General features: G+C 40.0%; 2 protein-coding genes across 8 annotated transcripts; one reads left to right on the top strand and one right to left on the bottom strand.

Moving 5' to 3' along the window:
• Positions 1-26213: 26213 nt before the first annotated feature.
• On the top strand, positions 26214-95156 carry KCTD20 (potassium channel tetramerization domain containing 20). Of its 3 annotated transcripts, XM_020999440.2 has the most exons (9): positions 26214-26343; positions 56079-56259; positions 56477-56682; positions 68298-68571; positions 78019-78121; positions 78476-78596; positions 81603-81800; positions 87852-87962; positions 90099-95156. In XM_020999440.2, exons 2-9 carry the CDS (start codon positions 56219-56221, stop codon positions 90389-90391), a joined length of 1347 nt encoding a protein of 448 aa, XP_020855099.1. In that variant the 5' UTR covers positions 26214-26343; positions 56079-56218; the 3' UTR covers positions 90392-95156. The 3 variants fall into 3 exon arrangements, with proteins under 3 accessions (XP_020855099.1, XP_020855100.1, XP_020855101.1); XM_020999441.2 differs by lacking the exon at positions 56079-56259; XM_020999442.2 differs by lacking the exons at positions 26214-26343; positions 56079-56259; positions 56477-56682; positions 68298-68571 and adding an exon at positions 76640-77001.
• A 9621-nt stretch (positions 95157-104777) lies between these two features.
• STK38 (serine/threonine kinase 38) lies at positions 104778-142582 on the bottom strand. 5 transcript variants are annotated; one of them, XM_078155399.1, is made up of 16 exons: positions 142492-142580; positions 140275-140326; positions 137066-137152; positions 134780-134915; positions 130303-130354; positions 128312-128434; positions 126593-126676; positions 121956-122079; positions 119139-119293; positions 116623-116725; positions 114498-114559; positions 111184-111301; positions 109908-110031; positions 109365-109460; positions 107799-107893; positions 104778-106869 (listed from the first exon to the last, which is right to left on the bottom strand). In XM_078155399.1, exons 4-16 carry the CDS (start codon positions 134908-134910, stop codon positions 106739-106741), a joined length of 1398 nt encoding a protein of 465 aa, XP_078011525.1. In that variant the 5' UTR covers positions 134911-134915; positions 137066-137152; positions 140275-140326; positions 142492-142580; the 3' UTR covers positions 104778-106738. The 5 variants fall into 5 exon arrangements, with proteins under 5 accessions (XP_078011525.1, XP_020855053.1, XP_020855054.1 ...); XM_020999394.2 differs by lacking the exon at positions 140275-140326 and having other exon boundaries at positions 142492-142582; XM_020999395.2 differs by lacking the exon at positions 140275-140326 and having other exon boundaries at positions 134780-134912; positions 142492-142582.
• Between the last annotated feature and the right edge of the window lie 1493 nt (positions 142583-144075).

Here is a 144075-nt window from a genome sequence, read left to right as displayed (position 1 = left end):
ATTCCTCCCAAAAACAAGGTACTATATGGAGGAATCATGCCCCTGCGGTGATAGAGGGAAATGTTTGTTTGTTTTTGTTATATCTATGAATTAAATACTTCTTAGTAAAAGCTACCCAATGTTAAATGCTTAAGTAGAACTGGATCCTAAAGGCACTGGGCCCCTAAAATGGGTGGAACACAACTGGTCGGGGGCTTAAGCTAATGGTAGAAGAGAAAAGAGGTACCCACAAACCTCTCCAGGTACCTAAGAAAGGGGAAGATGCAACCCTCCTGGCCCTCAGGGCCAAAGCATGCATATTACACAAGGGATTCTCTACCTGTGACTTTCAATTTTGGATACCTTCCTTGATCATGGAAAGCTGACACACAAAAAAATATGTGCAGTTGTTTTTTCCCCCAGGCTTGCATGTCAGTTCCAAGGAGGTAATTCAAAACAAAACAAAACAAAACAAAACAAAAAAAAGCTTTCCATCTGTTGACTCTATGAGTTTTTAAATACTGATACTTGCTGAATTACTGAATTCTTGTTGATATTGAGTAATACAGGAAACATGGAATTTGCCTGAGTAGAATGCTGGTGTCTAATAGAAAAATGTTCTTTTTCTTCTTTTTGTATTTAAACATATTTAAAACTGCTTGCCTTATTGTGAGGCCAAAATGCACTGCAAATTCACAGGGTAAGGTTTGCCTGTGTGCCTAGAAACCCTAGGTATTTGACCTTATTTTGTTATTTTTCTAACTAAGCCTAGACATAATGGAGTGCTTTTGCAAATTCATAGTGGAGGAAATGAAAAATCAGGTTTGGGAAACAGCTAACAGTTCAGTTTGGCTGGAACTTGAAATATGACTGGAAAAGTAGGGGCGAAGCTAGATTGTAGAGTTGCTTAAATGCCAAGCTAATTAGTTTTTATTTCATTCCCTAGCGCTAGGCATTGACTAAGGGAATTGACTAAGATTTTTTTTTTGACAAAGTGGTGTCATGGTCAGAGTGTAGTAGATTATTTTGGCAGTTACATGAAGGAAGGACTGGGTGAGAAGAGACTATTGACAGAGAACTCAGAAAATTATTATTTTTATTCTTCTGTCCTCTAACTGAGCAGTATTGTCCAGCTGCTGAGGAGCAGGCTGCCAATTTTGCCTCGTTCCTGTTATAATAGAATACATTTTGGGGGACATAGAAGGTTTAAAACAGATTATAGTTATAGCAGAATGTGACTGGCTCAGAAGAATGAGACTTTCAGTTAGAATGAAGCTTTTCAAGAAATTATGGGATTGATGATTTGGGTAGGAGCTGGATTAGGCAACAGGTTGCTTTTAACTCTAAAGTTTCTGTAATTCTAGTATGCTCCCTCAGATTTGAAAAGTGTAACTTGGTGCAGCAGAAGTCTTGATTATCCTTTAGTGTTTTGTCTATAGAGTTTGTGTAGAGAATTTTATATCAACAATGTACATAACTGATAATATGTATGTAGCATGCCTTTGTCACACCCGCAGGTGAGGCCATAGAAACCTAGGAAGAAGGAAATGTTGATTTGAGGCAGGGCAGACAATACCTAGAATCCCCACCCCCTACCCCAAGTTTCAGTGGTTTTGATTTTGAACTTGGACTTCATAAAAGGGAGAGATTGGGCAGGTGGAAGATGAACCCAGTAGAGTAGTCATCATTCAGAGCTGATAGAATGTGGGAATATGGAGCAAAGTAATGACCATGAGCAGAGAATAAGAGTGGAATGGGAAGAAGCCCAGGAGATCTCAGAGGGAGGTGAGACAAATACACCTGGTCCCTAACACTTTCACTTCCCCATCTCCATCATTGGTTAGATCCGCTATCCTCCATTTAATAGTCCAAACTAATTCCAGTAGCTTCCCTTCCACATCCTGGCCTGGGCAGTGATGGGGGAGAGGGGAATAAACCTATTTTTCTCCTTAGCACTTGCATCTGAAATTTCACATGAACTGTTTCCTAGGTGTTCACTTTTTAAATGCTATGCAAATGGTTATCGTATAAAACTTGATAACTGTTTGTGGTAGCTGTTGTGCAGAGAGATAGAGACTGGATCCAGTTGTTAATCCATTTGTTTTCCTCTCAGCACAATTGGAGTGGGGGAGAATGGAGGTGGAACAACTAAAGAGTGTCTAATACTTCCATAACCTTGCAAGAGTACACAAGTCTTAGTTTAAACTCTAGACCTAGTTCCTTCCCCCCCCCTTTTATTTATGATTCTGATCATGAGAATGGGGATGAGCCATCAAAAAGGTACCCACTGAGGAGCAAAGCAAACAGACATTACTTCTGCAGATCAAGTTTGCTGATAGCCCTGTGTCCCCTGCAATATTCTCACAGCGCTGTTTGAAAGAATATCCTAACCCAAGGAAGAGGGAGAGAATTTCTGTGCTCTTCAGAGCTGAAGTACTTCAAGTGTTAGCACTTTGGTGTCAGCTTCCCAAGGATGTCAGTGCCTGGAGCTAGCATAGTTTGGAGCCAGAGATTGCCTTATGCACTCCTTGTAGTGGCTAGACATATTCTGGATTATAGGAGTCATTTTTAAGAGTTAGTTATGTATGAATAATAGTTACATATTTTAATCAGGTATTAATGGTGAAACTAAATGAATATTAACAAGTTCATTTGCTTAGGCCAATATCTTATACCTTATTCTATAATAAATTCAAAATGGAAATGTGACCTGAATATTAAAGATTAATACTACAAAAATGAGAAGAGAAGCAGATCATTTTCACAGCTCTGGGTAAAAAGAATGTATTCTTAACCAAACAAGTCATAGAAGACAATGACAGAAGTTAAGATATATTATTTTGATTACATGACATGGAAAAGCTTCTACACAAACATAATGAATGCATCTAAGTCAAGAAGAGAAGTTATCAGGTGGGGAATATATTTGTAGCAAATTTCTAAGATAAGAATTTGTTGTCCAGGTTATATAGACAACTAAAAGCAAATTAACAAAGCTGACAAATAATGGGAATAGTCAACATTGGAAGAATTATGGGGAAAATAAGCAGACCAGTGTGTTGTTGAATGTATTATGTATGAATACAACTATTTTGGAAATCAATTTGGAATTATGCAAATTCAGGAACTAAAATATCCATATCCATTGGCTTAGTGATTCCACCACTAAGCATATATCCAAGGAGGTCATTAATAAGAATAAAATCGCCATGTTTACCAAAATATAGCAGCATTTTTTTGTAGTAGCAAAGAACTGAAAACAAAATAGATACCCATTGACTGGAGAATAGATGAACAGTTTGGGTACATGAACAAAAAGAACATATGACTGTGCTGTAAGAAATAATGAATATGATGAATAGAGAGAATCATGCAAAGATTTACATGAACTGATGCTGAGTGAAGGAAACAGAGTCAAGAGAACAAAGTACGCAATAACTGAAACAAAATAAATGGAAAAAACAACCACAAAACAGCTGAAGGTGAATATTGCATAAATTCAAAAAGAGAAGATATAGGAAGATTCTTCCTCCACTCTTTTATACCTGTATGTTCATATATGCACACATATACATGTAAACATATATATGTATATAGTGTGTGTGTGTGTGTGTGTGTGTGTGTGTGTGTGTGTAGCAAGGACTGTGTCATGTGGCTCATAGGGAGACAGAATAAACATCTCTAGCTTTTTCTTTCCCTATCCTTCTCCAAGGGAAACTTTAATTTCTGCCAGGAGGGGAAGCAGAAAGTTGGGAAGCAGAAGATTAGCCACTTTGCTCTCCTCAGATAGAGGGAGTACCAGGCTAGGATTATATCTATCTGTTCCCTTATATATTATTAGTCTTCAGGGTTGGGGAACCTGCAGCCTTGAGGCCACATGTGACCTCCTAGATCCTTGCGTGCAGCCTTTTGACTGAGTCTAAATTTTACAAAACAAAACCTTTCATTAAAGCTATGGTCTCCAAATTTTCTTAATCATGCATCTTTGTCAGTAAAAAAAAAATTGAGTATGTACCTCAATACATATTTGAAGATTGTAGATAAATATTCTATTTTACTAACACAATTAGTGAGTACATTTTAGTATTATTTTGAAACATATACAAAATGGAAAAATGTTAAGATGAGGAAAAGATGAAATAAAATATTTTTAAAAAATTTATTAATTGTACAAACATTTTGTTCTCACTAAAATAATTATTAATGATATTTTTAGTAAGTACAGTGTGATTGAATATGCCTCATTATTTTCAAAAATCTTGGTTTAACATCTTGTGATATAGTGATTTGAAAGTCTGGTTCTAAGTTCAGCTTATTTTGATATTTGGTTTTAATGACTGTCATAAATGAAAAAAAATACATCACAAAATATTGTAGATCTATATAGAATAAGAAGTTGGTTGGCCATGCTTACTGAATCATGTTATTAATTTTTCCATCCCATCCACAATTATGGAAAGGTTTTTGTTGGAAACTAGATAGGAAATTTCCATTTTTATGATGTTAATCAGTTGCTCTTGCAAGTTAATCAAAAAGTGTTGCGTTTTTAAAAATATTAACAAATGGATTAAAAACTCATAGATTTATGTTCTTCATGTATAAGATTTTTTTAATGTTACAAAATTGCTTTCAGGTTTTTAAAGTGTATAGTTATGAGTTTTTATAGGTAGTGTCATTTTCGACAAAAGCTTAGTCTTTAAATGAATGAATGAAGAAAATGGATGAAAAAGCATTTTAGGTCCTTACTATGTGCAAAGCACTGGGTATATTAAAAGGAAAAACCAGATGGCCTCTGCTTTTCAGTAACTCTGTTTTTTTAAAATAAATTTTTATTGATATTTTATGTTTCTTCCATTGTCATAGTATAGGAGCTCACATTCTAATAAGGGGAAACAATATATATAGCAGAGTCCAACTGCAAAGCAGATGGATAGGTCCAATGATCCAGTGGCAAAGCAGATAGCAACACATCTTTAGTTTTGATTTCCACTGATAATTATACTACTTCTATGCTGAACCATTTGATACTGCCAAAGACTTTGGTAATGAGAACATTCTTTCCTAGGTTTAGAGTAGTTGTGGTTGCTGAGGTGGCTGGAACTGCAAGACCTGCAGAGACAGTTGCCTGATCAGCCTCCAAAGGGATTGCTGTCTTGGACTATGGCTGCAGGTGCTGGACTGGAATTAGGGACAGTGGCCTGGGGTGGGGAATTCTGGGGCTTTGGGGTTCAGGGACCTAGGCTACCTTTACTGTGGCAAGGGTTGTCTGAAGTTGAATTGGTGGCAGTGGTTTGGCCCACCTGGGGGTCCCCATCCCCACAGAGGGTTGGTTTCTTGGGATTGATAAATGTTTTGCTAATTGTGATGGCTTCATACTATCATTGACCAATATCTCAAGGCAGCGCACCTCCAGACCATTAGCTCTGCTTCCAGACCAGTACCTGTAGCCATTGTCCAACAGTGCAATCCTCTTTGGAGATAGACCAGCCAACTACCTCTGAGGATATTACAGTCTCTAACTTCTCAATGGCCATAGCTACTGAATGCATAGAAAAGAAAGTTCTTGCCACCAGAGTTCTTGGCACTGTCAAATGGTTCATCATCAGAGGCAGGTATGGTTTTATCAGTGGAAATGAAGACTAAAGAAGATGCATTACCATCTGCAATGGAACTGGACTCTCCCGTCTGTGTCATCTCCCTCTGTTAGAATGTGACCTCTAGGAGAGCAGAGATTATATTGCTTTTGTATTTGCATCTCCAGTGATTACCACATAGTAAGCATTTAATAAATAATTTTTTTATTCATTCATTTATTCTTCCAGAAGGATACCTTACACATAATATGTAAAATCATGACCATCTACCATAGACTTAGCAAGGGTACTAGTGTTCATTTGTATATTACATATTAAAAAAGCTTAGTTTCTTTTTATATTAAAAATAAAGAAATACAAGATATAATATTTTCTTTTTGCAACCTAATGGATTGTCTTGCCTACTCCTCAGAGCATGCACTACTGACTTTCAAGACCATTACTCTAGGGGCAAGGTAATTCTTCCATTTAAACACAGTTTAATTCTTCAGAAAACTGATGGTACTTCCACATAGATTTTTTTTTTAGTTTTTAGGCAATTGGGGTTAAGTGACTTGCTCAGGGTCACACAGCTAGTAAGTGTCAAGTGTTTGGTCTGAGGCTGGGTTTGAATTCAGGTCCTCCTGACTTCAGGACCGGTGCCTTATCCACTGCACCACCTAGCTGCCCCCCCCCCGTAGGTTTTGTGTGTGGCCATAAGGGCTCACATTTATTTAGTTTTTACAGTTTACAAAGTTTTTAGAAAACCCTGTGAAATAGGTATTGTGAATGTTATTAATCTCATTTAACATATTAGGATATTTTAAATTTTTATTATTTTTAACATTCATTTTTTAAAAATTTTCAGTTCCAAATTTTCTCCCTTCCTCTAGCCCCTCCCTCACTCATTGAGAAGGCAAGTAATATGCTATCAATTATACATGTGAAGCCATGTAAAATATATTTCTATATTAGCAATATTACCAAAAAAAGAGCAAGAAAAATCGAGTGAAAAACAGTATGCTTCAATTTGCACTCAGTTTATCAGTTCCTTCTCCATATATGTGGGTAACATTTTTTCATAATGCATCCTTTGGAATTGTCTTTGATCATTATATTGATCAGAGTACCCAAGTTTTTTACAGTTATTCATCATTACAGCATTGCTGTTATTTTGCACAATCATCTGCCAGTTCTTCTCACCTCACTTTGTATCAGTTCCTGTAAGTCTTCCCAGGTTTTTCTGAAACCATTCATCATTTCTTATAGCACAACAGTATTCCACCATAATCATCGACCACAACTTATTCAGGCATTCCCCAACTGATAGGCATCCCCTCATTTTCCAATTCTTTGCCACCACAAAAAAGAGCTGCTATAAATATTTTTGTACATATAGGTCTTTTTCCTTTTCTTTTGATCACTTTGGGATGCAGACCTATCAATGGTATTGCTGGCTCAGAGTATACCAAATTTTATAGACCTTTGGGCATAATCCCAAATTGTTTTCCAGAAAAATTGGACCAGTTCACAACTCCAACAATAGTGTATTAATGTCTCTGTTTTAACACATCCCCTCCCTCATTAGTTCTTTTCCTTTTCTGTATTGTTAGCCAATCTGATAGATGCGAGGTGGCACCTTAAAGTTGTTTTATTTTGCATTTCTCTAAAGAAGAGTAATTTAGAGCATTTTTTTCATAGGATTATTGGTAGCTTCAATTTCTTCTTCTGAAAACTACCTGTTCATATCCTTTGACCATTTCTCAATTGGAGAATGTCTCTTATTTTTATAAATTTGGCTCAGTTCTCTCTCTATATATGAAGAATGCTGCCTTTATTAGAGAAATTTGCTGTAAAATTTCCCCCAATTGCTTCCTTTTCTTCTAATTTTAGCTGCATTGGTTTTGTTTCTGCAAAAGTTTTTAAATGTAATATAGTAAAAATTATCCATTTTACTCCCTGTTATCCTTTCTATCTCTTGTTTAGTCATAAACTCTTCCCTTATCCATAGATCTGGGGGAGCTAGGTGGCGCAGTGGATAGAGCATCAGCCCTGAAGTCAGGAGGACCTGAGTTCAAATCCAGCCTCAGACCAAACACTTGACACTTACTAGCTGTGTGACCTTGGGCAAGTCAGTTAACCCCAATTGCCTAAATAACAACAAAAAAAATCCACAGATCTGACAGATAAATTTTTCCATGTTCTCCTAATTTGCTTATGATATTACCTTTTATGTCTAAATCTCATACACATTTCTTACCTTATACCTTGACCTTGATACACCATGTGAGATGACGGTCTATTCTTCGTTTCTGCCAAACTGCTTTCCTATTTTCCCAGCAATTTTTTCAAATAGTGAGCTCTTGCCCCCAAATGCTTGGCTTTTTCGGTTTATCAAATACTACATTACTATAGTCATTTACTACTGTGTATTGTGTACCTAATCTATTCCACCAATTGACCATTCTGTCTCTTAGCTAGTGCCAGATTGTTTTGATGATTACCATTTTGTAATATGGTTTAAAATCTGATACTGGTAGGCCACCTTTCCTCACATTTTTTTCATTGATTCCCTTGCCATTCTTGACTTTTTGTTACTCCAGATGAATTTTGTTATGATTTTTTCTAGCTCTCTAAAATAATTCTTAGGTAATTTGATTGATATGGCACTGAATAAGTAAATTAATTTTAGTAGAATTGTCATTTTTGTCATATTGGTATATATCACAATATTGAGGCTCAGAAAGATTGTGACTTGCTCATAATCACATAGCTCAAAAACATAAGAAGAGGAATTAAAATCTAGGTCCTCTGTGACCAAGAACAATTGTTCTTTCTACTACAGTGCACAGTCTTATGACTTATATATACAAAACGTTTATAGTATATTAACTGACCACATTGAATTCTTTTTTTTCTCTCTAAGATTATAAAGCATATTTGGGAGAGAGCCTGTATTAACTTGAGATCGGATGTCTTTTCAGTTCAGTCAATCAATCAATCAGTCAACATGTATTAAAGACCTTTCCTGTTCCAGATACTGAGCTGGGGATACAGAAGCAAAACCTCTGCCCTCAAGGAGTTTACAATCCAATGAAGGAGATACCATGCAAACAAATATATACAAAGCAAGCTGTATATGGGATAAAAAGGAAATAATTAACAGATGGAAGGCACTAGAATTAAGAGAGGTTGGAGAAGGCTTCCAGTAAAAATGGGATTTTAGTTGGAACTTACTTAAAAGAAGGTAGAGAAGTCAGTATGTGGAGTTGGAAAGGGAGAGCATTCTTAGCATGGAGGAAAGCCAGAGAAAATGCTCAGAGATGAGAGAATGTCTTGCTCATAGAACAGCCTTTGTCACAGAATCAAAGATTACAGAGGAAACCAATTATATTGAAATGTAGTTATCAAAATAATTTTTTTTAGTTCATGAACTCCAGCTTAAGAAATTCCACATTAGAAAATGGTCATTCACTTGACAAAAAGATTCTTTACTTTCCCAGAAAGATTCCTTAAATTGCAGTCCAAATATTCCAACATTAAATATTTAAGAAATCATCAATTTGAGAGTAGCTATATGAGAACAGGCTCAGATATGCCCTAAAGCTGGCTTTTCAATGACTATTTGGTGACTTTCTTACCCAAGTTGTAGGAAGAATTGCAAAGTAGGGGGTTTGTTCTTAGAGTCCTCCCACCTTCCTTTCTGCACCCCTTTCCTACCTGTCTCTTCTTTCAGTGTCTTCCCCAGATGCTCAAATATTTTCATACTGCCCTTTGACTGTCCAAAGCCCTGGTGAGTATGCTAATCCCTTCCCAACAGACGGACCCACCTTTGTACAAAAGACTGACATACAGACATGAAGCAGAATTTATTTCCTGATAGGAGTCTATTGTTCCCAGAAGCAATGTGTCAGCTTGATCTCTGCCAAACAAAGAGGAAAACAGACTTGTCCAATTCATTTCCACAAAAATACACTTTGTGTAAGGCATTGTGCTAGGTGCAGTGATGAAAAAGTGACATTTCCTGTACTAAGGGAGCTTCTAAGTCACTAGGGAGAAGATAGTAGTATGATATGTATAGAAAAGTGAACAAGGTAGAGTGTGATGGGAGCAAAACAGAAATGCAAAGCACTTTAACTGAGAAGGCTTTAGTCATCAATGCTCTGGCCTTGTCCACCTCCTTGCCCTAGCTTTCTCACCTTGGCCCTGTGGCTCATTCTTCTGATTGGTAGATGACCTTAACCACTATGGCATGAGGAACCCTAGCCTTGCTCACTCTACTTCTGGCTCTACTCCTCAATCTCTGGACTTCTCTAGGACCTCCCCGCTGGCCTTCCCCCTGCATGAAAATCCTTCCTGCCCAGACACCCCTTTCTGTTTTCCTCAATGTATTGCTTTGCCCGTTAGATTGTAAACTCCTTGAGGGTAAGAACTGTCTTTTTAGTTTGTGTCAATCTGGAAAAATCAGAAAAAGTTACTAATAGGAGGCCCTTGAGCTGAGCATTAAAGAAGAGAAGGATTTTGGCAATGACAGAGGAAGAGGGAGTGTGTTCCAGGCATGGAGAAATAGGCTGTGGAAAAGCATGAAGACAGTAAACTGCCTGCAGAGTTAAGAGAACAGCTACTAGTAATCCAGGTTGGCTGGAACATACGGTGCATGAAGGGAGTAATGCAAAATGAGATGAAAAACATAGGGCTAACGTCAGATTGTGGATGACCTTAAATGCCAGGCTAACGAGTGTTTATTTTCTTTGCTATGTAGTAAGACACCACTGAAGGCCAGCAAATACAATGCTTAGACCTGTGTCTTAGGTAGCTGCATGAAAAATTGATCAGAGAAGGGAAAGACTGGAGGCAATGAGGCTGTTTTAGAGGCTATTAGAGTTAGCTGGGCAAATAGGTGGCTCAGTGGATAAAGCGCCCAGCCAGGACTCAGGAAGACTTATTTGCCTGAGTTTGAATCAGGCCTCAGCCACTTAATAGCTGTGTGACCCTGGGCAAGTCACTTAACCCTGTTTGCCTCAGTTTCCTTATCTGTAAAATGAGTTGGAGAAGAAAATGGCAAACAGCTCCAGTATCTTTGCCAAGAAAACCCCAGATGGGAACAGAACTGAAACAACTGAACAACAGAAGAGTTGTCTGAGACAGTGGTGACAAGGGCCTGAACTAGAGTAGAGGCAGCATGAGAAGAGAATGTGACAAATGCAAGAATTGTTACAGAGGTAGAATTCATAGGACTTGGCAACTTATTTGATATAGAAAGTGAGGGAAAGGAGAGCCAAAGAGTTAGCAACCAGAACAAGTGACTTGGGAAGAGAAAAAAATTTAAAGGGAAGATGATAAGTTCATCCATTTAACGACTTTTCCTAAGAAGATCACAATGACAAGCACATGCATCTCTCAATTATCCATGATGGTGGATGAGAGTAATTGCATGAATAATCTAAAAGAGTATATACATACATATATACATATATATATATTTGCTAATTTTAAATATATATATATATATATATATATATATATATATATGTATATATTTACTTTGGCACCATTCAATTTTTCCTCATTTGTCAACTGAGGTAGTTGGATTTGATATACTACCTCTGTCGTTTAATATCTGCATGACCTTGGGTCAGCCACTTCCCTAGGCCTCAGTTTCTTCAACTGTAAAAATGGGGAAGTTGCATTAGACAGTCTCCAAGGTCCTTTCCTGCTCTAAACCTATGATCCTAAAATGAAATTTTAGCAAAAAAATCTGATGATTTCTAAAGGCTGCTTCTAGCTCTAGCAGATGGGAAAAATGACTTTTATTCAATCTAATGAATATGAATGTGTTTGGATCTGCAAATGAAGAATCTCTCCCATTATGACTAATAACCCCTGCATTAATTTAAAACTGAATATTTTCTTTTTTTTAAATTTTGTTTTTTAAAAAATTTTATTAATTTATTTTGATTTACCAACAATCACTTCCATATGCTTTTGAGTTGAAAATTTTCTCCCCCTTCCTTCCCCCACCCTCCCCAAGATAGTGCACAACCTGATATAGGCTTTACATTTACATTCCCATTAAACATATTTTCACATTAGTGAAGTTGTAAGTAAAAATTAAAACCAATAGGAGGGACCATCAGAAAGATGAAACAAAACTCAACAGAACGTAAAAATAAGTGATAGCGATTCAACTTCCACAGTTCTTTCTTTGGATATGGACAGCATTTTCCATCCAGAGGCCTCTGGAGATGTCTTAGACCCTTGTAATGCTGAGAAGGCTTCAAAAACGGAATATTTTCAAAATCCTATTTGTTATTTGTTAGCCTATGGAGTGTTTCCCAGGACTGCCCACATTTACCGTTTCATTTTAGCTCTTACCTTCCTGATACTATCCATTTAAGTTGATGTTCAAATTAATTTATGTTTCTTAAGTAGAAAATAGACAGTTGGTAGGAGATCAGCAGACCCCTATAAAGGGAAATTGACTTAGAATGAAAAATTGATATCTAATAATTCACAAAACTGGTAGTCTCCATAGAAAGGAATCTTAGAGTTTTAAGCTAGATGCTAGAATGAGAGGCTGGAAAGGGCCCAGCTTCTCAATCTCCCTCCCTTACACAAAAAGATTTTAAAAAGAAAGAAAGAAAGATGGTAAGGGAGAAAAGAAAGAGAGCAATTGAAGGCTCTGGAAAGAAAAGTAGAGTCAGATAAAGAAAAGGAAATGGGCAAACAAGGGAAGGAAGAAAAAGCTTCCAGTCCGATGAATAATTATAATGGATGAAAAGTTCCTGAAGAAAAGTCACCGGAAGGAAAAACTCACAAATTAACAAACCACAGACATACTATACAGCTCATCAGATTGAACAATAAATACTTTGAAAGAAATTAAGGTAACCTAGTGTCAGCAAAGACAAGGGGACAAGAACAAAAACTAGAGAGGAGATTAAAGGAGAAAATTCACTGCTCAAGATGCTTATAGTCCATTTGGAGACATAAGACTTTTTGCACATAACCAGGAGAGAGGATCATATATTTAGAACTTGAAAAGGACATTAAAGGCCATGTGGTCCAACCCTTCATTTTTACAGATAAGAAAAGTAAAACGGCAAGTGGTTTTGACTTACTATCCCAGGTTGTATAGTGGGATTTGATAGAGTCCAAACCCAAGTTCTCTGATTCCAAGTTGAGGGCTAATTCCATTGCACTGAATTATTTCTCAAAATGGTAAATTATGTGATATGGCCTTCCTCTCCTAACCACATACATTTTTGTATAGGTGAAATTAAAATGGACATCAAGGACAGCCTTGAAGAGCTTTGAAAAGAAATTATAAACATGAGTAAACTGGGGCAGAGGGGAGAGGAATTATAGCTGTCCTAAATTTTTGAAGGGTTATTAAAGAGAGACATTCTACGTAGTTTCAGAAAACAATGGATAAATATATAAAAATTGCAAAGAAGCATATTTCAGTTCAATATAGGGAAGAACTTCGTCACGATTAGGTTTTGAAAATAGAATGAACCACTTCCCATAGTCATTGCCTACAAACTTGCCTCCCTATGCTGGGTATGCACCCCAGGGATGACTCTGCATGTGAAATAAATAGAACATTTCAAGGTAAGAGGACAACGTGTGCGATCAATAGCTAAGTTGTGTTGTACAGCTTATAAATTATATAAGAGTTCAGAAAAGCTTTCTGGAATGCCTTTTATTTCTCTCATATAGAGGTCATGTGGTTTGCTGAAAATCAATAACTCTTAGAGACACTGAAAAAGAAATGAAAAAGGGAATGAGTTAGCAGTTACACAGGACTCCTTCCAAGGCTAGAGATGGAATTTTAAATTGATTGCAACCTCTTTAGAATAAGAGTCTTTATGAGTAGATGCTACTTCAATAAAGAGGGAAAATAGCATGCTAGAAAACTAAATATCTCAGTAAGAGAAAATTGCATGGGTGTTAGTCATAGATAAAAGGAGAAGCTATTAAGAATCTTTTGACAGTATAGATGTTTCTGATACTGGTTTCAGCTGCCTATTATATATTAAAGAGTCTAGTAAGGACAACCATCCCTTTATACAACACCTTCTCTGGTGATATTATCAGAGATAATGTTAGACTGGATAGATCATGAGTATGGACATTTTTATATCGTAAATATTAGTGCTATATAAAACGTGTTTTTTTTAAATGACGTGAAACAAGTTTAAAGTTGTAGTTACAGAAATATACTTTTATATACAGAAATATTGGTTACAGCTTACATTTCAGAATATACATACAGAATATACAGAAATATTTTTTTTCAACCTGTAGCGCTTATCTGAGATATATGTATCGATGAACCAACTGAGCGAGTTGTCCAATCAACTGCTTGTCATCGGATAGATAGTATTTTTCTAGTGATGCTACATGGCCAATAAAGTATATAACAACATTGTCTCCAAAGAATCAAAATTACAGGACCTAAAGGACAATATGGTGGGCAGTAACATATTACCAACCACAAGTCACCCATGGTAGTGTCATCAAAGATATTATCTAGGAAATGTGTCTAGGCCAGAGAACGAGAAGGGAAAAGGAATGGAAAGTCAGAATGCTTACAGTGGAATCTACAGATTGTTAAAAGACGTGTAGGGAGTTCTTGATCTTTTTTGTCATGACCTCCTTTGGCAGTCTGTTTGAAGCCTACAGACCACTCCTTACAATAAAGTTTTTAGAAGCGTAAGTAAAGCACATAGAACTATAAAGGAAACCAATTATGTTGAAATACAGTTATCAAAATACTCTTTAAAAAGCAAATTCACGGACCCCCTGAAATTTAGGGCATCCATGGACCCCAAGTTAAGAACCTCTGACCTAGAGGTAGGCTTCAAGTAGTTTGAGTAGATCTTTTATGATGGATTTATAATAAGAGGTTCAATTAGATGGTTTCTTTGGTCTTTCAAGTCTATGATCCCATGATCTGATGACCTCAAGGTGTCTGTCTAGTTGGTTCATTTGTTATTCAAAACTATTTAATTGGAATTCTCTTAGACAGAAATGGCTTTGATTATGGAGGTTATAGCAACAGACAACTTGGACAAAATCTACAGGTTGAGCTAGATTTGATGGTTTGTATGTCTTCTAGAGATCTTTGTTTTAAGATGACTCTTTATACACATTGACCTCTTTTGAACCACATGCCTTTTCTTAGAACTGTTGCCTTGCCATAGAAGAGACAAGACATGATTCTATGTGAATTTTTAAACTATTTTTTCTTCTTCTTCAATGTAATAGCAATGCTCACAAATCATTTAGTGGAATTCCTGTCTTAATAGGTGCTTTGCTGATCTCTCAACTGGCATCATCCTGGTAGTCATCCAGACTCACAAAGGTTTCATAGGATTTGCTATCAAAGAAAAATGCTCAGATCCTCAGGGTTTCCAGACAGTCTTCGTAATGATAGTACTGCGTATCTCTGTGCCTCCATTGGGTTTCATGATTCTAGAACACATGAAAGGTGGGTTCTATACACTCAACTGGAAACTTAATGTTGTCTATAGGCCATGATGGATATAGAGTCATTGGTGCCCTTTGCAATTCAGAACCTATCTCTTAGTAAACATGGTTTAGATTGACATCCTGTATACATTTATTAGCTGGCTAATGACCAACAATGGTATCTATTACCTTTGTACTATGAATCAAACTAGATGAGAACCACCTACAAGTGAGGTGTCAAACCCACGTGCTGCATGCGGCCCAAAATACTTCTGAGTACAACCTGAACCAGAGTAACATGTAACTGGGAAATAGCTGACAACATACATTAAAAAATAAAACAGAGACTATATTGTATTTTAAAATGAAGTCAAACAAAGGGATCCTTGTGTACGGTTCATGGTGTCCATCTCTATCTACTACTGACCTACCACTTGAAGGACAGAGCCAGAATACAGTGAAAGAGAGTTCACACAGAGAGTGTGTTGTAGGTTCAATTCCCTCTGGGGCTGGTGAAATTTCTGCTTTTCAGCGACCAGGAGCCCAGATGAGGACAAAGTGATAATATTTAGCCCTGTGCAGCACCATCTTGCAGAGGCCCGAGTGGAGCCAGATATCTTGAGATCCAAGAATGTGGGCAGCTTCCCCCTAGTTTCTGATTCTCACAACTTGAGCAGTTAGTCTTCCAACTTCTAGGCCCCTTAAGCACAGCTAGATGGCAGGTATCTCTGCCTAGCCTACCCGGAGGTTCTGTGCTTCTTCCTTAGTCCCTGGAATCTGCTAACTACAATCCTAAGCTACGTCCTTGGCTCTTATCTTCAAAGGGAAAAAGAGAACTGAGCAGCAGACGGAGGGTCCTGGAGAGTGAGACCGGCAAAATTTAATCAGAAGAGAAAAAGCAAAAGGAAACACGTGACCACTTCAGGGAGCAGAGCTGAGCAGGGGAGATAGGGAAGGAAAAGCATCCCGCAGGCAAGACTGAGATAATTCTGGCAGCGACTTCAGTAGTAGAAGCAAGGAAAATGTCATTCAGGAGCAGGGTAAGCACCTTCTAAATTAGTTGCCCTAGGGTGAAGCCTTGCCTATGATACTGGAGTTACTGTAAAGGTCTATGTAAATATAAGTCATCCTTTCAGCTGTTCTGGAGAACAAGGGCTCCTGCTGTTCTAGGGAACATCACAGAAAAGAGATACAATGTCATTTACTAGAAAAGAGAATTTCATAATCAATCAATCACCAAGCATCTTCTATTGGCCAGGCACTATGCAGAAGTGACAACTAGAGTCCTTGCAATTTTTTGCAGAACCTTAGAGATCGGAGGCCCAGCATGATGACTTGATTTACTTAATATTACATAGCTAGTTAGGTCACTGACTGTCACTTTAAATGATCCTAGCCCCAAACTAACTAAGATGTTTGTGAGGTCCCTATCACAGGCTGCCTTGTCTTTTGGTTTTTTATGGCCTGTCATATCTCCTCCTAAATTTGAAGCAGGATTGGGGGCCTTGCACATAATAGAGCCCCTAATAAGTATTTGCTTGGTGAACAAAAATAGATGGATGACTAAATATTGTCTGAGTAAGTAGTTATTTCTGACCATATTTGGAGAAAAAAAGGGGCCAAAGTAATTTTATGCTACTTGTACCAGGAAAAAAATGGACCTTGACAGAAAAGTGACTAGTCTTATTGCCCAATATGACAGACCATAGAATGGAACTGATGACTCTTTACTGACATCTTTTGTACATATCACCAGAAAACATTCTCAATAAGAAAGAGAATCTTTCTCCCCCAGGTTCAGACTTGATCAGTGTCCTTTGGTCTAACTTTGTGTTTCCTTTTTTTTTTTTCATTATTTTAACATGCTTAAAAACTATGTACATCACTGAGGCCTTGGCATAGTGACATAGTAACAGAAAATTCGACCTATTGAATGATAAGAAGTAATGATGGACTTATTAGAAAGACTATTCACATAAGAAGCTGGAGGATATGGAGTTTTATCAGTGAAGGTACTTGCTTTAACTCTGATCTCTAGCCATCTACAAATTTCTAGATGGTCTCTGAGAACTATCGTGCCCAAATCATTCATCACTCTGTGACGAACCTGGTAATGAGTCTCTCTGAACTTAGCTAGGCTGGTCCTAGAACAACAGATATGGAGTCCATCACTGGGCTGCCACCCTGAAGCCTCATTGCAGTATGGAAGTAATCATGCATTCTCAAAGGTTTAGCCAGCAGAGTAAAAGTTCTGGCTGATCCTGCACACCGGGAAAGGCTTTAAGTACAGGCTTTGCAATGCTTAAAATCCTAGAATCCTCAGGATTTATAGGAATTCTAGAATTCATTCAGTCTACTTTCCTGTCTCAAAACAGGACCAAGTTTAAATTATCACATTCAGAAAGGTATCTCTCTTAGGTTTAAAGATCTCCAGCACAATAGTTCATTCATACTTCACAATTTTATTGACTATGCTGTCACTTTCCATCACTCTTACGATGATATTACATAGTACCTTTAACAGTAATAGGGAAGTTGGAAAGACAGGAGGGCTTGTGATGAAAGACAGTAAGTTATGTTTTGGACATGTGTTTGAGCTGCTTTTGGAATATTCGGTTTGAAATGTCTAATATGTAGTTGGTAATGCGGTACTATAGCAGAGGACAGAGACAAGACCGGAAATACAGATCTTGGATTTGGGATGCATCTGCACAGAGATGATAACTTACCTATGAGAACTGATAAGGTCACCGAGAAAGAGACTCTACAGAGAAAAAAGGGGCCAAGATAGAACTAGAAGGTATAACAACAGTTAGTGAGTATGACATGAATGATAAATCATCAAAGGAAACTGAGAAAAGGCTGATGGACAGGTAGGGGAGAGAGAACCAGGAGAGAACAGTGTCCCAAAAGTCCAGGGAGGAGAGAGTATCAAGGAGGACACTGTAGTCAGCAATGCCAAAAGCAAAAGAGAGGTCAAGGGGAATGAAGGCCATTAGATTTGGTGGTTAGAAGATCACTAGTAACTGGAGAGAATAGTTTTAGTTGAGTGGTAAGATCAGAAGCCAGTTTGCTTCCCTACTCAGAAAGTCATCTCCTGTAACAAAGGGAAAAAAAGTGGGAAAAACTGAATGCATCAACCAAGAATTACAGTAGAGTATTCCATACTCATACTCCCCTTACTTCTATAAAGGCAAGAGGAAGGCACATTTTCTCTTATCTTTTTGGAGGCCATACTTATCATCTAGGGCAGGGAAATGGCACAGTGGATAGAGCGCTAGGTCTGGGGTCAGGAAGATCTGAGTTCAAATCTAGCCTTAAACACTTACTAGCTGTGTGACCCTAGGCAAGTCACTTAACTTTGCCTCAGTTTATTCATCTGTAAAATGAGTTGGAGAAGGAAATGACAAACAGCTCCAGTATTTTTGCCAAGAAAACTCCAAATGAAGTCACAAAGAGTTGGCTTTCCTTCCAAGCCAAATTCTAATGTTTCCAGTGAAGACTCTGGTTGGGAACAACTCAGGTCTTCCTAACCCCAGATTTAGTACTCTATCCACTGTGCCACTTCTCTGCCCCAGGTGATAAGTATGGCTCCCAAAAGATAAGAAAGAAATGTGCCTTCTTCTTGCCTTTGTAGAAGTAGGGGGAGTATGAGTGTGGAATACTATATATATACTGTAAGGCTTGGTTGATACATTCAGTTTTTTTGCTTTTTTTTTCTTTCCTTGTTACAGGAAATGACTTTCTGAGTAGGGGAGCAAACCGGCTTCTGACCTTACCACTTAACACTCTTGTTAGGGTGGTGATCCATGTGGGGAGAGAGAGAAAGAGAAAGAGAGAGACAGACAGAGGCAGAGACACAGAGATAGAGAGAGAGAGACAGAGACACAGAGACAGAGAGACAGAGGGGAGGAGAGAGAGACAGAATGAGAGAGAGAGAGAAAAAATGAGAGAGAGAGAGAATGAGAAAGAAAGAAAGAGAGAGAGAAGAGAAGAGGAGAGAAGAGAAGAGAAGAGAAGAGAAGAGAAGAGAAGAGAAGAGAAGAGAAGAGAAGAGAAGAGAAGAGAAGAGAAGAGAAGAGAAGAGAAGAGAAGAGAAGAGAAGAGAAGAGTGTTGGATGATGGTGGGGACTCAATGCCTGGGAGGAGATGGTGAAGAGGCTTTTCATTACTGAGTGAAGTGAGTATTTGTATTATTAAATTAACACCGCAAATCTAAAAGTCATCATCATCATTAATCTACAATACCAGTTTTGCAGTCCACTGATGACTTCATTCACTGAGTCTTTCACTGTACTCCTGCTGAGCTCAAGCAATGTTCATATAGGCATGTCCTGGTAAAAGCTTAACAACAGGGAAACTGCATACATACACTTTTAAATTTAATCTGTGTTATTAACATTTTCTTAAGCCCAGACAATCAACAAAACAATAAATCAATCCCTAATTTGTAGTGACTGCCTGATTTCTGAGGTGTAAATGCCGACGTTGAAAATTTAACAATGGGCTCTTGAAAGCTGATTAAATCTGGCTCTAGCTCAACCCTGAACTAGACATATGGAAAATATATATGAAATAAAAGTAATCTGAAAAGAGAAGGAATCAGCATCTGTGGAGACCAGGAAAAATCTCCTACAAAAAGTAGAATTTGAGCTAAGCTTTGAAAAAAGCCAGGGAAAGTAAGAGGTAGAGGTCCTCAGTGGGGCAGAACCTTCCAGGTAAGGGGGACAGCCTGAGCCAAGGCAGTGAGCCAAGAAATGGAGCATCATGTTTGAGGAACGGTAAATAGTTCACTGTAGCCAGATCACAGAATGTGTGGAGGGGAGTAACATATAAGAAGACTGGAAAAGTAGGAAGAATATTAGTTATAAAGAGCCTTAAATGCCAAACAGAGCAATTTATGTTTGATTCCAGAAGTAATCAGGAACATCTGGAATTTGGGGCAGGGAAGAGAAAGGGGATGGTCAGTCCTTAGCTTTATAAAATCACTTTGATAGCAAAGCAGAGCCCTTGTCCTTTCTCAGTACTATGCCTGATTTTGGGCTAAAAATATTCCAGGTGTGTGTATGGAGGAAGAAAAGGGTTGAAATTCTAATTGGGGGTTGGAGGATAAGCCCCAAAGTAGTACTATATGTAAGATGTGTAGACCCACGTGTAAGATATGTATGTCTATAGAGTTTGTCTAAATATATAGATTCAGTTCACAGATGGCATGAATCGATATCTCTGGAATTTGACTCACCTCTCTCTAAGGGAGATTGTGACATTCATTTTGAGGGGAGCAGGCAAAGAGCTTTGTCCAAATGCTTGCTCCTTCACTCACTCATTTCCTGTTATGTCTAGAATTGTATCTATCTGCCTCTTCAAATATTCCTAGTCTACGGGTATAACGTTTAGGAGTTCAGAATGAAAGCAGTTTTCCATCTTTTGACTCTGGGCATTTTCTTTAGTTGTCATCCATACCTGGAATACTCTCCCTTCTCAGTTCTTCAACACCGACTATCAATCCTCCTGGTTTTCTTTAAGTCTCAACTAAAATCCCACTTTTCTTCTCTCATCTTTCTTAAGTCCTGTGCTTTCCTTCTGTTAATTATTTCCTATTTATCCGGTACATCGCTTGCTTTGCTTGTATTTGTTTGCATATTGTCTCCTCCATTGGATTGTAAGGTCCTTGAGGGCAGGGATTGCCTTTTGCTTGGCATATAGAAGGTGTTTAATAAACATTCATTGAATGAATGAAAGAGGTTGCTTAGTCTTTGGAAATACCAGGAGTTTTTCCTTTCCAGAGGCCTGAACTCCAGAGTAATTCTTGAGGACTATACAAAGCTTCTGGGAAATAAAGGTTCATTTGAAGAGCTAAGAAGTGTATTGACTATTTATGGACTTAGAATCAAGTCCTACATGTTTTCTACCAGGGGAAATAAAATCTAGTCTTTATACAATATTTTTTTGGCTTGAGTGCTAACATGAGAGCTAAGGACTCTTTTCCTTCCAAGCCAAATTCTAATGTTTCCAAGGAAAACTCTGGTTGGAAATATCAGTGAAAGAGTGCATGATTATTGAGAAGATCACCCTTTTCATGATTGACCCAAGTCCATGTGTTTCCATAGCTTTGGTATTGGGCCATAGAGTAGCATACAAAAAGACAACATGCTACCACATTATTTTTGTGAAATAGTTATGATTTTTTGATCCTGACTGTCATAGGTAAGGCAAAGAAAGGGAAATTTCAGGTCAATATCATTCATGAAAGAATGGCAGTATGGCCTAATGGATAGAGCACCAGTAGGACTTTTTTGAAATAAGGAAGACATAGTCACAGTGTGACCCATATTAAGTTACATGACCTCTCAGTGCCCCCAGGCAGCGTTCAAAGACTAAGTTCCAGAGGAGTTGTCAATTTTTATCCCAGGGAGAAAATTTCCACACTAGGAACTTCTTACATTGATGTTGTGGGTCTAGACTTTTAAAAATATCATAAATGAACATTAAATATAAATATGTATATATACACACGCACACATATATGCATATATATACACACACATATATACATATATACATACATATACATACATACATACATATGTGTGTGTGTGTATATATATATATATATATATATACAGAGAGAGAGAGAGAGAGAGAGAGAGAGAGAGAGAGAGAGAGAGAGAGAGAGAGAGAGAGAGGAGTGTGTTCTTGATGCAAAGCACAACTTCTGTTATATTCTACCATGTTACAAAGGGTCTGTGTATGACCCTGGTACCACACTCTGTTTGCTTTCTTGAGAACAAGACTAGCAAAAATGTAGAGAAGTTTGCTGCCAATAGATTGGCCTCTCAGTGATTCTTTGGCAAAGGCAAATCAACAAGGCAAGGAAAAGTTAAAGATGACCTTCAGTTCTGTGTAGCCTCCATCTGCTGGTGAGAGGAGTGGTAGAAAAGGAAGTAGAGGATGCTATGAATCACTCCGTTTGTAGAGGATTTATAAACATTTACTGTTGGTACTCTAAATGTAAGAGCCTTGTCTAATGATCAATGAGCTGACTGAGTCTGAAAAAACAAAAAACAAACAAATGAAAAGAAACAAAGCAGAAAAGGTAGAAAAAGAGTCAATGAAATTTTATATTTAATGAACAAACATATTCAATGTAACACTAGGAGAATAATTTTGTTGCTTAAGTATGTAATTTCTAAGAGTCTTGCCAAACTCTGTTTGTGGGGCAAGATAGAGAAAGGCCAGGTGAAACCTATCCTAGTTTATTAAAAGTGGCACTTAGAGGGGATTTATTTCTCCATGATAAGAAGCTTCACCTCATAGCACAGCTGTGCCTTTAGAAAATTTTAAGCACCTTTATGTGCTTAAGGGCATTAAGAGAGGGAAAACAGGTCTGCTACTGAGAGAGATAAGCGTGTCAGGAGGAATTAAGAGAAAGTGGGGGGGAGATGGACTGTTTCGGAGCAGAGGATTAGGGAAGTGGGGTGTTTAGGTTTCAGCACCCAGAAGAAGCGTTGTAGGGATTCAAACATATCAATGTTGACATCCTTGACCTAAATTAACCTGGCAGGTATAAACAAAATGTAGTTAAGTGAAAAAACGCTTGTAGATTCTCCTTGGAGAGACAAAGAAGTTTGTTGTTGTGGTCATTGTTGCTGTTATTGTATGTCCCAAAGCAACTGGAAACATCATTTCCTGGGTTACTTGTAATTTTTACATTGTAGCCAAAAGATCACTATGAAGACAATTACAGCTTACTTACCAACATCTGTCATAGAGGATGAGAAAACAAAGAAGTTCTTAAAAAGTACTCAATAAGATCTCTAGAACTAAATCAACATATATTTTAATAGCAGTGACTTCAATGCAAAGATGGACATATAGGACAGCAAAATATGGAGGATAAAAAACTTCACCAAAAGCTTAATATAAGATCGAATTGAGTTAGGTCGTTCCAACAGTATGAAACTGGAAGGAGGACAACAAACAAATAAAAATGGAAAAATTCTGTGAGTATTTATATTAACAATTGTTTTCTCTATCGGTGAAAGTAGAGCCACCCACCACACTTGGCTTCTACCATCAAGAACAGGTGATTGAGAGGTCAAAAACTGCTAGCCCATGTGTCTAATTTCTCATCTTTATTAACTCTCTTTTCAAAATTACACAAACATATATATATATATATATATATATATATGTAAGCATATGTATATATGACATCTTCAATTAAAATGTAAGATGGTAATAGGCTATTGAAAAGAATATTCTAATACAGATCACATCTTTACAATTACATAATTAAAAGGCAGAGAGAATATAAGATCCTACCATTTTTACTGTTTGTTAACCATATAAAAAAGCATTGATTAAAGATTTTCTTTCATATGTTACATACGTAATGATCATAAAAGATTTCTTGAAACATAAAACAACTTTGATAACAAAAGGGAGGTGTATCAGAGCTGGGGATTTTTGTCCCTAGGACAAGATGCAGGCCATCTGGTAGCTTCTAATACACATCAATGCAATCAACAAGTATTTATTAAGTGCTTACTATGTGCAAAGCATTGTACTAGATTCTGAGACTACCAAGACAAACCAAAAAAGTCCCTACCGTTAAGAAGCATAGGTTCTATTCTGGGGATAAAACATGCAAAACTAAAAGCAAAAAGACTAACGAATAAATCGTTGAAACTGAGCTTTTAAAAAAAACCAAATACACCTAATATAAACAGCTAATATGATTTTTAAAATACAAACTGTATAAAATGAAAAAGGAGAACTAACAATTGACGAAGAAATAAAGGAAATTATCAGAAACTATTTTGTCCAATTATATGTTTTGGATAAGAATTTCAATTGTTTCAATTTTTTGAAGTTATCATTATTTTCACTAGAATGGAAACTGGTCCAGTGAACTGCTGAGTAAAAAAAATTTATCCTCTATAAGTACAGATTGGAACCTTTTCTAAAACTTAAAGTCTTCAAACATTGCCTGGGGCACTGAAAGATTAGGTGACTTTCAAAGGGACATAAAGCCAGTATGCATTAGAAATGGGACTTGAACTCAGGTCTTCCAGACTCCAATGCTTACTCTCTATTTACTGTGGACTCTCTTCTCATTATCATATCTAAGAATTAAACAAATTAAGAGGCCAGAACTCTGTTGTTATAGGGATGTGAGCTATTTTGACCTATGCATACAGAATGAGGGATAAGAAAAGGCAGTTTGTAAATTGACAATGTAAGTAGTGAGAGATAAACATGTTATCAATTTACACAGGAACTCTCAACTGGATAGAATCCACATTGACAAGCTTTATCTTTGCAAACTTTCCACTGGTCAAAAGAGTTCACACTCCTGCTAACAAGTTCACACACACACACACACACACACACACACACACACACTATATATATATATAGAAAGAGAGAGAGAGAGAGAGAGAGAGAGAGAGAGAGAGAGAGAGAGAGAGAGAGAGAGAGAGAGAGAAGTGTGTTTTATTTTTAAATTTGATACCAAAAACACTATGATTTTTCTTTAATTCATACAAATTAAATTTTTTAAAATAGTGTTTTGGGGGGGGTTCCTATATTGAGATGAGTAGAATGACCTAGAGCTCTAATGAAGGTAAATTGATTTTCCCAAGGTCTCATGGTCAGTATGCATCAGAGGTGGGATATCCACCCTCTGTCTACAGAGGCAGCTAGGTGACCACAGCAGATAGAGCTGGACCTTGAGTCAAGAAGACCTAAGTTTAAAGGCAGCTTCAGATGCTTACTAGCTCTGTGATCTGAGGCAAATCACTTAGACTTTCTCAGCCTCAATTTCCTCATCTATAAAATGGAAATACAATAACATCTACCTCCCAAAGTTAATTAGAGGATCAAATGAGAAAATATTTGTAAAGCATTTTGCAAATCCTATAGGGGTGTACAAATACTAGCTACCATCATCATCATCATCATCATTATTATTCACTGTGACTTGTAATAACTATTATTTTTGTAAATTATACTGAAAGATATATTCAACCTTAAATGATTATTCCACTGTTACAGGAAGAAATGTAGATAGTGTCCATATTGGCTATTAAATTGATCTGAAAGTCCTTTACTTGGGTTTTAGGTGATTTTTAAATGGGTGTTTTAAAAAATTGATCAGATCAATTGCATCGCATTTTGAATTGACTCAGTGAAAAAGCTGAAAACTCCAGTTCTGCTGTTGTATGATCTTACATTGTGTATGATCTTAAATTTTGAATGGAATAGAAGGGCTCCTTTCTTTTTCATGATCTCTGTTGATGATAGAGCTGTTGGGATTTTAATTTATACACTTGTTTGTAGTTTAAGACATTTTAATTATATTTCATTTAAAAGATATAGCTTGAAAATGAAGGACATTCCACAACAGCAATATGACTCAACTTTCAAATTTTACTTCCATTTATGAGATCAGGAGAAAGTTAAACTGAACATTATTATGCAATTAACAGAAATCAATCCATCAACTAATTCATCTGTCAAAAAGCATTTAGATTTAAATTTAATATAAATTTAGATTTCTATTAATTGAAAAATAAAATTCAATTAAAAAAAGACATTTATTAATCCATTACTAAGTGCCAGGAACTTAGCCCAAAAAAAGGGTAAAAACAGTTCCAGTCCTCAGAAGGCTCACATTCTGATAGAAGAGATAAATAACATACAAGGTATATGCACAGTAGACTGGAGGTTATCTGAAAGGGAAGTCACTAGCAGCTGGGGGAGCGAGAAAGGCCTACAGAAGATGAGAATTGAGCTGCGTCTTGAAGGAAGCCAGAGAAACCAAGAGGTAGAGGGGAGAAAGGAGAGCATTCCAGGCATGGGGTCAGCCGGGTGCAAAGGCACCAAGAGGGAAAATAGGAGTGCTCTGTAATACCCCAGTGTAGTATGTGGAGGGAAGTAGAGGGCAATTGAGAAGGGAAAGATTTCTCATAAAACAACGCCTTTAAAAGTGTCGGGTACAGAGCTCTTGGAATTAGTTGACCCATGAGATGGGAGGGATAGACCATAGAAACGTGTGTATCTTCCCTCTGGGAGATTTCAAGTTGTAAACAAAAGCCCTTCCCAGCATTCTTAGCTTGCGAGGACTTTTAATTTGACATATGTATGTGACTCAGCCTGTCTGGCTTTAAGCTAGGGGCGGGGAGTGTGGCCACTGCAGCACAAACAGTGGGGACTCGGGCGCTGCGCCGGGGCGCAACCTTTGCCTCCTTTAAAGGGCGGATTTCCCGTGCCCAGAATGAGTGAGCTGCCAGGAACACAGCAGTGAAAAGTAAGTCATCGTCTGGGTTGCACTGGAGGGCTCTGGATGGTGGGGGAGCGGAGAGGAGCTGGGGGGCCGGGAAGGAGTCTAAGTTTCCTATTGTGCGCTCGCTCGAATACTGGAGTCTTTCTGTGCGATTCCGCTTAAAAAAAAAAAATGGGACGGGGCAGAAGCGGAAACCCGAGCTGCCATGCAGGGCTGGGGCTACACAGAGGCGTATAGTCTCCATTTCTTTATCAGAAAAGATGCTGGTAAATACATCGAACTGTGTTCTGTATAGCCACAAGAACGCGAGACCCCGACCCGTGCGCGTAGGTACGCACAGAGATCCTCCAAATACGAAATCTAAGAAGACTTTAGCTTATATACGGTGAAACTTGATCGTAAGCTTCTAGCTTGCCTTTAGAGAAATGATGAGAGCACGGTCAGTGGGGTGGTCAGTGTGCATTTGTAGAATGCTTTTTGTCGTTTCCTGGGGTTCATAAGAAACATTGTATACGGGGATGAGTCTTGGGCTGCTCAGCTATGTATGGGGGCACTGCAGGCTTCGCAGTCCGCTCACTTCTCTCCCCAGAGCCTCCTCTCACCGTATCCTTCCTCAGTCCCCCCACCCCAACCTTACTGGCTTGTATCATTTCTCCCCTAGTTAGGAGTACAAAAGATAAGACTTCTGGAGGTAGTTTTCTTTTAAAGCCAGCCCTTTTTTTTTCCTTTGAAAACTTGGTATTTTCAGGTTAGCAGGCCTAATCCTGCTTTACGGCAAAAACCTCACTAATAGAAGATCTCAAGTATTTTAGAATTTGCTGTTCTGAGATTGCCTAGGCTCAATTATACCTTTGCTGTATAAAATAGAAAGGGATTTGACCAAATTAGCAGCATAAATAAGACTGTGAGGAAGAATGATTAACCTGCTTATGAGAACAAACTTTTAAGTGCTTTGTTAGCACCAAATTATGTAAAACTACTACAGATACTTTATTCACACGCAAAATAAATTGTAAAGAGGGATAGGGACTGGACCTGATTTCCCCCTACCCATGGGGAGTCACTTGGCAATTTCATTACAATTTATAGTCTTAAAGAGTTGCCTAGGGCATGTAAAAGTTAAATGACTTGTCCAGGATCACACTGTAAGTGCTGTCTGAGGCAGGACATGAAACCAGGTCTTCTTCGTTTTGAGTCTGGTTTTCTATTCATCACACCACACTGCCTCTCTAAGTGTAAGTAACACAAGAAAAAAATGGGGTGCTAGATAAAGGTGTCCTAAAAACACAAGTATTACTGGAAAGCCAGTCCATCTTTGATGCTTCTGGGGGCAAAGTTCATTTTTGGATTTTTAGGAATATCAAAATGCACCCGATAATGCCTTGGAAGAATAAAAAGTTCCTGATTTGTTTCCAACCTATAATTCTCTCTTCTCTCTGGATCTTGTTTAGAAGCCTTGACCCTCAAGAAGGAAAGGAACGTGGTAAAGTAGGATAGGCAAAGGGATGGTGGAGGGGGGGTACCAGGAAAGTACTTTCCTATACTTAAGGTATCCCCTGTATCTCAGAACTGTTTGTCAGCTAAACTGACTTCTTAAAGCTCCTGCCAGAACTCTCTCTGCTTTATACAATGTCTGATGATAAACTGGGCACTCCCACATCCCCTAATCATTTTCATTCTAAGATGAAGGCTTAACCTTTAGGAGTAACTGGTGATGCTCTGTGTTACTGATCTCTCCAGTCTCAGTTTGGACATTATTTCTTATCCCTGGAATTAGGGAGCTTGGGTTCAAATCCCACCTCTGACACCACCAATTTCCTCATTGGTACCCTTCCATCTCCAGATCTGTGATCCTCTGGGCATTATTTCTGTGACTCTGGGCCTCATGACTATTCTACCCTCTCTCATCCCCAGCCTGGACTTTGTTCTAGGATAACTGGAGTTAGAGAAGTTTGGAAAAATTCTTTGTTAGCATAATTAAAATATTATATGCATTTCTAGTTCTAGACCCAAGAAAGACATATTACCGAAGGACAGCTAAGCTGATAAAAGGCACTTTCATTCGAGGGTAGATTTAAAAATAGAATCCTATAGGCTAGAAAGATCAAGTATGAGGAGAGATATTATCACATTTTATAAATTCACGAAGCACAGATTTGTTCACCAGATCCTGGGATACTCAATAGGGGGCCAGCCCTTTGAAGCTTGAAATAAGCAGATTTAGGACAAAAGGAGGAAGTATTGATTTGAACAGGGAGTAGGGCTGGGCTCTGAGTTGGTATGAACTAAAAATATGAATAGGGCAATTAGGTGGAGAAGTGGATAGAGTGCCAGGCCTGAAGTTAGGAAGACCCTCTTCCTGAGTTCAAATCTGGCCTGAGACTCTTACTAGCTGTGTAACTCTGGGCAAGTCACTTAACCCTGCATGCCTCAGTTTGTCATTTGTTTAAAAAAAAAAAAAAAGAACTGGAGAAGGAAAAAGCAAACCACTCCAATATCTTTGCCAAGAAAACCTCAAAGGGGGTCATGGAGAGTCAGACACAACTGAAACAACTGAACAACAACAAAATTTGAATAGTTTTAAAATGGGGACTGGACCTGTGACTTCTTTAGTTTAGGGAACTCATTAACCAGAGAACTCTCTCAACCAATACAAAGTGACACCTTCTCTGTAGTTTATAGTCTCAGAGAGTTGCCTAGAGCACTGAGAGGTTAAGTGATTTGCCCAGGGTCACACAGTGAGTATGTGTCAGTGATGAGACTTGAATGCAGGTCCTTGTGGCCCTGAGGCCAACTCTCTGTCCACTACACTACCCTGCCTCTTTAAGAAGGATTTCAACATATCCATGGATTATAGATTCAGCTTATTAAGGTATTTTTGTGTGGCCTTAACATTTTGTGTTTGATATCATACACACACACACACACACACACACACACACACACACACACACAAAATCCATGCCCTATCTAATAATGTCACTTTGTACCTGTAGCAGAAATAGAACACTGAACTAAACTGACTATTAGTATAGGAGAATAACTCCCTAAAAAAAAAAAAAGGAAGACTGCGTCTCCTAATTTCTCTTAGGCTCATGGGTGGTCCCACCTTGACTGGTCCACAGGAGCTTTGACTTGTTCCTTTTCCAACTTGGGCTGGTTTATCCTTCCTTAGTCAGGTGACTGGTTGCCCACTGCTGGGGGCTTGCTATGTTAATACCTACCTTAGTATGGACATCTGATCAGTTTAGTCCACCGCAACTCAAAACTCCCAAGCTCAGGAGATCTACCTGCCTCAGCCTCATAGCAGAGATTTCAGGTGTGTACCACTACAGCTAGCTAGCATAGCATTTCTTAAGAGATGATGGATGGAATGGTGGAGAGAAGAAGCCTTATTAGAAGGAGGCACTCTCTGAGTTTTTCTTGGGTTCCTAGAATTCATAGCTAACCATTATGTATGAACATACCATTCCTAGAATCTTAGAGATGGAAGAGACCTCCCGGGTCATTTCACAAGACCTGTATGTGAACAACAGTTCCTTATACAACATGCCTGACAAGTGGGCATCCAGTCTTGACTTGAAGACTGATAGTGACACAGATCCCACTGCCTTCCAAAGTAGCCCATTCCACTTTTGGATATCTTTCATTGTTGAGAAATCTCATCTTGGACCCATCATTCCTCATTCTGTCTTCTGGGACCAAACATAATGCAACTAATAGTTCTCATAAATGACATTTAAATTATTAAACAAGGTAATATGTATAGCACTTTGCAAGTCTTAAAGTGCTATCTAAATGCTCTTAGCTATAATTGAGGGCAGCTTTCTTTCTATTACTCCTCCCCCTGCCACCTAGTCTTCTTTTCTCCAAGCTAAACCTCGTGCCAAGTTCATTCAGTTACTCCTCACTTAACATGATCATTGTCCTCACTGCACTGGCTCATGCCTCTAGTAAGAGGAAGCTAGGTGGAACCATGGATAGAGCTCAGAACTTAGAGTCAGACATGAGTTCAAATCCAGCATCAGCTGTGTTACTAGCTGTGTTAGACCCTGGGCAAATCACTTGACCTCTGTCTGCCTCAGTTTCCTCATCTGTAAAATGGGGATAATAATAGCACCTATTCAAATCAAATGACATAATATTTGTAAAGAACGTCATAAGCCTAGGGGCAGCTAGGTGGCCGTAATGGATAGAGCACTGGGCTTGGAATCAGCAACATTCATCTTCGTAAGTTCAAATATGGCCTCAGGTGCGTAACTATTGTTATGTGACCCGGGGCAAGGCTTAACCCTCTTTGCCTCAGTTTCCTTACCTGTAAAATGAACTAGAGAAGGAAATGGCAAACCATTCCAGTATCTCTGCCAACACCCCTCCCAAAAAATGGGGTCACAGAGTCGGACACAGCTTAAATGACTAAACAACAACAAAAAAATTGCAAACCTAACATTCACATATAAATGCTACCTATTATTAAGTTAAGACTAATTTAGATCCACTCCTGCCAGGAAACAAGTGGCTGAACAATGTGCAACAGAATAAAATGTAATCAATACACATAGATTTTTTTTTTCAAACCAACTTCACAGTATACACTTTTCTAACAGTGTTATTGTGAGGATCAAATGAATTGACTTATGCAGAATGCTTTGTAAACCTTAAAGTCTTAGATAAATGCCAGGCATTATTATTGTGAGTGCCATTTCTAAGTTGTGGTGTCCAGATTGAATCAAATATTCCAGTTACAGTCTAACTAGGGTGGATAACAACTGTGCAGTCATTACTAGGTCAGGACAGTACCTGGCACACAGTGGGTGCTAAATAAATGCTTGTTGGTTGATTGACATTCTGTCTCTCGGTTCAGTTTAAGATTGCATCATTAGATTCTGGCTGTCATAGCACTCTGTTGACTTTTTGAATTTGTATTCCCCTAACTCCTGTTCCCCCCTAGATCTTTTGCAGATGAATTCCCTGCCTTTTCTATCTTCTGTTTGTATAATTGATTACTTAAGCCTAAGTATAAGATTTTACATTGATCTCTATTAAATTTCATCTAACTAGTTGCAGGACAATGTTTTAACCTATTAAGAATTTTTTTTTAAATCTCAGCTGACATCTAGCATGTTTGCTATCCCTCCAAGCTTTGTGTCATCTACAAATTTAATTTAGCATGGCCATCTATGCCTTTCATTGACAAAAGTATTAAACAGCACAGATTCCTGGAGCATTAGACTAGAAACCAATGCAAGCATCTTCTGTTTCCTTTCTGACAGTTTCATTCTTATCTCTTCGTCAATGTCAGTTTGAAAGACTTCTGCTTGATAGCATTTCTAACAGTGCTTCTGTGCTTAGTCTGTTAGTTTTTTGCTTGAAACAGGGGTGGGGACTGGGCTTGTGATGTCATTGACATAGGGAGCTCCTATAGTGAAGGGCTTCCTTTAACCAAGGCAGGTTGGAAGCTTTTATTTTCTTCTCTTTTTTCTTATTTTCTCTCCTCTTTTCTCTTCTTTCTTCTCTTCTCTGTTTCCCTCTCCTCCCCTCTTCCCTCTTCTCTTTTCTTTCTCTATTCTCTCTTCCCCTCTCTATTCGTCTGCTCTTTGTCTCTCCTCTCTTTTCTCTTTTATTCTCCTCCTCTCCATTCTTCTCTTCCTCCCCTTAATTCCTCTCCTTCCATTTTTTCCCCTCTCCTCTCCTCTCCTCTCCTCTCCTCTCCTCTCCTCTCCTCTCCTCTCCTCTCCTCTTCTCTCCTTACATTACGTAGACCTCTGAGGGTTTAGGTGACTTGGTCAGGGTCACAAAGTCAGGCGGTGATGGAGGCAGGACTTCAGCCCAGGTCTTACTGGCTTCAAGGTCAGCCCTGTATCCACTGTACCACCTGGTATTTCTCTTCGAATGCTCTGTACTCCTCACTTTTAATTACTTGGTGCTGATCTTTGCCACCAATTTGATCTGAGTTAGGGAACTCGATATTTTCACACATACAATTTACAGGATCATAGATGGAGAGCTGAATGGAACCGCAGAGCTCATCCAGTGTACCCCCATCATTTTAGAGTAAGGAAATGGAGGCAGATGAGATGTGGAAAGCACACAGTTCATCTGAAAAAGATTTAAGGGTCTTAGAGGACCACAAACTGAGCAAGTCCATAGTGTGATGTGACGTTAAAAAGCAAGTTGCCAGAAGTCATAAAAATAGCTGGTATCAGAGGCAGGAGTTGAACTCAGTTCCAGTGTTCTTTCCACTGTATATTGCTGCCTCTCTGTATTTCTTTTCAAATAATATATACTTCAAATTTTTAATTTATTGGGACTGGCTTTCTTACAAGTTAGTCTAAATTAGGGAAGTTTGATATGTGTTTGTTAGTTATATTAGACTTAGCAGATCTGTGAATTCAAATGTGTTTTCTCCCAATGTTAGTCTCTATCTGTTATCAGGCTACTTGAAGTTAGGGAATTGGTTGGGGGGGGGGAGAGGAATGATCAAACAGTCAATCAATAAACATTTATTAAATACCTACTAAATGTTGGTACTGCTAAGTACTTGGGATAGAAAAAAAAAGAATCAAAAGACAGTCCCTGCCCTCAAGGAGTTTACAATCTAATGGGGAAGACAATATGTGAACAAATATATACAAAGCAAGTTACATACAGGGTAAATAGGAAATTAACAGAGAGATGATACTAGAATTAATAGGGCAGCTAGGTGGTGCAGTGGATAGAGTTCTAGTGGAGTGCAGGAGGAAGACCTGACCAAGTTCAAATCCAGCCTCAGGTACTTATTAGCTATGTGACTCTGGGCAAATCACTTAACCTTGTTTATCTCAGTTTCCTCATCTGTCAGATGAGCTGGGGAAGGAAATGGTAAACCACTCCAGTATCTTTGCCAAGAAAACCCCAAATGGGGCCACAAAAAGTCAGACATGACTAAAATAACTGAATAACAACAACAACAACCAGGAAAGCTTCCAGTAAAAGATGAGATTTTGGTTGGGAGGTTAGTAGTCAGAACAGAGGAGGAAGAGTGTTCCAGGCATGAGGGACAGCCAGAGGTTGGATGATTTAGGAAAATTATTATATATTTCTGTTTACAAGGGGGAAAACATTTTTTATTATAGGAAATTTCAAATATAATCTTAATCAAAGTCATCTATAGCTACACATTAAAACCATACTGATTTAATAGAAACTTTTAAAATTACCTCCTCCCCTTGTGTCTCAAATAGCCTTTTTTTAGCATGGAACTGCATGTCTAGTACCACTAGAAAACACACACAAATGCCCTTGGCACCTCTACGGGGGAAATGTTTCCTGGAAGCATAGATCACTCCCTCCTCCTAGCACCAACCCTCCCACCCTACAACAACTCCAGCCTCAGTGGCCTGGCTGGCTGACAGTACTCCTGTTCACATTCCAGCCTGCATTCCCACCCTGACCTCACCAGCAGGTTGGAACCATCTCCTCCCCAGCTGAAACAAGCAGCCACTCTCTCCCCACCAGGTTTTCTTCCAACCAAACAAGAAGAGATAGCGTATCCCTATGAGCTGCTTTCCAAATAAAGAACAGCTCTCAGGTTGCTTTAAAAGAATAAATAAGGCAGGTACAGTGAAAAGACATTGGCAGCTGCCTGCAGAATGACGGTTGCCTTGCACAAGCCACCATCCGTCTATTAAACCAGGGTGAGTCATTTAAGTTAGAAGCAAGTCAGATAAACCGTTTGCAGAAAATCAAAAAATATAAGAGCTTTTCAGAGCTATTTCAGGAAACAGACAGCAAGGCTTGGCACACCAGCTTCAAGCCCAAGCATCTTCAGTGTGTGTCAGGACACTGGGGATGATCAGGTGGCTTCCTGTAGACATGGTCCCAGGGTTATAGGCTCATCCCTTAGATCACAGAAACAGAATTTATGGGGTCTGTAAAGGAACTTGAGAAGCAAAACATGTTTTCATTTCAGACATTGGTTTTAAAGCCTTCTAGGGAAGATAATTTTCCCACACTGGGAAATTTGTTTCTCTAGAAATTCCTTATGTGGCATTATTTCCTATATTCTGTCTTTAACCTAAAAAGAGAAAAAAAAAGGCCATCGTAATCTTTTGTTTGAAAGGTGCTTCTGAAATCTCCCTTCAACTTTGTCTAAGATAAAGCATTCTGATGCTTTTAATCTCTTATCTCTTTAATCCTTTAAATGCCATTTTGGATTCTTTGCATCATTTAATAATAATAGCTAGTGTTTATATAATGCTTTAAGGTTTTTGAAGGGCTTTACAAATATTGTCTCATTTGGTCATCACAACAGCCCTAGGAGGTGGATGCTATTGTTAGATCCATTTTACAGAAGAGGAAACTGAGGCAGGAAGAGTTTAAGTGACTTGTCCAGGGTCACCCAGCTAGGAAGTATCTGAGGTAGGATTTGCACTTGTCTTCCTGACTTCAGGTCCAGTGCTTCATGCATTGTGCTGTCTAGTTGCCTCCCAGATTCTTAGGATCATTTTTGTTATGGAGCTTAGCCTAGTGGTTGGCATATATAGTCGGTGCTTAATAAATACTAGTTCACTGCTACCTGCCATTTATCCTAGCACTTTTAATCTGATTAGGGCTGAGTAATAAGGAGATTATTTAACAGTTTCTACAGTGCATACCCCTTTTAATGCTTCCCAAGTAATATTTGCTTCATTAATTATAGTGCCACCTTGTTGACTTGGAGTGGCAAGGTTTTAGGTCCTTAGGTTTTTTCTTTCATACCAAATGAGATAATATTTGTAAAATGCTTAGCACAATGCATGACACATAGTAGGTGCTATATAAATACTTATTCCCTCCCCCTGCCCCTTCATATGCAGAAGGAAATAGTTGCTCTGTATTTTGTACAGTATTTGTTGTTGTTTACTTATTTCAGTCAGGTCCAACTCTGCATGACCCCACTCGGGGTTTTGTTGGCAAAGATACTGGAGTGGTTTTCCATTTCCTCTTCCAACTCATTTTAAAGACAAGGAAACTGAGGCAAGCAGGGTTAAATGACTTGTCCAGGGTCACCTAGCTAGTAAGAGTGTGAAGGCTGGTTTTGAACTCAGAAAGATGATTCTTCCTGACTCCAGGCCTGGCACTGTGTGCACTATGGCATCACCTAGCTCCTCCAAAAGGGACCTTAGTGTTCCTCTAGTCCAACACCCTAATTTTAAAGAAGAGGTAACTGAGACCCAGGAGACCAAGCTGCTTATTTGCTCAAGGTTCTCATGTAATTAGTAACAGAGGCGGGATTGTGGTAAAAGGGAACCATTGGACTTGGATTCAGAAAACCTAGGTTCAGATCCATTCTCTGTCATTTATTACCTGGGCAAGTCACTTAACTTCTCTTGGCCTCAATTTCCTCAGCTGTAAAATGGGCGGGGGTTGGGGTGGGGGAGGATATACATGACTTCTGAGGTTAAGGTCCCTTACAGCTCTGAGTCAGTGATCCTATGATTCAAACCCAGGCCTTCTGCCTCCAGATTCAGCATTCCTCACTCTGAATCACCAGCTGTCATGATCCTTGCACTTCAGGGACCATGATGGGAAACGGTGGGGTCCTCGGGGAAAAGAGAGAGGAAGGGAATAAGCACTTAGATGGTACCTAGTGTGGTCCAGGGACTGTGCTAAGAATTTTACAAATCTCTCATTTGATCCTCTCAACAACTTGGTGAGGTTGGTGCTGTTATTATCCCCATTTTACAGTTGAAGAAACTGAGGCAGAGAGAGGTTAAATGAGTTACCTAGGGGTCACACTGAGGCTGAATTTGAATTTTGGCCAGTAAAGATGAGGCAAAAGACCCAAGACTATCCAGTAGTAAATTGTGTTGCAGAGAAAGAAGATATAATGTTAACTTCTAATACCAGCAGTTCTGACACTTTTACTTTGCCTTGCTTAGAGTCCTTTTTCTTTTCTTTTTTCTTTCTTTTTAGGCAATTAGGGTTAAATGACTTGCCCAGAGTCACACAGCTAGTAAGTGTCAAGTATTTTGGTCTGAGGCCAGATTTGAACTCAGGTCCTCCTGCCATCAGGGCTGGTGCTCTATCCACTGCCTCGCCTAGCTGCCCCCTAGAGTCCTTTTCTTAATCTGTCCTATTGTTGTTTAATCAGTTTGTTGTGTCTGACTCTTTATGACCCCATTTGGGGTTTTCTTGGCAGAGATACTGGAGTGGTTTCCCATTTCCTTCTCCAGCTCATTTTACAGATGTGGAACTGAGGCAAACAAGGGGAAGTGACTTGCCTAGGGTCTCACAGCTTGTAAGTGTCTGAGGTTGAATTTGATCTTAGGTCCTCCTGACTCCAGGGTTGGCATTCTATCCATTGAGCCACCTAGCTACCCCATCTGGCCTTGGTGTTGTTTAAAGAAGGAGGTGTGAAGTAAGAATGGTAGAGCCAGCCTTCCACTGCCCTTATCTGCTGCTCTTAACGTTATCCTTGTTATCAGGGCCGTTGTTTTCATCAGAGGTGAAAATAAATAGCAAGAAATACAATAGGTGACCTGGAAGTAAAGGTAGCATACTAGGTCTCCAAGATGCCCAGTACTAATGCTAGCATTTACTACTCAGGGTTTAGTGACTCAGAGTTAGAAAGTTCTTAATTCTCTAACCTAATGCCCCCTCCACCTTGTACTTTAAAAAAAAAATTGATATATTTGAGTTTTACATCTCTTACATTTACCTGTATATTCCTCTCCTGCACCCTCCCAGGGAACAATCGTATATAACAAAGGATTAAGGGGGTAAAGAAGAAATAGAGGAAAAGTAAGCAAAACTGAACAATTCATTGAAAAAAATCTGAAGTCATATTCAATGTTCCAAATCCATGGAACACCCCTCCAACTCTGCAAAGGAAGGGGATCTAGGGGTAGATGGAAATCTTTTCATATGTCTTCTTTGGGACCACACTTGTTTATTAGAATTTTTCAGTAGTCACTTTCCATATTTGGGATGTTCTTTCCATTTACATTGATGTAGTCATTGTGTATATTGTTTCTTGGCTTTGCTTTGTATCAGTTCAAGTAATTTTTCCTTGTTTTTCTGTTTTCATCATGTCCGTCATATCTTGCAACCCAGTACTATTCTATTATATTCATGTACCACAATTTGTTTAGCATTACTCAGTCAATGGGAATCTACTTTATTTACAGCCCTTTGCTACTACAAAAAAGTGATGCTATAAATATTTCAAAGTATGTGAAAACCTTTTTTGGGGTCAATGACCTGCTTGGTGTATCCACACCTAGTAGTGGAATTTCTGCATTCAGGGGATTGTACATTTTTGGATTGAACTTTCATAAACTTCTTTGAGAGTGAAACAACAATTCATCTTCATCTAGAAAATAAACTTTCAAATTTTCGATTTCAAATACAATTAAATTTCAATTCAAGCAGATTTTCAAAAATCATCTTCCCCAAACACAAAGCACAAAAAAAAAGAGGGCGATAAGGCTAAACCAGAGTTCATGTGGAAAAGAAGTATATGTTTTTAATGGACAACAAATTCATCATGACTTAACAATGTGATATAAGACTGCACAGGACTAGGTAGCCCCACTGTACTCTGACTTGGTCTTGTGTTATCTGGAGTTCTGTGCTCATTTCTGGTTATGCGTTTTGGAGAGACTGTAATAAAATCAACTCAAACAAGCATTTATTAAGTACCTATCATGTGCTAGGCACTGTGCTTGGAGATGGGGGGATACAAAAAAGGCAAAAGTTTTGGGGCATATGTATTTCCTACAAGAGAGGCAGTGACTAGAATGCTGGACCTGGAGTCAGGAAGACCCGAGTTCAAATTCAGCCTCAGATACTAGCTGTGTGACTCTGGGCAATTCACTTAACCCATTCGCTTTAATTCGCTTGAGAAAGAAATGGCAAATCACTGTAGTGTCTTTGCTGAGAAAACTCTATGGACAGTATTGGCATGCTATGGCACACAAAGAGTCAGATATAACTAAACAACAACAATTCCCTATAAATGTGTCTGCTGCCATAGTAATCTGTAGATTCTGCTCTTCCCACATTACTAGCATAGTACCTGACATGTAGTGGATGCTTAATAAGTGCTTTTTTTCCTCCCTTCTCTCTTTCCTTCCTTCCTTCCTTTTTTCTTTCCTTCCTTTCCTCCTTCCTTTCCTCCCTGCCTTCTTTCCTTTTTTTCTTCCCTCAGAGTCTATGTGTATTTGTGGGTGAGCTCAGATTTATGGGAGGAATATTTCACAGATCTGGGAAGCAATTATATTTTTTACAAAAGTTCTGCTTAAGGAGGGAAAGAGTGGGTTCCACCTCATTTGAGTTCTGGATTTCCTTTTTGAGGGAGTTTTTGGCCAGGCATAGGTTGGACTTTCAATCAGGAATGAAGAAGCAGTATGGTGTATTGGATAGAGAGCTGGCCCCTAAATCAGGAAGACCTGGGTTCAAGTTCTGCCTTTAACTTGTACTGGCTACTTGATTCTAGAAAAGTTACTTAACATTTCAGCGCCCCAGGCAGGTAACTCTTCTCTAAGACTTTGTGTCAGCCAGTAAGCATTTATTAAGAACGTACTGTATGCCAGGCACTGTGCTAAGCATTGAAGATACAAAGAAAGGCAAAAACAGTCCTTGCTCTCAAAGAGCTCACAGACCAAGGGAGACAACATGCAAACGACTATGTATAAACAAACCATACATTGGATAAATTTGGAGTAATCAACAGAGGGAAGGCCCTAAATTTAAGGGGAATCAAGAAAGGCTTCTTGTGGAAGGTCAGATTTTAGCTGGGATTTGAAGGAAGCCAGGGAAACCAGGAGGTAGAAATGAGGAGGGAGAGACTTCTAGGTATGGAAGACAGCCAGTGAAAATGTCTGGATTTGGGAGATGGAGTGTTCTGTTTGAGGAACAGCCAGGAGGCCCTGTGTCAGTGGATCACAGAATACGTGAGGTTGGGGTACAAGGGGTAAGAAGCCTGGAGAAGGTGGGGTGGGGCAGGTTGTGAAGGGCTTGGATTTTGTGCTTGATTCTAGAGGAGACAGGGAGCCAGTGAAGTCTCTTGAATAAGGGATGGGTGATGTGGTCAGATCTGTACTTCAGGAAGATGAATTTGGCAGTTAGGTGGAAGGTGAGCTGGAGTCAGGGGAACCAAATAGCAGTATAGTCATGAAGGCCTTTGAGGGTCTGCACCAGTGGCAGTGTCAGAGGAAAGCAATTGCAGATCTGCATTGGCAAGAGGGAATTTCCTCACTAGGATTACTCTTTATTAAGGAAAGCACAGGTCCAGACCAAAAAAAAAAAAAAAAAATAATAATAATAATAATAATAAGTTGGATTAGACTATGAGTTCCCTTATGATTGTCTCCTTTTATGAAATTTACACTCCAGTGGATCTGTGATCTTATCTATTTAAGTAAGCCCCCTAACACCACAAATCCCAGCCCATCTGTGTCTTCTCATCCTCAGCAGTTCTTCTTCATGCCCATTCATAGATCCTCCATAGGAGGATCCTCCCACTTCACAGGCCTTTTAATATTCCATGGTCACCTCTGCAGTACTTAGGTTGTCCATCTAGAGGCAGCTTTGTGGCACAGTGGATAGAATGCTGGACCTAGAATGGGAAGACCTCTTCCCTGCCTCTGATATTTACTAATTGTATAACCTTGGACAAGTCACTTAACCGCTGTTTGCCTCAGTTTCCTCATCTGTAAAATGGGGGTAGTAATATCACCTAGCTCCCAGGTCTGTTGTGAGGATCAAATGAGATGAGATTGGTAAAGGGCTTTAAACCTTAAAGTGCTGTATAAATGCTAGCTATTTTATTATCTGTTCCACCTCCTAATCTTGTACATTTAATGTTTGCAAATCCTTTTCTTCACAGCTGTCCTATTTTCCAGGAAGTAAGAGTATCATTATCTCCATTTAACAGATGGGGTAATTGAGAAGTTAAGTGGCTTGTGGGTGGTCACACAGCTAGTAAATTTCTGAGGCAGGATCCAGGCCCATGCCTTTCCACAGACTCTGCTACTCTATATTGCCTCTTAAGGAAAAGCAAAATGCGTACTTTTGAAAATTACGCCCTTGCATTGTGGAAGCAAAGACATGCTATTTTAGAAACCTATTGTGTGACTAAAATGGCAGCCTCATTCTTTTCTCTTAGAGGGATTTTGTAGCCAACCATCTGTAAAGAACCACAAGCCAGGCTGCAAGAACTAACAGCCTGGTTAATGGCAAGCTGATGATGTCACAAACTGTGGAGCCTCTCATTATGGAAACCAAGTCAAGTCCAACAATCAGCTTTTCTTGTATGGCAGAACAATACCCCACTGGTTCAGTTAAATGCTTCATTGACCATGTAACCTAAACCTTCCCTTGCTATACAGCTACATAACCAAATAGCATTTCCTGAGAAAGCTAAAGCTGGTTCTAACAAGTAGTGTCCTTAGCATGCTAATAAATCTTTTGTCTTTAGTCTGGCTCTCTGCTCCTTGCCTCTCTCTCATCTCTTCCATAAAGCAATCTCTCTGAAGATAGAGACTGTGACTCAGCCTGAAGGTTAGATGAAACGTGGGCAGCCAACAAAATATTCACACTCCTTGGTCACCCCTTACCTAGATAATGAAGATCTCCTCCCAATCTTTCTGCTGGCTTGTTTCTAAAACGTGAAAGCCTCTGTCATATTTGCATTGGGTGTAGCTATAAGGACCTGAGTCAGCAATGGCCAGATGGAGATTCCTTTGATCAATACAAATTAATTCACTCCTAGAAGAGTCCCATCCTAAACAGAGGCACTGTTGGTTCCTTTGGGCGGACCAAATGAGATGAAAACACAGAAAAGTCTTGCCTCTAGCCTTAAAGATTTTCTTGAAACAGTCTTAAGATTGGGCAGGTAGGTAGTGCAGTGGATAGAGCACTGGCCTTGGAGGCAGGAGGACCTGGGTTCAAATTTGGCCTTAGACACTTGACACTTACTAGCTCTGTGACCCTAGGCAAGTTACTTAAACCTGATTGCCTCACCAAAAAACAAACAAAACACTCCCCCCCCAAAAAAAACCTTACTAGCTGTGTGACCCTGGGCAAGTCATTTAACCTCAATTGCCTAAAAAAAAAGAAAAAAGAGAAAAAGTCTGAGATCAAGTTAAAGAGCTCAGAATTAAGACAGGAGAATAAGCAGATCCAGATCAAACCCAAACCCCAATGTGAGACTCAGATTATAAAAATTCATTTCTGAATGAGTAGGATAAACCCAACCCACTTTACTCCCTCCTAACCTCCTGCACCTCTTCTGCCTCCTTCTTACTCCTCTCTATTCCCTCATATTCCTATTCTGGACACCCCAGAGGACTTCCTTGATTTGTAATTTCCTCTTCCTCCTCTTACTACCCGTACCCCTTTCCCTTCAACCTCAGTCTTGTCTCATTCCTTCCCTGTTACCCATCCCCCTGACTCCTTCCCTATTACCTTCCCCATCCACGCTGCTCACATTGACCAATCTGATCCTGCCACCTCTTGAGACCTAGACTCTCAAAACCCTCCAAATGTTTCTGCACAGATCCTAGAGTAGAAAAAGGAGCAAAGGTCATGGGAATGAGGTTGGAAAACTTTAAAATAGTCTTTACCTCAACTTCAAAAAACAGGATTTAAGATCTAGTCTTCAGTGACGCTTCCTGTTTCTTCCTTCCTGCCAAAAATACATTTCCTCTCCCCAAGACTGCCAAATGGTATTCAGTGTGCATGGATTGAAGCTCTTAGGTAGGTGAACTTCAAAGAACTCATGTGCCCTGGACAGCTGCTGATAATATTAATTACAGAAGTCTTTTCCCACCCATATCTGAGGATCCTGTAAATTTTAGGAGGAAACTCACTATCCTGTTCATTGGGATCTAAAATCACTCCTCTGATATGTACCCCCCCCATGAGATTTATTAGCACACAAAGGAGGCTACTCACTGGAAACAGCTTTAGCTCACAGTAAATGAGACTTGGTTATATAGTTGTAATAGGACACAATTTAGGTTAGACAGCAAATAGGCAGCATTCTGCACCACTCTCTTATGCCAAAAGAGGTGCCTACTGTTCACAACATGAACACCAGGGCACCAGATGTCCTGACCCATTGCTGGGACCCACTGCTGCAGATTCTGACTGCTAACAGTTTCTTTCGTTGTTGCGTTTCCAGGTCCCCCCAGCTTCTAATATCATCCCTTCTCAGATTGCCTTCTGTCTCTTCTGTATATATCCTGCACGTTATGCTTGAGTTGTTTCAGTTGTGTCCAACTCCTTGTGACCTCATTTGGGGTTTTCTTGGCAAAGATCCTGGAGTGGTTTGTCATTTCCTTCTCCAGCTCATTTTGCAAATGAGGAAACTGAGTCAAAAAGGGTTAAGTGGCTTGCTCAGGGTCACACAGCTAATAAGTGTCTGAGGCCGGATTTGAACTCAGGTCTTCCTGACTATAAGCACAATGCCACCTAGCTGCCCCAGACAACATCTAACTACAAGTAAAAATTTACTATAAGACTAACAAAACTTTTCCCTTCTGTTTCCCAGCACTCAAATCTCAAAGCACATGGCAGAGCAGGCCACTGCACCTGTAACTGAGTCACTACTTTGGAGTCTTGTCATTTTGTGGGGGAGATATGGAAAAACAAGTTCTTCCTGAACCTCACCTCCTCAGGAACCTCTGTTTCCCATAGGTTCCTAGTAGCTGCTCTTCTTGAGGCCATCCACCTCCCCTCCCAGATTTTTGTCATCTGCTGCCCTGAACTTCTGGTCCTGTTTCTCTTGGCAACACCTGTGCTAATCCTGTGGCTCAAGGTGGTGCAGAAATAGGTGAGCTCACCTCACCTCATTCTTACCTTTCCTAACAGTCTTCTCACTTCCTCTTAACATTTTTAATAAACTCATTTCCTCTCTAAACACAGCAACCCCCTCTGTAAAATCAAGATGGGCATCCCTAGGATACTACACTAATTTTCAGGGCTTGAGACTGCACTAAACAGAAACTTTATTGCCCCCACATCCCTATCTTTTGACTTGTACTTGTGACCCATCAGATGGGCCACATGTGCAAAATGAGGATAGCATCATGATTAACAAAAGAATAATTTGCCCAGGGAATCGGTCATATAGCTGCTTTCATCACCCAAAGTTGCATTACTTGCAAAAAATATCATGTGGTGAAAGGAAAAAAGCCTATGGTAGTACCCTGAGGAGACCTAATCTCCCATTCCATGCATTCAGAAATAGATTTCACAGAATTCTCGCCCTCTCTGAGATTTAAATATTCCCTGGTGATGGGCTTTAGGTTTGGTAGATGGGTAGGTAGTTATTACACCTGGAGAGTGGATTCTATAACAGAAGCCGAAAGAAAAAAAAAGTCAGAAAATATTCCCAGATTTGTCTTTCTGATATGGTTGAGTCAGATCAGGGGAGCTACTTCACTTATGAGCTCAACCATCAGCCAGCAAAAACCCTTAAAGTCTTCCAAAATTTCCAGTAATCCTCAGGGCAAGTAGAAAGAATCTAGACATAAGACATAGGGAAGTTATATCTCTTGCCCCCAGTAACGATGCAACTTATAAACGTCACCAGTAGGAAACTTGGTCTTTGCCCTTATGAGTAAAATTTGGGGCATCCCCTGACATATGTAGCCTGAACTATATATATACACTGACGTATATATAGCCCGACATATATATACTGAACTCAGGCACCAGCAATAGGGGAGTTCCACAGTGGGGGGATTCGGTTGTATAGTATGTCACTTCATTAACCAAATGAAAGCATAGCGCTCTCTAGCTTCCATATGAAAACCAAAGATGCACGGGCAGATTCAGATGACCTTCCCTGTCCCATTATCCAGCCAAGGAACATAGTATATACATACTTTTTGTCCACTGATAAAAAGTATGCCATGTCTCCCTGGTGGAAAGGTCCTACTCCTAACCCAGACAACCCTGAAAGTTGAGGAGAAGACTACCTTGGATCCATGCTAGTCACACCCACAAAGCTGTATCTGGCACCCAGGACCTAGCAGACAAAGAAGGCTCCTGAATTCTATACTATAAAGGATTTGGAGGAACTGAAGCTCACCTTCCATTAAAATAAATCCTACTGCTTCCTGAATTCAAGGGGGAATCCATGCACCCAGCCACTCCTCTCACGCTTTGTCCTGATTCTTCGAAACACAATATATTACATCTCCTAATTTACTTTTGGCCCTTTCCAACCTTCTTGCCTTTTTGGTTTTGAAGCCAACTCACTTACTAAAACAATATAACTTTAGTATTCTCTCCTGCTTGTCCTGATGACTACTTCCTGCCTAGCTAGGAACTAAAGACTAGCTCCTTCTGGCTCAGGCAATAGCAGAGAATGCCTTCACTTTGCTCGGTGAATAGGGCTGAGCCATTCTGCACCTTTGGCTTAGGATCAAAAGCAGTAGAAAGTCAGTGGCCAAAACCTTCCAGGAAGAACAAGAAGAAGAAGAAGAACAAAACCGATTTCTAACACCCCACAGCCTATTAGTAATTAATTACTCTGTCCTGTGTCTGGGTAACCAGCCTCCTCCCAAGCATGCCAAGGCTTCCCACAGCTATGGGGTATTCCTCTTCCAAACACTGTCTGCAAGGACCTGGGCCAGAATAGGGATTCCCAGACTTCCTGCTCTCCTTGTCTAAACCAATACCTATTAATGTTTCTCTAGTCTAACTAAAATATCTCTTCAGCTGTCAGTCACAGCCATTGAGGCACCAAACATTGCAGACTGGAGCTTCCAACCCCGGATCAAACTCGTTAACCTGACACTCAGCTATCTCAAAGGAGGCTTATCCACACTCAGGGAGGCTATTTGAGTTTGGGGATCTGTGAGTCCAGCCTCAGGAAAGTCACTGGCACTCTTTACCTGAAATGCAACAACCTATCAGAGGACTGCTTCTTCGCCATGTTTAATGTCACACTGGCTTCCCAGAGCTGTCCTCCCCAGATGAGCAGGAGTGCAGGGAAGTTTCTTTCAATTGCACAATTAGGGGAACTTTCTGAACTCATATAATTGTGCAGCCACACCACTTGCCCTTGCACACCCCAGAAATAAATTGTGTCCTGGAGATGTTGGTACATCTCCCCTCCATGCACAAAGAAAAGCTACCCTTTTACGAATCACATCACCAGGAGTCTGACCTCAGAAGCAAGTAGACTGTGGGGTCTCTACAAAGGTATGTGTGGCACAGGATTTCACTGACCCATCCAAGAATTCCTACAATAAATAGTTGCTCTTGAACTATCTGTGATCTCTCCCTGACATTCATAAAAATAGCAAATGATTTGGCCAGTGGCATTGAAGACCAGGAACAGAGTTTAGACTCGTGGGCTAGTATGGTTCTGGATCACTGTACTGAGCAAGATTATAGCCTGGCTAACTAAGGGGGTGTCTGTGCAATCACTAACACTTTTTGTAGCTTCTAATTGGGATGGGTGGAACCGTTGATTTTCAGGATCTGAGAATAAAGAACCTGGCTCTCCAGAGTCAAACAGCATAATCTATGTGATTTATTCTCAAGGCTAGACCTTTCATGGGGAGGATCTTCATTCTGGAACATTTTCCCAAGTACTTTTAATAATCCTAGTAGCAGGAATTCTTTTTTTTTTTAACATGTGATAATTCAGGGCCTAATCTGTAAATGTCAAAGCTGCTGGGGTACATGTTCTCCCCATCAATCTTATGTGGTTCTCCACTCTGTCCCCGTCTCCGAACAAGGCTATCTCTGAATCATGTGGTTTTCAAACAGTCTTTCCATTCAAGACCAGATCTCAGCAACCCACTAGAAGACCTTTTCTTCATAGCTCCCACCGTATGATCATTTAGGGAAGTATCAAAAAGGGGAACTATGGAGGAAGATATGACATTTTAGAAGCATATTTTTTGACTAAAATGGCAAGCTCATTCTTTTCCCTTGGAGGGACTTTCTAACCAACCAAGCCATAAGAACCAATAGCCTGATTGAGGAAGCTGGAGACACGAGAAACTGTTGAGCCTCCCATTATAGGAACCCAAGTCAAGTCTAGTAATCGGCTTTCTCCTATGGCAGAACAATGCCGTACAGTCCAATTAAATGCTGTAGAATGCTGCTTATCGATTGTGTAACCGAAACCTTGGCCTGCTGTTGTACCTACATAACCAAATATAATTTTCCAAGAAAGCCACCTTCCAGCGGCCTCCTTAGTGTGCTAATAAATCTTTTCTGTTTATTCTGGCTTCTCAACTTACTTGATCGTTGTCTCGTGAACTCACTGGAGAATGAGATTCTGCCACGTGATGGGAACTCAAAAGTTGGTCCTGAAAATGGCCAATGGCAAGTTGCTAGATACTGTTATAAACTGTCGGATTTTTAGCAAGCAAACTTGATTGGGGAAAGGCAACATAATTTCTGTAAGGGGGAGATGACCATGGAGGAGAAAGGCAACATGGTTTCTGTTTCAGTTAAGAGGAAGTGTATGTCCCACTATTCTCAAAGGGAGCCAATGGGCAATACTTGGACTTCAAGAAAGCCTTTGATAAATTCATACAGGGAAAGCTATTTTAAAAAATGTGTTATCAGAAGCTTAGGGAAAATGTTTCATCAGGGTTTAAATGCAAGAAAGAATGGCTAGAGGAAAAAAAGATGCTTTTCTGGGAATATCAAGGCTGGATTTATTTAAGATTTTCCCAGAATGCTTTGAAGGATGGTACAAAGAAACTTTCAGATCTACAGATGTTGTTCAGTAGTTTCAGCCATGTCTTATTCTTCAAGCCTGCATTTGGGGTTTTCTTAAGAAAGATACTGGAATAGTTTGCCATTTCCTTTTCCAAATGAGGAAACTGAGGCAAATAAGGTTGAGTGACTTGCCCAGGGTCACACAGTAAGTGCCTGACATCATATTTGAACTCACATCTGAACTCAGATCTTTCTGACTCCAGGCCTGGCTGTCTATGCACTGTACCACCTAGTTGTCCCAAACTGCTAAAGCAAGGTCTCATGAAACTGTCAAGTAGGCAGAAAAGTTAGAAAGTAAGGTTCTGTGTGGATAAATATAAAGAAAATTAAGCCACGTCATGTTTCTTTTTTTCTTTAAATTATTTTTTTTGGTCTATCTCTCTTGCTGTCCATTTCTCCATTAAAGAAATTTAAAAAAACAAAACAACCTCTATACAAATCTATATATGCTGGTAAAAACAAATTTCCACACTGGCCATCTCCAAAAATGTATGTCTTTTTCTGTATTTTGAGCTTCTCTTCTCTCTGGCAGGAGGTGAGGGGCATGTTTCATTTTATTCTTTTGGACTCATGGTTCATCATGGCATACAACAGATCAGAGCCTTTCGAAGTTGTTTTTCTTTATAATGTTTTTCTTGTAGCATACATTGTTCTCCTAAGTCTGTTCACATTGCTCTGCATCAGTTCATAAAGATCTTCCTAGTTTCCTTTGAAACTGCTGATTTTGTCATTTCTTATGGTACAGTAATATTCCATTACATTTATATTCCACAATTTGTTTAGCTGTTCCCCAGTAGGAGGACAACTCCTTAGTTTCTAATTTTTGGTTACCATGAAGAGAAAATATTTTTGTACATACAGAAGATTCTTTCCCTCTTTCTTTGGTTTAGCTAGATCAAAGGATATGCATGAACTGGTTCATGCCCTTTCTGGGCATAGTTCTAAATTGCTTACCAAAATGTCTACACCTATTCACAGCTTCACCAAGTACGCTGGTGTGCCTGTTTCCCCAGAGTCCTACCAACATTTGTCAATACTCTTTTCCTGTCTTTGCCAAACTGATGGGTATGAGGTAAGACCTCAAAGTTGCTTTAATTTGCAGCAGCAGCAGCAGCAGCAGCAGCAGCAGTAGTGGTAGTAGTAGTAGTAGTAGTAGTAGTAGTAGTAATGAAAGCATTTTTTTCTTATGCTTTTTGATAGCCATGCCATGTTTCTAATATGATGGGCTCAGCCATCAAGTTATGGCCCAGGTCTGGAATCCCATTCTAGACTTGTCCTTGAAAACAGTGTGTGTTCCAAAAGGTTGACAAAATTCAGCTTGTCATCGGGAATCACATCTGAAACAAAACAGAAAGTGTTACCTGTCGATTACAAAATCTTGGCACTTGTATACCTAGGATACTGCATATAATTCTAGTTGCCACACATTTAAAAAAAAAAACTAAGTCTAGTAACAAGAACTAGAAACAAAAATGTTTTCCATATGTTTTTTATATGGCCTGAATTTCCTCCCTGTATCCTTCTTTTCCTTCCTAGAGTACTATTCCATAAACAAATACATTTTTAAAAAGAAAAAGAGGAAGAAAAAAAATCAGCAAAATCAATCAATATTACCCCACCCAAAAAAAATCTGAGAACATATGCAGTGCTCCACACCTGTGGACCTCATATCTGTAAAGCTGTGAGCAGGAGTGTCTTCTCATGTATTTTCTTTAGGGCCATATTTGAGGGGTTTTTTGGGGTTTTTTTTGGCGAGGCAATGGGGTTAGGTGACTTGCCCAGCGTCACACAGATAGTTAAGTGTTATGTGTCTGAGGCCGGATTTGAACTCAGATCTTTCTGAATCCAGGGCCTATCCACTGTGCCACCTAGCTGCCCCCCCCATGTTTGTTTTTTGCAATTCACTTTTGATTGTTTTGTGGTTATTGTTTCCATTTCCATTGTTGCATTCATCATTGTATGTTGCTTTCTTGGCTCTGCTTACTTCACCACATAAATTCATTTAAGTCTTTCCCTCCTTTTCTGTATTCCTCGTATTTGTCATTTCCTACAGCATAGTAATGTTCCAGTACATTCATGTACCACAGTTTGTTCATTCATTCTCTGATTGTGGACGTCTACTTTGTTTCCAGTTCTTTGCTACCACAAAAAGTATAGCCATACGTATTTTGGTCCATATGGGGACTTTCTTTTTTATCAATTACCTTCTTGGAGCATAGGCCTAGTAGTGGAATCTCTGGTTCAAAAGGATTTGATGTTTGCATAATTCCAGTTTGTTTTCCAAAATGGTTATACTGATTCATAGCTGCATCAGTGTGGGGATGCCTGTTTTCCCATTAGCCTTCCAACACTATTTCCATCTTTTGTCATCTTTGCCAGTTTGTGTGAGGTGACATCTTGGGGCTATCTTGATTTGTATTTATCATTTACTAGTGATTCAGATCATTCTTTTATCTGATTGCTAATAGTTTATAATTCTTCTTCTGAGATCCCTGTTCATATCCTTTGACTATTTATCTAATGGGGAGTGACTTTTAGTTTTATATGTATCTGTTAGTTGCCTATATGATTGAAAACCAAACCCTTATTTGAGAAATGCGATAAAAAAAAAAAGTTCCCATTCAACTGAACAATTTCTCTTCTACTAGATGCATTTTGTTTCTATGGCTTTTCAATTTTGTGTAATCAAAATTATCTATTTAATCTTTTGTAATTTCCTCTAACCTTTATTTTAGTTAAGAATGTGCTTCCTAACCATGAAAGGTATATAATGTCCTCTTCTAATTTTTTTATGGTTTGATCTTTAATATTCAGGTCACATTTCTGCTTTCTATCTCTACCTCTTAAAATCTTTTCTTTTGAATTACAGCCTATGAAATCTTTTCTAATGTTTTCCTTCTCTTCTCCAGTGAGCCCCTCTCTTCTTTTCCTTTCTCAACCTCCCCAAGTTAGAAGTGATTTGTCCCTCCCTGAATTTCATGCCACTCTCATACCAGCTCTCCTCTGCACTTTGGAAATTCTAACTCAGTATAGTTATTTTTTACATGCCTTATACTTCCCTATTAGACAGTAAGTTCTGTAAAGACAGAGATTGAGTCTTTTTGCATGTTTTTGCCTCCAGTGTTTAACCAATACATTGCATATTTGTTAATGCATTTGTTAATGTTTATTGAAACATTTATCATCATTTATTGAATTGAATTTCAGAGGCTGGAAGCCTTCTGTGTGGTGACACAAAAGGAGATTTTATTGCTACCTTTAAGGAATTGAAAATCTAGTTCTGACTATAGAAACACCTCACATGAATCACAAGAGGACAGCTGAGACAGCTATAATATGGTAGTCACAATGGAAGGCTTAGAACAGGAAGGAGAATGGTTGGGGAGAGAGAGTAGGAGTCTATGGTGTGTGTTGAATAAGTGGAGGATGGGCATGGCGGAAATAATGTCTTTGATGATGCAAGAAGGACCGTTACCATGGAGAACAATGAAGACAGCTGGAGCTGGGGAGCTGAAGGAACTTAAAGAACTGGAAGGTGGGGCTGACTGCAAATGGTTGGGCATAAAAATATCCACAAATTGAGACAACACTGGTCTAGCTTAGCATTCTGTAACTTGCCTGGTGAGGACTCTAAACCTTGGATTTTGCTTTGTTGTTTTTCAGTTGTGTCTGATTCTTCATGACCCCATTTGGGGTTTTCTTGGCAGAGATATTGGAGTGCTTTGACATTTCCTTCTCCAGATCATTTTACAGCTGAGGAAACTGAGGCAAACAGAGTTAAGTGACATGCCCAGGGTCACACAATTAGTAAATTTCTGAGGCCGGAATTTGAACTCATGAAGATGAGTCTTCCTCACTTTAGGCCTTGCACTGTATCCACTGTGCCACCTACCTGCCCCTGGAGCTTGCTTCTAGCTATCAAATCCCCACCCTGTGGACTTAGCAATAGCTTCAGTGCTTCAAAACCTCCTTCCAACTCCCCCCCCACTTCAGCTACATGACCCATCGACTAATTCGCTCTTCTTGATTTTGTTCACAATTCTGACCCCTATCTAATTTTAGTTCAAACGTGGTACCTCACCCTTCTGCTTGTTGCCAAAGCTGCAGAGGATTTGTTAGTACCATGGGCCTGCAATAAAGAGTGCAGAATTGAGTGGGGAGGGAGACAATCATATAAAAAGCAGTCTGAGGAAGATTTCAATAGGGAGGACATGTCAATGGAGATCCCAGTAAATCCTGTGTGTTTTACCATCTTTTCTGGGGAATCAAGATTAGTCATTGAAGTTACTCGAGGTTCAATTGCTATTTAGTCATTTTTAAAAGTCCATTTATTTTTCTCTTGGTTGCATTTTATTTATTCTGTTATCGCTTTATACAAGTCTTCCCATGTTTCTCTGGATTCCACATTTGTCATTTTTTTCTTATGGTGTAATAATTTTCCAGTACATTGATATGCAGTGGTTCTGCTATTGCCCAATCGATAAGCATACATGTCATTTCTGTTTCCTTCTTTCTCTTTTTTCTTTCTTTTTCTTCCTTCCTTCCTTCCTTCCTTCCTTCCTTCCTTCCTTCCTTCCTTTTCTCATGCTACAGAATATCAGAGATATAGGGCTGAAGGAGGTTTCAAAGGTCATCTATTCTAGTATCTTCATTTTACAGTTGAGGAAACTGGGCTCTAGGTTAAGTGACTTGTCCAAGGTCATATAGATACAAAGTATCAGAGGTAGGATTTGAACTCAGGTTCCCTAACCTTAGAGCCAGTGTTCTTTCCAGTGTACCCCATTTCCGCTACTGTTTCATCATATATGGGACCTCTCTTTCTGTTATTGACCTCCTTGCCTGGCATAAAGGTCACTGGGTACATAGTATAGAGACTTTTCTGGTATAATTCCAAATCCTTTTCTAGGATGGGTGGAACAAATTCATGGTTCTACTAATTGTGTATTAATGTGCCTGCTTTCCCATAGCTCTTCCAATATTGACTGTTTCTATCTTCTACCATTTTTGTCAGTTTGGTGGATGTTAGATGAAGCCTCAGAGTTGTTTAAATTTCCTCCCAGAGATGCCTCCCTCCTTCCCCTACTGTTTTGCCATTTATAATCAGGACATAATTTATACAGGTTTCAATCTTGCCTTACTAGCTGTGTGACCCTGGGCAAGTTGTGTAAGCTCTTTCTGCCTCAGTTTTCTTATCTGTAAAATAGGATAATAATATAGTTGTTGTGAGGATAAAATGAAATAATGTTTCTTTAAAGAGCTTTGCAAAACCTTAAAGCACTATATAAATGCTAGCTATTAATATTATTAGGAATAATAATAATAATCACTTTCCTTGGTTTTTCGGCTCTATGATCAAAGCTGACATGAGACATAATGCAGTTGTCTGATGGGTATAGATATTTACCTCGCTGTTACACTAAAAAAAAAAACCCTCACTTGTTTCTTACTCAAATGTTAGAGGTAGAGTAAAATGTAATTTCAGCCACATCTCATCATTTAAGTTCCAGAACGTACTTTCAAGACTCCTACATTAGTGTAGCCTAGTATACTTAGATGGTCATTGGTAACTGACCAAGAACTTGGTAATTTTCACTTTGTATTAAGGGCCTTCTTCCATAAGTCATGAATCTACCATATGAAAAGTTTCTAGTAATTATTTAACAGTCATATATTAAGCATTGATCTAATATAGCACTCCATTATTTTGGACTCCAGCAGTTGTGAATTTAGATAATTTAGAGATGATAGGGATGAGTCTGATGCTGCTACCCTCTTTGTCCAGATCAATGTTGGAACAAAATGAAGTATTCCTAGATCATTAAATACTTAACAAAAAGAGGTTGACTTTGGCCTAACATAGGTAGGATAAGCAACAAAGATACTATGGCACTTAGTATTTTATAGACCCAGCCCTAATTCCCTCTATTTGGAAATATGTCTGGTCAGCCATATCGCAGAATATAGTGACTTGGAGTGGTCTTCAGAGGAAGTTGGAGAGGCCCCGAGTCCATGTGGGTGGGATATTTTATGCCTTTAGCTGACCAAGAAGTCACTTCAGAGCAGCCAGGAACTACCAAGGAATCTGCCTCAAGAGAGGCAGGGGTCATTCGGGTCCCAAGGGATGACTCTTTTGCATTTCAGGGAAAACTAATCCATGGGAGAAGAAAGGAGGCAGCAGGAGGGATGTGGCATGGCTAGCATGGGACTAACCCAGGTGGAGTGCCAAGACTAGCCTTGTGCTCTGACCTGTTTGTAAACGGCAAGATAGACACAAGGTCCCTTGGGTCCCTGGGAGCTGATACAGGGAGGAACTGATGGGAACTTGCAAGGTTCCTGAGGAAGGTCCAGGGGGTGGAGGGAATTTCTGAGGTGGGGCTCTCACTCTTCAGCCCCAGTAGGAGTCAGAATTGAAAGCTGTCAGGGTGTGAGAAAGTTTAAACACCTGGATGAAGGGGCAACCTAGCCTCATAATGGGAACAATTCATGTTTCCCAGAACCAGACAGAAGCATTTCTTACTTCTGTTGGGGAGATGAAGGCTTTGAATAGTCCACTTGAGTGGGGCATTTGGCTCTTTTAATGTGTCACCTGGCCCCTTCTTTTTTTACATAAGTGTGTGATTGTTTACATTATAAGCCACTGAAATCTCTGAGTCTGTCAATGGACAAACATTTATGAAGCACCTGTTATGTGTTAGGCACAGGCAGCTAGATGGTGCAGTGGATGGAGTGCTGGCCCTGAGGTCAGGAAGACTCATCTTCCTGAATTTAAATCTGGCCTCAGACACTTACTTATTATCTGTGTGATCCTGGGCAAGTCACTTCACCCTGTTTGCCTCAGTTTCCTCCTCTGTCAGATGAGCTGGAGAAGGAAAAGGGAAAGCACTCCAGTGTCTTTGCCAAAAAAGCTCACACAAGTGAAACAGCTGAACAACAACAAAATATGCCAGCCGCTTGGGGAGGAGGGAAGGGAATAAGTATTTATTAAGTGTCTGCTATGTGCCAGGTCCTCTGCTGAGTGTTTTACAAATGTCTTAGCTGATCCTCTCTGCACTTGAAAGAAAAAGGTTTACTAAGAGAGTTAATAATATGAACACATTTGTTTTTTCAAGAGAATATTTAAAATTACTTTTGGTAAGTGTTTTCAAGTGCTCTTAAGTACAGTTCTTGTTCCATTTTTAGCCCAAGGAATTTTTAACTTCTAAACTTTAGTAATTCAAGTCATAAATGGTTTAGGAAAAATGTCTTTATTTTTTCATCTGTTTCTTATAGTCCTAATCTATTTTCAGACCAGAATTAAGCCTGTTTTGGGAGAATAGAAAAGGCCTAATAAATGCTAGTGAGATATAGCTACTACATTTAAAATAATAAATGCATTAAAAGATACTTGTGAGGCATGCACTTTGAGGAACTGGGGGATTTGAACTTGGAGTACTGTGATTTGAGTTCAAATTCTTACCATGGCACGTTCTACCAATAAGACATTAGGCATCCTTAATCTCTCTAAATCTCAGCTCCCTCGCCTTTAAGATGATATTGATATTTTTCCTGTTGTTTAGATCTGACTTTATTTGTGTGAAAAGTGTTTTATGGTTGTGCTCATATAATCCCTGGGTTCATCTTGGTGGATAGATTCTGAAGTATTTTCTCACCTTTAAGACTAAGAATGTTGGATAAAATCATTTTTTAGGCCCCTTCCAGCTTTAAATATATGATCCTGTGATCCTTCTCTTTCTCTCTCCACTCTTCCCAAACAACATTTCCCTGCTGACTAATGATGTCCAGAATTGAAAACTAGGACAGGACATTTGTGCTTTCTAGCAGAGTTCTTATTTTTGAAAATTGTGCTATGTATTAGAGGAAGCAGAGAGGGGAGAAAGGGGGGAAACAAGCCTTCATGGTAACGCATTCAACCTGTTAACATAAATTCCTAACTTCCACGGAGAGTAGAATTTTCCAGCATTAAATATGTGTACATTTATACATTTTAAGGTTAAAAAGTTTCCTTCATTGTGTACTATATTTTTTGTGTCTTAAATGGCTTCCTTCCTTTCCTGTCCTTAGCCTGAAATGTCACAAGAACTTGGATGCTACACCTTAAGAGCAGAGACCTTAATCTCCATTTGTAGTACAGTGCTTTGCACCTAGTATATGCTCAGTAAATGTTTGTTGAGGGTTTGTTGAGAAAGGAAGTACTTTTGGGAGCATGACACATTAAGCCCTATGTAAGCATGATACCCACATTTTCAAAACATTCCTTAATTTTACTCAACATATCCAAAATAGGGCTCATATTTCCGCCCTCCCCCCGCAAAGCTCCATCTTTATCAAACTGCACTATTTCTTTGTAGGACACCACTGCCTTCTCAGTCATTTGGGTTTGTGACAAGCCATTTATCTATCCCCTTCTTTCTAGTCATAGCCCTCATCATCATTAGCCTAGACTAATGGGGTTTCCTTCTTCCAGACTCTTATCTCCAATTCATCCTGCCCACTATGGCCAAAATAATTTTCCTAAGGCACTTACCCTACTCAAAAATATTTCATGGCTCCCTATTCCCTTTAGGATGAAACACAAACTCATTCATTTCTCCTCTTCTCTACTTCTCAGAACCCTTAGCTTCTTTCATAGTTCATCTCAGAGGCTATCTCTCTTGTGAAGTTTTCCTTATTCCTCTCAGTTTTTAGTACTCTCTCTTTTCTGAAAATTCTTTGCATTTACTTATTTGTGTATGAGTTACATTTCATCAATATAATCAACTTTCTGAGAGCAGGGATGCTGAACTGAAATTATGTCTGCAGGGGAAAAAAATGCTATATTGAAAAAAGTAGTTGTCCTCTTACTTTCAACTGGCTTAAACATCATAGAGTCAGTATGCAACCATTTGGATTATTTGTGTAAAAATTGTTTGTTAAAATAGTAATAGCAATAATACTTTAAGGTTTACGAAGTACTTTATAAATACTATTTCATTTCATCCTCATGACCTCCGTGGGAGGGTTAGTGCTATTATGGGTGTTTTTATTATCTCCATTTACAGATGAGGAGCCTGGGCCAAGGCCTTAATTTTGCCGCGCAGCAAGTATCTGAGACAGGATTTGAACTGAGGTCTTCCTGATTCCAGAGTCCAGTTCTCTGTCCACTGAGCCACCTTGGTTCCAGGAAGTGGATTTACTGGCCATGTTTGTACAGCCACCACACTTTTGCCCCTTTACTCATGTGTAAGTTAGTACACATCCCTAATCACTTACTACTGGGTGGTATGAAATCTGTGGACATCAATAACTTTACTGTAATAAATTATCACTGAAATGTGAAGTCAGTGGGAGATGCTCCTTCCGTGCAAACATGAGTTTGTAGCTACGTGAGGTCAAACTTCTTGCACCATGAGAAATTATGAAACATATGAGTTCTAAATCATTCAATCTCATCTTCTAGGATTTTTTCCTGGTCAAGTGGAAAACTCAAGTTACAGAGGCCAAGAATGAATATTCATCGAGCCAGTGAAGGCGACAGGTCATTACGCCAGGAATCTAGCTACTTAGTAGAAAATATACCAGGTTCATCCCAAGAAAAAGAAGAAAATTGTCTGACATCATCCTGCTTGCAAAATCCTAACCTTCCTGTGTCTCCCAGGAATGATGGTATGGTAACTAGGTCTTAATTATCTTGATTTTGGGGACTCTCTGGCATTCAGTGGGGTGTCAAGAAGGTCGTTTTAACCTGTGAACATGCTAACTGGTAAGAGCACAGAATCAAGTTTTGACCAAATACCTTTTCCCTGAAAGGTTCAATTACCTGAGGCACAAGTGATTTTTTCCCCCTACTTGTTTTATGCATTCTTTTGCTACAGTTCTGTGCTTCATTATGCTTATATAAACTTGGACCCACACAAAAGAAATGACTCTGTAACCTGTGTTCTAAAATTAGTGTGCCTCATAGAAAGCTGGGTGTGGAGATTATATTGGGGCTCATCAGAAGGAAAGGTTTGGTCTGTGGGCCTGTGTAGGCTTCTTTACCTAATCTGTATCATCTATCCTGCCTGGTCTGAGACCAGAAGAGATCAAAATAATTATTGTAGTAGGCTGTAGTTCTTGAGTATGGAGCCATTTTAGATTGATTTTATTAGTGTGGGGCACGGGGAAGGGAAAGAGTGTAGACTCAAGTGTTATAAAGTCTGAACTTGGTAGTCTGTGCCACTATTTCAGGTGTGAAAATAGATCTTTCGGGATGATTAGTTAGGTGGGGTTTTTTGTTGTTTTTTGCAACATTTGACCCATTTCACCCAGTTATTTTTGGTGCAAATGAATGGTCTCTTTTAACCCAGAATTCATAGGAGAGGAATTTCTAGGTTTATCTTTAATCTAGACACAGCTTCCTTTTATTCCAAGATGTATAAGAAAAGACTCATTCATTCATTCATTTAACATTCAATAAACATTTATTGAGTACCCTCCTGGTGTAAAGCATTTTGCTAGCCACTTGGGATACAAAAGACAAAAAAAAAATGAAACAGCCCCTGTCCTCAAGAATTTTCACTGGGTTATACAACATCAAATCAATGTATCAAGTATTTATTAAGGATGCATTGTGTGCAAGACACTCTGTTAGGTGCTAGAGATACAAAGACAAAATGAAAAGCAGTTTATCCCGTCAGGGAGCTTACTGTGGTTTGTGAATTACCTATCAATAATTTTGATACAATTTTATTTTGGGACAACACTAGTCAAGCTTGCTAGTGCTCCTCTTGACAATGGGTTCAAACATCAGGCCTTGACCAGATGAAATCACGTGAAATTGTTTTCCCCAATTTTAGTTGCTTTTCTGTCAGTTGAGTTGTTGATTTCATGCCATAGACACATTTCATGACTCTTATTCTGCGGCTTTTAAGAATGGACATGACTCTGGTAAGAATGGATATACCTGCAAAAGTTGTAGCTCGTGAAAAAGACACTTCAATGACTGTTAGAGATATTGCCCCAGTTTTTGGTGTGGAGAAGTCAAGTATTTTAAGGGTCATTCAAGACCACAATGTAACAAGATCAGTAGCACTCGAGCACAAAAGAAAGAACAGTTCAAAATTAAAAACGATGCCAACAATTAACAAACTATTGCTGTGAAATAACCTAATTAATGCTCAGAAAACAGGCAAAGACCTTTAAAGAGACCTGGCTGCTGGAGCGGTTATTATTGATTCTTCTCCTATGTGTATAAGCTTCTTGAAGTTTGAAAAATGATGAAATCCCAGTTAAAAAAAAAAACCCAACCATTGTTATGAAGAAAAAAATGCTTCTCATGTTTGCAACTGTACAAAAACTGGAATAATGAAGATTGGGAAAAGGTAATTTTTACTGATGAAACTCACTTTTTAATTCAAATTTAATACCAAAACTGTTTCCAAAAAAACCCCAAAAAACTCTTCATCAGATTAGAATGCAAAACATCCACTCTAAAAATGTTTTAGGGAATTTTTTCACCTCCAGAGGACCTAGAAGTCTAGTCCCCATTGAGAGAATAATGCACTCTTGCTAAATATATTGATATACTGAAAAGAATTGTTCCAGAATTACAGAAATTCTCAAATGGAGGTAGAGTACTACCACTTGAACTTGCACCATTCCACATGTCACAGTAGGTAAAGAAATTTTTCTAAGAGATGAAGAAAAACATGCTTCAGGTTGCCTGGGAATTCATCCAGTTTAAACTCCACGGAAAACCTATGGGCCATACTCTAGGCTAGACTTGGAAAAATGAACTGTTTGCCAAAAGGTATGCTCAATAGCCAATATCATGTGTGATTTCATAATGAAAAAATTAAAGAATTCATGTCAGAATCTTGTAAATTCAATGCTAAATCACATAAAACAAGTGATTGCAGCAAAAAGAAGGTGTGTTGCATAGTGAAAGTTTTTTTAAGATATAAAAAGTTGTAAAGTGTATTGTATAAAGTTTTATTCTGTAAAATTTTACTTTTGTCCCAGGTAGTTTGCACATGAATGTAATCCTACTGGGACAATACAACATATAAACATAAATATATGCATGATAATTTAAGCACAGAGAAAGTACTGACAACTGAGGAAGGGGGTCATCAAGAACGGTTTTCTATTGGAGGTGACCCATGAACTGAATACTGAGAGGCAGAGATGAAGAGGGAATATAGTCCAGATACGTTCTCAGCAGTGGTATGGAGGTAGGAAATGGAACATTTTAGGGGATAGCAGTTAGGCCTGCTAGAATGTTGGCTAGAATGTTGAGGGCCTGAAGGGAAGTAATAGGAAATAGTACTTGAAAGATAGTTCCGAGCAAGATTATGAAGAGCTTTCAGTGCCAACTTGAAGAATTTACATTTTATCCTAGAGGAAACTGAAGGTTCTTTCTGAAGCAAAAGAGTAACATGATCAGACTTGTGTTTTTGGAAGACTGTTTTGGCAGCTATGTGGAAGATGAGTTAGAGAGAGAGAGACCAGAAGCCCAATATCTGATTGATTAGAAGGCTATGGCCTGTCAAAACCCATATGAAAAAATGTGCTAAATAACTGATAATTAGAGAAATGTAATTAGACCAACTTGAGGTTCCACCTCCCACCCATTCGTTTGGCTATCAAAAGAGGAAAATGACAAATGTTGCGACGGGCTAGTGCATTGCTGGTGGAGTTGTAAATTGGTCCAAACATTCTGGAAAGCACTTTGGAACTGTGTCCAGAGAGTTACAAACTATGTATACCCTTTGAACCAGCTGTACCGTGGTTAGTCCTGTTCCTCAACGAATAAAAAACTTCAAAAAGATAGCAAAAAAGGAAAAGGACCTAAAAATACAGAAACATTTATAGCAGCTTTTTTTTTGTGATAGATGAAAACGTGAAACTGAAAAGCTGTCCTCCTGTTGAGAGATGGCTAAATAAATTGTGGTACATAAATGAAATTGAATTAATTGCACTGTGAGAAATGACAAAATGGCCAGTTTCAGAGGAAACAGGGAAGAACTAATGCAGAGAGAAATGAGCAGAATCAGGAGAACATTTTATATAAGTATGTTATTGAGAAAAGCAATTTTGAAAGACTAGAGCTCTGATCCACACAATGATAAAAGTGCGAATCTAAAAGAATGAAGATGAGACATACCATTTCCCTCCTGCCAGAGAAGTGATGAGTGTAAAATATAGAACAAGACCTTTGTTTTCAGACATGGCCAGTGTGGAAATTTGTTTTGCTAGACTACACACGTTTTATTGCAAGCTATATTGTTCAGGTTAAAAAAAATTCTTTTGACTGAGTGATGGGGGCTAAGGGATGATAGAGAGATTATTTTTTTTTATTAAGTGAAGGAACCAAAAAAGGGACATTTGTTTCAGAGTTTGATCCTCACCAACAAGTAAAGACCAGTTGCTATGGGAACAAGAATGACTTCAGAAGGCTGAGAATGGTACGTCCGGTGGTAGCTGCTATTCAGCACTCCATCTCCTGTCTCTGCTTTCATCCTGGCTAGTCCATTTGCCTGGGAAGCTCTCTCTCCTCACCCTTTACACTCCCTGAATTCCTTCAAGACTCAGCTCAAACGTGACATTAGGCAGGAGCTCTTTCCTAGTTTCCCCACTTGCTATTTCTTCACCTCTAAGGTTATCTTGTATCCTATAAGCATCTTGAATATACCTGTTTATGTACATGTTGTCTGCCCCATTAGAATAGAAGCTCCTTGAGGGCAGGGACTATTTTATTTTTACTCTATATTCCCAGCACTTAGGATAATGCCTGGCATGTAGTCAGTGCTTAATAAATAACTGCTGACTGATTAATTATATGAGTAGAAAGAAAGTGACAGGTGTGAGTTATGTTGTGGAGAAAGACTTGAGGGGTAGCTAGGTGGCACAGTGGATAGAGCACTGGCCCTAAAGTCAGGAGGATCTGAGTTCAAATCTGGCTGCAGACCGAATACTTGACACTTACTAGCTGTGTGACCCTGGGCAAGTCACTTAACCCCAATTGCCCTTAAAAAAAATAAGAAAAAAAGAAAGAAAAATTAAAAAAGAAAGAGTTGAAAGGACTTAGAAATTGAGTGGATATGGGGGTGGTGAGGGAAAAGGAATCATTGAAGATGACTTTGAGGTTGTGAACCTGGCTGACTAGTATTGTGTTGGTGACCAGTCAGATTAGGAAAATTTGGAGGAGGGATGAGCTTTGATGAAAAGATAATAAGTTCTGTTTTGGATGTGTTAAGTTTAAGATGCCCATGGAACATCAGTTTCAGATCTCCAGTTGGTGATGTGGGACTGGAGATCAGGAGAGAGACTAGGGCTGAATATTAAGAGTTTAGAGTCATCTGGATAGAGGTGAAAACTGGGAGCTGATGAGAAAGTAGAGAGAAAAAGGAGAGAAGATCTCAGAACAGACAGGCTTTGGAATTAGGAGGCAGGACGTGGATGGTAATTTAATGAAAGACTGAGTAGGAGTGGACAGACAGGTAGGACTTGCATTTAGTTAAGTAAATATCAGATAATTTGGAGAGAGAAAAAGGGCATTAATTACAGAAGGGATAAGGAATTGTTTCATAGAGATGACACTTGATCTTAAAGGGAGTGGAAAGTTCTGTAGGGGCCAGAGGGGTGTCTGTGTGAGTAGAGAGGAGGTGAAGGCAAAGGTTGAGAAGGAAATTGTGTGCATTCCAAATACAGGGGACAGTTTGTGAAATGCAAGGAAGTGGGAAATGGAATACTGAGTTGGGAGGGCAGTTTAGCTGGAGTGTTAAGGATATAAAAGGAAGTAATGTGAGATACATCTGGAAAATTAGGTTCGAGTCAGATAGTGAGGGGCTCAAAATACCAAGTTGAAGAGTTTAGATTTTGTCATAGAGGCAGATAGGGAGAAACTTGAAGGCATTTAAGCAAGGGAGTGATGATCAGTCCTGTACCTTGGGAAGATTATTTTGCCAGCTCTGTGGAGGGAGGATTTGAGAGGGGAGAAACTAGAAGCAAGGAGATTGGTTGGGAAGCTTTTAACAATCGTTTGGCTGATGGTAATTAGGGTTTGAACAAAAGTGGAGGCTGTGTGAGTAGAGAGAAGGGGTGACTGAATGTAGAAGGCATGAAGGAGCGGAAAGGGTCAAGTATGACTCTGATGCACCTGGGTTGGTAGGAGTGTCCTCAAATAGAAATGTATGAAGGAAGGAGGGACAGGTTTAGGGAGAAAGAAGATGAGTCCCATTTTGGACATGTTGAATTAGAGCTACTGATAAGATATTCAAAGGAGATATTCCCAGGCAGTTGATAATATAAAACTAAATTGCAGGGGAGATATTAGGCTTGCATATGCAGATTTGGGAATTATCTATGTGGAGATGATAACTGAATCCAAGGAAGTAGATGAGGTTACCCAGGGAGAGTGTGTAAAGTGAGAAGTAGGTCCAGGACACAGCTTTAAGAGACAAGAAAGGACAAGTCAATAAAATAGACTGAAAGGAAGCCTTCAGCTTAGGAGAAGGTCCAACAGGGAGGAAGTATGTCTAGAAAGGATGGTTAACAGTGCCAAAAAGCTGCTCAGAGTTCAAAGAGGATAAGGACTGAAAAAAAACCACTGAGGATCAGAGCCATGGTAGCAGCTGTGAAAAATGAAAGTTCTTTTTCCTTTGTAGATCTCAGACTATAAGGAAAATCAAAATGGTGATTTCCCTACTGCTCCCTGCTTTTGGAAATCTGATAGCTAATAATGTATTAGAGATTTGGTTCAGAGGATGAATGAGCTACCTCCTGAGTTAATGAGGTCCCCATCATCACTTGAGGTCTTCATGCAGAGGTAGAAGATTCCTTGTCTGGGAAAGTAGCCAAGAACCATTAGAATCATGGATGTAAAGCTAGAAGGGGCCTACAGACCGTTTGGTAAGACCCTTTCATTGTATTAATGAGGAACCTGAAGCCCATGGAGGTTAAGGGACTTGTCCAAGGTGAAACAAGTAGGAAACTATCAAGGGTATTCCAGCTCAGATAGGACTTAAACTAGATTATCCCGAGATTCTATGATCCCATGATTTGGCAGTTGAGATATCATTGAGAGCCTTGTAGAGGGCAAATGACAAAACTAAAACAGTTTTTATTCTCAAGAAGCTTACTACCTATCTTCTGTCTTAATTTTAGCAGCTACATTAACTGCAGAGACACTAGTACTCTTTGTGGAAAAGAAGAGTAGCATTGTCTGCACTCACTGTAATTCCATAACACTGAGGCAGCTAGGTGGCTCAGTAGATAGAGTGCTGGGCCTGAAGTCAGCAAGAACTGAGTTCAAATCCCACCTCAGACATTTGCTAGCTGTATTACCCTGGGCAAGTCACTTCACCCTGTTTGCCTCAGTTCCTTCATCTGGAAAATGAACTGGAGAAGCAAATGGCAAACTACTCCAGTATCTTTGCCAAGAGAACCCCAAAATGGGGTCAAGAAAAATCAGATATGACTGAACAACAGCAAAATTATTATTATGTGATGTGGAAGGAGTATGTTTATCATCAAGGTCGATTTTTTTGGCATGGAAACATAATGACATCCAAGGACCCCAAACAGCCATTGGAGGTCGAGGTTTACCAATGAAATCTCAAATACTTGAAGTGGGTATCCCCCCCTTTTTTTTTAGGAATAGATTTGATTTTCAAATCCACTTTGCCGTGGGGTAATGGAACTATTAGGCTGACATCTTTTTTTTTTCCTCTTGCTTTTTGGTGAGGCAATCGAGGTTAAGTGACTTGCCCAGAGTCACACAGCTAATGAGTCCTGTGTCTGAGTCCAGATTTGAACTCAGATCCTCCTGACTCCAGGGCCAGAGCTCTATCCACTGCAACACCTAGCTGTCCCATCTGACATCATTAAAGAAGAGGCTTTACCATCTTTGGTGCTGCTCTCTAAGAACCTTGACATTTTACCATCTGGCTTGAGCTGAAACCTTTCAGGTGCATTGTCTACCTTGTTAGAACTTGAGCTCTTTGAGAACAGGGACTGCCTTGCTTTTCTATTTGTAGCCCCAGCACTTAGCACATAGTAAGAGCTTAATCAATGCTTTATTGATTCATTCACTCATTTGTGTCACAGCAAAACCCAAGTTCACTAGTCCCAAGGCAGGGATCCATTTGCCTCATTTCCAGGCTAGATTTCTTTTTTATGGACCATGCCTTAAACCCAAATCACTCTGGCTCTCATTGATTGACCAACAGTAGGTCCGAGCCCAAGCCTCACTGGGTCATCCTTTGGCTTCTGCTGGCTCAGAGTGAGTGTAAATAGCCATTGTTTCTGTTTTGGCCAGAAACCCTGAGGGTCTTCCCCTCCCAGATTGATTCTCCCCCCCCCATAGGTCATTGAGGCCATTCTTTGCCTCCTTTTTACTTCATCTTAATCACTGCATAGGCTGAGACCTGGGAAAGACCTTAGCTTAAAATGGCCAAGGTCTCCTATTCCATCCAGGACCGTCTTCAGTACTCCTGATCTGTATCTTGCCATTAGACCCAGATGGTTCCAGAGGAGAGAGTGAGGCTGGTGACTTTGCACAGCCCTCCCTCACTTAAATCCAATTCACTTGTAAGTCATGACATCACCTTCTTGATGTCATGGTCCTCTTTGAGGACAAAGGACAAACAATAAGGCAATTGTAACATGTTGAAAACTTTGTGGCTGCCCTACCGGAGGTAATAGTATCGGGATGTCCTAGCCCAGATCCCTTGTCTGTCCTTGGTGAAGACCTGTCTCCTTCCATAGATCATCTTGGACTTCATTACAGCTTTGGAGTTTCTCCCAGAGTCAAAATGCCTTCCTTTCAATGCTAGACTAAATTTGACTTACACCTGACTGAGAAACTCATTTCATCTTCTGTTTTCGTCAGCCCTCGTCTCTGTGTTGCATACTGAAGTCACTGTTTACCACATTCTACACCCAGACAGCCAGATAGAACCACCCAGATGTTGGGGCAGTACCTTCTCTAACTTCAGGAATTACTACTAGTCAGTCAGTTAGCACTTATTAAGTACCTGCTATGTGCCAGGTATCGTGCTAAGCAGTGGGGATACAAAGAGAGGCAAAAACAGTCCTTGTTCTCAAGGACCTCACAGTGTGATGGAGGAACCAGGACAACTGGTCCACCTTACTCACTTCTCCTGAATTTCATTTTAAGAATTCCATTCATACTCAAAATCAAATTATACTTTTCCCCACCAAAACACAGATTCTGCCCTCGCTTCTTCTCATCCTTCACAATTTAGTTCAACTCTCCTGGCACTCTACCACTACCTAGAAGGGTTGGAAGCTGTTCCAAACAGACTTGCTTCACACTATGGGGTGCATCAAGGCCACATGTATTTATTTGTACTGCTGACCGAAACCAGACCCCAGTCATCCTCGAAGGTTGAAGATCTGGTTTGGTTCTCTACCCAAAACAGCAAACCCTCCCAGAGGCTCAGGAAGCAGACTGTCTGGTCCTGCCAGCACTGTAAATAGTGAGTCTCGTGGCCTTTTGCTAAAGCACCCCAGTGCCATATAGGTTCTTCCCACTGATGATTGCTTGAGAAAGCCTGCGGAGACCCTCTTCTTCACACACATACCCTAAAACCCCACCACTTCCTTCACTGGTGATTGATGGCCAAGAGGAATTTGTGGTCGAGGAAAGACTTAACTCCCATGTGTGGCTGACAAAGTTTTGGGCCAGATGAACCAATTGGGAAACTTTCTGAGAACCTTTGCATTCCTGACCCCATGCCTCGTGGAGGCCCTTTGAAAGAGGGCGTCATGTCCTGGCTGTTCTACTAGCATAAGTTTAAGGGCTTAGCAAGAGTGCTGGCAGATGGGACAGTGCTTACACATCAAAACTGCCAGCATGCCTGGACACGCAAATACACCCCTGGCAATCTTGATTTATAGTGGCTTCATTCCCAGTGTGACTGACTCCCGCTCGCTGTCATTCCTTGGCTCTCAGTGGCCTGGTTTTAAACTCTGAATTTTCCTTAGTGGCCGCCATGTTCTTGGCTTTCTGCTCCTCCACTGATGAACCCCTTGCTCTGATGCAGCCTGTGTGAATGGCCTCTCTGGTTGCGCTCCCACAGCCCCACCCTTGCTTCTCTGTGACAACCCCTAATTTCTTCCCCTGTGTTTGTAAATCAGCTTTTCATGGGCTAGGCTAGTCATTCGTAGGCCTATCTTCCGCTTGTATGGCATTGATAGTTTTTCAAAGCCTTTAGGCATGTTTGATCCTTACAACAACCCCATGAGATGGGTAAAGTATAAGAGGCATTGTTGTCCTCTTCTACAGATGAGGAAATGGAGGTACAGAGAAGTTACATAATAGAGCTACTTAGTGATGGACCTGAGACTAGAACCGAGCCCTCTTACTCCTGGTCAGATGTTCTTTCCACCAGATCATGCTCCTTAAGATGGAGTCTGTTCACCAGTAACCACATGGTTCCCTTAAAAGAGAATTGGGTTTGGAGTTAGAGGACCTGGGTTCAAATCTTACCTCTGACCCTTACTACCTGTGTGACCCTGGACAAGTCCTTAACCTCTCTGGGTCTCAGTTTTCCCAATTGTAAAATTCAGTATTAGACTAAATGACTACAACTCTAAATCTGTGAGCTTGAGGTGGTATTCAGGATCCCAGATGTTTCTTGTTTGCAATATTTATATTATGTTATATGTTATATGATGTCATATCTAGTTGTATTATATCATGCTAAAGATCATATCCTGTCATATGTATTATCACATTATATAAATATATTATTATATTATAATGTTTGCATATGGTCTCTCTACCTTATAACGATTATACTATTATAATATAATATATTATAATGTGTATATTATATGCATTATATTACACTGTTTTATTATACATTATCATATCCTGTTATGTTATATCATTTCATATATCATGTCATTTATCCATAGATACATTATATTATATTGTATTATATCATATTATATCATATTTTCACATAATATCATATTATATCTTAGGTTATCATATTATATTATCATATTATATTATATTATATATTATAACTTAGGTTATTATATTAATTCAAAAGTGTGTATTATGTCATATTATATCATATTTTCATATAATATCATATTATATCTTACCTACTTAGGTTATTATATTAATTCAAAAGTGTGTTACATTTCTGTTATATCCTATCTTGCACATTTAGATTATTATATTAACTTAAAGCATATTATCATATCATATTTTATATGCCTAGAATATTTTGTTAAGTCAAATATATACTGTTTTCCTCACAACAACTCTCCAGAGTAAGTAGTATAATTATAATTTACGTTTTACAGACATCAAAATTCAGGATTGGTAGAAAAGTTAAGCTCAGACTCAGGAGAAAATACTTGTATGTGGCTGGTAATGACATGGACAATTTTTATTTTTAGCATTTTTTCCTGACCATTTCTTTTTTTAAAAATGGAAAGGAAATATACCAGTTGCTTACTCAGGGAGGGGGGAGGTAAGGAAGGGAGAGAGAAAATGTGGAAATCAAAATTTTTAAAAAATGCATGTTAAAAATTGTACATGGAACTGGAGAAAAATAAAATATTATTTTAAAAAATGGAAGGAAAAGTGATTTGAGGGTAGTGTCATTATCCTGCTTAGAGAATAGTGTACAGTGGGTATAGCTTCTTACTGCCCAAAAGAAATTTTGCTCCTGTGTAGAAAGTTGGGGTGATAGTGCCTGCACTGCTCTGCCTCCTGCCTAAACCTGAAAAGCATTCTAATCTATAGGTCCTGTTCTAGGGATCAGAGAAGCCAATAGATTGTATTTTCTTCTATTTTTTTTTTAAATTTGCTCTGTACCAAGAATATTTCCTTTGTAGAGCGCCTGAAAACTTTCCTGGTTTTTGTTGTTGTTGTCTTATTTTGTTTTGGTTTTTTGAGACCGGGTCTCCCTCTCTCACCCAGCTTGGATGAGCAACAGCCAGTCACAGGCCCTACCTTACCACGGCTAGATGCGATAAGGTTTCCAACCTGGGCCACCATTTTGTCCCTCCTTAGGCACTTTGGTGATTCTCTTCCCCGAGGGGACTCCCCGTATTAGTGCCAGACTGAGTGTGGACAAATGCTGGGCTTTGGCCCTCTTGCAGTTCAGAACTCTGGAGCTTAAGTGATCCACCCGCCTCAACCTCCCCTAGAGCACCACCACTTCCGGCCACATCTTACTGTCTGATTCCTAGAACAAGATTCTTCTTCTTTAGACTTTTGCTCTTAATGTTTGTTTTTGGTTTGTTTGTAGATCTGTTACTCGATTACACATCTCAGCCAGCCAATCATCAGTTCTCCAATGTCCCACCCCTTCCTGAAGACATCAAAGGCACTTGCTTTCAGACTGGAAATAAGAGGAGCCATGAGCCCTTTACTGGCCCAGAACGATTTGGAAACAGCAGTTTGGGCTTCAGCTGTACATCATACCCCCATGCTCCAGAGAAGGTGACGCTCCTTGTAGACGGCACTCGTTTTGTGGTCAATCCACAGATATTCACTGCTCATCCGGACACCATGTTGGGAAGGTAACAGGTTCCCCACAAGTTCACTCTGTTCTTTAGAATGGGAAGAATGGTTATGCCCAGAATTATGCTGAAGCCAGATCAAACCAGAACCAATTGTTAAATTCAGTGAGCATTTACCCCTCATAAATCCACAAACAATACAAATCAAGGCTTGATTTATTGTATTATTGTCTAGACTTAAGAAAGTAATGGAGAAAATGTTAATAATGCAGATTAAACTTAAAGGTATGTTGGTGCACCTGGTTGTTAAACATTTACTAGCATACCTCTGGTCAAACCTATTATTTAATCTGCCCATAGAAATAGCTACACAAGTCTTTTTGAAAGATTATTTATCTCTCCATAACAGAGGACAGGGGGGTGGGGCCAAGATGACGGAGTGAAAGCAGTGACTTGCTTGAGCTCTCCTCCAAACCCCTCCATGACAGAGGACAGACAGAGCTGTACGTATATAAGCATAGGGGTTTTTGTGTCCATACACAAAACCTGTGTCACTGAATAAATTCCCTAAAAGAAAAACAAAATACAGTGATAGTGGCAGAACATAGTCCTGGAACACTGAGGTTTATTCTCTAATCCCCTCCAGTTTCATCTTTGATAGGAGATCTGATCATCGTAGGGTCATAGACTTAGTGCAGAAAGGGATCTTAGCGATCATTTAGTCTGACCCCTTTGCTTTACAGATGAAGAAACGGGAGCCTAGCGAGGTTAAGTTATGTAAGGTTAAGTTAAATGATTTATCCAAGATCACATAGGTAGTTAAGGACAATGCCAAGATTCAAACCCAGATCCTTTATAGTTCCAGGACTTCTCCTATTACTGCTCGCTGCTTCCCGTGTTTAGTTGCTTCTGGCCTCAGTTTCAGCCACCTGCAAGTTGGCACACTTGTCTGTGGTACAGTGCTATTCCTAGGAGGATGTGTAAGGGAGAGGTCATCCCTGAGCTCTGTGGGAAAGGTGCTGGAATAACCAACGTGGCGTGTGGCTTCATGCTGTTTGAAGGGAGAGTGAAACAAATGTCGTGCTTCTGCGAAGTCAAGTCAGCAGTGATTTACTAAGCTCTTATATGTGCCAGATGTACCAAGCACTGGTGATACTAAGAAAGGCCAAAACAGTTTCTGCCTTCAGGGAGCTCACAATCTAAGGTGGAGAGACCACAGACAAACAACTGTACAAATAAGATTTATAACAAGTTAAGTTGGAGATATTCTCAGGGGGAAGGCACCGTCATCAAAGAAGACTGGGAAAGTCTTCTTGCAGAAGGTGGGATTTTTGCTAAGACCTGAAGGAAGCCAGGGAAGATACAAAACTGAGACGAGGAAGGGGAGTCTTCTAGATATGGGGAGAAGATAGTGAAAATGTCCAGAGTGGGGAATTGGAAGGTCTTGTTTGGGGAAAAGGCAGGAGGCCAGTGTTGCTGGATCTCAGAAGACGTGGAACAGAGTAAGGCATAAGAAGACTACAAAGGTAGGAATGGGGCAGGTTAGGAAGGGCTTTTTTATATTTGATCCTAGGGAACCACTGGAGTTTATTGAGTAGGGTGGTGACGTGGTCAGAGCTGCTCATTATGAAGATCACTTTGACAGGTGAGTGGAGGCTGGACCGCAGGAAAGCAAGCAGACCAACCAGCATTTATTTATTGTGGCAGTTGTCCAGGCATGGAGTGATGAGGGTGCCTGAGTGGTGGCAGTGTCAGAGGAGAGAAGGTATATGCAAGAGATGTTACTTAGGTGGCATTGACAGAACTTGGCAATAGGTTGGATATGGGGGTGAGGGATAGTGAGGAGCTGAGGATGACACCAATGTGGTGAGCCTGGGGAGCCGGGAAGATGGTGGTGCCCTTCTTAGGAATAGGGAAGTTAGGAAAAGAGAAGGGTCGGCTGGAAGAGGAAAGTGGGGAGGGGGGAAGATGAGTTCAATTTGGGACATTGAGTATGAGGTTTTCATGCAACATCGAGTTGGAGATGTCCAATAGGCAGGTGGAACACATTATATTGGAAGCTTGCAGAGAGGTTAAGGCTGCAAATAGATTTGAAATTATCAGCATAGCTGCTGATGTAAGTGAATTCATGGGAATTGATGAAATCACCAAGTGAAATAGTATCAAATGAAAAGAGATTGAGAGGTTAAGGGATTTGTCTGAGATCGCACAAGCCGTTAGTTAGTGGCATTGTCAAGATTCAGACCCAGATCCTTTGACTACAACTCCAGAATTTTTCCCACCCCCTCACTGCCTCCCATGATTTGTTGCTTCTGACCTTAGTTTGAACTACCTGTCAGTTGGAGGTGGCAAACCAGTGCAGTCCAGCAAGGAGGATGTGCAAGAAAAAGACTCATGAACTCTGCATGGGAAAAGTGCTAAAATAAGCAATGTGGGCTGCAGCTTTGCACTGTCTTGGTTCAGCTTGAGAGAGACAGAGACAGAGACAGAGAGAGAGAGAGAGAGAGAGAGAGAGAGAGAGAGAGACAGAGACAAAGAGTCAGAGACAGATGGAGGTTGGGGGGGAAGAGGGGAGCGGGGAGGGAGAGAAAGAAATGTCCTACATACAACACAAACCCAGGAAAGCTTCCTATGGAATTGCTAGAATGTCGTTTGACATGCATCAACCTGAATCAAGTGACAAAGATGAGATTTCACCTTCTGAGAGGGCCCTGTGATTTCCAAATAAATGATCACATTTTAATCTAGAGAAAAGATCAGCTTTTTAAGGAAGTAGTTTGTCCAGCCAGGCCACTGCTTCTCAGCAGTGGTAGGTCTCCCCTGGCATTTTCTAAACTCATCTTTACTGCTGAGTTATGTGAAATTGAGTTTCTACACCTGTTTGTTGGCTTCTTTTAGAGTTCCCTTATTACGTCATGTTTGTCAATAACCCACAGGCTATTTTTCCTTTTAAAGAACATTTCCCAACTTGTCCCCTTCCCTGTTTGCTTGCATTGCATCTTTTTTTTTAATTTTAAAAAATGTTACATTTTTACACCACATTCTTTTCCAAATATACTTTCCCACCTTACCTCTTGAAGAAATATTTTGTTTTGTTTTTTCATTGATAGTTTCCTCTCTGCTGCATTCTTTGGCTAACTGAAAAAAAAAAGGGTTAAAAATTTTTTTCCCCACTTCTGCCTTATCTGTCTCTCTCTTAGAACTGTTTTCTGTTATAGTCATAATTTGGGGTCTGGTTAGCTTTGATGGTTAGAAGACCATGGCTTAGTCTAGGGCAGGGGTCTTGACCTATGGTCTGTGAACTTTTTAAAATATCTTGATAACTATATTTAATATAATTGTTTTCTTTGTAATCCTGAGAATTTTATTTTATGCATTTAAAAACAATATCCTCAGAAGGGGTTCATAGGCTTTCTCAACTGCAAAAGGGGTCTAAGACATAAAAAAGCTAAGAACTATAACAAAGCATTAAAAGATTTTGTGCTAAACATCTGAATTATTTTGAGGCAACAGGTCTGTTATTTGGGTTCATGATGTTAAACTCAAAAAGGACTTTTGAGAATTCTGGTCTGAGTTGGAACATTTCATTTTCAAAATCATTTGAGACTTCAGTACTTTTTTTCATGTGTTTCATTATTAAATATAATTTCTAGACTTTGAAAAAAATAAGGTTTAGTGCTAGAAGGAAATTTAGAGATTGTCTAATTCATTGCTTTAATTTTACAAATAAATAAACAGATCCAGAGAGAAGTGATTTGCCAGAAGCCACACAATTAATCCGTAGCAGAGCCAGGATTAGAACAGAGGTCTTCACATTCTGTGTACTTTTCATTATAACATGTTGCAACCACAGGTGATAATCCCAGTTCTGGCCAGTGGCCTTGTAAATAAACGGGTGCCTTTGGTCACAAGAATTGAGTGGTGACGTGGCTGGCACAGTTTTGAATCATTTCCATGACTAGAAAAACAACTGCAAGTGTGTTTCCCCATTGGTGGAGAGGGGGTTTTATCTTCATGTACAATCACAGCACATTTATGTTATATTAATATTATTATACATAGTGTCCCAAAAGTTTATATTATGTTAAAAACTACGGGTTGTCTCTTTAATGTTATCATATGGGATGTCTCCCAAATCTTAATGCAGTTATGCCATTAAGGCTTAACTTTAGTAGCTAAACGATTATTGTGTCTCTGTTTCATCTAAGCTTTGTGTCTCCTCTATCAGATAACATAATAGGTGATTGATAAATTTTTTTTGTAAACTGAACCCATATATTTAATTTTTCTGGTTTTAATAAATGAACCAATTTGGACATGGAGCAAACTTAAATGTTTCCTCAAACTTTTGAACCAGAACAAGGCTAGAATATAAAAATTTTTTTTTAGGTTCAAGTTCTTGCCTCCGACCCCCTCAATCTTGGCCAAAATGTGTTCTTCATTGGTGCAGTACGTACCACAATGCATTCCAACTGTTTTAAGCATATGAGCCAATGAAAGTATTACCATTGAGTTTTTGGGGTGCTGGGACCCCAAAATAGCGACACAAGGGTCCTGTCCGAATGAATTCAACCCAAGCCAAAAGCAAAGGTTTATTAGAATCCTGATTGGGGTGAGTGAGATTCACAGTGAGTCTGCACTATTAGCTAGATTTTAAGAATCTGAGCACCGTAATGGAGACAAGGTAGACCTTGTATACAGAAAGACTATGGGAAAGATCTAGGAGTGGCCAGGTAGTCTGGGGTGACTGTGAGGAGTGGTCTAGGGAGGATCTGGATGGGAGTGGCAGTAAGCTGGGGTGACCAGAATAACGGAAGACCAGGTGAACAACAGGGACCTAGACCACATGGCCAAGGGAGAATGGGATCTAGATGGTATCAAAGATGAGAAGGTAACAGACAGTGAAGGGCTGGGTGGGTCAGAGGTAACAGAATTGGGAGATTGGGCATAGCCACAGTGAAAGGCTAGTGGGGTGGATTATAGCCTCAGGAGAATGCTAGATGGTTCCTTGAGCAAGTGGGAAAATTTAAGGGGTTCAAGGTGGGGGTTTCCAGAGCCTATACCCCATCATTCCCCACTCAAATAAATAAGACCCAAATTCTTTTAGGGTAAGGGGCAAAGGTCTCTGCTCGGGCCCGTACCCCGTCACTACCAAGACAGAAAAACTAGGCAGAGTGTTGATGGTAAGATCCTCTTGTGAATGTGACACCTGCCAGTAGCACTGTGAGTCTAGGAAGGGGAGAATGAAGTCCATTGGTGAAATGGTTGGTTAACTTGATGGGTTAGAATCCTCTTGTTGGGGACATGATGGTCCTGGGTTTTCTCCCCCATTAGATTGTAAACTCTTTGAGGGCAGAGAATGACTTTTGCCTCTTTTTGCATCCCCAGTGCTTAGCACAGTGTTTGGCATATAGGAGTCACTTAAGAAATATTAAGTGATTGATCGATTCTTCTGTGGGCCAGTTGGTTTCTTTTCTGATTTGTGGCCACAGATTTTACTCATGACTGACTTACCAGTACGTGCCATTTTGTTGAAACAAAGACTAGATTATATAGTAGGAAGAACATTGGCTCAAGATTAGAGCAGTTGGGCTTCTTATTCTAGCTCTATCACTTATTAGCAGTGTGAATTTGGAAAAAGTCATTATCTCTTGTCTTAACTCAAGTTTCCTCATCTGTGAATGAAGGAATTAGACCCTATGGACACTTCCAGCTTGAAAATTCTAGAATTCTGTGATTTTAAGAGTAGGAATGGGTTCATGAAGACCTTTATTATTAAAAAAATATATCTATTACTCAGAGCTCATGTCCTATGTGATCAAGAGAGTTATCTTCCTATAGGCAGCTAACATCTCTGTGGAATGTGGTATTTATAACTGACCCATTCTGTGTGCAGAGCACTGAGCTTGAAGTCATAGAATGTACTCTGTTAGACTATATGCTCCCAGTTATTGAAGTTTTCTGGGAGCAGTATAGTCTAACAGAGTCCTAGGAGAAGTCTGAGGAAAGTCTTTACCCATCAGACAGTCAGGAAGAGCTTCATTGGTGAAGTTAGCATTTGAATTGGGATTTAAAAGAGTGGGAAGAATTCATTTTTAGAAAGGGGCATTAATTAACTAAGGTAGTTTAGTAAATAAGTATGAAACATTCCCCTTCAAAGTCTATGACATTCTTCCACAAGTACATACAGAGACCAAGGGAAAGTAAGTTCAAGTTTGACTACAAGTGGCGAAGGGCATAACTCACAGCTCCTGGTCCCTTTGCTGGAGTCCTCAAGGTATTCCCCTTAGATGCAGGGTGATTGTCTGCTGGGTTCCTTGTAAAGTTCTGAAGCTGCCTTTCTTGACTGTCTAGTTTGAGCCTGGCTCCCAATGCAGTGCAGACACTGCCATCCGTCATTGGTGTTCCTGGGATACTGCTTAGGTCAATGATGAGTCTAAATCCTTTGACCTTTTGAAAGTTGCAAGGTCATCCTCTAGTTGGGGGAAAGGGGAGAAATGGAAACACATTACCTCTCAAGGCAATTCCTTCTCAGTGGCCTAGCTAGAGCTACCCTATTCTATAAGCTTCTAAAAACTGGAATATCCCAGTCCCGAGCGTTGTCGTCTTGTTTTATAGGAGACACATAGGGCAAGACTGACTCCTTTTGGGGAGCATTTCATTTATTGGCTTCCAGGGACTTCTTGAAGAGTACAGACAGCTTGTCTGTACCCTTGGTTGATTCAGTAGAGGTGTCCTCATCTGGTTAAGCTGGCTACTTTGGGTGGGGGGAGGCAGGATGATTGAGTGAGTGATTCAGTCAGACATTGCCCTTAAACACTAATAAAGGGAGATAATATATAGAAGGAAATGGTGTTTTGGTTTGAGAAGTTATGGAAATGTTGAGAGGAACTATAGAGGAGTTGATTGGCACTGTATTTCCAGTAGCAAGGGCAGTATTGATTTGAGGAACAGGTGGAAAGGCTGATAAAGCAGATACTAGGGAGAAGACTGTTTGGAATGAGAAACATGTCTGGGGCTGTCAAGGTACAGGGGGCCGTGTGGGTTTGCACTCACACACTTATCAGTTAGGAGAGTATGGGTTTAGGACAGGAATTCCAGAGCTCTCTGAGAGATAGAGGGGGGTTATTCTAGATAGAGAAAACAGCCTACGTAAAGCCATGAGCACACAGTGCATACTTGGAGACTGGGGGGGGGGGGTGTTATAGAGTGCATGAGAAGAGTAATATGAGATAAGGCTGAAAAGGGCGGGGCGGTATCAGGTTGTTGCAGGACTTGAATTCTAGGTAGAGGTGTCTCAATTTTACTTGGTAAGTTATATGAAGCCAATGAAAATTTTTTGAGCTGTAGTGGCATATATATTAGCCCTGTACATGAGGATTTGAGGCAGCTAGGGGCGCCATGGTGCACAGAACGCCAGGCCTGGAGTCAGGAAGGCTCATCTCTCTGAGTTCAAATCTAGCCTCAGACACTCACTAGCTGTGTGACCCTGGGCAAGTCACTTCACCCTGTTTGCCTCAGTTTCCTCATTTGTCAAATGAGCTGGAGAAGGAAATGGCAAACTGCTCCAGTATCTTTACCAAGAAAACCCCAAATGGGGTCACAAAGAGTCAGACACTACTGAATGACTGAACAGCAAATTTCATTGACAGCTAAGTGGATAGCATGCTAGACCTAGAGTTGAGAAGATCTGAGTTCAAATTCAGCCTTAGACACACATGCCCATATACATGTATATGCATTTATATATGCGTACTACATATGTGTGTATGTGTGTGTATATATTTTACGTAATTCTAAGACATGTCAAGATAGAATCATTCCTGTGTAGGGCTGAGAATTAAGGAGATCAGAAAATTGTAGGGGCCCTTTGTCAGAGGAGGCTCTGTCAGTAGAAATATTGGAGTCCTGGAGGATTCTGGCCATGGATAAGCAGAGAAGGAAGACCACAGACCAGCTAACAAATCCCTTGAAAAAAGCTGAAAGCACCGTGGGGACAATCTAGCGTTATTGACCATTCTGATGAGTGTCTCAGCTGGATCTCATCCCGAGCTTTCCAGTAGAGCCTTCTTAGAAAACATGGACGGGAATGAAGTCCTGGTGCACAGGACAGTGACTTGGAAAGCATGTGATTTGGGGATCATGTGTCTATCTGACCTTTGAAATGTAGCCTGCCCAGGCACGAATGCTAACAGCTTGTAACCACTAGATCGCACCACTCCCTTCTCCATTATTGGTGGGAGATGGCTGTGATTCATGAATCACGGGAAATGAACAGATGGGACCGGGCTGTCTTCTCTATGCTTTCAGTTTGGATGCCCAGCTTTCCCAGCCCGTGCCTAGAAGTACCGTGGAAATAATAGAAATGAAGGACTGGAGACACCTAAGAGGAAGCGACAGGGGCAGGAGGGAAGTTGTGAATGAGCGTCCAGGCTTCCCTGCTGTTCCTGGACCTCTCTGAGATCACACCAAGAGCACAGCTGGTCCAAGGTCAGCCATGCAGCTTTTGCAATTGCTGGCCCCTGCCCGCCAAGTGTGTCTTCTGCTGACCTGCCCTGGCACTGCCTGGTCTGAAATTCTCACAGTTAGAGTCACTCTTTGGGGTTCTCAAACCCCAAATTGGTGGCGGAGCTTCCAGGAGATCACCCCTAAGATGTCCATGACAAGGGAGAAGGGGCCCTGGTTCTCTCCTTTTAACACAACAGTAATATAATGGAAAGAGCAAATGACTTAGAATTAGTGGTGGTGGTTAGTCAATCATAGCTGACTGTTCCTGACTCTATTTGGGGTTTTCTTGGCAGAGATACTGGAGTGGTTTGCCATTTCCTTCTCCAGCTCATTTTACTGATGAGGAAACTGAGACAAACAGAATGAAATGACTTGCCTAGGGTCACACAACTGGTAAATGTTTGAGGCCAGATTTGAACCCAGGAAGATGAGTCTTCCTGACCTCAGGCCTTGTGTTCTGTGCCTCAATAGAAAAGCAGTGAGCAGGACCCCCGAAAAAAGACATGGGATACGTAAATTTTGATGGACATGGAAGGAAAGATTGGTACCAGAGAACAGTGCCTCGGCAGGGCTTGCTACAGAGCAGGGCCTAAGTTGCTACACAGGGGCTCTAGGTTTTTGTAGAATCAAGGACAGACAAGGTAAACTTCACCTCCTGAAGAATTTCTGCAAGGTCCTACCCTGTGTGTGCATGCCATGGCCTGGGCCTGCCCCTACGCACACTCATTCCTTATCCCCTTTGACAATTTATCACTCCCTTCCCCGCCATAAGCCAGGCTCCTGAAGCAATTAGCCATTGGCCTTGGAGTGTCACCATCCCCCATGGCCAGTGCCTTCCTGTGCCTGGTCAGTTTCTTTTTCCTTGTTCTCTGGAATACTGGCCCCAGAACCCTCTGGTGTCAGGCGGGGGGTTGATGGAGTAGGATAACGGACTAAGGAAAGAAGGGGTCACCTTTGTGATACTGGGGAAGTTAACAGTTAACACTGTTGTCTTTTTAGGATGTTTGGTCCAGGAAGAGAGTATAACTTTACCCGGCCCAATGAGAAAGGAGAGTTTGAGATTGCCGAAGGGATCAGTGCCACTGTGTTTCGAACAGTGCTGGTAAGGAGCCTACCCTGCTCTTCCTTCTCAGAAACTGCTGAGTCTGCCACAATGACATTCCACTTCAGTGCATACAATAATCCTGTAGGGTTCCAGTTCAAGATTCACCTGCTGGAGTCCAGCTTTTTTGTCCTCACTTTCTGTCCCTTTGGCATGTGTGTCCCCTCTCCCCAAAGTTCTGGGACCTGATCAAACAGCCAGGCCAGCAGGGAACTCTTTAGCAATTTTTTCGCCTTACACATCCATTTGGGCATTACTTAATCCAAATGTCATGTTGACACGACCAAGAGTGAATTGGAAAAAGGAGTAATTTCTTATTTTCTATGTCTGCATTTTTTCCCCATCTGTTTACAGGATTATTACAAAACTGGAATCATTAACTGTCCCGATGGAATTTCCATCCCTGACCTTAGAGACACCTGTGATTATCTCTGCATTAACTTTGACTTCAATACCATCAAGTGTCAAGATCTGAGTAAGTGCCAAAGAATTAGTAGCTAGCTAGGATTTACACAGGGCAGCGAGGCAGCACAGTGGATGGGCCCTGAGCCTGAAGTCAGGAACATTCATCTTCCTAAGTTCAAGTCCCGCTTCAGACACTTACTAGCTATGTGACCCTGGCTAAGTCACTGAACCACTACCTGCCCGTCTAGAAAACGAGCTGGAGGAGGAAATGGCAAACCAGTCCAATATCTTTACCAAGAAAACTCCAGATGGGGTCATGAAGAGTTGGACTTGATTGAATGGGCTAGGCACTTTACCAGTATTATTTAATTTGATCCTCACAATAGCACTGGGAGGTAGGTGCTATTGTTATCCCCATTTTATATTTGAGGAAACTGATGCAGACAGAGCTTAAGTGACTTGTCCAAGATCATACAACTGTAAGTGGCTGAGGCTGGATTTGAGTAGTTGGATAAGTGGTTCACAGAAGTTGGCAAGTAAGAATGTACCAAGTGATCCTTGGGCTAGACTAAGGATGAACTTAAGTCTTTCTAACCCCAGGCCCAGTGCTGTATCTGTTGTGTCGTCTAGCTGCCCATAGAGATCATAAGAAGTAGAGTTATGACTTGAATCCAAGTCTTCCACGTACATGTCCAATGGTCTATCCACTTCACCGTCTACCTACCTGCCAATTACCCATTGAAGTTACATTGTATTTACTTGCTTGTAATGGAATGAGTCTTGCATATCAAATTCTGATCTAGAGCCTGGATTGAAAACCATCTGTGATGGCACATTCCCACAATAGTTTGTTTCTTCACTCGATTCGAGTTACTGTGGGGTATTAGAATAAATAGGAGCCAGGAAGTGTGAAAACAGTGAATCAACATGTGACTTCACTTCTCTGGCCTATCTAAGTGTAAAAAGGAGGTAATTAATGCCTTCTATGAGGTACTGTCGGGATTTGCTAATAAATCTTTCATTAATTACATTAGAAATGAAAAATCCAGTAGAGTGGTAGGAGAGAAGGGTTGAAAATAAGTTAAAATATGAAGCTGGAATTCTGACTTTTCTGCTGGGTTTGGCACTAACCTAGGGAAGTCCCTTCATTTCTCCAGACCTCATTTGACTCTTCCCCTGGGTACTTTAACTCCCTGAAACCGGGGTTGGTAGCATTCTCTGAAGGGGACCGCTAATGTAGTGGTCCCCAGAGGGTGGTATGTAAGGATGTCCTTAGACTTGACTTGTATATCATATTGTGTAGATTACCACCACCATCTACTTCCTGCAGTCATACTCATGTCCTGCTGAAAAGTGCTGGAGGAGTCATGCAACCATATTGATGGAATCTACTTTAATTTGTTAGCTCACCTCAGTTGGTCCCTTAATGCAGCAAGGCAGCCCTCTTACTCTCCCCCTAGTTGCTCCTCTGCTTTATTCCCCACAGCTATTCCAAATCCTCTCGTCTCTCCTTTGGCTCCCTATACTCCCCCTAATCCTTTCTCTCTTAGCAACTAGGTGGCATGGTGGAAAGCTTGCTGGATTTGGGATATGGAAGACTCCTGTTCTAATCCAGTTTCAACCACCTCCTAGCTGTGTGATCTTGGGCAAGTCACTTAACCTCTGTCTGCCTCCTTTCCTTAACAACAGAATGGGGAGAAAAATAGCACTTTCCTCCCAAGGTTGGTGTGAGAATCAAAATAAATGAACCAAAAAGTACTTTATAAATGCTACCCATTATTATCATCTATTATCCCTTATTCAGACTGTCCTAGCTCCTAATCCCATATAAAATCCATCACCTAGAATGGCAACTCGGTGGCATGATGGATAGAGTACTGGACCTGGAATCAGGAAGATGTGAGTTCAGATCTTGCCTCAGACACTCACTAGCTGTGTAATCCTGATTGAGCCACTGAACTTCTCTCGGTCACAATTTCTTAATCTGTAAAATGAAGATAATAATAGCAACTATCTCCTAGGGTCATTGGGGCATAAAATGAGATGATATTTGTAAAGCACTTTGCATACTTTAAAATACTATATAAATGCTAATATCATTATCATTATTATTATTATTATTATTATTATTATTATTAGCAGAAGCCCTGCCTCATACTTTATTGAGAAAATAAAGGTCTTTAACCATGCGTTCCCTCTTGCTCTCTCTGTAGCTCAGAATCCCTTGACAACACCCCCCCCCCATTCTCTCTTCAACCCTCTGATAAAGAAGTGACCCTTATCCTTGCCAAGGGCAGCCCCTTATATCCCCTCTTCTTCAGTCTCCTGGCAGATTGCCAGCACTATTATCTCCTTTCTCTCTCTAATCTTCACTATCTTTCCTATTTGCTGACTTATTCCTGACTATCTACAAACATGCTTAGTCTCCCTCATCTCAGCCAAACTCTTGGAAAAAGTTGTCTCTATTCCTTGCTCCCTGTTCTCTCTCTCACTTCTTAATCCTTTCCTATATGGGAGGAGGAGGAGGACTACTAGCTTTTATGTAGCCCTTTAAAAAGATTTTCAGAATGACTTCATGTGGATAATGGGTGTCACATTCCCATTACTTACCTTCTCAGTGGGTGAGGGAGGGGCTGGATTTGGAAAAGAAATTTTTTTTTAGGCAATTGGGGTTAAGTGACTTGTCCAGGGTCACACAACTAGTCAGTGTGTCAAGTGTTTGGTCTAAGGCCGGATTTGAACTCAGTTTCTCCTGACTTCAGGGCTGGTGCTCTATCCACTGTGCCACCTAGCTGCCCCTGGAAAAGAAATTTTTTAAAAATTAACAAATAAAAGGTTTGCAAAGTGCATCATATACATTAATTATCTCATTTGTGAGATAATCGCCTCGCTCTGTGAGGCAGGGGCTGCTGTCACTCCAAAAAATGAAGATAGTTCCTGTTCCATGGCCTGTTTCTCTCTAGAAATGTGAGCAGCAAGTCAGTTGGTAAGCAGTTAGTGCCTGTTATGTGCCAGCTACTCCGCTCAGTGCTGGATTGCAAGAAAGGATTTGAACATACATTTTTTTTCTCCTCAGGTGCTTTGCTGCATGAACTGTCCAACGACGGAGCTCACAAGCAGTTTGATCACTACCTCGAGGAGCTGATCTTACCCATCATGGTGGGCAGTGCCAAGAAAGGGGAACGGGAGTGCCACATCGTTGTGCTGACTGACGAGGATTCCGTAGACTGGGATGAGGACCATCCTCCCCCCATGGGGGAGGAATATTCTCAAAGTAGGAGTTCTGCATATATTTTTTTCCATTTTAAATAATATTTTATGTTTTCCTCCAATTACACATTTGAACAATTTTTAACATTCATTGTGGGTTATTTTTGTAAATTTGAGTTCCAAATTCTATCCCTCCCTTCCTCTCCTCCTCCATCCCTGACGTGGTAAGCAATCTAATATAGATTATACATGTGCAATCATGTGAAACATTTCCATATTAGTCATTTTATGGAAGAAAACAAAGTAACAAAGTAATGAAGGATGGAAGGAAGAAAGAAAAAGATAGAAATAGTATGGTTGGTTCTGTCTTCAGATGCCATCAGTTCTTTCTCTGGAGGCAGAGAACATTTTATATCATTAATCCTTCGGGATTGTCTTGGATCATTGTATTGCAGAGACTAGCTAAGTCATTCACAGTCATTCCTCATATATTATTGGTGTTATTGTGTACAACATTCTCCTAGTTCTGTTCACTTTACTTTTCATCAGTTCACATAAGGCCAGGTTTTTCTGAAATCATCTGGCTTGTCATTACTTACAGCACAATAATATTCAATTATACTCATGTACTACAGCTTGTTCAGCCATTCCCCAATTGATGGGCATCTCCTCAATTTCCTATTAGTCACCACAAAAAGAGCTGCTATAAATATTTTTGTGCAACTGGGTTCTTTTCTCTTTTTTTAAAAATCTCTTTGGGATATAGTCCTAGTAGTAGTAGGGTAGTCAAAGTAGTCAAAAGGTGTGCACAGTTTTGATAGCCCTTTGGGCATAGTTCCAAGTTGTTTTCCAGAATGGTTGGATCAATTCACAACTCTACCAACAGGACATTAGCGTCCCAGTTTTTCCACATTTATCATTTTCCCTCCAATATTTATCGTTTTCCTTTTTTTGTCATATTAGCCAATCTGATAGATGTGAGGTGGTACCCCAGAGTTGTTTTAATTTACATTTCTCTAATCCATAGTGAGTTAGAACATTTTTTCATATGACTATATCTTTGATTTCTTTGTCTGAAAACTGCCCATTCATATCCTTTGACCATTTATCAGTTGGGGGAATGACTAGTATTTTTATAAATTTGACTCAGTTCTTTATATATTTGAGAAGTGAGGCCTTCTTATCAGAGATACTTGCTGTAAAAAAATGTTTTCCAGTTTTCTGCTTTCCTTCTAGTTTTGGTTGCATTGGTTTTCTTGGTGTAAAAACTTTTAAATTTTATATAAACAAAATTATCTCCTTTACATTTAGTAATGCTCTCTATGTCTTACTTGTTCCTAAATTCTTTCCTTATCTATAGATCTGTCAGGTAAACTATTCCACGCTCTCCTTGTTGTTATTGTTGTTGTTGTTTCTCCTTCATTCTCAAAGAGGATCATGACATCAGGAAGATGATGCCATGACTTGCAAATGAATTGGATTTGAGTGAGGGAGGGCTGTGCAAGGACACCAGCCTCACTTTCTCCTCTAGAGCCATCTGGGTCCAGTGGCAAGATATAGATGAAGGTGATTGGAGATGATCCCACATGGTCTCCTAATTTACTTATTATATCACTCTTTATGTACCCATTTTGACCTTATCTTGGTGTATGGTATGAAATGTTGGTGTGTACCTAGTTTCCGCCATACTGTTTTCCAGTTTTCCCAGCGGTTTTTGTCAAATCAAGTTTTTGTCCCAAAAGCTTGGCTCTTTGGGTTTATCAAATACTAAGTTACCATTGTCATTTGCCACAATATATTGTGTACCTAATCTATTCCACTGATCTACCTCTCTGTTTCTTAGCCAGTACCAGATTCTTTTAATGGTCTCCGTCTTATAATACAATTTGAGATCTGGTCACATTTTTTTTCATTGATTCCCTTGATGTTCTTGACCTTTTGCTCTTCCAGGTGAATTTTATTATTATTTTTCCTACCTCTATGAAATAATTTTTGGTAGTTTAATTGATATGGCACTGAATAAGGACCTCTACGTGTATTATGAGAATGCCTGGGGTTCAGAAGGATGGGCTAAACTAGTTTAGGCCAGACAGAAATACTAATGGTAGAAATTTGAACCCAGCCAATTCTGTGAACCAAAAATCAGACCCAAACTCAACAGTTTGCTAAATTTGTCCAGTTGACTATATAATGAACTCCTAATTTATGCCAACCTCATAGGCTGGAGGATCCCTACTTCTACCCTGGTACTTAGCATGCTACCAAGTAGATGTTAGGTCCATCATACATGTGTGTAGCTAATATAGATGATAGCGTCATCTTCTTCCTGAATTATTTCATGATCCCATAATCTTAGAATTTTATAGTTAGCAGAGACCTTAGAGGCCTGCTAGTTCAAATGTCCAGTCCATGAAGTAAGCCACATATTAATAATAATATTCTAAGAATAAAAATAAGTCATGTCTGACTCTTTGTGACCCCATTTGGGGTTTTCGTGGCAAAGATACTGGAGTGGTTTGCCCTTCCCATCTCCAGTTCATTTTACAGATGAGGAACTGAGGCAAATAGAGTCAAATGACTTGCCCAGGGTCACACAGCTAATAAGTATCTGAAACCAGATTTGAACTCACAAAGATGAGTCTTCCTGACTCCAGGCCTTGCACTCTTATCTACTGTACCACCTAGCATTTATATAGTGCTTTTAAAAGGTTTGCAGATTAACTTCACATGTATAATCGGTATCATATTCCCATTTCTTGCCTCCTCAGTGGGTTGGGAATGGGCTGGAGAGAAAGTATTTTAAATCAACAAATTAGAGGTTTACAATGTGCATTATGTACACTATTTATCTCACTTGTGAGATAAATTTATTTTTATTTATTGTGAAATAAATTTATTTATAGTGAGATTATTTATCTCACTTGTGAGATAATAATAGATAAAGCTGTGAGGCAGCTTCTCTTATCCTTTTTTCTAGATGAGGAAAGTGAGGCTGAGAGAGGCTAATTTGCCCAGAGTCACATAGTGAGATTCAAATGCAGGTCTTTCTGATTCTAAATCTGATGCTCCATCTACTGTGCTATCAAGGTGCAATATCACTTCTTTCCAATTGGTTATCCAGCCTCTACTTGAGTATTTCCAATGACAAAGGGTTCACCATCTCCGGAGGCAGCCTTCTTAGAGTTTCGTTACCTTGGGGTAGCTTTTATTGTTGGAAAATTCCTTATATTCAATTTAGTTCAACTGTCAAGTACTTACTGTGTACAGAACATTGTGTTGGGTTCTGAGGGAGATGCAGAATTTAGATAAGCTGATCCCTGCCTTTATGGAATTTATATCTCATTGGGTGACACTTATGTTAATAACTATGATATGCAGGAATATGTGAAAATGACGTTCTGAAATGTAAGGAAAGTGCTATTTGAAGGCCAGAGCCTGGGGTAAAGGCTGATTTTTCAGGGGGTTGGAAGTGTTCAGGGAGGGCTTCCTAGAAAAGGTAGCATGTGAGTTGTAATGATCTGAAATCTGCCTTCCTAGAACCGCCACCCATTGGATCTAGTTCTGCTCTTTGGATCAGATCCACAGGGAATCAGTCTAATCTTTCATTGTATGAAGACAACTGTGATGTCTTCCCTAAAACTAGGGAACTTCCCTAAGCTAAAGATTCCCACTACTTTCAGCCATCCGTCATATGGTATGGTTTTGAGATCTTCAGACCTCTCTTGGTCACCCTCTCCTAGATGTTTTCTAGTCTATCAATGTTTCAGTGGTACATAATGCTCCAGGTAGAGTTTCTACTTAGACTATTACTTACTTTGATCTGAATTTTATACTTGTATTTATCTACTTTATATATTATATATATCATATATCTGTGTTGTATATTATAGATATCGTGTCTGTATTATATTATTATATGTCTTATATTACTTCCTTTTACCTGAATTTTATACTTATATTTATCTATATTATATATTATAGATATCATATATCTATGTTATAGATATTATGTCAATATTATATATTATAGATGTTATATATTATCTCCATTATACGTGCACTTATCTCATTTACCTATGAAGTTGCATTTATTTTTAATAGGATCTTAGTTTTGGAACTCAAAGGCACATCATTTAGTCCCACCCTCTTATTTTACAGATGAGGAAACTGAGGCTAGAGGTTGTGTTTTGTCCAGTCACACCAGGTAGTAAAGAGAAGAGCCAGTATTCAAACCCACATTATCTGACTCCAAATCCAGTGACCTCTCCAGTCCACCATCCTGCCTCTCCTTGCCAGTGCACACCGTCGGCCTAGCCTTGTTGTTCACTAAAAGCCCTGGGCGTTTTTTATTTGAGCTGCTGTTGAACTAAGTTTCTCCCATCCCAAGTGCAGCATTTTGCATTTCTCCCTGCCAGAGCCAGAACAAGGCATTTGTCTACACTAGACAAAATTTGGAAAATTGGCCTCTTTTGTGTTTCTTCCCATTAGAAATGTTTAGCCTTCACTGTCATGTGTGCAACCTATTACAAAATAAATAGCAACACGTTGCAGCGAGCAGAATTTTCTGGCCTTAAAATATATGCATTTGCTAAAAGCTTTGTATTGATCTGAACGATATGGGTCACTAAGGATATCTCTGAAAGAGTAAACAAAAAACATAGGCGTACTTACATAGTTCAGTGGAGCTGTGATTTCACTGGTGTTTTTACGCACACTGGTGTATGCAAACTTCCACCAGCGTGGAGAGTAGCCCATCCATGTCTTCTCATTCTGGGTAATTGTCATCTGATTCCTTCCATTGGTCCTTCTAAAGGGATTTTACCAACATATTGGAAGCCTTTCTTTTAGGTCTTTTAATATTCTATGGAAAATCCCCCAAAAGATATGAGAAGACGTCTACCCTTCTCCTTTGCAGAGGTGAGGGGCATGCAGGGTGGGACATTATTCTTTCTTTCAGACTTTTTCCATATATTGATTAGTCTTGCTCAGTGCTTTTTTTCTTTAAAAATATTATTTGTAGCAAAGAATTGGAAATTGAAAGGAATTGATGCCCATCAGTTGGGGAATGGCTGAACAAGTTGTGGTATATGAATAGAATAGAATACTATTGTGCTTTAAGAAGTACTTTAACAAGCAGGCAGATTTCAGAAAAACCTGGAAAGACTCACATGAATTGATTCAAAGTGAAGTGAGCAGAACCTGGAGAACAGTGTATGCAATAACAATATTGTGGGATGATCAACTATGATTGACTTCACTCTTCTCAGCAATACAATGATCCAAGACAGTTCCAAAAGACTCACAATGGAAAATGCTATCCACATCCAGAGAAAGAACTATGGAGTCTGAATGCAGACTGAAGCATACTATTTTCTCTTTATTTTTTTCATAGTTTTTCCCTTTTGTTCTGTTTCTTCTTATACAACATGACTAATATGGAAATATGTTTTACATGATTGCACATATGTAACCTACATCAAATTGCTTACTGTTTTAGGGAAAGAGGGAGGGAGAAAATTTGGAACTCAAAAATTTATTTAAAAATGAATGTTTAAAATTGTCTTTACATGTAATTGGAAAAAATAAAGTACTATTTAAAAGAAAAAATACTATTTGCCAAGTGGGGTGGCTCTCTGGGAAGGAGGAAGAAGGGAGCAGATACTGGGAGAAATTATTTTCAAAAAACAAGAAATATCAATAAAATAAAAAAATAGATTCTGTGGAAAGCACTGAGACTGTCTATGTTATCCTTTGCAATATGACAAGCTTACCTCCTTTCCAGACATATGTCCTTTCTGTCTTCCATATCACTGTTGTTGTTTAGTAGTCGCGTCCAACTAATTATATGCAAGTCATACTGGTAATATAATGCGGTCTACTGATCCCTACCATCTGTCTTTTTCATTGACTTTTGGGTCACATGCCATTTCTCTGATTTGGAGATACAGTGTTTCATGATTCACAGCCATATAAAATATAGAGATCAGAGAGGCTACAAAGAGAGACTTAACAGAGACCCAGTTCTCTGGAAGCTTACCACCTAACAGGCAGGGCAGGAGGGATGTCTCTGGAAGCCTCGCTTTCCCCATTATTAACCCTGGTTTTCTCTTTCTAGTTCTTTATAGCTCCAAGCTCTACAGATTCTTCAAATACATTGAGAACCGGGACGTTGCAAAAACCGTATTGAAAGAACGGGGACTAAAAAATATCCGAATTGGTATCGAGGGTAAGAAAATTGAAAGCTGTCTTGTGATTCTGACTTCAGGCTTCAACTTCATAAGCACTACTGTGAACCTCAAAGAGGTCACACATAAAGACATTATCATAAATGATATTTTAGCAGTGTTTTCTTGCCAAAATTTCCATTTTCCTTTTTCCCCAATGTTTTTGTGCTTTAAAACAACTTTGAAATTAGGTAACTTTATTGCCTTCCCAGAGTAATAATAGCTAATAGCATTAATGTAGCACCTGAAGGTTTGCAAAGCACTTTACATATATTATCAAGAAAGAGACAAATGAATTTCCTCCATCTGGGTTAGAAGGTGATGATGCATCTTACTGCCCTTGACTACAGGAGATTTTATATATTATGTATATATATATATATATATATATATATATATATATATATATATATATATATATAATATATATATATATATATATATATATATATATATATATATATATATATATATATATATATATATATATATATATATATATATATAATATATATATATATATATATATATATATATATATATATATAGCACGTCCCTTCTCCCTCCCTTCCCCCCCACAGCCCCACTTCCCCAATACACTGTGTCTGGTTTGGGTTAGGTCTAGTGTGTCTTGGGATAGGAGATAAAGTTGACATTCCCTCTAAAGTGCCTTGCCAACTTCCTGATGGGTGCTTTCTGAGATATGCTGGGAGCTTCTGTACTTTGAAGGGTTTCTTTTCCCTTTCTTTCCTTCTTTCTTTCTTTCTTTCTTTCTTTCTTTCTTTCTTTCTTTCTTTCTTTCTTTCTTTCTTTCTTCTTTCTTTCTTCTTCTTTCTTTCTTCTTTCTCTTCTCTCTTCTCTCTCTCTCTCTCTTCTCTCCTCTCTCTCTCTCTTTTCCTTCCTTCCTTCCTTCCTTCCCTTCCTTCCTTCCTTCCTTCCTTCCTTCCTTTTCCTTCCTTCCTTCCTTCCTTCCTTCCTTCCTTCCTTCCTTCCTTCCTTCCTTCCTTCCTTCCTTCCTTCCTTCCTTCCTGTCTTTCTTTCTTGTTTTGGGTTTTGTTTTGTTTTGATTTTTTACTCTGTTGGGAGCCACTAGGTGGTGCAATGGATAGAGCAGGCTCTATCTGGGCTCAAATCCTGACTCAGAAACTTGCTGGCTATGTGACCCAAGGCAAGTGACTTAACCTCTGTCTTCCTCACTATAAAATGGGGAATAATAATCACACCTACCTGCCAGAGTTGTTGTGAGGATTAAATGAAATAACATTTTTAAAGTACTTTGTAAACCTTTAAGCATTATATTAGTGCTAGCTATTATTATTGTTGTTGTTATTATTAATTATCATTATATCAGACTCTGGAGTTGACAGTGATGAGAACTGATGACAGTATTCTCTTCTGATTCCACTAGAAGGGGCAGAATGGCTTTTCCTGAATTATGCCGTTTCTTAGTGTGATATAATGAAAAGAGCACTGGATTTGAAAGTCTGGATGGTTGGATTTGAATCTTGGCTCTGCCAGGCACTTAACCTTTTCACCTTCATTTTCCTTATCTGTAAAATGGGCACGATAACAATTGCACTACCCAAATGTTTTTTGTGAGCTTTAGAACTCAAAAGGACCTTAGAGATCAATGTCTCATCCAACCCTTTCGTTTTGCAAATGAGGAAACCTAGGCCCAGAGAGATAAAGTGATTCACCCAGAGTCAGACAGGTGGTAAGTGGCAGAGCCAGGATTCAAACTCAGGTCCTTTCATTCAAGATCTAGCACTCTTTCCATCACACTATCCTGGTACTAAAACAAACAAACAAAAATTGCTGTGTAAACTTTGAAAGCACTGTCTTTAAAATATGAACTAGGAGCAAAACCTCTAATGTGTCTAGATGTTTTCACTGATAGAACATTCATTTGAGCATGTAGGTCCAGCTTTTATTTCAAACCAAATGACCTGAATCAGGAAGAGTATATCAGTGGGAAAGGAATTACAGAGAGAGTGATTCACGGCACAGCCAATCCAAGAACCATGCTTCGCTGTCTACTAGGGTGGACACCAGGCAGTCTGAGGCAGAGCATAAAGAGATAGCATAGATGCCAGGGAGAACAGTGGCCTGTTTACGAGGAAACCTGCCTTCTCTTTCAGGCTATCCCACTTGTAAGGAAAAAATTAAGAGGAGACCAGGTGGCCGGTCAGAAGTTATCTACAACTATGTGCAACGTCCATTTATCCAGATGTCTTGGGAAAAGGAGGAGGGAAAGAGCCGCCATGTTGATTTTCAATGTGTCCGAAGCAAATCCCTCACCAACCTAGTGGCAGCTGAGGAAGATGTCTCTGAAGACCAGGAGAACCTGATGCACCACCCTCCACAAGTGGATGAACTTGATCGACTAAATGCTCCACTCTCCCAGATGGCCCCCAGTGACTTCCCAGATTAGGGCCAGCCATTCATCCAACCACATTCTAAGGTCCTTTTCTTCCTGGGATGCACTCAAGGTTCATCTCACCCTGAACACAAGACATACACTCTCTCTAACCCTTCCCCCTGTCACCAATAATATTAAGGTGTATTCTTTGAAGCAAGCTGATGCCCCTAAGAGGAAATGAATAATGAGTACTGGCCACTGAATCACCAGACATTCTTTACTGACTCTGGGCACATGGGAAGCTCCTCAGGATTGGTGCTGTCCTGGAATAACTTGAGAAAGCTGAAAAGGAAGTAAAAAAAAAATCCCATTTCCTCATATAGCAAAACCCTTCCTGCCCTTCTTCCCATTCTTTTTACCCCCTTTTCCTTGCCAGGTACACACCCCACTGATTTTTGGCAGTTTCCTCAGCTGCAAGGGAGCCAGACCACCATTCCATTCTGCTGCATAGGTATCTGTGGAAGACTGTTAGAAGACTTCTAAAGAATGTACCCAGAGTTCAGCTCATCCAAGTAGAAGGAGGCCTTGTTTACAAAACAGTCAAGTTTATCAGAAGAGAATCCTTCAAGAGCTTAAATTAAATTGTCTTTTTTTTTTAAAAATTAAAACATAGCACTAGTTTATCTTTTGGTAGGGAGGGTAAATGGCATAACAATAGGATTTATGCTCTTTTAACTTCTAAATATGGGGGCCTGATTTGATTGAACATTGTGAAATAATGAAAATCAAGGGAATGAAACCATCCTGATAGTTCACTCATTCCCCAGCCAGGCTAGAAATTCAGGAATCCCGAGTAAAGCCATTATCTTGGCCCCCATTTCAGGGCTATGCTGGGGATGTGGCTGGAACGAATAGGGCCATGGCTAGAGGCTCTCCGAACATGATCAGGAATTTCTTCTGAGGCCTCAGTTATTCAGATGAAAGAATTTTAAGAGCCTTTGAAGTTTAGTACAAGGGATGGAGAAGGCCAGGATCTCAGGAATCAATAGATATAGCCCTGTCCTGGTACTAGGTAGGGGAAAACAATCAGGGACTTGGACTCTGGCTTGAACTCTGCAACCCCGTTCATGAGTTTTAGATGGCTCTTACTCCCATACCATCTAAAGGTCCATTCCAGCCCTCTTTCCTTAGAGATGTGATTGAAATGGCCTTATTATCCAGATTCTGTCCCATGGAATTTGGTGTGAGAGGGGGGAGTAATAGCAAATTCAACCTTGGAAGTATCTTTTCACCTGTTCACTCAGGGTAATAGAAGATGCCAGGTGAGAAGAAAGTATTAATGTTTGTTGTGGGTTTTTTTTTCCATACAAGTGTCACCTTCAGTGGCTCAGGATGGAGAAAATTAGGTTGATTTTTTTTTATGTCAGCTGTATTAACCTCATGCTAACCCAGAGCCTACACTGTTCTCCTACCTGCCATGCTTCTAGATCAAATTCCTCTGAGATGCAACTTGGACAACAGGTCTTAGACTATGGTTATGATCCAGGAGACAGTCAAGAGTAGGACGCAATGCTCTGAGTACAGGTAGGTCCCAGATTCGTACAAATAATGAATCTCCTGAAGTGAGCACAACATTCAAATTCACAGTGTGTATTTCCATTGGGCTGGAACCAATGACCCCATTTTACCTAATTATAACTTCTAGTAGTGTGAATTTGAATAGATGTGGCCATTCCAGGGGATTCTTTATTCATATTAATTAGGACCTGACTGTTTATGACTCTTTGAATGACTTTGTAACTGGGAATCAAATTGGATTCCAGAGCCAAATACAAGTGGTTAGGAGTTATCTTCTATTGTGTGTTATCCGTCCTACCTTTCTGGTGTTTATTGCCTCGATTCCATTGGTGTAATATAGTCATCAATTGACTATAGTTTTAGCCTTCCATAGGCTCTTTCTAAACTGCATGTTACTTTGACATTCTTACACCCTTCAAACTCGTTTAAGACACTACAGGACAAGGTACTCTCCTCTCATTTGCAGTGGTGACTCAATTATTTTGTAATCCAAGCCAAGAAAATAGTAGAAGACACATTTTGTAGCAATTGTTGTCTCAGAGAAAAAGAATAACTCGTTGACCCAGTGAGTTCTTGAGTTAGTAGTATGCTTACTACTTTTTGTGACACATTGTTGGTGGTTTCAAAATTCAAAATGCATTATATGTTGTCTTCTCAGGCATTAAAGCAATACTGTTGGCCCACCATTGGAAGATAGACACTGAATTGCTTTTCCAGTGGGGATGATTGATTCTGAGCCATCCACGCTCCCTTCTCCATCTCCTTTTTTTTTTTTAAACTGATGACATACAATATTTGTGAGTCAGGTGGCCATTGTTAGGGGTACAGACTGTGTGAGGAACCATGTTTCCTCTGTATGGAGCTAATTGGCATATCCTCAAATTAAATCTACAACCTTGACCTCATTAGCACTTAAATTCACAGCAAGACATCCTCTAAAATGGTGCTTCCTTTGTGTTTCTGAATGGACAAACCCATCATTGCAGAGATCATTCAGATTCTACAACCTTTATTTGTATATTTTAAGAAATTAATGAAGATTCGTTTTCTTGTTGAAGTCCACGTTTATTTCCCCCCCCTCAGTATTTAGCTTCTATGTTATTAATATTAAATGTAAACACTCCAAAAAGGAACTGCTACTTTGGTGTTTAAAAAAAGAAAAGGCACACAACTGTATTGCATCTATTGGAAGACATCAGTGCTATTTGAAGGATAGCTTTCTTGGGCCATCTTCATCATTTTCACAACTGTTATTAGTGTGCCCGGCTATCTAGCCCATGGAGCAATCTGTGAGCTAAAACAAGGTAGCAGAAACTGATGAGGGAAAACTGGTATTGCAATGGAATTTCTTCCCAGAGCTAGTAGTTTCTTGTTATTGTTTGTTATTTATTCAATGTCACTCACCCCTGTGGGGGAGGGCACAGTGGGGTTCACAGTTGTGAAACTCTGGGAGTTCATTTGGGTGAGGGAGTTGGTATTCTTTTGCCACCAGATTGAATGCCAGTGGCTGTCTGTATGATGACTCCACACTCATCAATCCCTGGCTCACCAAGTTAATTGCAATGTCTCCTGAGGGTCAGAGGAATGATCCCTGGGCGGAAAGTCATATCCCTTTAAACCTTTCCAAGCCATATAAAGACATGTCAGAGATAGCAGATGGATAGGTGCTGGTTCCAGGGCATCTCTTTAAGCCCAAGTATTGGCAGAACTCTGGAACTGGAGTAGACATGTTTTGTTCCCTAGTATAAATGGGGAGAATCTGATTCAATTTCTTTTCCAAGTGCCTAAATAAGTTAGTCAGGTTCTATTATACCTGAAGACAGATTGTTTCCAAAGATGTTTTATTTGCACTCAGACTATCTTTCTTCCTTGGTGGCCAAGGTGAGAATTTTTAAGAAAAAAATGGTAGTTTTCTTCTGTTTGTTACTGCATTATCTCAAGCTTGGCCATATTTCTAGTGTAGGGATGGAGCAAGAATAAGGAAGAGAGAATAGGGTAGAAATTTTGTAGTGTTAGCAAATGCTTCCATTCGCATTTCATCATGGGATCGTAGATCTAGGGTTGGAAAGAATCTCAGAGGCCATCTATACAGGCTCATGCTGGTGCCCTCTAATGTTTGAAAAGTATTCATCCTGGGGCAGCGAGGTGGTGCAGTGGATAGAGCACCGGCCCTGGAGTCAGGACCTGAGTTCATATGCAGCCTCAGACACTAACTGTGTGACCCTGGGCAAGTCACTTAACCCCAGTTGCCTCCAAAAAAAGAGAAAAAGAAAGGATGAAAAGTACTCATCCTGCCAGGGTGTGTTTTGATGAGAAGGGATGAGGGCAGTTTCCTTATATATGATTGAATTTCTGGTTTCTGCAGAGGGAGGAAAGAGAGTTAGGGAGAAAGTGATACCAAGGGGAGAAATTTTTTTTAAAAACCCTACAGAATAGTTGTATGCAGCAGCAAGAATTATTTTAAGCCTCACCTAAGAGAAAAATGTAGACTGATATGGATATCTACAAATCACGATGGAAAGAGACCTAAATGAATGGGCACAGTTTACAAATAGGGTTCCCAGAATATTGATCTAGGGTCCTCCTTTAGGAATAAGCAAACAAATCTGAATCAAAGTATAGGCCTTAAATCAAACCATGCTTGAAAAGTGTGATGTGGAGCCCTTTATTTTTAAAAAAATCTTGTCACAGAAACTTAAGAATTTGGGGGAGGGAGGCGTCATTAGTGGCACATGCCTGTAATTCCTGCTACTGAAGGAAGCTGTGCTGGTAGATCATTCGGGCTCAGGAGTTCCGAGCTGCAGTGGACTCAGCCAATCAGGTGTGCATGCTGTCAGGTACCAATATGGTAGCAGGGGGAGGGGAGGTCAGATTGCCTGTGGAGAGAAAGATTGTCCCAGGTTAGAAATTAGAGCGAGCCAAAGTTCTGGAAAGGTCAGAACAGGGACTGGCAGAACTGTGGCAGACACTTCTCCCCCACCACCCACCCTCTGTATCAAGAGCCAACCCCTTTTCCATGTGTTAAAAAAAATAAAAATGATTTAACTTTGCTGATACAGATTCCCTGATTAAGATGGGCCCCAAGAAAGTGTTATTTTTAAGCGCTACCTTCTATTTACAGGTGGGATGCTGGTTTGGTTTCCCCTGTTTTATTTTGTATTTAGTTTTAATGTTGCACTTGTTGGCCTCCTACAGTGTTTATGAGATCCTATAATCAGGATGCCTTTTTTCTATAATAAAGTTATTTCTGTGTGCCCGAGTGGTGGGGTTTGTGTTTGTTTGTTTGTTTTTTTAAGGAGAAAATGAAACTGAGCACCTACTGGTCGTCTGTTTGGTCCACTTTGAAATGTCTAACTACATACACATCAGAACCTCCTTTCCCAGTGAGATAAAATGAGATAATAATTGTAAATCACTTTGTAAATGTTAGCTTATTATTAATCACTGTGTACCTTGAGCCTTGGTCTACTGTATCATAGCCAGTTTTCTTTTCAGATCTAGCAGGTGCAGGGGCCCTCAGTGACCTCTGCTCTTCTATCCACCTTCATTCTCAAGACCCCCCAGATAACTAAAGCTGCCTATTCATTTCTTTGCTAGAGACAAAGGGATCTCAGATCCACATGGAAGTTTAAAAGGAGAAATGAAGCCTGACCACCTAAGGCTTTCTTTTATTTTAAAGTAAAAGGGGAGGGGGGTATGTGGAAAGCAGGGATTTTTTAAAAAAAGAGGAAAGCTGAAAATTAAAACCAGAAGTCTTAAGACCTCTAAGTAGTAGAAGCAGAATAGGAAAGCATCACCCTGGTGGCCCCCTTCCCTGTTCTTTATTATTCTAGTTTAATCCTATTAAGGATTTGTGGGCACCTAGGTGGTCAAATGGATAGAGTGCCCAGGCTGGAGTCAGGAGGACCTGAGTTTAAATCTAGCCTTAGACACTTACTAGCTCTGTGACCCTAGGCAAGTCACTTAACCTTGTTTACCTCAATTCCTCATCTGTAAAATGAGCTGGAGAAGGAAATAGTAAACCACTCTAGTATCTTTGCCAAGAAAACCCCAAATGGGGTCATGAAGAGTCGGACAGGACTGAAACCATTGAATAGCAACTACAGCTACATTGGAAGAGATTTGTAGACAAGGAGCACTGAATTAAATTCCAGATCTTCTATGTGACTTAGAGGCAGTAGATGTAGGGGACTTCAAGCTTGGCTTGGGATCAGGAAACCTGGGTTCAAATCTAGCCTCAGACATTTATTTTCTATGTGACCCGAGGCAAGCCACTTATCTTCTGGACCTCAGTTTCTGCTTCTGTAAAATGAAGATAATGCTAACGCCTACTGCAAAGGGTTGTGAGGATCCAATGAGATTACACTGCGTGTATATATATACATATATAGATAGATAGATAGATAGATAGATAGATAGATAGATAGATATAAAACACTTTGTAAACCTTAAAGCACTATTTAATTGTGAGATGTAATCATTACTATTGGATGAGTCACTTTTGCCTCTGAGCCTCAATTTTATTTGTAAAATGAAGGAGTTGGATTAAACAGACCCTGAAGTCTCTTCCACCTCTAAATTCCATGACTACTGTAACACCATCCCTGCCTCATTCCACCAGCCCAACCGTACTGTGCTGGAAGGTTAAGTATCTAGAAGCATGTGCTACTACTTTCAGGGTTCTAGGGATTACCCTGTAGATGGCTTTACTGCTACATGATCCTTAGCCCCCACCAGTGTGCTTCCCCTTAACAACCAGGCAGTAGATTAAATTCTTTAGCAAAAAGTATTTGCTCAAATGCTATAGCAATAACAGTAACAAACTATTTCTCCCCAAACCAGGGTCTCGCTTCCATCAATATACACAAAATCCAAGGTGGGGTGGTAGGGGACATGACAGGAAGAGTGAGCACATACTTAAAATGCTATAGTAGCATAGCATTCGTGCTCCTTACACATAAGACACATGTAGGGACAAGGTAACTCACGACTACAGAAATGCAAGGCATCAAAGCACTTTTTTTCTACGCAGTCCTCTCAAAGTTTTCTGTGGGGGATGATGATGGTGATGTATGGGTCACTCCATTGCTGAGTCGAGCTGGCTTCTTGAAGAGTATAGCACCTCTACACTGGCTTGGTAATTCAACTGGGTTTGGTCCTTAGGTGCAGTGTCTCGACTGAACATGTCAGTCTGCTAGTGGGCTGGGTCAGGAAGTTCACTTAGCTAGCTACTGAGATGGCTCATCACTGGGTTTGGTTGTGGCTGGGATGGACTGGGCAGGTCGTTCAGCCATTGGCCATGGCTACTACTGCTAGACAGGTCACTAGACTGCTGCCAGACTGGGGCAGGCAGGAACTTTGGCCCCTGGGCAGCTGCCAGACTATCCTGGGCAGGTCACTTGGCCACTGGGCTCTCCTCAGGTTCTGGCATCTCTGCAGGAAGGTTGATTTTCTGGAATCATTCTTCAATGGGCAGCTGCAGTCTTTTGCCACCTTCAGCCAATACCTTAACTGGGTTGTAACTGTGCTGTCTTCACCGAGAGCATTACAATCTTCTTTTCAACAGTAATGGTCTCTCAGCCAGGGCAGTGATGCTCAGCCTAGGCTTGGCAGAAGCTTTGACTGATTCAGAGCTTCAGTTCTGAGGTTTGTCGCCTCCCAACAGGAGGAGGGGGTGGTCTAGCCTCAGGCATTACTCTCCATTTTCCATCTCCAGATCTTTGCATTAGCTGGCCTCCATACCTGAAATGCCTCTGTGTCCTCACCTCTACCTTTTAGTTTCCTGACTTCCTTCACGTCTCAGCTCAAATCTCCTACCTTCTACAGAAGTCTTTTCCTAGTGCCAACAACCTCTGAGGCATTCTTCTCTGAGACCATTTTATCTTTCATTTACTCCACTTATATGTCATCTCCCCTGTTAAAAATGTGGACTCCTGGAGGGCGAGGACCATCCCGCCAACCTTTTCTTTGTTTTGAACTTCTCTGTTATCATAGTAACTTTCTGTGGTCAAGTTCTTTTGTTATTGTTGTTTGCTCATTTCCCCAGCCTATTTCTTGACTTTTAATTTTATGTTAAAGTTTGGCTCGGCTTGCAGGGTGGAAGGGGCACTGTTCACAGCTTCAGGGTTTTTGGGGGGGTTTCTTTTGTTGTTTTGTTTTGTTTTTGCTGCTGTGTTTAGAACTAGTTCTGGGGGGTCTTTAAGTTTTCAGTTCTTCCAAGGTGGTATGATCTAAGGAGACGTGTGGTCTGTGAGTGACCACAAGCACTCTTTTTCCACCATGGAATCACGACCAGGGTCCTTGCTGCCCTGTGGCTTCATGTTCTAATGTGCTAATGCTCTTGCTCACCCTGGGATGGTGAACCGGAACTGCGGATGGGCAATGCAACAGAGTCCTGCCCCCAATGCCAGCAAAGGATCCCCTATACTCTCCTTCTGACCGGCTGTCCAACCCCCTTACCATTTGTGGGCTGAGAGCTCTAGAAGCCAGGGCTGCTGATGCACATGCCCCCAAAGGCTTGCTGCTGGCTTGCCCAGCAAGACTGCCCTGGATTGCACTCTACTCACACCTCAGTGAGACAGACTTTTTCTGCTGACCTTCAAAGTTGTCTCAGGCTGGAAAATTGTTTCTCAGGGGGCAGCTAGATGGCACAGTGGATAGAGCACCAGCCCTGAAATCAGGAGTACTCAAGTTCAAATCCGGCCTCAGACCAAATACTTGACACTTGCTAACTGTGTGACCCTGGGCAAGTCACTTAACTTCAATTGCCTAAAAACAATTGTTTCACCCTGTCCTTTTGTTGGCTGTTACTCCAGAATTCACTCTGAGGCATGATTTTAAAGTTGTTTGAAGGGGAATTTGGGAGAGCTCAGGTAAATTCTTGCCTTTATTCCACCATTTTGACTCTGCCTCCCCTACACCTTAGTTTTGAAATCAGCAATTTACTACAGGATGGAAACACTATACCCATGGAACTTACTTAAATCTTGTTTGAGGGAGATATATTTTTTAATGTTAAAAGACATTAAATATATATTTAGTACTCATCTTTTACTATTATATGTGCTTTAGAAATTTCCATTTAATTCAGCATTTATCAAGTACCTACATCATTGGGTGGGGGGGTGGGGGGTGGGGAGAGAAAGGGCTGGCTTTCAAGTCCTGCAACAGATATCTACTAGCTATGAGACCATGAGCTAGACACTTGACATCTTAGTGCTGCAGGCAAGAGTTCCTGTCTGCATTAGAGGAGGGAGCTCCCTACATTAATGAAATCTAGAGTCTAAACAAGAGGACAAATATATATATATATATGTTTAGCCCAATATAGATAGATAGATAGATAGATAGATAGATAGACAGACAGATAGATAGAACTGTATTAGGCACTAGAGGAGATACAAAGATTTTTTTTTTAAATTACAGTTTCAGCCTTTTAGAGACTAATGTTATAGTCAAGGCTTTAGAAATCTGCATAAACAAAACTGGAAAGGTAGGCTGATGAACACCAAGGACTCCCTATTCAACAAAGCTTTCTGGGAAAACTAGAAAGCAGTCTGGCAGGTTTAGACCAACAATACCATTTATCACAATTAGCTACAAACAGATACATGGCCTAAATATAAATTGGGCAAGGAAAAAGGAAGGAATACTTTTCACAAATATGGCTAGGGGCAGAATTCTTAATTAAGGTTTAGAGATGATTACAGAACATAATTTCAATGACATAAAATTGAAAGGTTTTTGCAAAGCAATATTTATGCAATTAGAACTAAAAGGAAAACAGTTTATTGGGGAAAATATTTGCAGGAAATTAATAAATGTGATTTCTAAGATATGTAGGGAGCTGATACAATTAGTGGAAAGGGAAGAAACAAGCTCTTTTATGCCACCTATTAATGTCAGAGAGTGTGCTAAGTGCTTACAAATATTATCTCACTTGATTCAAGTATACAAGAATAAGAGCCATTTCCCCAATAGATAAATAGCCAACACATATGGGTAGGCAGTTTTCACATAAAGAAATAAAAGCTATTAATAATCATATGAGATCCTTCAATAAGAGAAATTCAAATTAAAACAAGTAATATCCTTCCTCACGCTCACCAGATTGGTAAAGATAACAAAAATGAAATATCTTTGCATTTGTATACCCAGCACCCAACACAGTTTCTAGCACATACAAGGCACTTAATAAATACTTGTTGATTGATTACTGATTGTTGGAGGGATCACAGGAGGACGAGTACACTAATGCACTGCTGGTGGAACTATATCCAAAAAGTCCCTAAACTGTGCACACCCAGTGATAACACCACAAGGTAGCTGCTCCAAAGAGGTCAAAGAGAGAGAGAAGGGACTGATATGCATTTTTTTAAAAATTATAATTTTATAATTTTAATTTATAATTTATAATTATAATTTATAAATTTTTAATTATAGCAGCATTTTTGTTGTAAAAAAGAAACAAAGTAGGCACTCATCAACTGGGGGATGGCAGAACAAATGATGATATATGGCTTTAACAGAATATCATAGTACTGTAAGAAATGATGAATATGAGGAATTCAGAGTAACCTTCAAAGACTTGCATGGACTAATGCAGAATGGACTGAATAGAACCAGTAGAACAAGTGACCCAGTGATCACATAGAATAGAAAAGGTCAAAATGGATACATGACCCAGATATAAAGAGAGATAGTAAGAGAAAATTAGAACATGGAACGTATTACTTATCAGACTTATAGACAGGCGAACAATTTATAAATAAGCAAGAGATGGAAAACAACTAGGTATAAAATGAACAATTTCAATTACATTAAATTTAAAAGGTCTTACAAATACAACAAATGTAGCCAAGATCAGAAGGAAAGCAGAAAATTGGAGGTGGGGAAATTTTATAGACAGTTTAACAAGTAAAGGTCTCACATCAAAAATATATAAAGAACTTTGTCAAATCTAAAAGAATACGAGCTATTCCTCAATTGATAAATGGTCAAAGGATATGAACAGGCAGTTCTCAGATGAAGAAATCAAAACAACATGTAGGCATATGAAAAAAATGCTCTAAATCATTATTGACATGCACATTAAAACAATTTTGAGATATCATTTTACACCTACCAGATTGCCTAAAATGATTGAAGGGGAAAGCAACAAATGTTGGAGGGGATGTGGAAAAATTGGGACACTAATTCATTGTTGGGGGAATTGTGAACTGATCCAACCATTTTGGAGAGCAATCTGGAATTATGCCCAAAGAGTTATTAACTACCTATACCCTTTGACCCAGCAATACCACTACTAGGTCTATTTCCAAAGATGATTAGGGGGAAAAAGAAAAGAGCCTATGTGTTCTAAAATGCTTATAGCAGCTCTCTTTGTGGTAGCAAAGAACTAGAAATTGCAGGGATGCCCATCAATTGGGGAATGGCTGAACAAGCTGTGGTATATGATTGTGATGGAATACTTCTGTGCTATAAGAAATGATGAGCTCAACGATCTTAGAAAAATATGGATAGACTTGCATGAAATAATGAAGAGTGAAATGAGCAGAACCAAGAGAATATTGTGTATAGTAACAGCAATATTGTTTTAAGAATTACTTTGAGTGAATGAGTTATTTCAACTATTATATATAACTAAATTAACTATAAAGGACATAATGTTATCTGCATCCAGAGGAAGAACTAATAGAAATATGTATAGAATAATTCTACATATATATATATATATATGTGTGTGTGTGTGTGTGTGTGTGTGTGTATGTATATATGTGTGTATATAAATGTGTGTGTGTGTGTGTCTAATGGTAGCCATCTCTAGGGCGGGGGCAGGGAAGAAAAAAAGGAAAGAAAATTAATTTACATGATAATTTTGTTGTATATTTGAAAGGAATAGCAAGTTGTACATAGTAGATTCGCAGTTTCATGTGTAATCATCTTCACTACTCCGAGATTTTCTTGCTATTTGCTATCCCATGCTGCCTCTTGGCAGTGATGGGATTAAACCTTTCATTAGGAATATTATTTGGGCAGGGTCATGAAGGATGACTTGGAGAGAGAAGAAAATGGAGGTGAGGTGACAACTAAGGAGGTTACTTATTACTCAGGTCCTGCAAGAGGTAACAAAGGCCTAGAGTGACAGCAAAGAGAATGGAAAAATATGAGAGATTGCAGAGGGAGGATCAATAGGGCTTAGCAATTGATCAGATACACAGAAGAAAGAATTAAAGATGACTATAAAATTTTAAGCTTGGGTGACTGAGAGAAAGGTGATGCCATCAAGAGAATAGGGAAATTGGGAGGAAGGGAAGACTTTCTCAGTCAAAGATGAGTTTAGTTTTGGACACATCGAGTTTGAAGTACTGGTGTGACTGACACTGAGGTATCTAGCAGGTACTTAGAAATGTGGGACTGGGGTCCTGGGCCTAAAGACATCGATTAGGTGAGATCATTGAAATCTTTCACTTACAAGAGTGAATCAGATAGTCAAAGGAGAGAATACAAAAAGCCTCCCTTTTCCCTCCTCCTATCCCTCCCTCTCTCTCCAAGGAGATAAGCAGATTTACTGAAATGAATGGCACAGCTAGTTTCAGCAGATGAAAGAATCAAAGCAAAGTCCAAACTTGCTTTTCCTGCACATACCAAATCAACAAGATTTCTGAAGGCCCTTGTAGATCACCTGGTATCATATAGATGAGGAGACAGATCTAGAGAGATGAAGCTGCTTTTTCTGGCATTTTGGGGGCACAAAGTAGGTACTTAGTAAGAGCTTGCCCCGCTTCCCCCGGGCATTCCTTCGCTCTCCCCCTCCAAAATATTCATGTCTTTTCTTGTGTCTAACCCTCGTCATATCACCACTCCGTTCAATGGTTCTTTCTTACTTATTGAGCGTCTGAACTCCTTTCCCTGGAATTCAAGCCCTGCCCCTCTCCTCAGAAACTGTCTCCATCCTACCTCTCAGCATTCTCTCTTACTGCTGCTGTTTACATATGCCACGCTCTTGCTGAACTGGACTTCGCTCTATTTTGTATGTGCTCCTGTAGTGTTTAACCTCAGTTATCTATGCTCACGGTGTTCCCCTTCATCTCTACGCCTGCAAGTCCCTCTCTTCCTCTCTGCCTTCTAAAACTGAATTCAAATGCCACCTCCCAGAAGCCTTCCTTGATTTCCCCAATCAATAAACATTTCTTAAGTACCATGGGCCAGGAACTGTGCTGAGCACTGGGTATGCAAAGGTAAACGACAGGCTTCGATCTCAAGGAGCCCACAGTCTAATGGGAGACAACTATATGCAAACAAACTGTGTGCAGGACAACTTTGAAATAGTCAATGGAGAGAAGACACTAGAGTTAAGGGGGATCAGGAAAGGCAGGAAAGGCCTCCTGAAGAAGCCTTTAGCTGGGACTTAGTGGAAGGCAGGGAAGGCAGGAGGCGGAGATGAGGAGAGAGAGCATTCCAGGCATGGAGATGGCCAACGAAAACACCAAGTCAGGAAATGGGAGGGGAATACGGAGGAATGTAAAGTACAAGACGACTGGATTGGGGGGGGGGCAGGTTACGGAGGGCTTTGAATGGCCTGAGCTTGTTTGTATTTGATCCTTGAGGTGACAAGGAGCTACTGGAGTTCATTGGTGGGTGTGGGGGTCAGACCTGCATATCAGGAAGATCACATTGACGGATGAGTGGAAGATGGGCTGCAGTGAGGAGTCCTGGGACAGTGCCAGAGGAGAGGAGGATTATGTGAGAGAAGTTCCAAAGGCGGGAGTGGCAAGTACTTGGCGACACATTGAGAAGGGGTGGGGGGGAGGTGAGAATAAGGCGTTGAGGACGACGCCAGGCGGCCAGTGCGGATGACTGTGAGGATGGCCACATGGGGGCTATGTAGAACACAGGCTCCCTCCCCACCCGTAACACTGGTGGAAGAACTCTTCTTGTCTCTATCTGGTTTGTACATAGTGTTTGCATGTCATCTTCCCCATTAGACTGTGAGCTCCTCGAGGACAGGCAACGTCTCTTGCCTTTCTTTGTATCCCCAGCTCTTAGCACAGTGCCTGGCACGCGGCAGGAGCTAAATAAATGTTGACTGATACAAACAAGATGCGAGTGAGGTGAAGTGTGACTGAGGTCCTTCCCGAAATGGTAGTCCTGGGGAGGGAATCACTTTTGAGGAGAACCCCAGGGCAGACGCCACTAGACTAAGTTCTATGAGGCCATGCCACTTTTCATCCATCTTCTTTGGCACCTAGCACACAGCAGGCACTTAAAAGGTAGTTGCTGAATTTAGTTCAGCAACCACGCTGGGTAACAGTTTGCTATAATTAGGATCCATTCACAAGCTAGTTCTCCAATCAGTATGTTTAGACAAACGAGTATTTTTAAGACTGACAATTCATCAAGAGCAGACATTCTTAAAACTCGGGATCCATGTACTCCCTCTGCCTAAAAATCCAAGGACAAATTTTTAAGGTGAGGGGGAAAAAGTCTACGAACCTGGATGGGAAATAAATTACATCTCTATTTTACTAACCTTTAAATGAAATTTAACATTTCCTTTAGGTATGAATGTAGGTAACAAAACATTTTTCTGAGAAGAGGTCTATATGCTTCACCAAACAGAACCCCAGGTCAAGAGGCAAGATTGAGGGCAGCTAGCTGGCGCAGTGGATACAGCACCAGCCCTGAAGTCAGGAGGACCTGAGTTCAAATCTGGACTCAGACCAAACACTTGACACTTACTGGCTATGTGACTCTGGGCAAGTCACTTAACCCCAATTGCCTAAGGGAAAAAAAAAAAAAGAAAAAAAGCATCAATGTTCCACAGCTTCCTTGGCTAGTAGGCCGAATCTGCTTAAAAATACACATCAGAGATTCACGCTACAATTACCACACAGTTTATTCAGAAGTTTTTAATGGTTAAAATGTGGATGTCTTCTCCCTAAACAAATCACAACCCCCCCACCCCCTACTGTCCAGCACACAGGATGCATACCCTGTATTTCTCTCTTCATTTATCACTCTGCAAAACAAGATGAATCCAAGACATGACAGTGACTACCTTATAATACAAAGGACTACAAATGTACATGTTAAAATCCCTTTGAATCCCCGACTAAGAAGCCTAGTGCCAAACGCGTGTTCTCCATCTGGAGTTGAGACTTTCCTAATTTTCTTTATTCCTTTCAAACATTAAACCTGGAGCAGTTTCATATGCTATTATTATATCCTGCTCCCCAAACAGAGCAGGGGTATTCCTTTTTTGAGAATGGCTATATTGACACACTTTCCTTTAAAAATTGATCTAAACAGCTTTAAGATAGACAGAAATGAGCCTCCCAACTGTAGCTTAGCCATGACCCTCTTGCACAGGCAAATTTACCAAACAGGTGCAAAATAACGCTTTAAGAATTATCAAAAGTTTAAAAAAAATAATGCATTAATATGGAGCCTCCACATTTTTCTGACCAAGCAAGATTCCTCTAGAGGTGGCAGCTGTAAAAGAGAAGGCACTTTGTGCTAATTTCAGGGTCTCTCATGGAGAGTACCCCATAGCAGACATGGACGAATGTGCTTATAGACATTACCCAGTGTCCTTTAGACACATTCCATCCAATCCACACGAGACCCTCGTTGAGGAAGGAAGGGTCTCCTAGAAAGGCATCTGAAAAGAAAAACAATTTTCAATCATGGTACCCAAGTGAAAAGACTACCTAGAGCTGGGAAAGGAGAGATACAGAGGAAGTAAGGAGGAAATGGCTACAAACAAGGACGAAGGTATCTCCGCACCATTCCAATAGGCGGACTCCTTCACCTCCTTCCAGGAGGCATGGAGGAGTCAGCACAAGCAAAGCAGCCAAGAGATGGCTGTGGCTGGTGCACCATTCCCTTGCTGAGCCCCAGGATGGCTCTTGTCAATCTGTATTCTTCCAGCTCGGCTGGGTTTCTTTAGGGAAAGTGGGTTCCTATTGGCAGCATGACAAGATGAGCCAGTGGCGGGCCAGCCTGCCTGAGGGTTTTCACAAACAGCAGTGAACAGGAAGTAGGGGCTGATTTTTTTTCCACACGATCCAGGACTCCTTGGCAACACATAATGGCTTTTCAGGTCATCTAGTGGACCCAACTGGGAGCCCCTATCAGCAACTCAGAAATGGAGTATGAGTATTTTAGTTGGGGGGTGGAGGGGGGAGGGGCAAGTGATCAGGTGAGTAATCAAGGCCTAAGTGTGTCTTTCTCCTAGTACCATAAGTAAAGTGCATCATCACAAATGGAGGCCATGAAGAAAACTGAGAATACCATCAAAGGTGGCAATTGGGGAAGGGCATCCAATGAGGCCTGGAAAAATATTCCCATCACTTCACACGACAAAGAAGCCAGAATATGGCCTCCGTTTCTATTATTGCTTGATTTCCTGGGAACTATAGGGCTATTTAGCCATGATGGGAGGACAACCAGGAGGACTGGCAAAGACACATCACAAAGACACAGGACTGGGCTGGGACTGGACAAGAATGAACTACAGGCTCAGTCATGTTGGATGACAGAATTTTCTTCATTCTAAAGAACTTCTGAGCACGTGTGAAACTGGCCTATCTTGCTTCTGAAGAAGCAGGACAGTTGTCTACGGCTGATGCGGTAGAAATGTTTGGCTGGAGTCTTCAGATGCCACAAAAGAAGAAAATCCACCCATCACATTTCAGAAGGTTCACTGTTCACCAGGACAGAGCAGGTTCTGTAAAACTTCTTGGAAGCTCATAGCCCTTACACGCGAAGGTGAAAGAAGGTGGTCCCAGGGCTGTACACAGAACCATGTTCCCCCAAATGACCCCGCTTCACTGCCGACTATTTTCCTGCTTTCATATAGGATGGTATTGCTCCTCGTGCTGTCAGGCCCTCAAAACGTTTGTACGTGTAATTGATGAAGACCCAATCTTTGTTCTTGTAGTCCGTCTCTGGGTGGTTACTTGTAGCCACTGGAACAAAACAGACATTAGGGTTGACTCATCCCCTGCCCACATGCTCTATTCAACTCTGCACAGTGTTGTATCCTCAAGAACTTACTTCAGTCTCTAAAGGGGAAAAACTTAGCTGGTTGCCCCTCAAGATACCATATTTGGCTTTCATTTTAATTTTTAGTACCTAAGAATAATCTCCTAAAAATGCCCCAAGGAAAGATAAAAGTCAGGCGCTTTTGCTTTTAGTTTCTGGCATTCCAATTAAGTTTTTAAGCAAACAAAGCAGGCCCTGAAGGCAGATCTTAAAGGGGCTGACTGAGCTCTATGAGTATGGCAGTTTTATTCACTTCCTGTCATAAAAATAACAGGATTTAGAGCTGGAAGGGACCTTTGAGATCATTTAACCCCTTTAGTTTACAGATAAGGAAAAAGAGGCCCCAAGATGTTGCCGACAGACTCAGTCAGTCTTCAAACCCCAGGCCCTAGCTTCAGTCCTGTATTCTTCCTATTCTACCAGTGGCATTAAACTCAAATAAAAACAGGAGCCTCTAAACTCCATATAAGGATCCCTGTCGGTGCATAATGACTTAGAAAACCACATGTTAATATTATCTATGTTCAACTGTATTTTTACTTATTTTATTAACTATCTCCCAATTACATTTTAATCTGGTTTGGTTGCCCTGGGAGTGGGTTCAGTCATATGCTTGATACCTCTGGACTAAACTACGCCTTCATTCTTCCACATCCTTCAATGAAGTGCTGCACTTAGGGGCTGATGCAGCTTGATGCTGAGGGAAATAATACCTAGGAAGGATTAAAAGGGCTTTAGCTTATGCATATGCTCTGCACCCTTATGGTTTGGTTATTACTATTCCAAAGTTAGGGGGAAGCTACGGCAACTGCTGGAAAAAATAAACTAAGAGGAAAGTAGAGAGTGTTGCTACCTGTTGGCTTAAGAATATCAGATTCAGGAAACTCATCAAAGTTTGAGGTATCATCAATGCTTCTTATCTCAATCGATATTGCAGCAGGTCTCTCCCTGGCAAGAAGAGATGCACCAAGAATTAATCAGCTGGGACAGGTGTCCCTCCCACATCACTACTTTCCCCATCAGGGTTTCCATATATCGTGGGTCAGGATGAGACATTAAATGAGAATTTGGGGGAGTTTTGCAGAAGCCACAGAGGACATGTGAAGGCCAGCAGATGACACAGAGCCCACGACCAAATACTTAACACAAATTTTACAGTAAGGTACTGTAAACACCCCATAAAAGTTTCTTTTTTGTCTGGTACGAAAAGAGGCCAAAAGATTTGACACAGATTTTCCAGATTATGGTGGTGCTGCATCCCAAACCCTGGTGATGTGGAATGGATAACTGTAATTGCATGGGGTGATAGTGATCAAATTGGGCTTCATGCCCCTGATAAAGGCACTATAGGAATTGCTTAGGTCTAAGTAAAGCAATTTTCTTGTCAAGCTGATACTTTGGATTAGGAAACCAAAGTCAGGCCACAAGAAAGGCAGCTCCGGACAGATGGTACGCACTTCCTCTACTAGATCTGTGAAGGCCAATCAAGGCATGGCAATGAATGGGCTCCACCTAAGTAAAACAAACATGAATAATTCCTAATCTTTAATGGTCATAGGGCAAGGCAGGGAGAGAAAGGGTAAATGAAAACCATAAGCACACTAGACATTTCAGTCTCCTGTCCCTTTTACTAAGTCAGCTAGAAAATGGGCAAATCTCCATTTAACCTCGCCTCTCCTCTTGTCCACCTTCTAGGTGTGAGAAATCTAAAAAGAAGGCTATGGGAAGGAAAAGGAAAACCATGGATCTGGTACATCGAACTCTGAATCATCAAGAGCTGCCTGCAGCAGAGATGCTAAGACTTTGCCTAGAAGACTGATTCTTCAATGCCAGGGGGCTAGAGCAAGCTGGATTTCTCAATGTCCTGTTCAACACCAAATGTGTTCAATGCTGAAGGGCCACTGAGGGCCTGGGCGCTTCAAGTCCCTGTGGACAGCACTCTTTCCCCACTCCAAACCATATATATCTTCATTCCTTCTTTTCTCTACCCCACTCTCTGTTTTCCCTTTTCCCTAAATATGCCCTAGACCCGACACTGGCTTCATCTGCACCAATCAGTCCTAATCATGAATCTCAGTTCTCAAATTCACTTTCTGAGGAAGTTTAACATTTGTTCAGCACTATGTATGAGGTAGTACAGAGACTGCTTTGCTTAGCTCTAAATAAGAGCAATTATTTTCTGAGTCTGATCCTTTGGATTAGGAAACCAAAGTCTACCCATAGTTACGCCCTTAAGCATAATCATACAGCATACAGATAACAGGAATGGCTGGCTTCCAGTCTTTGTAGGAATCTAAATCTAGAATTTTTCAGATGATATCTCCATGTACCTAACTTGGCAATGATGCAGGTTAAATTTCCAAATAAGAATAGACTTTCTAAAAAACCACATTGAATACATGGTTTTGAATAGTGTTACCTGATATGTTCCCAGTCAACTGCTTCAAAAAAAGGATTACTCTTAATTTCTTCAACTCCAGGTGCTCCAATTCTATGTTCCCATTCACAGCAGAATCTAGAAAAGAAGGCGGCCCACATGCAAACTCTTTTTCTTCTATATATGTATATATAGATGCGTACATGTAGATAAACATACATATATGTATGGCTGTACACACAAACGCCAGCCTGGACCAAACCTGTGATTTAACTGGTATAAGGAACTCCCCATGAATAAACTCCCTCTACCAAAGCAGATCAGCTTCTGCTCTGCAACTTCTGGTCTGTAGAGTTGCTGGGTTAAGTGAACTGCCTAGGGTCACACATTCAGTACACATCACAGGCAGGACTTGAACCCAGGCCTTCCTGACTCAGAAAACAACTCTCTATCTGCTATACTATGCTGCCTTTATCTTTATAAAGAGATGGGGTTTTTTAATTTCCTTTTTTAAAAGAAAGAGTTAAATGTTAAATTTGATTCCTAAGCACCAAAAGACTCTGTAGAGCTCTCTCTAATGGGTACCTTAAAATAAGATCCTTGGCTTTCTCAGAGATTGGAACTTCTGGAGGAAAAGTCAGTGTTTCTTTCCAATTCATCACCTTCTTATAAGTTTCTTGAGGAGTCTCAGAACAGAAAGGAGGGTAACCTGGAATAAGAAAAAGAATATGAGGGACCCTGTCCAGAGTTTGATATTTCCAAACTGACTAATTATGATTACTTTCCTTAACTGCTAAAAACCACAAACTCTAACTAAACTTGATGTATCTTGCTACAGCACAGAGGATTCCCACTGATGCTGGAAAAATCTGAGCTATCATTTCATATCTCTCAGAGTTCCTGAACCAGTAGGACAGCTGTTGCCCTCTTTAATACTGCTAGGGAGATGCCAGCCAAAAGCTTAAGGGGAGAGAAGAATGAGGGAAGTAATTGGCCCAGGGGAGAGGAACCAAAACTACTGAAGCAGAAATGAAACAATATTAAGAAAACACCTCAGACAGTGTCATTCCTTCATGGAAACAGAACCAAAGAACTTAAGTAGGTCTGGGAAGAAAGTCCAGGATTTACCTGAGAAACCTTCATTTCTCAATCTGAAGACTCTCGACAAGGATGTGCACACGAGCATGCTCTTATCCACCCCCTCACGCTCCTTTACACTTTTACTGTGCATACATATACCCTTGCCCAGATACCTACCTATTCAAAGAAAGATACTACTCCTCATTCAAAAGACCCCACCTGGAAACCTCCATCTTCATCCAGGCACATACATGTTTGTATACAGACACATACATAGAGTTTACACCCAAACAATTGTACACACACATGCACCCCCAAATACCCAATCAAAACTGGAAGAGATACATACATGGTAGTTTTATAAATGAAAATGAGTGGGAGAATGAATACAAAGATGAATGAAGGTAAGGGATAAGTGGAACAATATCCACATATTCAAAAGAAGCAAGCGCTCTACAAATTTCAGTGACTAAAAAGAATAAGAGGGATGACATGAATGAAAAAAAGAGATTGAGAAACAACGTGAAGTCCAAAAGCAACCAATAAGATACTAATGATCATATGAACAAGAGACTACTCCCAGATTTAAGTCCCAATTTGAGAAATTAGTAGAAGGAATCTTTACCATTAGAACCAAAAGAAATACTGTTTGTGGGGAGTAAGCAGGGGACGTATGCAAAAGGGACTCCTAAGATTTCCCCAAAAAACAACTGCTTCTAGGGTCACTGAGAGATCTTCCTTGGTTAGACAGAATCAGGTCCTCAGATGGTACGTCACTTACCAATGAGCATTTCATACATGATAACCCCAAGAGACCACCAATCACAGAGCTTATTGTATCCAGTTTGCATAAACACTTCAGGAGCAATGTAATCTGGAGTGCCCACTGTGGAGAAGGCCTGAAATATTTACCAAACGTCAGAGGAAAATGCAGAGGGTCAACATATCCATTGCCATTCTAACCTAAACAAAGGACCCCACATGCCTTCATGTCAAGTTTTGATTTGCCCAAACAGTGAATCTTTTTTAATATCATCAACACAGATTTGTCACTGAGATGAAGGTATTTACAAATATGTTCCAAACCTAGTAATTTACTGAGCCCAAAGGAATCCTGGTGAAGACGAGAGGATATAGTACAGTGGAAAGAAAATTCCCCCTTCTAACACCTAGTGGTACCTGTGTAAACTTGGGCAACTCACTCAACTTCCCTGGATCTCAGTTTCCTTATCTCTAAATACGGAGGTTGGACTAGATGGCCTTGAAGGTCCCTTCTGGCTCCATCTACTAAGGCTTCATGATCTCATGATACTATGAGTTTCTTGTATTTAAGGAAATCAAAAGGTTTAGCCTTGGGTACTAATATTTATGTCTAAAAGCTTCATTTTAAGATGTGATTGAGGGTCCTCAGAACTTATTTAGCAAATCTATACGCTATATTTAAAATGTTATATCCATATGAAAGGCATGTTTTCTAAATCTCAATTGGGTAGTAACAGTTAGCCACCAGAGAGTAAAGTATTAGTAAGAAGTATATCTGAGTATTAAGGGAAAGGTTGTTTGGTTTATTTTTTTAAGCCCACTTAATGTTTTAGGTTGGAGACTTACAGATTGGGCACTCCCCAAGAAAAGTAGGTATTTGCAATGCCAACCGCAGATAAAAGAAGCTAGAGAAAGGCATCCTCTGCTCTAAAGAAGAGATATGTTTCAACAAAGTTGGCAGTAAAAGAAATTCTATTTTCCCCAGCGACTTGTCTCATATAATTAGAGTACTACTTTAGAAAATAAAAATCCTTCAACAAACTAAACTGAATATTCTTAGTAAAGAGGACATTAAGTTGGTGGCTGGACTGGTAGAATATGGGAGTACAGCACTGATTAACAGCATGTCTGTACTGGGAGTTGTACTCACCACTTGAGAGTTCACTTCTCTTTAGGTCATGTTTCTAACTTTGAATCTTTCCCCTTAATCATCTGACTAATCCTTCTTCCTCAGAACGTGCTTGGAGATTTTCTCATGCACAGTTCTGCTTCACTTTGACATTCACAATTTCCAGAACTTTACTCACCTCTTTCTCTCGGTACTCAGATGTCTTAGTTTGACTCCTGTTATAGCCATCTAAACCACATGTTATTTCACTTCAAGGCTTCTGATTATATAAACCAAATGAGTTTCTCTGCTTGACCACGTCTACTTTTACTTAAAACAATGGACACATATGTATTTGACCTTTCGAGTCACCTTGGGAAAGTTTTCATTTTCATTCTTATCTCATAAAGTATATAGATAAGGACATTCACCTACTTCGAGTGATTGAAAAGACATCCTGGGATGCTCACTTTTTTAATGGAAACCTACTATTTAAACACACACACACACACACACACACACACACACACACACACACACCCCCCACAGCGCTACTTGAGATAGTTGGGAAAATTACAGTGGAGTAGAAGTTACACTGTTAACACTAGACCAGCTCTTATTATACATTGGCTTAAAGCCCATACCTAGCTTGCAGCCTAACCGGATTTATTATGAAAGGTCAAAAGACACAGTTCTTTGCCCTGAAGACGATAAGACTAACAGGTGCCAAGGCTTCAGCTCCAGGACAGGATATTAGGAGGATCTTGGCCACCTGTTCTCTATTTCAACTGAGAAGGGAATAAAATGCAATAGCCTTAAATCACAGTACGAGGAATTGGTTCACATGTTAAAAAAAAGTTTTTTAACTCCCAAGGATTGTCTAATACTGCAACAAGGAAACTGCAAAAGTCTTCCTGGCAAGCTAGAAGTGGCTCCCAAGCTATGCTTCATGGATCTCAAAGACTAATTTAAGGTGTTTGTACTTAATTACTCAAGGACTTAACAAGTACTTACTATGTACAAAGGCCTCTGCTTAGGGATGGAGATAGAGAACTGAGTAATGCATTGTCCCTACTTTAACGCAACTTAGAATGAACACATTTTAGAAATTAGCACAGTGGAATAAGGTTAAATTAGAGCCTTTAATTACAATGCTGCAAGAAAAAAATGACTGGAGAATATACACATAGGAAGCTTTATATGAACTGATGCAAAGAGAAGCAAGCAGAACCAGGAAAACAATATAGGCAACAACCATAATAACATAAAAGAGCAAAACAGAAACTTAGGACTATGTAATTATAACAACCAAGCTTGGCCCCAAAGAAGAGAGGAGGAAATATGCCTTCTTTCCTTCTCAGCAGAGACAGCAAGGATGGTGGGGGTGGGGAGGGGCCACTAGGTGTAGAACATAACACACACAGATTCAGTTATGTGCTGGTTAATTTCGCTCAACTAGCTTTTTTTCCCTTCTCTCTCTTTTTTATTCTTTGTTATGAGGGTCTGAGAAGCCATATATTTGGCAACTAAACTGATGTTAAAACAAGACTTTTTTTTTTAAAAGAAAAGATTTTAGGAGAGGCTTCCTCATCCTGTTAGATGTCAAATAAACTTCCAGTTGGCCTGCGCTCTGAGCAGCAGACTCTAAGGTGAGAAAAAAAGGAACTTCTTAGCAGATTCTCCCTGACATTTATTCTCCTTAAACCTAGAGCTGAATCACAGATTTCTGGCCAGTTAGAAAGTTTAGCTGTTTAAAGAGGATCTGGAGTTCCCTACAAAAAGGTACCACATCAAGCTTCAGTACTCCCAAAACAAACACCTTAACATCCAGAGAAATTAGAAATGCTTTTCAATTCAGTCCTGTCCAAGGAGCCACTGAGTTTCTTAAAGTGTTAAGTGGCCTGTATAAAACTTCGCTTTTGAGGACCAGATTTAATTTTAAGCCACTAGGCTAACATTTTTATTTTGGAGCTAATTTAAGCTTTGTAAAAGTAAATAATAATAATAATTAAAGTGAAAATACTAATTCCCAGCTCTCAGCTACTTTGGGGCTGTGAAGGGAGACAATCGCAAACTCTGAAGTTCCAAATATCTACCAACTACAAATTATTTATCAAAATCCTTCTTGAACTTGATTGATTTTCATTTTGAACAGCAGCTAAGGTAAAGGAATTCCCAATGCTTGTTCGGTATTCTTGAAATCACACATCCTAAAGATTACTTACTAGCTGGCGTCTATTTCTTTTCCAGGTTTCTGCTTTCCTTTTGGAATTCATGTTCTGGAAAGCTAGAGGTAGGAGAAAACGAGCATGAATCAAGGTTCAGACAGCTTTTTCCCATTCTTAATTTTTAGATTCTTCAAGGGGCACTCTAAGGTTCTGCTATTTTGACTCACCTATAGCTAAACCCTAATCCCATTTTTTTTTTGGTGGCAGGCTATAAAATCAGGATTTTCTGAAAAGCAAATTCTTTAATTCAGAATCTGCAATAATTCAGATATATAGAATGCCAGAGTACGGAAAGAAATAAACTCTATTTGCCAGGGCCTATTTCTTAGAGGTCACCTAGTCCAAGCCCCAACCAGAAGCAAGAAACACTTCTACAACATCCTGGACAAGAAGTCATCTAACCTTTTCCTGAATTTGCCTCTTAAGACCCAGACAAAGGGAAGAACACGAATAAATAGGTAAATTAATGAAAACAAAAACAAAAACAAAAACTATTTGTAATACCATCAAAGTTCCTAAATGTACAAGATTTTATAAGCACTAATTATTGCACTGTAGTTCATATGGACTAAACAACCCTGTAATGTGAATTACAGAGCTAGCTGCATGTAGCAGAGTCACCAAAGGAATACAAAATTTTAAGTAATTTTTCCCTTTTGAGAATTTTCAAGGTTTCATTTATAGGAAAGGAAAACCTAGGTTAAATTGGTTTAAAAAAAAACCAAACTAAGGGCTCTGAAATTAGAGATACATTAAACTATATCTTCAAAAGTCTAGGCTGTAAGCTTTATAAGGGCAGGGACTGAGTTATCTAAATTTTGACAGACAGAAGATTAAGAAAAAAGAAATAAAACTTCTGGATGCAGGAGGTAAAACTGCTTTTTCCACTTAAGATCCATCCAATAAATTTTATCTATGTCAACCACATTACCCTTGGAAAGTCACTTAACCTATTTTTTGCCTCAATTTCTTCATCTGTAAAATGGGGATAATCAGCAGTACCTACCTCCTTGGGTTGTTGTGAGGATTAACTATAAAGTCCAGTGCCCGGCACATAGTAAGCACTATGTAAATGTTAACAATTGTTGTTGTTATGAGGATCATATGAGATAATAATTCTAAAGTGTTTACTTAGAACAGTGCCTGGCCCACCATCAGATGTAGACTGGGAGTCTGCTCAGATCTGCTATAATATGCACTCTACTGCCGGGGGCCAAGAGAACACCAAGGTCATGACATCATGATGAAGGATGGGAAGAGACTTTAGTGGCAAAAACTAATTTTAAAAATTAACTTAGCTTTTACTTATTAGTACGTATTCATAATTCATTGCTGTACTTTATCTAAAAGTAATACAACCACATTTTTAAAAATGACTCAGAATCACTGTACCAGCCCTCCTTTATTATTTAAGTTAGTGAGGTTTCATTATAAAGTATGAAGGGAACATACACACTCACACAAGAGGTCTGTATTTTAAGTACTTATATGATGCCTGAGGAAAAGTACTTTAATAATAGCTGTTGGCATACCATCTCTCCATCATAGAAGGGACTGTTTTTTTGCCTTGCTTCATACATAGTATGTGCTTAATAAACACTTGCTGACTTGACTTGATCAAGACAAAATGTCTGCTGCTTGGGCTGAACAATCTACAGTGATGCTGGGAGCCAGTTACCTAATTTTTCCTCTAGTCCTCTTGCTTTTGCCTGTGCTCATCACTACTGATCTCAATAGTGGATAGGCAAAGACACTTCTCAAGGATCCGCCTGTCTTGCACATTCACAGATCATGGAGCTAAGGATGGAAAGGACTGAATGTCACCTGGCCCAACCCCCTCACTTCACAGATGAAGTCACTGAGGTCTAAGGACACTGAGTTACTTGGCCGAGGTCAGACAGGGAGTATCCGAGAGGGCACTCAGCTGTCTACAGGCCACCTTCATTAAACTGATTTCCAGGATCTAAGTGGCAGTATAATTCTGAAAGCTAAACCTGAGAAAAAATGCTTCTCTGTCATGAGTACCCCTACACCAAGGTAACGCAACAAATCTGACGTTCTCAATTTATCCACTTTATTTTAACTACCAGGGAACAGATCTTCTGAGGTTTTAAAAACTTACTGAAGTCACTGGGGAGACTGTGACTCAAGTTCCTATAAAATTCTGTCCTATGAGCTTTCTTTAGTCCTGTGCAAAGGCCAAAGTCGGAAAGCTTCACGTGGCCCTAGGGAGAAAACAAGGCAAGTGAAGACCAGAAATAATAATGAGCAACAGAAGATGACCTCTACCCATGGTGCCCGTAACATCTCCAAAGTGAATGTGTGGTGATTTTTAAAAAACAAATCTAACTTCTGAAGAATTCTGTATCTTCTTCAAGGTGGCCTAATACTCAGACAGAACTAACTTCCCAGGACACAGAGCCAGAAAAACTTGTCTGGTTAATGGAGGAGCAATGATCATCTTGAGCAAGCTATCAAAGCTATGGAATTGGGTCTCCACAAAAAATAGCTTGGTGTGTTCGAATGTGGTGAGGTAATAATAGATAAAACATATCATTTCTGGGCCATTTCTAGCATCTTGGTTTCCTTTTTTCTTTCCTAAGACTGGTAAATTAGCTTGTTCTACAGGTGAGGGAAAAGAATCCAATTTATAAATGTCAAAGTAGTAGGAACTAGACACTTTTCAGCTCTCTGGGATGAAGATGAGTGCCTCAAAAGTACAGTAGGTCCTTTATAGGCCATGCACAAACAGAGACCTCTAAATCAGTCTCTTCAGAGTATACATTTCAAACCTTGAATTGCAGGGAAGTCTATAGTTGTGAGTACATGTAAAATTCAGCATGAAAGATTATATTTCCATAGTAATTAAAATATGTAAATTAAATGTTGGAATGTAGAGCTTTACCATATTCCAGCTTTATTACATTATTTGACCCTACAACTTGAATTCTGCAGTAAGCATTAAAATCCTAGACTTTCTGTTGCTGTCCAAGCCACTGTGTACAAGATAAAATATGAGATCTGCATCTAATGTCTTTCCTTCCCCCACTTAATCTCTCCATTATTTTAGCCCCAGGTGTCTTGCTTTCAAACCTGTCTGCTCTAGAAAACACAGCCAAGCTCTAGAGCACCTTGGGCCCAAGAACATGGCAGCCTGGTTTAAAGCAGGCCAAGGGAAAGGCCAGGTAAAAAATCATAAAAATTCATTCAGTTAAAAATGGATTTCATAGAATCAAAGAATGTCAGAGCTAGAATGGACCTCCGAGACCATTTAACAGATGAAGGAAACTCAGGAAACTGAGGCCCAGAAAGGTGAAATGACTTGCCCAAAGTCATCCAGCCAGTTAAAGGCAGAGCTAGGAACAGAATACCACAGGTGGTATTTCCACAGTGTCAAAAAAAACCTATTTTTCTCAGAATATTGCTTTCAAACAATTAAATGTAAGTTCTGTTAACTGCAGAAGCCTAAGGTCAATTAAATAAAAACACAACACAATAATTTTCCCATACAGCAAAACAATGCTTTTCAGATAAACAACATAATTATGAGTCTATGTCAAGCAAACTGATATATTTTCAGCCTATTCTCTAAATTTTTTCAATGTGTCAGGACATGGTAAATGCTATTACAATAAAATCTTAGATCTCTGGAACCTTTAGAAAATGAGTTATTGTTGATAGCCAAACTTTCCAGGTAGCTGGAAAGCTTTAGCTTTCGTTAGTGTAATAAGTAAAATGCTATTTTAACCAAAATTTTTTTATCTGCTTCTTTTTTTTTTTTTAGGCAATTGGGGTTAAGTGACTTGCCCAGGGTCACACAGCTAGTAAGTGTCAAGTGTTTGGTCTGAGGCCAGATTTGAACTCAGGTCCTCCTGACTTCAGGGCCGGTGCTCTATCCCCTGCACCACCTAGCTGCCCCTCTGCTTCTTAAATAGAGCATAATGAACATAATTTAATTTTTCTTGATGACTCTTGGTTAGCATTAGGAATATTAAATTATTTCACCAAAATGTAATTGAGTCATATCCTCAGGAGCTGCTGATGTCTGTCCCTACACTAAATGGCCCCAGACTGCTCTGAGAGTTTTGGGGTTTCTTTTTACGGTTTCTCTTTCTCTTGCTGGCAGGCTTTTAGTTGCCACCTTTCACTGTTATCTGTGTATTTATATGTGCATTTGCTTCTTCACAACTGCTGTGGGTTCTGGAGACTAGAAAAGTAAGCCTATTAGAACTGTATGGGGCTTAAGACCAGACAGGGTGTGAGTGAGTGCCTGAAGGCTTTGCTATGGATAAGTTTGGGGTTTTCATGCACAAGTTTTGTGACATCTATTCTGGAAGCCTGGAGGGCTTTAAGATCTATTTCCTATCTTGACTGTGGTTCTGAAAAAGTGAGATATTATTAAAGAGCTAATAATACCCAATCAGTACAATACGAAATCTTTTGGACCTCTCATAAATTAATCTGCCAAAATTAGAAATGGCCTTTATCCTTTAAAACCATATTCAAACTACATAAAGTGTACAATGTATCCTTTTAAGAGTGGCAAGAGCTAGCAAGCTATCTTCAAGTTCCCTTATCTTAATTACTAGGAGTAGAATTGGCATTAAAGCACAGCTAACAGACATTATTTTTTGATACCTTGCTATCCAAGAGGAGGTTATCTGGTTTGATGTCTCTATGGATAAATCCAAGTTGATGAATTGAGTCTATTGCTAACACCGTTTCTGCTATATAGAACTGAGTCTCCTCTTCAGTTAGAGTATCTTTTTTCATCAATAACGTCATCATGTCACCTGGAAAAAGACACAAAGCAACCACACACACACACACACACACACACACACACACAAAAAAACAACAAAAAATTAGTAAGTCCTGGTCATCTGACTTTTGGTCCTGCTACTTCTAGTGGAGTGTGGTATAATGAAAGGAGCCCCAGAAGTGGGGCCAGGAATTCAGGGGTCAAATCTTGGCTTAGCTTCATACTAGCTCTGAGTTTGAGCAAGGCACTCATCTCTTTGAACATCAGAGTTTCCTCTTCTGCAAAATGGGAATAAAGAAACCCTCCACACTTCAGAGGGTTGTTGTGGGGATCAAACTGCAGAATGCAGGCAACATGCTGGGTTAGCCATAAAATGCTATGTGAATGTGAATTGTTTGTTATTCTGTTCTACAGTCACACAGCTGGAAGAAGGAGTACTTTTCTGTGTTCTGAAATTGATTTGCACTCCAAGCTTGGGGTGGAAATGGTAAGTAGCTTAAAAGATTTAAAGAAAAAAAAGAAGCCACCCCAAAATGCAAAATAGCTTCTGCAATCAAGCTGACTAATTTTGTTCATCGGGCTAGAATTCTGTTTTAGAGTATCAAAGGAATTTCTTATGACTTTAATGAGATGTTAAGAGATGTTAAATGTGTGTCATGTTTATTGTGAGGCATCTTGTTTGGGGTTTTCTGAACGAGGGTGTAGACTAGAGTTATCTACTCTGTTTTCTTTTCAGTATACTCTCATGGCCACAATTCTATTCTTATTTATTTAAACACACACACATACACATTTAGCATTAAACAGCACTTCCACAAAGTACACATGTGTGCTATTAAAGTGCTATTAGGCAAATATGTGAACATTTTTCATTTTTAAGGATATTCTGTCATTTTCGTTCACAATACTGAATTGGGACACCAAACAAAAAACACAAAGTTGGCACTCACATAAATGTTAGTTGACAAAATTAAAAATGGATGATAATAACAATAATCAACTGCATACTGGGATCTTTTTAAAAAAAATCAGTTCCATAAGCACACACTTAACACTTGTCAGGTTCATTTATTTTTCAATTTCATAAAAAGCCATGTTAAAGGTGCATAATGTTACACTGTCTACAATATTTTGAAAACAATGTAAAAATTTTTACCAGTCAAAAGTTAACTTCCTTTAAGTTTCTGTGAAGCCAAAGTTCTGTTATTTCTTTCTTTTTACAAACAAAAGGGCAAAAAGAAAACTCTGACCCAAAATCAGGAATTAGAACAAAGCAAAAATTAGGAAAATATGCATAGAAAGTACATTTAAAGCTAAGAGTAAGAGATGAAATACACAGTACAGAATTTATATGTGATTATAGCAAAGAAGGCAATAATCAAGAGAAAAAAAACCTTGGATTTGAATTCAGTATAATACTGTTTTCTACATTTTATCTCGCCCATAATTTAGAAGGAGGGGAAAGTTATTTTTGGAGCAAAGCAGATTAAAAACGATTATTAGATGATCCAAGTCCTTCCTTTTTTTTCTGACCAAATCTTTAAAAATCTGATTCCCCTAGTCAACACTGTGAGCCGCCCATTTGGTAGGTGACATTCCCTCAAACACATCTGGGTGTACTTCAGCAATATGGCCTTGGCATCACCGAGGAGTGAAGCTAGCCACGCTCAAACATTCTTAGATGATAGGAGGACTCAAGCAAGGGGCTCAGTATATACAGCCCAAGTCCACTGAGACAATGCCAGATGCAGAGCCCAAAGAAAGTGAAGAAAGTCATAGGAGGGGGAGCAGGAAGAGCAGAGGAACGGAGGACACAAGAGTGAACGGAGTGGGAAGAGCAGAACTGTGGGCAGGTGGAGAAGAGTTAAAAGCAAGAACCTTATGCTGAGTGCCAAGGATCAAGCTGGACCTCTTCAAATACCTGAGCACTCACATTCAATTTTAAAAATGTCTCTACCTTAGTAGGTGCCAATCCACTTTCTTAAATTTCATAGGCCATTACTAAATGACAGACATTGTTTAGGACAAGATGGGAATCTTAAGTAAAAATTATTATTAGCAATTATTTCTTTTGTTATTTTGCTCTAGGAAACAAAAAGGTTTTTTCTTTTCCCCACCAAAACCTGCTCAAAGCTCATCTGACCACTGGGGAGTAACTCATGTTCATGAGAACAGATGTTATCAAACTCCAGTCACTGAGGCTTGCTTCTGATTTGTCTGGAAGATGCACATGCTGGATACGGTAAAGCTTGGTATTTATGAAATGTAAAAACTTCTGGCTGTCAGTTTGGATAATGAAATATTTAATAGTCATTAATTAGTTTTTTTTAAAGGTGTTATGTCAAATAATTGTGTAGCATTGGCACTGTCACTTGGGGACTTATACAATGATTCTCATTGGCAGGAAAGCATATAGAAAGGGTCCCCAGTATATACCTATGTTAAAAAAAAATGGAATGTCCATCTGAAATCATGAGAATGGATGAAAAAGTGACTTTTATGGCACTAAGGTCATAGGTAGCAACTCAACCCAACTGGACAGGGTAATGTCCTCCTTTATAAACCTAAAAAAAAAGATATAGAAAGTACCTTTAGTGAGCACAATGAGAAGTAGGAAGGAGGGTTAATTGGTGAGAGAGAAAACAGCCACAGAACAAAAAGGAAAAATGACCTTTTCATCATCAAGTAATTACCTCCAGGCAGGAACTCCATGATTAGGTAGAGGTTTAGCTTATCCTGAAAACTATAGAACATTTTCACAACCCACAAACTGTCTGCCTCCACTAGAATGTCACGCTCCGCACGAATGTGGCCAACCTAGAGGTATATGCATTTGATTAATGACAAGCCTTGCTCTGCTTTATTAGACGCATTTTTGTTCAAACAATTCAAGCACCGTTTGAAGATTCAGTTGTGAAATGATGCAAGAGAGAATGGACTTCTGCTGAAAGCAATCAAACCTCCCAACCCCCAATTGGAAACACTGAGACACCGGCTTGAAGGTCCTCAGTGATGAGGGCTCGATTGATGAAAAGGAGAAAAAAAAAAACACCAAAAGCCACACAGGTGGTTTTTAAGCAAATCACAACTCACAAAGGAACACACTGCTCCAACGAGGACTTTTCATAGTTAGAATTGTCCAATGATTGCCACTATCCTTTTCCATGGACTTCCCCCAAAACAATCTTTAGCAGAAATCAGACAGAAATTGGGGCTCTCTAGATAACACCCACCATAAGGTAAAGAAATAAAATGAAAAACTCCCTCCTTAAAAATATGATTGTGAGGCGGCCCTCTGTGAGTCTTTAAGAATAGTGCCTGACTAGTTTGATTTCATGTATACGGTAGGGACTCAACAAATGCTGACCGAATTGAAGTGAAAGATCTGACCTGGGCCCAGAGCCAGTAGAATTCTCTATATTCTACCTCAGAATATTAGTCTTTTCATCTCAACACACTATCTCTGACAGCTTAAGTTTTGAAACATGTTTCCTGATAGAAATGTGAGGGCTGGGGCAGGGAACTTTAGAGAATCACAGTAAAAATATGGAAAGATTCAAAACAGGGATAGGGAAGGATGGACCAAGGAAAAACTGCTTATTTTCTGAATTTTCCTTTTTCCCCTTGCCCTTTACACTTTTAAATATAAGAAACTTGCTAATTTATGAGCAAACTGAACATATATTTCTGTGCTCCCAAATTAACAAAATTATCTTAAACATGTAAATTACATATGTTTTCATTTTTAGCTTTTTTTTCTTTCCCCCAAGGTTTCAAAATTTTCAGAAATGTGAAAAACCTACTCCTTGACCAGGAAAGACAGAGAGAGGGAGAATGAAGAAGGAAAAAGCACCACCAGGAGGAACTGGATTTCTTTCCCAACCTCTATCTCATGTCCACTTAACTTTTACCTTAAGGCTTGAGTGATCCTACATAGGATCCCATCCTAACTCAGAGAATACCATTACAGCATCATTTTTTAGAATGTGACATGGAAACAATCACACCTTTTCTTGACTGAAAGGCACCCAATCTCCACCGATAACGGATACTTTCTTTTGTATTTCCGGGGTCCTACTTACTGCTGTGAAGCAGGACAGAAAGAGTGGTGAGGGCTTTTGTCCCCTCTTTCTGGTTCCCTGAATGCTTCCTGGGAAATACTGCAATTCCTAGCCATTTCTACATCTGAAACACCAGCTGCAGCCACAGAAATCCTGATTAGTTAAGAGAGGGCAGGAAGGTCATCACTACTACCTTCTCATCCTGCTCTGTGGCTAACGCAGCAGTCAGGACCTCAAGAGGTGAAGGTGGGATATGAATGAAATGAAGAACAAGAGGTCAGTCTCCAAATACAACATAAATACAGGTAAAGCTATAGGGTTTCTATGTTCCTTTACCTGCAATATACAAGTATCTTACTACATACAGCTCTTCCTCTTAAAATGGACGAGAAAACACAAGGAAATTGTGTTGACACTTTACTGAGTTTGCTTTCTAGTTAGCAACACAACAGGACAACTCTAAACCACAGAGGACACATCCACTCTTATCAGCTGAACAAAAACTAGACTCCTTATTCCCGTGCCTCTAACAAACAAGTCTCTAAGGGTCAAAACCATTATTGTAAATGGAGAAGCAGGAAATAAAATGGTCAGTTTTTGTCACCGTTACCTTATAGGTAAATTTAAAATGTTATCTTTTGTATGCAGAGATGGTTCTAGTGACCTATTGCCATATTCCAATTGTTTTTCCAGGAGAAGTGATGACTTTCTACTAATCCAATTACATGCTAGTTTAGTCAGAAACTAGAGCAATTAGATGTCCCTTCTAGCTCTAAAAAATCCTGAGTCTCTAACAAGCACATCTGGGCAAGGTGAGTGGTAAAGTCTATGGCCCAGAAAACACCAATGATACCTAGTTCATGCAGATTTCAAAGTCTTGACCGGGCCCCATTAGCACAGCATTCTAAACAACTGAGCCAAGGAGGCACAAATGCATCTCTAATTCTAACAGGGTATTTCCATTAACTAGCACGAGAACATCAACAGGAAAACAGGCCAGTACAGTGCAATGGAAAGAGAACACTGTACCCGTAAATGTAATATCTGCCTTCAAAAACCAGATCTGTTACTCACTAGAGCTATGGCGGTTGAGTAAGACACTGACCCCTCCTGGCTTCCTTATCTGTAAAATGGGACTAATATCACTTGCCCTATGTACCTCATGTTGTGAGGGGAGCATTTGGGAAACAGAAAAGAGCTCTGTAAATGTAAAATATTAGGACTGTGATGAGCCAACCTTATTAGGGGTTGTTATACATTACTCTCCATCACATACTCTAAACTTGCAGTCTTCACACTTAATGGATACTTGATAAACACTCACTGTACTGAACTGAATTATTGTACCCCAAGAAGATGAACATTTGGGCAAAGTTACCTTTAACTATACTAGCTGTATTATGATTTACAACAAGAATAAAGAAATGAATGACCTGGGCTTCTTTACTGTTTATTTTTAAAGCTATTTGTTGAACTATCGTCTTCTGATTTGGAAAAAGTTGTTAGTATATGAAAATATGTCCCTAATAGGAAATGTGAATGTGAAACTAATACATACTTGTGAAATACAAATATATTTTCATCTAATACTCATGCAAAAACTCTCAGAGGCTTAGAAGTGAAAATTTAATTCATTAATTTGGTAGGATTTTTTTTTTCAATTATGGACAGTAAGAAATAGTTACATAAATCCCCCAAAGCATTTTAATTGTACCCATGAGCACTGTGCTAATTTCATCCTTTCAGTCATTATCTGGTCTTTACTGAAGTGTGTTTTCTTTTATTTTACATCTCTCTATCAGCTACTGGGTACTCACACTACACAAGTAGTAAGTTATAGACTAATTTAAATGCAGTCCACAGAGATGAGTTTTGTGTACTCTGAGTCAAGCTCTGTGTTGGCAGAACTTGAAAATTACTGCTGACATATCTGGAATCCTCAAAAGACATTTTAGGGAATTGATGGCTTATGGAATTGAGGGGGAAAGATTACCTTTCTAGAAAATCCTCAATAACCTAGAGCTTAACAAAATTTTAAGAGCAAGTTGGACTGAATCCTTTGCCCTCCTTACACACATCTTCTCTGGAACCACAAAAGACTAAATGAGGAAGAGTCCTTGTCCCTTCTCCAACAGCCCTTCCATGAAGCTATGATCGCCAACCATCTCTTTGCCTTGACTTTGCCATATGACCTTCCAGCATGTAGATGTACATCATGAGTTACTAAAATGTAACTTCACATGGTCAACTTCTTCCTATGACATACGTAACCAAAAACCTAGAGCTTTGATTTAATTAAGGTAAGTTCTCATTCAAAATTGTGTCTTAACTGCACTCCACTTCAAATCCAATAGTTTGTTCTCATAGTTACAGAATTTGTGCTTTTTATCAGTTTTCAAGATGGAGCCTGATTTTGTACATAAAGAATTCAATCACGAGAGAAAGATTAACATGGTTACTCCAGCATGTGTTCAAATTTATTATTCTTCTCAACTCCACTGACAAACCTAAGCCCCAATCTTCCTTTGTGTGTACTGAAGGAAGTAAAATGGGATGGATAGACTCAAACTCCCAAATCCTAACTCTCTGCTCCCAAGATCAAACATTCAGCAGCTGGGGATGGATAGACTCAAACTCCCAAATCCCAACTCTTTGCTCCCAAGATCAAACATTCAGCAGCTGGGGATGGATAGACTCAAACTCCCAAATCCTAACTCTCTGCTCCCAAGATCAAACATTCAGCAGCTGGGGATGGATAGACTCAAACTCCCAAATCCCAACTCTTTGCTCCCAAGATCAAACATTCAGCAGCTGGGGATGGATAGACTCAAACTCCCAAATCCTAACTCTCTGCTCCCAAGATCAAACATTCAGCAGCTGGGGATGGATAGACTCAAACTCCCAAATCCTAACTCTTTGCTCCCAAGATCAAACATTCAGCAGCTGGGGATGGATATGCTTCTTCCTGCTACTCCTCTCTCATACCAGTCTCACCCTCAATTTTTAGTTCCAAATGACAAGTGTTAGTACCTCGTGATTAATTTAACAAGCTAAGTCAAAATGACTGGTACCTATACTTTAACTTTTAAAATACTGAAACAATAGATCCTAAGAACTATTTCCTTTAAAAAATCTGCATATAGGAATGTTCATTCGTTAAAAATTGTACACACTGTAATACAAACGTCAGAGGAAAGATGCATTTGAATTGGCAATCAAGCTGAGATCCTCACATAACCAGAATAACAACAGCTGCAGTTTCTTCTTACCTGCTCTTTTTCAAGCATATCTGCTTTGCGAAGTATTTTCATTGCATACACATGGCCTGTATCTTTCTTCTGAACAAGCCTCACCTAAAAAATTGTAAAGGAAACACAGAGTTAGAAAGTACCAACAAACCACAAGGTCAATTTCAGAAAATATTATAAGAAGTAACTTTAATATTTAAAGAGAAAATATTTGTCTTAAATCAGCAGAGCAGAAGTGTTATATTTATTTAAAATTCTTCCCAATCATTTGAAGTCCAAAAAAATGCTACACTCCTCGAAATACTCCCTGATCCCCTCTTTTCCCTAACCCCTGCCAGTAACAACCTGCCCCCAGACCTGGCATGGCACTGTGTTTTATTCAGCTTTAAAGGACATATCATGTATATTATTACTGGTGTCTTATCTCCTTACCAAACTGTAATTATGACAAGAACTTTTATTTAACTAAGTTCTCTCCTCCCCAGTACTGCCTGCTCAACAACAAAATCCATTTATCAGATACAAAAACCAACACATAGGAATACTGACAAATAATATTAATTTCAATCACCTTTCATATATCTGTCTGAAATCTAATTTAAACTCCATATGGGTTTTAAAGACCTCAAACAAGTGATAGAGCACCTTCACACCCCCTAGACCTACTTAACAGTTCCCATCACTGACTACACACTAGTTCACGTTCTTCATTCCAGTCAAGAAGATGACTTGACATGCCTTGTAAATGATTCTCACCACTCTGGGCTATCCCAAATGCTATTCTGCCTACCTGCAATATCTTCTCTCCCCCTTCCTTCTCCCCTCCACAAAACTATGGCCTTCCATATGGCCTTCAGGGACTGAAAGTAAGGATGATTTCTTCTCTTTCCTATGGGTTAAATAACAAATGATTTCATTTCTCTACTATGACCACATGTAATTCTCTCCTACATATTCTTTTATGTGTGGAAATCTTATTGATTAAATGCTAGTCTACTAGGTTTGGGGTGGTGGTGGAGGCAGGGAAATGTAGCACTATCATGAACAGCTCTGACTCAACACAAATAGTCACAAATGAGAATGAGTTTCGGGGGGGGGGCTGAGGCAGTTGAAGAAAACGGAAGCACAAGAGAAAACAGAGCAGTCAGGATGCTGATGTGGGCAAAAGTAATAAGCCAGTTGCTTAGCAGAGGTATGGCTGTGAGAACTGGACTACAAGGAAAGTTGAGCACCACAGAATTGACCCTTTTGAACTGTTGTGCTAGAGAATACTTTTGAGAGTCCCTTGGACAGCAAGGAGGCCAAATCAATCAATACTTAAAGAAATTAATTCAGACTACTCACTGGATGGTCAAATACTGAAGCTGAAGCTTAAATATTCTGGCCACATAATGAGAAGACAGGACTCACTGAAAAAGATGCTGATGTTGGAAAAGACTGAAGGAAAAAGGAAAAAGGGACGATGGCAGGAGATGAGATGGATAGACAGTGCCATGGAAACAATGAACATGAACTTGGACAGATTTCCAAGAGACAGTGGAGGACAAAAGGGTATGGTGTGCTGTGGTCCATGGGGTCACAAAGAGTCAGACTGAACAACAACATTACCAGGGGATGACACATGCAGCACTTCTACCTCCTGATCTATACCATGGTCTTCTCCCACCCCCAATCTTATGCTGTTAACAGCTTTGAACAACCATTACTGTATTACATTGTTGAGCAGTTTCATGTTTTTACCTCACCAAATGCTCCTCTGCCTATTACTTTTAAGGACTCAAAGTCTTCCAGTCCAAGTCTTGTTCTTTTTAATCGAAGAAACTCTGTTTCCTTCCGAGCATGCGCGGATCTCCTGAGTCGCTTCTAAATGGTTAAATTAGGGGAGTAAAATTAGAATTCTGAAACTTCAACAAAAATGCCATTTATAGCTGACACATCTGGAAAAATGGACCAAGGGTTATTGTTGTTATCATTTTCAATCATCCTTCCTCCTGTCTTTCACAAGATGAGAGCATCCTACAGATGGACATCTCACAGAGCCTTACAATAGCAAAGAGCTGTGAGGTACCTTAGAAATCTTATCATCTATCTTCCTCATTTTACAGGGGAGGAACTGAGGTCACAAGCAACATTTCCTCCTCTTCTGTGCCACTAGTAAGTCTGAGAGAAGTCCTCTATAACACTCAAGAGCAACGAATTTGTAACAAAACACACAGGAAAAAACAAGTTTAGAGGAGACTAGACTTAACATCTTTAAAGTATCTCCAAAGAAGATTATTAGATAACCCCTTTTAGTAGTAAAGTCCTCTATCCTTGGGATGTATATGGTCCATCCATCATATCCATGCCGTCTAGTTTTCTAATTATGTATACAACTTGTCCTGTCTCAGAGGAGATCGTTGTAAGCAAAGTACTCAGCCAACTTTAAAGTGCGACATGTGACTCTTAAGTTATCCCACTCCCAGATGCCTCGAGGGCAGCAGGACAAGATAATCTCCAAGGTGTTTTCTAACTCTAGGATCTTCTGGTCATGGGCAGATCACTCTCCCTAAATTGCCTCTTCTGTAGAGTTGGAACAGACTTTGCAGAGAAGCAAACTCAAGCCCAAAAAGGAGACGTGACTTGCCCACTGACACACAGGTGGTAAGCAGACAGGCTGGGGTCTGAACCCAGGTCATCGATGACTGTAAATGCAGAGCTCTCTCCCATTATCCTGTTAATAACTAAAAGTGTTATGAAGAAAGCACTTTGTAAATCTTAAGGATAGAAAAGCAAGCTGTTAATCATAGCCTTGTAAATCTAGAGCTGTGAGGGAACGTGGAGGCCATAATCCAATTCCCTCATTTTACAGATGAGGAAACTAAAGTTAAGTCATTTCCCCAAGGTCACAAAGGTATTAAGATCAGAGGTTGGATTTAAACCCAGGTCCTCTGATTCCAAATCAAATGCTTCCAATTCTTTCCGATCTTTGTGGTTCCTTTCCTGCTTCAGCATTTCCTTCTACTCATTCTCCCAAGCACTATTTCTTTACAATTATTCAGTATCATCTGTCCCCATGTATCTTCTTTGTAGCTTTTCTCACTTGATTAGTCAAGTGAACTTCTTTCACTCTTCCATGTTTTTAGATGGAAGGAAAGAAGGCAAAAGAGTTTAATTATGCCTTCAACATTGTTTGCCTAAGGAACATCAGTTTTCCATCCAGAACTCTGACTGCGGGCATGACGCTCTTTCAACAAATTGCACATGCCTGGGAATAACTGCTTCTGCAACATATGACTCCATTTTCACTAATTTCAGTCCTTCCCCTTCTTGGCATCCTGAAATCTAACAGTTTATTATCCTTTTTACTAAAGTCATTTTCTGCCCTTGGATCCTCAATTATCTTACCCCTATAAAAGTACGAAAACTAAAAAAGTGTGATGGCTCCAATAAATTCTTCTATCTCTGAATGAGAACACTGTCTCCCTTAAGCCCCCTTTAAGAACCTGGTTAACAGGGCAGCTAGGTGGTGCAGTGGATAGAGCACCAGCCCTGAAGTCAGGAGGACCTGAGTTCAAATCCAGCCTCAGACCGAACACTTGATACTTACTAGCTGTGTGACCCTGGGCAAGTCACTTAACCCCAATTGCCTAAAAATTTTAAAAAAAAAAAAGAAGAAAAGAAAGAACTTGTTTAACAGTACGTGATCTCTTATACTGTTTCCAAAGAACACCGTTTTAGTCATTAGTTACCTCTTCATCTTTTAAGCCTTCTTCTTCCATCACTTTCTCTAACTTCTTTTGTCTAGACACACATACACATACACAAAAAAAAACCCACATAAGATTATGAAATAACCTTTAGATGATATTCTTTCAAAAGTCCACAAGACTTCTATACTAATTTTAGAAAACTGATTACAGGTAGAACTCCAATCTTTCACCTAAAAATACATTTGCTACCAAAAAAATGGAAAGTTAATGCTTGTTAATTTTGCATTGTACTGAATTTACTAATTTGTAAATCGTACTCATCTAACAGAAAATCCTGTTCAATATGAAAATGTGTGTGTGTGTGTGTGTGTGTGTGTGTGTATTGCATAATTTCCTCTTCACCAAACCACAAAACAGCTGGTATTTGATAACCTTTCATAACAGGCATATACACAACATACACATATATACTCTCTCTCTCATAAAATGAAATCAACTTCCTTTATTTTCACATCTTCCTCACTGCCATATCATCATTACCCAAGCAAAGAGAATGGTAAACAACAACTACTAAAGGCATTAGAACCCTGTCACTTAAGGGTCAAAGGGTGACAATTTGGCAGCACTGCCAGAATTTGAGGTTAAGGTGTTCCCATGATGCATAAGAAGAGAATTTGGAAATCTGCAGCCAAGTACATTTCTGATCAACAGGTTGACATTAATTAGGTCTTATATAAGTGAATTAAAATCAACTGCCATAACACTGACCTGCATAGGTTTTGAGGTAATGTAATTCATTCGTTAACTCAATACTTACTATGTGCCAAGTACCATGCTAGGTTCTGGGGACAGAAAGACAAAAATAATAGTCCCTGACCTCAAGAAGCTTACGTCCTTTGAGGAGAAACATCATGTAGATAATAGAAGTATAAGTTCACACAAGATTTAGTTAAAATGAACACATTTAATATAAAGAAACATGTGGAAGACTTATATGAATTGAGGCAAAGTAAAGTAAGTCAAGTCAGGAAAATGATATACACATAACTCCAAATATGTAATGGGAAATAACAACAAAAATCAAAACTGAACACTCTAACCACGAAGACCAAGTCTGGTCCTGAAGAGATGAAGACTGGGTATGGAACCCTGCATGTTGGCTGACACATTGGTCAGTCTTGCTGAACTGCTTTTTTCTTTCTTTTTTTTTTCATTCTTGGAAATAAAGGTAATATAAGGACAAAAACTATCAAAAATTTTTTAAAACAAAATAAAATAGTTCCAGCTGTAGAAACTGCACTCAATCTGTAGGATCAGAAGACACAACAGAGTAAGTACCTATCCTCTCTGGCAAATTAGAATTGAATGCTCCTATCCCCCTCTTCCTAGGGAAAGGATAAAAGCATCTATATGTTTCTTAACTCCCTACTTTCTTTTCCCAATTCTTGAATATCTTTTTGCATGGATTTCTTTTTTAGTAGATGGCTTAGGAGTAGATGAGTGAGGAGAATCAAAAAACTTTAACTTCTTGATAGCAGGAAAAAAAGAACTTTAAGGTACTCACAAATAGTTTAGTTCTTTTCTCTATTAAAAAAATTATGCATTCTATCATACAAACTGATGTACTTAAAAATTAAACATACAGATACATATATTTGTGTGTGTACATATGTATATGTGTTTGTGTGTGTGTGTGTGTGTGTGTGTGTGTGTGTGTGTAATCTAGGTTTCAGAGCATATTCCTGATGGCTGCCTATATTCTTACTTAATTTTACGTCTTCATGTATAAGGAAAAGTTGTCACCAACAAAAAGTCCCACATCAGAAAATGATAAGATTTTGTCAGTGGAAATGACAAAGAAACGCCACCATCTGCTTTGGTGCTGCCCCTTAAGGACTACAGGACCTTTCTGTCTGGCTCGAAGCTGAAACCATCCATGTGTTGTCTTTCCTATTAGAATGTGAGCACTCTGAGAGCACAGACTGTCTGGATTTTTTATTTGCATTTCCAACCTTTAACACAGTGCTTTGCATCTTGTATGCACTTAACAAATGCTTCATTCAAGCATTTATTCATTCAGAATAAAGCTGGCCTGATAGTGTATTTTTCAGAATTACTTCTTAGGTACTTCAAGGATTCATGATTTAATTGGTGTGGGTTTTCCTGTTTATTAGTGCAGATCCTATACACAAAAAATACATGCAGATCCTACATACAAAAAACATGTTTATGAATGGTCTTCATGAGAACTGTGACCAACTCTGTCTCTAAACTCAGCTAGGCTGGTCCTTGGAGGACAGAGTCTTTCAACGGACCTACATACCCAAAGCCCTTCTCTCCATTTTGGTAAGACATTCTAGAGTTTTTGCTCAGCTAGAAAAGTCCTCTAGTTCCCAAAGTCACATTGCTATGCTACATTAAGGGATTAGAGGAGGACTTCCATCAAAGTAATCAGGTTCTTTCCATAATAGAAAGAGACTGAGGTCAAGAACATACCTGTTTAAAAAAGTATTCCCCATAAAGCTTCAAGTATAACTAGGTGAGCCAAGGACTATTTCTATGGGCTTTTCTTATATATACCCTCCACTATTAGACCATAAACTCCATGAGGGTAAGATGCAGACTTTTAAAAATTTCTCTTGTCCAGACCTTAGCATCACACATGCTCTGCATGCCAGTCATGCTTTAATAAGCATTTACTGGGTAAGTGAATAAATAGATCTGTTTCCAAGATGATCAGGGAAAAAGGAAAAGAATCCAAATGTTCTAAAATATTTACAGCGGTACTCTTTGTGCTGGCAAAGAACTGGAAACTGAGGAAATGGAAGCCCATCAACTGGGGAACAGCTGAGCAAGTTGTGGTACATGATTATGATGGAATACTACTATGTTGTAAGAAATGAAGAGGCTGTCGATTTTAGAAAAACATGGAAAGACTTGCATGAAATAATGAAAAGTGACACAAGTAGAACCAAGGGAATGCTATATACGGTAACAGCAATATTGTTTGAAGAATAATTGAGAACAACCAAGTTACTGAGTATTATAAATACTCAAATCAATTACAAAAGACCTAGGAAGGAAGATGCTATCCAACTCCACGGAAAGATCTGATAAATAGAAGGATGCATAGCATGGTTTTACATATATTTATAAATCTGTGTCAAACAGTGGCCTTCTCCAGTGCGGAGTGGGGAGGGAAGAAGGGAGACATTTTAGAACTTAAAATGTTACAGAATGGAGGCAGTTAGATGGCGTAGAGAACCGGCACTGAAGTCAGGAGGACCTGAGTTCAAATCCGGCCTCAGACCAAACACCTGACATTCACTAGCTGTGTAACCCTGGGCAAGTCACTTAACCCCAATTGCCTAAAAAAAATTGTTACAGAATGAATTAAACTTAATTTTAAAAAATAAGTGAATAAATGATATAGAACTAGTCTAATTACATATAACCAAAATGATGGAATTTTGCTCACATAGCAAATTGTGCCTATAGTCACTTCTGAAAAGTACTGTAGCAGGCTAGCTTTGCACCAAAACTAAGGTCATGGTATATGAGGAAAATAACACTAGGTGAGAGTGCTATCAGCTATTTTCATTCTCCCTTCTCCTTCACTCCCAATTAGTTGCCAAGTTTCATCAATTTCACCTCCAGAGCATTTCACACATCTGACCCCTTCTATGAAGTTATAAAACTTCTTTCCTAGTTCTGGCGTTCATCACCTCTTACCTGAACTACTGTAACAGGCACTTAACTGGGCTTCCTGTTTCCAGTCTCTTCCTTCTCCAACCCATCCTCCACACAGTCGACAAAATGATCTCTACTCCTAAGGCACACGTCTGACTAGGTCACTGCCCTACTCCAAAATCTTCAGGGACTCCCTAATGTCTTGATGACAAAATGCAAATTCTTCAGTATGTCACTTAAAACCAGCTGTAACCTTTCCTGCCTTAGCTCACATAGCACCCATGTCCCAGTCAAGCTAGTCTACTAGCTACTGCCCAAACTCAGCATTTCATGCCCAACTTCAGTGCATTTGCCAATGCAGTACCTCAAGCCTAGTGTGTATGCCCCCCTCATATCCACCTCGCAAAATCATTACCTTCAAGACTCAGCTCCTCTATAAAACTTTCTTGGATTCCTGACCTATCCCATTCCCAACTGTTCCTTCTTTTTCATCTTCAATTTATGTCATATTTAACCTTCCTGCACGCACACACACACACACACACACACACACACACACACACACACACACACACACACATATACTCTCTCTCTCTCTACAGTGAACTCCAAGAAATTGTTCCAATCGCTCAGCTGTATCAGAACGTTTGCGTGATGATCAATGCTTGAAATAAGCAAGTCATAGAAGTGTGGAAACCCTTCTGTTGTAAGTAGACATCTCACTGCTATTAGTTAGGACTACAAATGACAGTTATAGTGAGTTTTTACCATGCTAATTTTCACTTCATATCTAGAACATATGACTGTCTTCAAGTAAACATTTTACCTCATTTCCCGTTCTTCATGTTGGGCAATAAGGTTGCTGTAGAAATTCTCCAACGTGACTTTTGTCATAGTAACCCGTTCCTTCGTATGGTTACTCATGGAAGAACAAGGTGCTGAGCCTGTCATTGCCATGGCTGCTGGAAAGCAAGGAAAATGGAGACACTGGTTGTTTAATTAGTTTTACCATTTCTTACTATGAAAATAATCCCAGGATAAGAATCCTTAAAGTTTCAAACTTAAGTGGCTTCTGAGTTTATGTATGAGTTCAACTACTATCATAGACAATGAGGGATGCAAATTGTCTATCCCAGAATCTGCAATACATATAAAAAGATTCACAGAATTTCAGAGCTAGAAGGAACCATCAGAGACAACTAGGACCAAACATTTCCTTTTGCTGATGAGGAAGCTGGAGTCTGGAAAAGCAGTGCATCAGGCAGAGTTCTGCAGCTTCTCAGTGGCAGAGTAGGGGCCACAATACACCCAGCTCTTCTGGCTCTCCCATCTGTCCCCATCTCCACAACATCATACTCCTTCTTATCAATTTTGCAAGGAAAATGTTTAGCTTTCACAAGCAAGAAATCAGAGACATTTTTCTTCTAAAATGAAAGCCATGTTTTTTCCAGACAGTTTTGCCAACCCATGTTCTTATTCTTGGCCAGATGGCTTAAAGAGTCCTACCTGTCCCGTCCCTAGCAACATGTTTCAGCACTTTACTCCTTCCCCCTCCCCCCAGCTTCTTCTGAAGCAACATCCTTTCACCTCAACATAAAGCTAATTTGAAAACCAAGAGAGATTAATGTAAAGATTAAGGGACAATCAACAATTTAGTGAAAAACTTATTAGATTCCCCTCTGTTCCCAATCATTTGGATGCTTTTTAAATATGGTTTGCTTTTTAGATTTAAAAGGAGGAATCCTAGAAAGTCAAGCATGAATGTAGACTTGTTATACCTAGGAAATAAAATGTTAAAGTTCACCAGTTTTTTAAAACACAATCAGGCAATGAAAAAAGGCTAACCCCACAAGAGGAAAAAGATTCAAAGCCAGGCTCAAAAACTACCCCCACTTTCATTTCTAATGTGCCAAGATAAACAATACATACAGGCTCCATATTATTCACTATAGACCTTCCTCATCATAATATCCCAACTTACATTTTTACGGAAGGGAAGCAAATTCAAATGTTTTTCAGAGATCTACACTAGAAGAAAGAATTTAGAAACCTCTACTTGGTTTGTGAAGCTTGGGTGTGGTTCCTTATTTGTCACTCTTAAGCCCTCTCCACCCACAATGAAAACCACATGTAAAACTAAATACATTTTTGAGGAAAATTTTAACTCAGTCTTCCTTCTCTCTTTTTTAAAATTCAGATGTGAGAACTGTGTGTGTTTGTGCCTTTGTGTAGGGACTCTTCTGTCTGAGAATGAGAAGAAATTTTAAGCCTCGTGTGCCTTTGATTGCATTTTAACAACTGAAATGGTTTTGAAAGAAAAATCACAAAACTAAGTGACATCATTTCACTGTCAGGCCAGATTTTCCCCATTACTTCAGACATCAGAGTTAAAGAACAAAGGCAATATCTCCATTGGTGGCACCCTTCTTATTTAAGGGTGAGGGCCATGAGAAAAAGAAAAACAAAAACAGTAAAATGTTGACTCCAAGACAAAAAAAAGGGAAAAGTATGAAACAGCTATAGGCTCACAGAATTTAGAGCTGGAAGGGACCTTAGAAATCATCAAATCCAACGTCCTCATCTTTCAGAGGAAGAAACTGAGGCCCAGAGAAGGCCAGTGACTTACCCGAGGTCATACAGCCAGTAAACGGCAGAGCCAAGAATCTTTCTAACTCCCAAGTCTAGTGCTCTCATCACATTGAATGGCTCCTCTACATTATTTTCTAAACATTTTAAAGCCAGCAGGTAGTTATGTAACGAAAGAGGTTAAACTATTCTAAGCACTATGAATCCTCTAGTGAAATGGCTTCCAACTTTTAAACACAGGTTTCTTAAAACTTCAAAGGCTACATTATTACTCCCTTTGACCTTTCTTCAAACTTCCTCTTTCTACAGTCGTAACAAGGTTTAAGCGCAATCCTCATAACCTTTAGTAAAAAGATACTACTGCTCTGTAGCAATTTCACATATTCAGTGAGTGAATAGCTATTCCCCACCCCCACTCTCTGAGGTCTCCCCAAAACTAAGAAAACTGTTTTGATTTTATGCCAATGCATTTCCTCTTGCTCTTATGGACTAAATGCTTTCATTTAAAATTTCCTCATGTTCCAACCTGCAGGCCATTGGTAGCCCTTGACCTTTTCTGTTCTAGGTCTCCTCAGGCTAGGCAGAATACCTCTGATGTAGGTGATATGGGTCACTGAGAAAGAAAAGAGAAATCAAGAAATTAACTATATTAAGTCACATGCATGCAGCAGTAAAATTTTATTTTGAAAATAGCTTAAGAAGCTATTGCAGTTTATATAGCAATAGACAAAACGTAACATAGCATATATGAGTGATTGTTTTTAATTTTAGTTTTAAAACCTCCAAGGATTTTTCTTTGGTTATCTCAAAAGGGTATCACAAACTTCTCAAAATGAATTAATTTGAATTAATTTTTTTTAAAGCCATGGTCATTCAAAAGAAATTAGCCTTTCCATAGATATGAGAATAATAAAGTGGATTAAGGACTTATACTGCCGACATTATGATATGAAGTTTTGAAAAGCAACCAATTCACTCAGCCCAGCTAGCACATATATCTTAAAGGTTACAATTAAACAAGGAAGCCTGATGGGACCTGACCAGGAAAAGTAGCTAGGGCTGGATCACATGTGTGAAGATGCACAGCACTGTCATATATCCCAAGCTATTCCTTTCACAAAAAGTTATCTTTTTATCACCAACATTAGAACATAAATACTCATGTTATATAGCTGTGAATTATGGAATATTGGAAGAATCACATTGCAACTGACTCAGAGGAAAACCGAAAGTGAATGCGAGAAGCTGATGCATATTGGCAATGATAACCTCTACAGGAGAGAATTATTGAGGTCCTGTGAGACCAGAAAGAAGGTAGATTGGTCACATATCAAGGAGGAGCTCCTGATACAGCTGCATTAGCATCCACAAAACATTAAGAGAATCGAGAAAGGCCACTGGTACTTTGGGTAAATGCTCTATGGAGGGTTTATAGAAAGACATGGAAAAGAATGACACAGGATTAAAGAAATTGGAAGGGTTACAATATGCACCATTGGAAGGAGTCTCCCTGATGTTAATTAAACTCATGGATATACTAAGGGGTTTGTTTTTTCAATTAAAATTCAAATTATTTAAAAAGAAATCTTTACACACACTTTTATTCTGGAAAAAAAAATTCAGCTTTTTTTAGTATGATGGTATTTCATTAAACATTTTCTCTTTCTTTCGGAAAAAAAAAGTCAGAGGCAAATGAGATGTTTCTGGGGATTTTTCAATATTTTTTTTCCATCTAGAGGAAAACCACTAACAATAATTGGTAACAACTTCAAAAAACTTGTTAATCATTGATACAGACAAACACAAATCCTTCAATTTTAAACATTTAGATGAAACTCTTGGGAAAATACTGAGGGAGAAACAACAAACCCTAAAGGAGGTCAAAAGATCTAAAAATCACGTTGGTTAACCCTGTGATGTTAGCAGAGATAGTCAGTATATTAAACTTACTCTAAACATTTCCCTTGTCTATCCCTGAGTTTTATAAGAAGCAGTGTGTGGTACAGTGGAAAGAGAGCTAGATCTTAAGTCAGCAAAGGTTTTAGTTTGATCCTGTCTCAGATTTTTATTGGCAATCATAGGTAAATTGATTGACCCGAGCCTCAATTTCAGCATCTGTAAAATGGGATTAATACAGGTTATTGGGGCAGTTAGGTGGCACAGTGGATAGAGCACCGGCCCTGGAGTCAGGAGGACCTGAGTTCAAATCCGGCCTCAGACACATAATATTTACTAGCTGTGTGACCCTGGGCTAGTCACTTAACCCCACTGCCTAGACCAAATAGATTTCAAAAAACCAAACAATACAGGTTATTGTGTGAGATGCTATATATCAAGTACTTTGAAAACCTCAAAATGTTGTATGTCAGCTATTGTGTTTAATAGCCTGGTAAATAAGCTGCAGTACACTACTAACAAATTGTGCAAAAGCAGTGACGTAAATAACATAAAAGAGATGTATTACTGGGAAAGAGGAAAGGTCAGTCACGGATCGAGTGTGAGGAGTAACAAACAGACAACCCAAAGCTGCACTGGTATCTACTTTATATTAAGAAACACTTACATGGTTAGTCCCCTGTGTGGGATTTATGGTATGACATGGCCAAGACTTAGAGAATGAGAAAGCATGGACAGGCAGGGATCTGCATTGTTGGCCAGAGCATCCACACAGCTCCAATGAAATCTTGAACACACCTCACTTAGAATACTGCTGTGCATCGGAGGCCAATATTATATATAAAGAACCATTCATCGAAGGTTAAATATTTCATGTGCGTATACTTATTCTCTTCTGATAAACAGTGAACTCCTATACAAAATACACACTCAAACACCTGTTGAAATATACTTGCTGATTTCCGGTTCTCTTCTGTTAAGCTCCTTGTTAAGATCTAGAAGGGGGATGGGGAAAGAGAGCTGGTAGCTATAAAGAGCTAGAGGACAGAATACCTGCAATCACACAAGTAACAAGTAAGCTAACATCTAGTTGATATAAGTTTGTGTATCTTTTTTTCCCAATTTAGGAATTTTTCTTCCTACGTAGATCGGGTTGATTCAGAGCCTAAGTGACCCTTCCCTTAACCCATCCTTCCTTGGGAGTGGTACAATAATGAATAAGGAGATAGAGCATTTCCTTCATTCCAACCCTGACTTCTCTGCCTTCATGTTCTGAATGACAAGAAGGGTCTCTTTCATTCATTCAATGATCATTTTTTAAGCTCCTACTCTATGTGCTAGACACTATGCTAGGAGATGGAGATCAAAGACAAAAAAGAAAAAGTCCCTGTCCTCAAAATGCTTATGTACACAGGGAAGAAGCAGCATGTAAACAGATAAGTGAAAGCGAAATTCAGTTAAAACAAATGATTTCAAGAAATCATAACTCCAATCTACAAGATCAAAGCATGTAATCCAATGGCCATCCTCTTAGGCACATGAGAATTGGATACTCCTCTCTCTTCCCTAGTTCTTCAGCTTTTAAAAATCCCTTGAATCTCACTCCTTACTGAAGGGTCAGGACTACCCTTTCTATACACCTTCTGATACCTACCTTCCCTCAATATTTTATCTGCATTCCCTCCTCTGCTCTGAGATTCAAATCCCAGGTCTGGCACTTAGTAGCTGTATGGCCTTAGTCAAAGCACATAACCTTTGAGAAGACAACATGATGGAGTGAAAGCAACACTGATTGTAGTCAGAAGACCAAAGCTCAGATCAGTTTCTGCCACTTACTACCTGTGTGACTTTGGGCAGGTCATCTAACTTCTCCAAGCCTCATTTTCTTCATCTGTAAAATATGAGAATTGGTTTACATGACCTTTAAGATCCCTTTCTGCTCTCAATCTATGTCCTATAACCTTTCTGTGCCTGTTTCCATATCTAAAAAAAACAGGAATTATGTCTGTACCTTCTACTTCTAATAATGTTAAGAACTTAATAAAGATCAGCTATTATTCTATTTTCTTTATCTCCTTAACAAAATCACCTGTACCACTGTATTTCCTATTATAACCATTCCTACCTCCCATTCTCTAACCCAAAGCCTGGTATCCTAGAAATTAACAAGACATTTGGGAAGAAGTAGGCAGTCCCAAAAGTACCAAGGCTTTGCGGGGTAGGGGGTTTGAAATATTCCATTTCCAGTAAAATGCTCATGGCAACCTGGGAAAGGGAGTATAAGAAGGCTTGGAAGTGGTGAAGGGAGTTTCCATAATTAGTTTAAAATATGGAGGGGAGAACAGAGAGAAGACAAGAGAAAAAACAAGGAACAGACTGGGTATTTACTCTCTTCCATAGGAATCAAGGGTATCAGGGGGTGTGGAGGGTTGGGGGAATACAGAAGAAATGAAGATTTGTAGAATGAGGGGGTGGTACTGAGGGGATTTCACAGATGGGCTAGGGTCTTGGAAGAGGGCCTTGGGTTGTTGAGAGGGCAACAAAGAAGTCATTCTGAAAGGAGGGCATTGGAACAGGAAGCAGTTGGAGGGACAGAAGGGAAGGCAGGATCAGGGACAGGGCAAAGAGGAGGGATCACAACAGTTGACCTGATAGGAGACTGGAGGGAGAGAAAGGAGAATTCAAGAGAAGTTTGGGGTTGTTCAGAAAAGGAAGATTAGGAGTGGAAATTCTAAATGGAAACCTGGGGTAAGAGGTAGAGTGTGAATGAAAGGTGAAAAGGAAGGGTGCCTAGGAAGTGGTAGTAATTCTAGGAGGATAAGTGAGGGGAGGAACAGAAGGAGAAGTCTGGAGAAGTAGTGGGAGAAGGAAAGGTTTGGAACTGGGGAAGAAAGAGAGTAAACTCGAAGAAGGGAAGATTAGGAAGGGGTGCTCTCAGAGGTGGGAGCAGTTGCTAGGGTGGATAGATGGGAGAAATTCTGGGAACTGGTATGGTTCTGGGTTCGGCAGGGTATGAGGGGTCTCGGTCTGAGAGGGGCTCCGAATGGGCAGTTTTGGTAGGAGAGGGTGAGGTACTTGCCCATGGGAATCAGTTCTGGGAGAGGAAGCAGAGGAAAGTTTGAGGACTTGGAAAAGAGAAAGCTAGGAGTGGGAGGTATCTGAGAAGTGGGAGGCTAAGAGCATGGGTGGGGGAGTCAGTTGATGAAGGAAAACAGAGAAGAGGGACTGAGAAAAGAGGTGTGGGTGTGGCAGTGCAGTGAAGGGGAGAAATCTTGATAGGGAGGGAGCTGGGGGGGGCAGTTCAGTGAGGGAGCAGAGAAAGGTTTGGAGAGGGGGCAGGGAGCTGGGAGAAGAGAAAGTTAGGGCAGGACCAGAACTAGAAGGCAGAGAGGAAGGTTTAGAGACTGGGGGCAGGGTTCAAGGAGGGAAGGGTTAGGGGTGGTGTGGAAGTAAAGGAAAAAGAGGAAGGTTTGAAAAAGGAAGAAACAAGGCTGAGAGAAGGGGAGAGTCGGGGTGGGCCTGAAGGGGGCAAAGAAGGTGGGGAAGGGGAGGAAGCACGGCTGGGACAAGGTTGAAGGTGGGTTTGGAAAGGGGCAGAGAACGTGGACAGAGGGAGGGAGCAGGGCTGGGACAAGGTTGAGGGTGGGCTTGGAAAGGGGCAGAGAAGGCGGACAGAGGGAGGGAGCAGGGCTAGAAGTGGAGGGTAGGCACATGTTTGCAAGGGGACCCAGAGGACAGTGGGGAGAGGGGGGGAGCGGAGGTGGAAGAAGGGAAGGGTAGGGGCAGGCTTTGACAGGGACAAAGAAGGTGGGGAGAGGGAGGGAGCAGAGCTGGGGGAAGGGGAGTTGTGGAAGGGAGCAGAGAGGAGGAAGGTGGGGGGACCACAGGGAGCGGGGCTGGGAGGGAGAAGGGTCAGAGGTGGCCCGGGAGGGGACACAGTACAGTGGGGAGGAGAGAGCTGGGCTGGTGGGCTTGGAGGGAGAGAGGGGGGCGCGTGGCGCGAAAAAGGGGAGGTCTGGGACGCGAGGCGAGGGTGACAAAGAGGAGGCCGCTCACCAGAGCCCCCCGGGCCGCAGGATCGAGCCCCGGCGCTGGTCCTTCCCAGCTGGCTTCGTCGTCAGGCCAGGACCCCAGGCGGCGGCCAGCCTGCCGGAAGAGGGGAGGAGCCTCTCGACGGCTGTTGGGGTGGTCCTCAGGGGAAGGGAAGGAGGCTATTGGGGAGGGCGAGGACAACAGGAAGCGCCGCTAACCGCCGGAAAAAGACGGCGGCGGAGAAGGTCCAAGACTCCTTCCCTAGGGGCGGTGGCGAAGGCGCCTCAGACTTGGAGAACAGGCCGGGGATTGCTGGTGCGCATGCGCGACTCCGCCCCGGCGAGTTTGCCTTCCCGACGCGGGCGGGGCGATGGAACGTCCGTGGAAGAGGATCAGGGCTGAAGCCGCAGGTCAGCGCGCGGTTGTTAGCTCGCGTCCCGCAGCCGCTCCTGGTCCCTGGTGCCTAGGGTCGGCCTGAGCCTTGTTCAGTTACTCAGTTGCATCCATAAGTTAAAAGAGTTCCCCTTCTTCACGAAGCGTCTCTCTCTCTCTCTCCGCCGCCCCCCTTCCCAGGCAGCTCGAGGCTGGGGAAAGAGCGCTGCATTAGGGAACGGCAAACTTGATTTCAATTCCTGGCCCCGCCCTTCAAGACAAGCATTTATTAAAGCGCCTGCTAGGGACCCTCAAAGTGAAGCAAAGACGTCGCCTCTGCCTTCTAGTTTACATTCCCAAGGGGGAGACGCTATGCAAACAGCTGTGTACTGCAGGATAAAGCTAGGGTAAATTGGAGATTATCGCAGAGGAAAGGCGTCAGCATAAAGAGCTCGAAGGAAGTGGATTGAGACTTAGTTGAGGTTTAGCTGAGGCTTGAGAGAAGCCAGGAGGTAGAGGTGAGGAGGGAGAGCGTTCCAGGCGTGGGGGGACAGCTGGTGGAAATGCTCAGAGCAAGAAAGCCAGTGTCACTGCATCGAAGAGAAAGAGGAGAGTGGAAGGTGTAAGATGAAAAGTAAGAAGGAGCCAGGTTACTAAGGGTGAAAAAGAGAGTATTTTATATTTGGTCTTAGAGGTCACTGGTAGCCACTGGAGTGTATTGAATGTTTAGGGAGGAGGCAGGGTATGGTCAGACCTGCACATTAGGAAGATTAATTTGACAATTGAGATAATTGACTGGTGTGGGAAGAGGGGGAAAAGAAACAATATATTAAGCTCTTGATAATATCCTGTTTTCCTCAGTTTCCCAATCTGTAAAATGAGCTGGAGAAGGAAATGGCAAAACTGATGAGGATGGGATCCGGACCCCAAAAGGAAAAACCCTGGACTTTCCCACAAGGCCAAATCTCTGACATTCGCCTGAGGCTATAATCCATTCAACTTGTCTGCTATCTCCCAATTCTGTTCTGTTACCAGGATTGCCCCTGGCCCTTTCCCATCCTTAATCCTATCTAGACTCCATTCTCCCTTCTTCCAGGTCCCTGGTATTCTGTTCACCCCAGTTTATCTAACACTCCTACCCACATCCTACTTAGACACCCCCTGCTCTAGTCACCCCAGACTACTTGGCCACTCCTGGATCCCTCCCATAGTCTTTCTGTATATAAGATTCATCTT

Source organism: Phascolarctos cinereus, unplaced genomic scaffold (genome assembly GCF_003287225.1).
Source record: "Phascolarctos cinereus isolate Bilbo 61053 unplaced genomic scaffold, phaCin_HiC Scaffold_5;HRSCAF=322, whole genome shotgun sequence".
Taxonomy (NCBI): Eukaryota; Metazoa; Chordata; class Mammalia; order Diprotodontia; family Phascolarctidae; genus Phascolarctos; species Phascolarctos cinereus.
The sequence above is the reverse complement of the archived record's forward strand: the minus strand, read 5'-3'. Positions and strand labels throughout refer to the sequence as shown.

Excerpts from the sequence above, each read along its gene's own strand:
- KCTD20 (XM_020999440.2), top strand. The coding sequence starts at position 56,219 with ATGTTTGTACAGCCACCACACTTTTGCCCCTTTACTCATGT. Across the intron at positions 56,683-68,297 it reads TGTGTCTCCCAGGAATGATG|ATCTGTTACTCGATTACACA; the intron begins GTATGGTAACTA and ends GTTTGTTTGTAG. Across the intron at positions 68,572-78,018 it reads CCGGACACCATGTTGGGAAG|GATGTTTGGTCCAGGAAGAG; the intron begins GTAACAGGTTCC and ends TTGTCTTTTTAG.
- STK38 (XM_020999394.2), bottom strand. The coding sequence starts at position 134,910 with ATGGCAATGACAGGCTCAGCACCTTGTTCTTCCATGAGTAACCATACG. Across the intron at positions 110,032-111,183 it reads CATGTATGAAATGCTCATTG|GTTACCCTCCTTTCTGTTCT; the intron begins GTAAGTGACGTA and ends TTCTTATTCCAG. Across the intron at positions 106,870-107,798 it reads TGATATTCTTAAGCCAACAG|TGGCTACAAGTAACCACCCA; the intron begins GTAGCAACACTC and ends GTTTTGTTCCAG.